The sequence below is a fragment of the Scyliorhinus torazame genome, chromosome 11 (genome assembly GCF_047496885.1).
Source record: "Scyliorhinus torazame isolate Kashiwa2021f chromosome 11, sScyTor2.1, whole genome shotgun sequence".
Classification (NCBI taxonomy): domain Eukaryota; kingdom Metazoa; phylum Chordata; class Chondrichthyes; order Carcharhiniformes; family Scyliorhinidae; genus Scyliorhinus; species Scyliorhinus torazame.
Window position 1 is genome coordinate 244,053,311 of NC_092717.1, and position 144,179 is coordinate 244,197,489.

A 144,179-nucleotide genomic window follows, 5' to 3' on the forward strand; every position below is an offset into this window, starting at 1 on the left:
TGCACTGTCAGAGGGTCAGTACTGAGGGTGTGCTGCACTGTCAGAGGGTCAGTAATGAGGGAGTGCTGCACTGTCAGAGGGTCAGTACTGAGGGAGTGCTGCACTGTCAGAAGGTCAGTACTGAGGGGGAGCTCCACTATCAGGGGGTCAGTTTTGAGGGAATGCTGCACTGTCAGAGGGTCAGCACTGAGTAAATGCTGCACTGTCAGAGGGTCAGTACTGAGGGAGTGCTGCACTGTCAGAGCGTCAGTACTGAGGGAATGCTGCACTGTCAGAGGGTCAGTACTGAGGGAGAGCCGCACTGTCAGAGGGTCAGTACTGAGGGTGCGCTGCACTGTTGGAGGGTCAGTACTGAGGGAGCGCTGCACTGTCAAAGGGTCCGTTTTAAGGGAGTGCTGCACTGTCAGAGAGTCAGTACTGAGGGAGTGCTGCACTTTCAGAGGGTCAGTACTGAGGGAGTGCTGCACTGTCAGAGGGTCCGTACTGAGGGAGAGCTGCACTGTCAGAGGGTCAGTACTGAGGGAGTTTTGCACTATCAGAGGGTCTGTACTAAGGGAGTGCTGCACTGTCAGAGGGTCAGTACTGAGGGAGTGTTGCACTATCAGAGGGTCTGTACTAAGGGAGTGCTGCACCTCAGAGGGTCAGTACTGAGGGATTGTTGCACTATCAGAGCGTCTGTACTAAGGGAGTGCTGCACTGTCAGAGGGTCAGTACTGAGTGAGTGCCGCACTGTCAGGGGGTCAGTACTGAGGGAGTGCTGCACTGTCAGAGGGTCAGTACTGAGGGAGTGCCGCACTGACAGAGGGTCAGTACTGAGGGAGTGCTGCACTGTCAGAGGTCAGTACTGAGGGAGTGCTGCAATGTCAGAGGGTCAGTATTGAGGGAATGCTGCACTGTCAGAGGGTCAGTACTGAGGGAGAGCTGCACTGTCAGAGGGTCAGTATTGAGGGAATGCTGCACTTTCAGAAGGTCAGTACTGAGTGAGTGCTGCACTGCCAGAGCGTCAGTACTGAGGGAGTGCTGCACTGTCAGAAGGTCAGTACTGAGGGAGAGCTCCATTATCAGGGGGTCAGTTTTGAGGGAATGCTGCACTGTCAGAGGGTCAGTACTGAGGGAGAGCCGCACTGTCAGAGAGTCAGTACTGAGGGAGTGCCGCACTGTCAGAGGGTCAGTACTGAGTGAGTGCCGCACTGTCAGAGGGTCAGTACTGAGGGAGTGCTGCACTGTCAGAAGGTCAGTACTGAGGGAGAGCTCCACTATCAGGGGGTCAGTTTTGAGGGAATGCTGCACTGTCAGAGGGTCAGTACTGAGGGAGAGCCGCACTGTCAGAGGGTCAGTACTGAGGGAGTGCCGCACTGTCAGAGGGTCAGTACTGAGAGAGTGCCGCACTGTCAGAGGGTCAGTACTGAGGGAGTGCTGCACTGTCAGAGGGTCAGTACTGAGGGAGAGCCGCACTGTCAGAGGGTCAGTACTGAGGGAGTGTTGCACTGTCAGAGGGTCAGTACTGAGGGAGTGCTGCACTGTCAGAGGGTCAGTACTGAGGGAGTGCTGCACTGACAGAGGGTCAGTACTGAGGGAGTTGTGCACTTCAGAGGGTCAGTACAGAGGGACTGCCGCACTGTCAGAGGGTCAGTACTGAGGGAGTGCCGCACTGTCAGAGGGGAAGTACTGAGGGAGTGCCGCACTATCAGAGGGTCAGTACTGAGGGAGTGCCGCACTGTCAGAGGGTCAGTACTGAGGGAGTGCTGCACTGTCAGAGGGTCAGTACTGAGGGAGTGCCGCACTGTCAGAGGGTCAGTACTGAGGGAGTGCCGCACTCTCAGAGGGTCAGTACTGAAGGAGTGCTGCACTGTCAGAGGGTCAGTACTGAGGGAGTGCTGCACTGTCAGAGGGTCAGTACTGAGGGAGAGCTGCACTGTCGGAGGGTCAGTACTGAGGGAGTGCTGCACTGTCAGAGGGTCAGTACTGAGGGAGTGCCGCACTCTCAGAGGGTCAGTACTGAAGGAGTGCTGCACTGTCAGAGGGTCAGTACTGAGGGAGTGCTGCACTGTCAGAGGGTCAGTACTGAGGGAGCGCTGCACTGTCGGAGGGTCAGTACTGAGGGAGCGCTCCACTATCAGGGGTCAGTTTTGAGGAAATGCTGCACTGTCAGAGGGTCAGTATTGAGGGAGTGCTGCACTGTCAGAGGGTCAGTACTGAGGGGGTGCTGCACTGTCAGAGGGTCAGGACTGAGGGGGAGCTCCACTACCGGGTCAGTATTGAGAGAGAGCTCCACTATCAGGGGTCAGTATTGAGGAAGTGCTGCAGTGTCAAAGAGTCAGTACTGAGGGAGTGCAGCATTGTCAGAGGGTCAGTACTGAGGGAGTGCTGCATTTTCAGAGGGACAGTACTGAGGGAGGGCCGCACTGTCAGAGGGTCAGTACTGAGGGAGTGCCGCACTGTCAGAGGGTCAGTACTGAGGGAGTGCTGCACTGTCAGAGCGTCAGTACTGAGGGAGTGCTGCACTGTCAGAGGGTGAGTACTGAGGGAGAGCCGCACTGTCAGAGGGTCAGTACTGAGGGAGTGCCGCACTGTCAGAGAGTCAGTACTGAGGGAGTGCTGCGCTGTCAGAGGGTCAGTACTGAGGGAGTGCTGCACTGTCAGAGGGTCAGTACTGAGGGTGTGCTGCACTGTCAGAGGGTCAGTAATGAGGGAGTGCTGCACTGTCAGAGGGTCAGTACTGAGGGAGTGCTGCACTGTCAGAAGGTCAGTACTGAGGGGGAGCTCCACTATCAGGGGGTCAGTTTTGAGGGAATGCTGCACTGTCAGAGGGTCAGCACTGAGGAAATGCTGCACTGTCAGAGGGTCAGTACTGAGGGAGTGCTGCACTGTCAGAGCGTCAGTACTGAGGGAGTGCTGCACTGTCAGAGGGTCAGTACTGAGGGAGAGCCGCACTGTCAGAGGGTCAGTACTGAGGGTGCGCTGCACTGTTGGAGGGTCAGTACTGAGGGAGCGCTGCACTGTCAAAGGGTCCGTTTTAAGGGAGTGCTGCACTGTCAGAGAGTCAGTACTGAGGGAGTGCTGCACTTTCAGAGGGTCAGTACTGAGGGAGTGCTGCACTGTCAGAGGGTCCGTACTGAGGGAGAGCTGCACTGTCAGAGGGTCAGTACTGAGGGAGTTTTGCACTATCAGAGGGTCTGTACTAAGGGAGTGCTGCACTGTCAGAGGGTCAGTACTGAGGGAGTGTTGCACTATCAGAGGGTCTGTACTAAGGGAGTGCTGCACCTCAGAGGGTCAGTACTGAGGGATTGTTGCACTATCAGAGGGTCTGTACTAAGGGAGTGCTGCACTGTCAGAGGGTCAGTGCTGAGGGAGTGCTGCACTGTCAGAGCCACCGTTACCTGGATGAGATGTTAGCTGAATAATCAAAATCACACATTCATGGTGAGATCGTGGTTAAACAGAGCTGTACACCGTGCACACCTGCATTTTATCAATGAAGGCCCTCTCAGGTGGATGTGAACAACCTTATGGAATCATAGAATCGCTCCAGTGCAAAAGGAGGCCATTCAGCCCATCGCCACTGTGCCAGCCCTCTGAAAGAGCCCCCTATTCTGGCCCAAGCCCCTGCCCTATTCCCGCAACCCCACCTAACCTTTTGGACACTGAGGGACAATTTATCATGGCCAATCCACCTAACAAGCACGTCTTTCGTGACGAAACCGGAGCACCCGGAGGAAACCCGCGCCGACACGGGGAGAACGTGCAGACTCCGCACAGACAGTGACCCAAGCCGGGAATCGAACCCGGGACCCTGGAGCTGCGAAGCAACAGTTCTAACCACCATGCCGCCCTATCTTTTGGGTGGTGGGGGTGAGACCCACGCAGACACGGGGAGAATGTGCAAACTCCACAAGGACAGTGACCTCGGGGCCGGGATCGAACCCGCGTCCTCGGCGCCATGAGGACCCTACCCGCCCCCCTGTGGGGCCTCCCCTCCCCCTCCCCTTCCCATGGCGGCTCACGCCTGTGGAGAGTAGGGTGCCCCCCCCCCTCCGCCAGCCGATGGTTCCCCCACCCCCAGCCGTGGGTCCCCCATCCCCCACCGAGCACAGGGGCAGCAAGCCCAGTGTCCCCGGGCTCTTTGCCCATGAGCAAAGATGGCTGCTCACCTCCTCGGCTCCCCACAGAAGCCCTTCCGCCAGGTTCAGGTTTTTCAAAAGGAGTACTAATCAATGCAGCACGGTTTTGTGAAAGGGAGGTCGTGTCTCACTAACTTGATAGAGTTTTTCGAAGAGGTCACAAAGATGATTGATGCAGGTAGGGCAGTGGATGTTGTCTACAATGGACTTCAGTAAGGCCTTTGACAAGGTCCCTCATGGTAGACTAGTACAAAAGGTGATGTCACACGGGATCAGGGAGCTGGCAAGGTGGATACAGAACTGGCTAGGCCATAGAAGGCAGAGAGTAGCAATGGAATGATGCTTTTCTAATTGGAGGGCTGTGACCAGTGGTGTTCCGCAGGGATCAGTGCTGGGACCTTTGCTGTTCGTAGTACATATAAATGATTTGGAGGAAAATGTAACTGGTCTGATTAGTAAGTTTGCAGACGACACAAAGGTTGGTGGAATTGCGGATAGCGATGAGGACTGTCTGAGGATACAGCAGGATTTAGATTGTCTGGAGACTTGGGCGGAGAGATGGCAGATGGAGTTTAATCCGGACAAATGTGAGGTAATGCATTTTGGAGGGTCTAAAGCAGGTAGGGAATATACAGTGAATGGTAGAACCCTCAAGAGTATTGAATGTCAGAGAGATCTAGGAGTACAGGTCCACAGGTCATTGAAAGGGGCAACACAGGTGGAGAAGGTAGTCAAGAAGGCATACGGCATGCTTGCCTTCATTGGCCGGGGCATTGAGTATAAGAATTGGCAAGTCATGTTGCAGCTGTATAGAACCTTAGTTAGGCCACACTTGGAGTATAGTGTTCAATTCTGGTCGCCACACTACCAGAAGGATGTGGAGGCTTTAGAGAGGGTGCAGAAGAGATTTACCAGAATGTTGCCTGGTATGGAGGGCATAAGCTATGAGGAGCGATTGAATAAACTCGGTTTCTTCTCACTGGAACGAAGGAGGTTGAGGGGCGACCTGATAGAGGTATACAAAATTATGAGGGGCATAGACAAAGTGGATAGTCAGAGGCTTTTCCCCAGGGTAGAGGGGTCAATTACTAGGGGGCATAGGTTTAAGATGAGAGGGGCAAGGTTTAGAGTAGATGTACGAGGCAAGTTTTTTACGCAGAGGGTAGTGGGTGCCTGGAACTCACTACCGGAGGAGGTAGTGGAAGCAGGGACGATAGGGACATTCAAGGGGCATCTTGACAAATATATGAATAGGATGGGAATAGAAGGATACGGACCCAGGAAGTGTAGAAGATTGTAGTTTAGTCGGGCAGTATGGTCGGCACGGGCTTGGAGGGCCGAAGGGCCTGTTCCTGTGCTGTACATTTCTTTGTTCTTTTGTTCTTTGGAGCTGACCTGCTGTTCCAGCCAACTCAGGGCCTACACCCCATAGTGAGGCTGGTACGCATCACGAAGTGGGCTGCAGGTGCTGGAGGGGAGGGGGAGGTTGGTGCAGGGAGGGTGGACATGGGAGGGGGTGGTCGGCTGGGGGTAGGGGGGGGTTGTGGGGTTGGGACGGGATGTTCCAGGCCCTCTAGTCGGCGAACCTGTAGGCGATTAGAGCACTCGTGCACAGCGGCCCTGACGCACACGCTGTGCAACCTCCTGTGTCTGCCTGGGCCCCATGTCCTGCCCATCCTCGCCCTCCCCCACATCGTCCTCGTAGGACGAGGCCTGGCGTTCATCTTCCTCCAGCAAGCCACCCTTCTGCTCCATGATGTTGTGCAGGATGCAACAGGCCACCATGATTTGGGAGACTCTCCTTGCGCTCTACCGGAGGGTCCTCCCAGAGTGCTCCAGGCACCTGAACTGCATCTTCAGGACACTGAAGCACCGCTCGATCATACCCCTGGTCGCAGCATGGCCGTCGTTGTAGCGGGTCCCCGCATTGGCCTGTGGTCTCTGGACAGGCGTCATCAGCCATGACCGCAGCGGATAACCCCTGTCACCCAGGAGCCATCCCCTCGCCCGAAGGTGTCGGGAACTGTCGACTGTGCCAGGATGAAGACAACATGCACGCTGATTGGGTATCAGGCGCAGACGTGCACGATGTGCCTCTCATGGTCGCACACCAGCTGTTTGTTCATCGAGTGGAACCCTTTTTGGTTTATGAAGAGCGGCCTATCATGGGCCTGTGCTCCTAGGGGGACATGAATCCCGTCGATAACCCCCTGGATCTGGGCCATTCCAGCGATGACAGTGAACCCCGCTGCCCGGGCATCCTGGTGGGCTTGGACCACATTGAAGTTGATATATTGTGCTGAGCAAATATACAGGGCCTCTGTGAAGGCACCGATGTACCTGTGCACCGAGGTCTGCCAGATCCCGCTCAGGTCCCCACTCAGCACCTGGAAGGACCTGGTTCGATTTTGGCCTTGGATGGAGTTTGCACGTTCTTCCCGTGTCTGCGTGGGTTTCCTCCGAGTGCTCCGGTTTCCTCCCTTTTGTGAGGGCCACGAAGAATCCAGCACGAGTTGAAGGATAGAAAGAAATAACATTTATTTACAATAACATATATATACAACAGCAGCAGCAACTCCCTTGCTGCTCACTCCTCTCTAGCTGGTTCCAAACTGGCCAGCTCTATTTATGCAGGGAATCTGCTCATGATTTCTCCGCCCCCCTTCATTGGGGAAGCTCATACTCCCAAAGGATTGTGGGATTGCCATTAGCCCCCAGTCAGTGGTAAGCAGGCAGGTTATAACATCCCTCACCCCAAAGTTCAAGGAATCCACCGAAGACCCTGGCAAAGGAGGGCGTCGGACTCGTTTTGTCGCAGGCCGGACACCATTTGCACGCGGCGCTGGATCGGGCGGCGTGTAACGAGACGGAGACCGGCGTTTCCGTGATGAACGGCTTAACGGTTGTACATCCACGGCCCGTGGGCCTGAGGATTCCCCCTCTGAGGCGTCCTGTGTCTCCATCTCGGAGTCGGAGTCCGCTGCCTCCGTCATCTCGGCGTCTCTATCTCCACGCGGTTCTGTAACGACCTGCGCAGGCTTTGAGTGCGGAGCCAGAGGAAGATTCTGAGGAATACTCTGTGTCTGGTCTCTGTGGCTGTAGAAATTAGCTCCGGGGGCGGGGAATCTTTGGAAGAGATGGTCTTCTGGACCGAACGTGGTCTACATGTTTGCGCTGGAGACGACCCTGGGCTTGCACCTGGTAAGAGATAGGGCCCGATCGGTGAAAGATAACGCCAGGGACCCACTGGGCACCACCAGCAAAATTTCGAATGAACACTGGGTCACCGGGCGCAAACTGCCGAATCGGCCGATGCCAAGAAAGTCCCTGTCCCTGCCGTTCTTGTGTGCGGCGTACTTTTGCACCAATGTCCGGGAAAACCATGCTAAGGCGGGTGCGAAGTCTCCGGCCCATTAGGGGTTCTGTGGGAGCTTCCCCAGTCACCGCATGGGGGGTGGTCCTATACGAAAACAAAAAACGAGCCAGTCTCGTGTCCATAGACCTGGAAGACGGCTTCTTTAGGCCCTGTTTGAATGTCTGCACTGCGCGCTCCACCAACCCATTGGAAACCGGGTGGTATGGAGCGGTGCGGATATGGCATATGCCGTTCATCTTCATGAACCTCACAAACTCCTCACTTGTGAACGGAGTGCCGTTGTCTGTGACCAGCACCTCGGGGAGGCCATGCATACTGAAAGACAAACGCATCTTCTCGATTGTTGCGCAGGACGTTGTGCCTACCTTCTTATGCACCTCTAACCATTTCGACTGGGCATCGATTAATAGAAGGAACATGGATCCTTGAAAAGGGCCGGCAAAATCTGCATGCAAGCGTGCCCAAGGCCGCCCTGGCCATTCCCAGTGATGTAGGGGCGCGGCCGGCGGAAGCTTCTGATGCTCCTGGCAAATGGAGCAGTTTTGGGCCACCTTCTCAATGTCGGTGTCGAGGCCTGGCCACCAGACATAACTCCGGGCCAACATTTTCATTTTGGTCACACCCGGATGCCCATTGTGCAAGTCCCTTAGTATCAGCTCCTGTCCTTTTTCCAGGACAATCACACGCGTCCCCCACAAGAGGATACCGTCTTCCACGCTGAATTCTGACAGCTTGGAGGAAAAAGCCCACAACTCACCTGGGAGCTGTCTATGCTGCCCACCATACAGGACTATGTGCCGAACCTTTGACAGGACTGGCTCCACTCACGGATCTGTGATGCCGGGACAGGCAAGGTGTCCATAAAATTTAGGTTTGCAACTACCTCACCGGTCGTGGGGGTCGACATGGGGCCGGTCGATAAAGGCAATCGGCTCAGTGCGTCGGCATTCGCTATCTGGGTTCCTTGTTTGTGCTCCAGAGAATACTCATATGCAGCGAGCAACAAAGCCCAGCGCTGGATCCGTGCGGAAGCAATGGGCGGTATTGGCTTATCCTCTTGGAAAAGTCCCAGCAGAGGGTTATGATCAGTCACAGTAGTGAAGTGGCGGCCATATACGTACTGGTGGAAGCGTTTCACCGCAAAGACCACTGCCAGGCCCTCCTTCTCGATCCGCGCGTACTTCTTTTCCGCTGCAGTCAATGTGCGGGAGGCGAAAGCTATCGGCCGCTCGGCCCCGTTCTCCATCTCGGCCCCAATACCATACGGGGATGCATCACACGTGATGAGCAAAGGCTTTCAAGGATCATAGTGGGTTAGTAACCCAGACGACAACAATTGTTGCTTTACCCGCCGGAAAGCGGTTTCTTGCAGCTGACCCCAAACCCAGGTGTGATTTTTCTTTAGCAGCAGGTGCAAGGGGGCCAGCGTAGTTGCCAGATTGGGGAGGAACTTCCCGTAATAGTTTACGAGACCGAGAAAAGAACGAAGATGCAAAGTGTCAGTCGGGGTGGGGGCATGTTGAATTGCACGCACCTTCTCTGCGACGGGGTGCAGACCCTCGCGGTCCACCCGATAACCTAGGTAGACTACTTCCTTCGCCTGAAAGACTCACTTTGTACAACGTAAACGGACTCCAGCCTCTGAAAAGCGTCGAAGGACAGCCTCCAGATTTTCCAAATGTTCCTGCTCCGACGTCCCTGTAATCAAAATGTTGTCTCAGTAGACAGCGACACGCGGTAAACCTCTCAAGATGCCCTCCATGACGCGTTGCAAAATAGCGCAGGCAGAGGACACCCCAAAGGGCAACCGTGTATGTTCATACAGGAGCCGGTGTGTATTAATAGTTACATATGGCCGGGAGGCAGGGTCCAGCTCCAACTGTAGGTAGGCGTGACTCATATCTAATTTCGTGAACGAGCGTCCACCTGCAAGCTTCGCGTAGAGATGCTCTATGCGAGGCATTGGATATCGGTCGAGTCGGGAAGTCGTATTCACTGTACGTTTATAGTTGCCGCACAAGCGAACTGTGGCATCTGGCTTCATTACAGGTACAATTGGTGCTGCCCAGTCAGCGAAACAGACGGGCCTGATAATACCCAAAGTCTCCAAATGAGTGAGCTCCCCTTCTACCTTCTCGAGCAAGGCGTAAGGCACCGGGCGCGCCCAGAAATAGCGCGGCGTGGCTCCTGGTTCAACTGGGATACGGGCTACGGCCCTTTTTATTTTCCTCAAACCAGGCTGGAATACATCTGGGTATCGTCCAAGCACCTCAATCAACCCTTCAGAAACTGTTTGGAGGATGTGCTGCCATTGCAACCGCAAATGGCACAACCAGTCCCGACCCAACAGGCTGGGCCCGTGGCCGCATCACGATAAGTGGGAAACGCCCCTCTGGCATCCATAAACAACAGGGGTCATTGTAGTTCCTGCAATGTCCAGTGGTTCCCCCGTGTAGGTGGCCAACCTGGCCTGTGAGTCGGTTAATGTAAGGGTCTGTATACCCTGCTTGATGCGGTCGAATGTCCTCTGGGCGATCACGGAGACCGCTGCGCCAGTATCCAACTCCATCTCAAGCGGGTGGCCATTGACCCGTACTGTCACCTTAATGGGGGCCACACGGGGAGCTGCCACACAATGCAGCTGCAGGCAGTCGTCCTCCGTCTCCACGTCCTCAGGAGTAGTCGCCGCAGGTTCATCCACATGGAAGGTACGGCCTCTGGGCTGGTCCCAGTTTCGGTCAGAACGACGGCGGCTCTGGCGCCCCCCAGGACCGGCGTCTGCGACTGGGTCGGCGCCCACAGGTCCGACACTGACATTGCTCCGCACCCATTGGTTCTGGAGAAGGCTCCCTTCGGGGAGGAATGTCCGACGGCCACGGGCATCGATCTGGACGTCACCTTGCCCAAGGTACCACAGGGGTGCGAGGGGGACGCTTTTGGACGGAAGGGGTTGTGCCCCAAGGCATGCACTTCCATTCCCTGTAGCTCCTGTACTCCTCGCTCTGCGCTCTCTCGCGACAATACCATTTGAATGGCCTGTTGAAAAGTCAATGTTGGCTCCGCTAACAACTTTCTCTGGGTGGCTGCATTGTTAATACCGCAAACCAAACGGTCGCGTAACATTTCTGACAAGGTCTCACCATAGTCACAGTACTCCGCAATCCTGCGTAGCCTGGATAGAAAATCGGCAAGGGATTCTCCAGGGGTCCTCTCAGCGGTATTAAACCGGTAACGCTGGACTATCGTGGACGGGGTTGGGTTAAAATGTTGCCCCACTAAGTTCACAAGTTCATCAAACGCCTTGGTGTCCGGCGCAGCTGGGTACGTAAGGCTCCTAATCACCCCAAACGTATGCGGCCCGCAGGCGGTGAGCAATATGACCACCTGGCGCTCGTTTTCAGTGATGTTGTTTGCCCGGAAATAGTAACGCATCCGTTGTGAGTACTGGTTCCAGCTTTCCAGCGCAGCATCAAAAACATCCAAACGTCCGTACAGAGGCATGGTATAATAGAAAACAACTTCCAACCTGTATCCAACAAAATTCCAGGGAGGTGGCTTCAGCAGCGTAGACAGCTATCCACTTTAACCCTCGTCGCCAGGTTTGTGAGGGCCACGAAGAACCCAGCACGAGTTGAAGGATAGAAAGAAATAACATTTATTTACAATAACATATATATACAACAACAGCAGCAACTCCCTTGCTGCTCATCCCTTTCTAGCTGGTTCCAAACTGGCCAGCTTTATTTATGCAGGGAATCTGCTAATGATTTCTCCGCCCTCCTCATTGGGGAAGCTGGTACTCCCAAAGGATTGTGGGATTTCCATTAGTCCCCAGCCAGTGGTAAGCAGGCAGGTTACACCACTCCCACAGTCCAAAGATGTGCAGGTTAGGTGGATTGGCTCTCTGTGTCCAGTGATGTGCAGGTTAAGTGTGGTTACTGGGTAGCAGGGAAAGGGTGGGGGCCTGGTAAGGGTGCTCTTTCAGAGGGTCAGTGCAGACTCGATGGGCTGAATGACCTCCTTCTGCACTGTAGGGATTCTATGATTCTATGACAGGCGCTGCCAGTATACACGAGGTTAATGTGGCTCCTCCTTCCCACCTCCTCCTCGGCCTGTCGGGCAGCTGGCTCTCCACCCTCACCGGCTGCCTCCTGTTCCTCTGGAGCAGACTCCGGTGCTGCAGCATCCTCCCCGAGAAGCTCCAGCTCGTGCACCCCCCAGGGCTGCGGCGACACGGGTGAAGGCCATTCCTGGTTGGATTCCGATAGCCATTGTCTGCAGGGGGTGAAAGGCAGACATGTCAGCATGGTGCGTACCACCCGAGCCCAACCAGGTCCAACAGGCGGCACGGTGGCCCCAGCCTACAATGCAGCCCCCCCCCCCCCCCCACCGCCATGTCCCTCTCCCCTCTCCTCCCTCCTCGCTACACCGTCTCCGACCCTGGCAGACGCCACCCCCCCCCCCCCCCCACCGCCATGTCCCTCTCCCCTCTCCTCCCTCCTCACTACACCGTCTCCGACCCTGGCAGACGCCCCCCCCCCCCCATGTCCCTCTCCCCTCTCCTCCCTCCTCACTACACCATCTCCGACCCTGGCAGACGCCACCCCCCCTCCACCGCCATGTCCCTCCCCTCTCTCCCTCGGCAGGCTCGGCATCTGTTTCCCCATTCTTAGAACCACAAGTGAAACTCGCCGTCGGTAATTCCTACTGGCTGAGACGGAGAATCCCGGCGGCCCCGAAGAATACCGGGTCGAGCCCGTTAATGATATGCAGAGTAGAATGCATTGTCGCCGCTGTTGAGGCATTCCAGAGCATGGTATTCCAGAGCACGGCATTCCGGAGCATCGCATTCCGGAGCATCGCATTCCGGAGCACAGCATTCCGGAGCATGGCATTCCGGAGCATCGCATTCCGGAGCATCGCATTCCGGAGCATGGTATTCCAGAGCATGGCATTCCGGAGCATCGCATTCCGGAGCATCGCATTCCGGAGCATGGCATTCCGGAGCATCGCATTCCGGAGCATGGTATTCCACAGCATGGCATTCCGGAGCATCGCATTCCGGAGCATGGTATTCCACAGCATGGCATTCCGGAGCATGGCATTCCGGAGCATGGCATTCCGGAGCATCGCATTCCGGAGCATCGCATTCCGGAGCATGGTATTCCACAGCATGGCATTCCGGAGCATCGCATTCCGGAGCATGGTATTCCACAGCATGGCATTCCGGAGCATCGCATTCCGGAGCATCGCATTCCGGAGCATGGCATTCCGGAGCACGGCATTCCGGAGCACAGCATTCCGGAGCACGGCATTCCGGAGCACAGCATTCCGGAGCATGGCATTCCGGAGCACGGCATTCCGGAGCATCGCATTCCGGAGCATGGCATTCCGGAGCACAGCATTCCAGAGCACGGCATTCCGGAGCATCGCATTCCGGAGCATGGCATTCCGGAGCACGGCATTCCGGCGCATGGCATTCCGGAGCACGGCATTCCGGAGCACGGCATTCCGGAGCATCGCATTCCGGAGCATGGCATTCCGGAGCACGGCATTCCGGCGCATGGCATTCCGGAGCACGGCATTCCGGAGCACGGCATTCCAGAGCACGGCATTCCAGAGCATGGCATTCCGGAGCACGGCATTCCGGAGCATGGCATTCCAGGGCCCCGGTGCTGGCCACGATTCTCGGCTCACGGTGATTCTCCGCCCAATCGCATTCCGCGATTCCCGCGTCGCTGGAAAGAGGATCCCGCTTGAGGGGTTTGTCTTATGAAGTGAGGCCTATACTATCCCCAGTTTAGAAGATTGATGGGGGATCTAATTGACGTATACAAGATGCTAAAAGGTATGGACAAAGTAAAGGTAGGGCGGATGCTTCCTCTTGCAGGGTAATCGAGAACAAGAGGTCATGATCTCAGGATGACTGGGAGCACATCTAAAATAGAGATGAGGAGCAATTACTGCTCTTAAAGGGTGGTGACTCTGTGGAATTCACTACCCCAGCGCACAGTGAATGCCGGGACATTGAGTAAATCTAAGGAGGAGACAGACAGATTGTTAATCAGGAATGGGTTGCGGGGTTATAGAGAACGGACAGGAGAGTGGAGTTGAGTCTGAGAGGAGGTCAGCTAGGACCAGATTGAATGACAGAGTGGGCCGGAGGGGCTGAATTGCCCAATCCTGCTCCTAGTTCCAAGGTTCTTCTGGTGAGTCAGGAGGCAATGCTGTGTGTCCTGCCCCTGGCGATTTTGGAATCGTGCTTGAAGACATCAGTGTTGGGCCACTTGCTGCCGTTGAGTTGGCTTGATGTGAGGTTGGGGCTGCCATCTCGCTGGTTGATGGTGATGTTCGGGACGCCATCTCGCTGGTTGATTGTGATGTTGGGGATGCCATCTCGCTGGTTGATGTGAGGTTGGGGCTGCCATCTCGCTGATTGATGGTGATGTTGGGGATGCCATCTCGCTGGTTGATGGTGATGTTGGGGCTGCCATCTCGCTGGTTGATGGTGATGTTGGGGATGCCATCTCGCTGGATGATGGTGATGTTGGGGCTGCCATCTCGCTGGTTGATGGTGATGTTGGGGATGCCATCTCGCTGGATGATGGTGATGTTGGGGATGCCATCTCGCTGGTTGATGTGAGGTTGGGGATGCCATCTCGCTGGTTTATGGTGATGTTGGGGATGCCATCTCGCTGGATGATGGTGATGTTGGGGCTGCCATCTCGCTGGTTGATGGTGATGTTGGGGATGCCATCTCGCTGGTTGATGGTGATGTTGGGGCTGCTATCTCGCCGGTTAATGGTGATGTTGGGGATGCCATCTCGCTGGTTGATGGTGATGTTGGGGTTGCCATCTCGCTGGTTGATGGTGATGTTGGGGTTGCCATCTCGCTGGTTGATGGTGATGTTGGGGATGCCATCTCGCTGGTTGATGGTGATGTTGGGGATGCCATCTCGCTGGTTAATGGTGATGTTGGGGATGCCATCTCGCTGGATGATGGTGATGTTGGGGATGCCATCTCGCTGGTTGATGGTGATGTTGGGGTTGCCATCTCGCCGGTTGATGGTGATGTTGGGGTTGCCATCTCGCTGGTTGATGGTGATGTTGGGGCTGCCATCTCGCTGGTTGATGGTGATGTTGGGGTTGCCATCTCGCTGGTTGATGGTGATGTTGGGGTTGCCATCTCGCTGGTTGATGCTGATGTTCGGGATGCCATGTCGCTGGTTGATGGTGATGTTGGGGTTGCCATCTCGCTGGTTGATGGTGATGTTGGGGCTGCCATCTCGCTGGTTAATGGTGATGTTGGGGATGCCATCTCGCTGGTTGATGGTGATGTTGGGGATGCCATCTCGCTGGTTGATGGTGATGTTGGGGATGCCATCTCGCTGGTTGATGGTGATGTTCGGGATGCCATCTCGCTGGTTTATGGTGATGTTGGGGACGCCATCTCGCCGGTTGATGGTGATGTTGGGGATGCCATCTCGCCGGTTGATGGTGATGTCGGGGATGCCATCTCGCCGGTTGATGGTGATGTTGGGGATGCCATCTCGCCGGTTGATGGTGATGTTGGGGATGCCATCTCGCTGGTTGATGGTGATGTTGGGGATTCCATCACACCGGTTGATGGTGATGTTGGGGCTGCCATCTCGCTGGTTGATGGTGATGTTGGGGTTGCCATCTCGCCGGTTGATGGTGATGTTGGGGATGCCATCTCGCTGGTTGATGCTGATGTTGGGGATGCCATCTCGCTGGTTGATGGTGATGTTGGATGCCATCTCGCTGGATGATGGTGATTTTGGGGATGCCATCTCGCTGGTTTGATGGTGATGTTGGGGATGCCATCTCGCTGGTTAATGGTGATGTTCGGGACGCCATCTCGCTGGTTGATGGTGATGTTGGGGGTGCCATCTCGCTGGATGATGGTGATGTTGGGGATGCCATCTCGCTGGTTGATGGTGATGTTGGGGATGCCATCTCGCTGGATGATGGTGATGTTGGGGATGCCATCTCGCTGGTTGATGGTGATGTTGGGGATGCCATCTGGCTGGTTGATGGTGATGTTCGGGACGCCATTTCGCTGGTTGATGGTGTTGTTGGGGCTGTCATCTCGCCGGTTAATGGTGATGTTGGGGATGCCATCTCGCTGGTTGATGGTGATGTTGGGGATGCCATCTCGCTGGTTGATGGTGATGTTGGGGACGCCCATCTCGCTGGATGATGGTGATGTTGGGGACGCCCATCTCGCTGGTTGATGGTGGTGTTGGGGATGCCATCTCGCTGGATGATGGTGATGTTGGGGACGCCCATCTCGCTGGTTGATGGTGATGTTGGGGATGCCATCTTGCTGGTTTATGGTGATGTTGGGGATACCATCTCGCCGGTTGATGGTGGTGTTGGGGCTGCCATCTCGCTGGTTGATGGTGATGTTGGGGCTGCCATCTCGCTGGTTGATGGTGATGTTGGGGATACCACCTCGCTGGATGATGGTGATGTTGGGGATGCCATCTCGCTGGTTGATGGTGATGTTGGGGACGCCCATCTCGCTGGATGATGGTGATGTTGGGGATGCCATCTCGCTGGTTGATGGTGATGTTGGGGTTGCCATCTTGCTGGTTGATCGTGGTTATGGGGATTCCATTACACCGGTTGATGGTGATGTTGGGGATGCCATCTCGCTGGATGATGCTGATGTTGGGGTTGCCATCTCGCCGGTTGATGCTGATGTTGGGGTTGCCATCTCGCCGGTTGATGGTGATGTTGGGGATGCCATCTCGCTGCTTGATGGTGATGTTGGGGATGCCATCTCGCTGGTTGATGCTGATGTTGGGGTTGCCATCTCGCCGGTTGATGCTGATGTTGGGGTTGCCATCTCGCCGGTTGATGGTGATGTTGGGGATGCCATCTCGCTGGTTGATGGTGATGTTGGGGATGTCATCTCGCTGGTTGATGGTGATGTTGGGGATGCCATCTCGCTGGTTGATGGTGATGTTGGGGATGCCATCTCGCTGGTTGATGGTGATATTGGGGATGCCATCTCGCTGGTTGATGCTGATGTTCGGGATGCCATCTCGCTGGTTGATGGTGATGTTGGGGATGCCATCTCGCTGGTTTATGGTGATGTTGGGGACGCCATCTCGCTGGATGATGGTGATGTTGGGGATGCCATCTCGCTGGTTGATGGTGATGTTGGGGCTGCCATCTCGCTGGTTGATGGTGATGTTGGGGATGCCATCTCGCTGGTTGATGGTGATTTTGGGGATGCCATCTCACTGGTTTGATGGTGATGTTGGGGATGCCATCTCGCTGCTTTGATGGTGATGTTGGGGATGCCATCTCGCTGGTTGATGGTGATGTTGGGAATGCCATCTCGCTGGTTGATGGTGATGTTGGGGATGCCATCTCGCTGGTTGATGGTGGTGTTGGGGACGCCATCTTGCTGGTTGATGGTGATGTTCGGGATGCCATCTCGCTGGTTGATGGTGATGTTCGGGATGTCATCTCGCTGGTTGATGGTGATGTTCGGGACGCCATCTCGCTGGTTGATGGTGGTGTTGGGGATGCCATCTCGCTGGATGATGGTGATGTTGGGGATGCCATCTCGCTGGTTGATGGTGATGTTGGGGATGCCATCTCGCTGGTTTATGGTGATGTTGGGGATACCATCTCGCCGGTTGATGGTGATGTTGGGGCTGCCATCTCGCTGGTTGATGGTGATGTTGGGGCTGCCATCTCGCTGGTTGATGGTGATGTTGGGGATACCACCTCGCTGGATGATGGTGATGTTGGGGATGCCATCTCGCTGGATGATGGTGATGTTGGGGCTGCCATCTCGCTGGTTGATGGTGATGTTGGGGATGCCATGTCGCTGGTTAATGGTGATGTTGGGGATGCCATCTCGCTGGATGATGGTGATTTTGGGGATGCCATCTCGCTGGTTGATGGTGATATTGGGGCTGCCATCTCGCCGGTTGATGGTGATGTTGGGGATGCCATCTCGCTGGATGATGGTGATGTTGGGGACGCCATCTCGCTGATTGATGGTGATGTTGGGGATGCCATCTGGCTGGTTGATGGTGATGTTGGGGATGCCATCTCGCTGGTTGATGGTGATATTGGGGCTGCCATCTCGCTGGATGATGGTGATGTTGGGGATGCCATCTCGCTGGATGATGGTGATGTTGGGGACGCCATCTCGCTGATTGATGGTGATGTTGGGGATGCCATCTGGCTGGTTGATGGTGATGTTGGGGATGCCATCTCGCTGGTTGATGGTGATGTTGGGGATGCCATCTCGCTGGTTGATGGTGTTGTTGGGGACGCCATCTCGCTGGTTGATGGTGATGTTGGGGACGCCATCTCGCTGGTTGATGGTGATGTTGGGGACGCCATCTCGCCGGTTGATGGTGATGTTGGGGATGCCATCTCGCCGGTTGATGGTGATGTTGGGGATGCCATCTGGCTGGTTGATGGTGATGTTGGGGACGCCATCTCGCTGGTTGATGGTGATGTTGGGGACGCCATCTCGCTGGTTGATGGTGATGTTGGGGCTGCCATCTCGCTGGTTGATGGTGATGTTGGGGACGCCATCTCGCTGGTTGATGGTGATGTTGGGGATGCCATCTCGCTGGTTGATGGTGATGTTGGGGACGCCATCTCACTGGTTGATGGTGATGTTGGGGACGCCATCTCGCTGGATGATGGTGATTTTGGGGATGCCATCTCGCCGGTTGATGGTGATGTTGGGGATGCCATCTCGCTGGTTGATGGTGATGTTCGGGATGTCATCTCACTGGTTGATGGTGATGTTCGGGACGCCATCTTGCTGGTTGATGGTGATGTTGGGGACGCCATCTCGCTGGTTGATGGTGATGTTGGGGACGCCATCTCGCTGGATGATGGTGATTTTGGGGATGCCATCTCGCCGGTTGATGGTGATGTTGGGGATGCCATCTCGCCGGTTGATGGTGATGTTGGGGATGCCATCTCGCTGGTTGATGGTGATGTTGGGGATGCCATCTCGCTGGTTGATGGTGATGTTCGGGACGCCATCTCGCTGGTTGATGGTGATGTTGGGGACGCCATCTTGCTGGTTGATGGTGATGTTGGGGATGCCATCTCGCTGGATGATGGTGATGTTGGGGTGCCATCTTGCTGGTTGATGGTGATGTTCGGGACGCCATCTCGCTGGTTGATGATGATGTTCGGGATGCCATCTCGCTGGTTGATGGTGATGTTGGGGACGCCATCTCGCTGGTTGATGGTGATGTTGGGGACGCCATCTTGCTGGTTAATGGTGATGTTTTAAATATAAAAGCTAAATAAATAGTATAGACGACTTTGGATATAATCTGACACAAAATATCTCTTAAAAGTTTAATTGCAAAAGTTTAATTTAAATGGATAAGTCATGGCAGGACAGCTCCAAGCCGTGGTCTGTTCCTCTTGCTCCATGTGGCAGGCTGGGGACAGTTGCAGTCCCCAGGGCCAGCACGTGTACAGGAAATATCTCCAGTTACAACTCCTGGAAGTTCTAGTTTCAGAGCTGGAGCGGCGGCTGGAGACACGGTGGAGCATCCGCGAGTCGCGGAGTATCGTGGATAGCACGTATAGAGAGGTGGGCACACCGCAGGCTCAGACTCCGCAGGCAGGAAGGGAATGGGTGACCACCAGACAGAGAAAGAGAGCGAGGCAGGTAGTGCAGGAATCTCCTGTGGCCATTCCCCTGCAGAACAGATACACCACTTTGGATGCTGTTAAGGGGAATGGCCTCTCAGGGAAAAACAGCAACAGCCAAACCCGTGGCACCACGATTGGTTCTGCTGGAGGGGAGGGTGATAAGTGTGACAGTGCAATAGTTATAGGGGATTCAATTGTAAGGGGAATATACTGGCGTTTCTGTGGCCGCAAATGAGGCTCCAGGATGTTATGTTGCCTCCCTGGTGCTAGGGTCAAGGATGTCTTGCAGCGGGTCCAGGACATTCTGGAGGGGGAGGGTGAACACCCAGTGGTCGTGGTACACATCGGTACAAATGACATGGGTTAAAAAAAAAGGATGAGGTCCTAAAAGCAGAATACAGGGAGCTAGGAAGGAAGTTAAGAAATCGGACCTCAAAGGCAGTGATCCCAGGATTACTACCAGTGCCACGTGCTGGTCAGAGTAGGAATGACAGGATATATAGGATGAATACGTGGCTGAAGAGATGGTGTCAGGGGGAGGGTTTCAGATTCCTGGGGCATTGGGACCGGTTCTGGGGGAGGTGGGACTGTACAAACTGGACGGGTTACACCTGGGCAGGACTGGAGCTGATGTCCTAGGGGGGCTATTTGCTAGAGCGGTTGGGGAGGGTTTAAACTAATATGCCAGGTGGGTGAGAATTTATGCAAGGAGTCAGAGAAAGAGGGAGCAAGGACAAAAGCAAAAGGTAGAAAAGTGAACAAGTGAACTGTGTGGAGTCTGCACGTTCTCCCCGTGCCTGCGTGGGTTTCCTCCGGGTGCTCCAGTTTCCTCCCACAGTCCAAAGACGAGCAGGTTAGGTGGATTGGCCTTGCTAAATTGCCCTTAGTGACCAGAAAGGTTAGGAGGGGTTATTGGGTTATGGGGATAGGGTGGAAGTGAGGGTTTAAGTAGGTCGGTGCAGACTCGATGGGCCGAATGGCCTCCGTCTGCACTGTATGTTCTACGAATCTATGAATCTAAAAGTGACAGGTGGCGAAATCAAGGGCAAAATTCAAACAGGGCAGTAGAGAAAAATATTGGGAGCAAGACAAGCATTGTGAAAAAGACAAGCTTAAAGGCTCTGTGCCTCATTGCACGGAGCATTTGCAATAAAGTGGATGAACTAATCGCGCAGATAGATATAAATGGGTCTGATATAATTGGGATTACAGAGACATGGCTGCAGGGTGACCAGGGATGGGAACTGAATGTCCCAGGGTTCTCAGTATTTAGGAAGGACAGGGATAAAAGAAAAGGTGGTGGCGTGGCACTGCTGGGTAAAGAGGAAATTAACACAATAGTGAGAAAGGATATTGGCTCTGACAATGTGGAATCTGGATGGGTTGAATTGAAAAATACCAAGGGACAAAAAACATTAGTGGGTGTCATATATAGACCCCCAAACTGCAGTGGTGAGGTTGGGAATGGCATTAAACAAGAAATTAGAGATGCATGTAATAAGGGAATATCGGTGATCATGGGTGATTTTAATCTTCACCTAGATTGGGCAAATCAAATTAGCCACAATGCCGTAGAGGAGGAATTCCTGGAGTGTATACGGGATGGTTTTCTTGACCAATATGTGGAGGAACCAACTAGAGAGCAGGCCATCTTAGTACTGTGTAATGAGAAGGGAATTATTGCCAATCTAGCTGTACGAGACCCCTTGGGGATGAGCGACCATAACATGATAGAATTTTTTATCAAGGTGGAGAGTGAAGTAATTGATTCGGAGACCACGGTGCTGACTCTTAATAAAGGGAACTATGAGGATATGAGGCGTGAGTTGGCCTTGATAGATTGGGGAGAGTTACTTAAAGGGATGACAGTGGATAGACAATGGCAAACATTCAACAAACACATGGAGAAACTACAGCAACTGTTCATTCCTGTCTGGCACAAAGGCAAAGGGGGTAAGAGGGCCAATCCATGGCTTACAAAGGAAATTAGAAATAGTATCCGATACAAGGAAGAAGCATACAGATTGGCCAAGAAAAATAATAGGTCTGAAGATTGGGAGCAGTTTAGAATTCAGCAAAGAAGGACGAAGGGATTGATTAAGAAGGGGAAAGTACAGTACGAAAGGAAGCTTGCAGGGAACATAAAGCCTGACACTAAGAATTTCTACATATATCTGAAGAGAAAGAGATTGGGAAAGAGAAATGTAGGCCCCCTACAGACAGAAACAGGGGAATGCATAATAAGGGGCAAAGAAATGGCTGAGCAATTAAATACTTTGGTTCTGTCTTCACAAATGAGGACACAAATCAGATCCCAGAAATGTTGGAGAATGAAAGGTTTAGTGAGAGGGAAGAACTGAGGGAGATCAACATTAGTAGAGAAATGGTGCTGGGAAAACTGATGGGATTGAAGGCGGATAAATCCCCAGGGCCTGAGAATCTGCATCCCAGAGTGCTTAAGGAGGTGGCTCTGGAAATAGTGGAAGCATTGGTGGTCATCTTCCGGGATTCTATAGACTCCAGAACTGTCCCTGCTGATTGGAGGGTAGCTCACGTCACTCCGATATTAAAAAAGGGAGCCAATCCACCTACCCTGCACATCTTTTTGGGTTGTGGGGGTGAGACCCACGCAGACACGGGGAGAACGTGCAAACGCACGCGGACAGTGACACAGGGCCGGGATCGAACCCGGATCCTCAGCGCTGTAGGCAGCAGTGCTAACCACTGTGCCACCGTGCCGCCCACTAGTCCAGTGACATTAACACTACTACACCCACAGTCTCCCCAGGACAACATAAGACCATAAGAGTAGAGTGGGCCCATCGAGTCTGCTCCGCCATTCAATGAGATCATGGCTGACCTGATATATTCCTCAGCTCCACCTTTCCACCTTACCCCCCATTATCTTCGATTCCCTTACTGATTAAAACCTCAGCCTTGAACCAGGGCGAGCTCCCCTACTTTTTCCTCAAAAAGGCATCATGGTCTCTTTTACATCGCCCCCTGCAGGCAGATGGGGCCTCGGGTTAACATGTCACCTCAAGGACGGCACCCCTGACAGGGCAGGGCTCCCTCTCGATGTGTGAGCCCAGGCCCTGGATTGGGGCTTGACTCAGGGGTGATCATGCGGCTGGGACCGAAAATGAAAGTTACTTTGGGGTTTTCAACGGACAACTTTACTGAGCGGGAATGTGAGTCGAAGCAATTGGTCAGCTCTGTCAGGAGGGGATGTTCTCGACATTGGGAAAAAATGGTGCATCTTCAAAAGCAACAAGAAGGCAGCTCTGCACCAATAGGTCAGAGGAAGGACATGAAGGTAAGGCAAAACCAAAGTGGCTGACTGGTGACGGGCAAGGACAAATCAACTGAGACGTAAATGCTTTTATAGAATAAAGAAAAATAATTATCAGGAGGATAGGGATAAGTATCATGTAAAATGGAAGGCAACAAAAGCTCCTATTAGAGCAGTTAAAAGGTCAATGGAGAAGGAGATGTCTGAGGTAGGATTGATAAAAGCTTTTCAAGCTGTCAGAGGCCCATTAAAGATTGCAAAGGGCCATTAAACGATTCCTCGGGACAGAATTATATGGACTCCCGTGGTATAATGCAGAAACCTTGAATGATTACTTTGCATCAATCTTCATTCCTGTGAACGGTGTTCAGTTACCAGTAATCGGATGCACTTTTCCGATGCTCTGCCTCTCACCCCTCCACCTCCACAACCTTGAGCTCATCCAAAGCTCCCTGAGTCCTAATCCCCATCAAAGACCATTTCACCCAGCAGCCCCTGGGCTCGGTGACCGCCATCAACTCCAGGTCTGCCGACACCTCGATTTAAAATGGCGAACGGCAAAGGCTGAAGGGAAATTCAGCCAACACAGGCAGAAACCAGCAGGTGCAGGTTTGCTGTGTATTTAACTCCGCAAAAGCCCAGACAGCATCGATACCAGCGACCATCAGCATAATAATGTAGCGGCCATCTACATACTGATGAGCAATCCCCGGGAACAATAGCAACATTTGGGACACACAAAACTAAGCCAGACTCCCCGGCGCCAGCAGGAGCCAACACAAAAGAGGTTAACAAACACCTCAAGACCGCCCATCGATCAGGGAACCGCTCCAGTATTGGAGAAATCGAACCAAGCGATTGGAACGAAGTCCAATCACCTGGAACCAGGTACAGGGTCCGCCCCGAAAGGCGGGAAGCCCCTGGGGACTATAAAAGTTAAGCCCCAAGTTCAAATCGTTCCCCTGACCGGGTAACTCAGCAATGCGAAGCAACCCCTGAGAGTGAACTGTCCAAGCTGCCGCATCCCTGAAGTAAGTCTCAAGCCGACGCCCGCTACGAGATAGGCGCTCCTAGCTACCAGTCCATACCGGCTTTCAATCCCGCAGTTTCAGATTCCAAACGAAAGGCCATTTGTTCCCCTGACCTGGTGGGCCAGTCCGAAGTTAAGTATAGGCCTGTTAGTTGTAGAAGTAGCTTAGACGTAGAATTTGTGCATGAGTAGCGATTACTGTGTATAATAAATGTGCTTTGATCTGAATCTTACTAATCGGTGTGTTGAGTTATTGATCATTACTCGAACTTCAATCTCGTGGCGGAATCATAAAGATACCTGGCGATTCGAGAGCAAAGGTTATAAAACAGAGCAAATTGAACCAACCAAAAGTTAGCAACAACCCTGCACTCCTCCTATCTCTGTTGCTTCCTCCAGCCCCACAACCCTCCGAGAACCCTGCACTCCTCCGATCTCTGTCGCATCCTCCAACCACACAACCCTCCGAGAACCCTGCACTCCTCCGATCTCTGTATTTCCTCCAGCCCCACAACCCTCCGAGAACCCTGCACTCCTCCGATCTCTGTCGCTCCCTCCAGCCCCACAACTCTCCGGGAACCCGGCACTCCTCCGATCTCTGTCGCTCCCTCCAGCCTCACAACCCTCCGAGAACCCTGCAGTCCTTCTATCTCTGTACTTCCTCCAGCCCACAACCCTCCGAGAACCCTGCACTCCTCCTATCTCTGTCGCTTCCTCCACCCTCACAACCCTCCGAGAACCCTGCACTCCTCCTATCTCTGTTGCTTCCTCCAGCCCCACAACCCTCCGAGAACCCTGCACTCCTCCTATCTCTGTCGCTTCCTCCACCCTCACAACCCTCCGTGAACCCTGCACTCCTCCGATCTCTGTCGCTCCCTCCAGCCCCACAACCCTCCGGGAACCCTGCACTCCTCCGATCTCTGTCGCTCCCTCCAGCCCCACAACCCTCCGAGAACCCTGCACTCCTCCTATCTCTGTTGCTTCCTCCAGCCCCATAACCCTCCGAGAACCCTGCACTCCTCCTATCTCTGTACTTCCTCCAGCCTCACAACCCTCCGAGATCCCTGCACTCCTCCTATCTCTGTCGCTTCCTCCACCCTCACAACCCTCCGAGAACCCTGCACTCCTCCTATCTCTGTACTTCCTCCAGCCCCACAACCCTCCGAGAACCCTGCACTCCTCCTAGCTCTGTACTTCCTCCAGCCCCACAACCCTCCGAGAACCCTGCACTCCTCCTATCTCTGTCGCTTCCTCCACCCTCACAAACCTCCGAGAACCCTGCACTCCTCTTATCTCTGTTGCTTCCTCCAGCCCCACAACCCTCCGAGAACACTGCACTCCTCCAATCTGTCGCTTCCTCCACCCTCACAACCCTCCGAGAACCCTGCACTCCTCTTATCTCTGTTGCTTCCTCCAGCCCCACAACCCTCCGAGAACCCTGCAGTCCTCCTATCTCTGTACTTCCTCCATCTCACAACCCTCCGTGAACCCTGCACTCCTCCGATCTCTGTCGCTTCCTCCAGCCTCACAACCCTCCGAGAACCCTGCACTCCTCCTATCTCTGTACTTCCTCCAGCCTCACAACCCTCCGCGAACCCTGCACTCCTCCTATCTCTGTACTTCCTCCACCCACAACCCTCCGAGAACCCTGCACTCCTCCTATCTCTGTCGCTTCCTCCACCCTCACAACCCTCCGAGAACCCTGCACTCCTCCTATCTCTGTACTTCCTCCACCCTCACAACCCTCCGAGAACCCTGCACTCCTCTTATCTCTGTTGCTTCCTCCAGCCCCACAACCCTCCGAGAACCCTGCAGTCCTCCTATCTCTGTACTTCCTCCAGCCCCACAACCCTCCGTGAACCCTGCACTCCTCCGATCTCTGTACTTCCTCCAGCCTCACAACCCTCCGTGAACCCTGCACTCCTCCGATGTCTGTCACTTCCACCAGCCTCACAACCCTCCGAGAACCCTGCACTCCTCCTATCTCTGTCGCTTCCTCCACCCACAACCCTCCGAGAACCCTGCACTCCTCCTATCTCTGTACTTCCTCCAGCCCCACAACCCTCCGAGAACCCTGCACTCCTCCTATCTCTGTACTTCCTCCAGCCTCACAACCCTCCGAGAACCCTGCACTCCTCCGATCTCTGTCGCTTCCTCCACCCTCACAACCCTCCGAGAACCCTGCACTCCTCCTATCTCTGTACTTCCTCCACCCACAACCCTCCGAGAACCCTGCACTCCTCCTATCTCTGTCGCTTCCTCCAGCCCCACAACCTTCCGAGAACCCTGCACTCCTATCTCTGTACTTCCTCCAGCCTCACAACCCTCCGAGAACCCTGCACTCCTCCTATCTCTGTACTTCCTCCAGCCTCACAACCCTCCGAGAACCCTGCACTCCTCCGATCTCTGTCGCTTCCTCCAGCCTCACAACCCTCCGAGAACCCTGCACTCCTCCTATCTCTGTACTTCCTCCAGCCTCACAACCCTCCGAGAACCCTGCACTCCTCCGATCTCTGTCGCTTCCTCCACCCTCACAACCCTCCGAGGACCCTGCACTCCTCCGATCTCTGTCGCTTCCTCCAGCCCCACAACCCTCCGAGATCCCTGCACTCCTCCTATCTCTGTACTTCCTCCAGCCCCACAACCCTCCGAGAACCCTGCACTCCTCCTATCTCTGTACTTCCTCCAGCCTCACAACCCTCTGAGATCCCTGCACTCCTCCAATCTCTGTACTTCCTCCACCCTCACAACCCTCCGAGAACCCTGCACTCCTCCGATCTCTGTCGCTTCCTCCAGCCCCACAACCCTCCGAGAACCCCGCACTCCTCCTATCTCTGTACTTCCTCCAGCCTCACACCCCTCCGAGATCCCTGCAGTCCTTCTATCTCTGTACGTCCTCCAGCCTCACAACCCTCCGAGAACCCTGCACTCCGCTTATCTCTGTTGCTTCCTCCAGCCCCACAACCCTCCGAGAACCCTGCACTCCTCCTATCTCTGTACTTCCTCCAGCCCCACAACCCTCCGAGAACCCTGCACTCCTCCTATCTCTGTCGCTTCCTCCACCCTCACAACCCTCCGAGAACCCTGCACTCCTCCTATCTCTGTACTTCCTCCAGCCCCACAACCCTCCGAGAACCCTGCACTCCTCCTATCTCTGTACTTCCTCCAGCCCACAACCCTCCGAGAACCCTGCAGTCCTCCTATCTCTGTCGCTTCCTCCACCCACAACCCTCCGAGAACCCTGCACTCCTCCTATCTCTGTACTTCCTCCAGCCTCACAACCCTCCGAGAACCCTGCAGTCCTCCTATCTCTGTACTTCCTCCAGCCCCACAACCCTCCGAGAACCTTGCAGTCCTCCTATCTCTGTCGCTTCCTCCACCCTCACAACCCTCCGAGAACCCTGCACTCCTCCGATCTCTGTCGCTTCCTCCAGCCCCACAACCCTCCGGGAACCCTGCACTCCTCCTATCTCTGTACTTCCTCCAGCCCCACAACCCTCCGAGAACCCTGCAGTCCTCCTATCTCTGTCGCTTCCTCCAGCCTCACAACCCTCCGAGAACCCTGCACTCCTCCGATCTCTGTCGCTTCCTCCAGCCTCACAACCCTCCGGGAACCCTGCACTCCTCCTATCTCTGTACTTCCTCCAGCCCCACAACCCTCCGAGAACCCTGCACTCCTCCGATCTCTGTCGCTTCCTCCACCCTCACAACCCTCCGAGAACCCTGCACTCCTCCTATCTCTGTACTTCCTCCAGCCCCACAACCCTCCGAGAACCCTGCACTCCTCCGATCTCTGTCGCTTCCTCCAGCCTCACAACCCTCCGAGAACCCTGCACTCCTCCTATCTCTGTACTTCCTCCAGCCCCACAACCCTCCGAGAACCCTGCACTCCTCCTATCTCTGTCGCTTCCTCCAGCCCCACAACCCTCCGAGAACCCTGCACTCCTCCTATCTCTGTCGCTTCCTCCACCCTCACAACCCTCCGAGAACCCTGCACTCCTCTTATCTCTGTCGCTTCCTCCACCCTCACAACCCTCCGAGAACCCTGCACTCCTCCTATCTCTGTCGCATCCTCCACCCACAACCCTCCGAGAACCCTGCACTCCTATCTCTGTACTTCCTCCACCCCACAACCCTCCGAGAACCCTGCACTCCTCCGATCTCTGTCGCTTCCTCCAGCCTCACAACCCTCCGAGAACCCTGCACTCCTCCTATCTCTGTACTTCCTCCAGCCCCACAACCCTGCGAGAACCCTGCACTCCTCCGATCTCTGTCGCTTCCTCCAGACCCACAACCCTCCGAGAACCCTGCACTCCTCCTATCTCTGTCGCTTCCTCCAGCCCCACAACCCTCCGAGAACCCTGCACTCCTCCTCTCTCTGTACTTCCTCCAGCCTCACAATCCTCCGAGAACCCTGCACTCCTCCTATCTCTGTACTTCCTCCAGCCTCACAACCCTCCGAGAACCCTGCACTCCTCCGATCTCTGTCGCTTCCTCCAGCCCCACCACCCCCCCGAGAACCCTGCAGTCCTCCTATCTCTGTACTTCCTCCAGCCTCACAACCCTCTGAGATCCCTGCACTCCTCCTATCTCTGTCGCTTCCTCCACCCTCACAACCCTCCGAGAACCCTGCACTCCTCTTATCTCTGTTGCTTCCTCCAGCCCCACAACCCTCCGAGAACCCTGCACTCCTCCGATCTCTGTCGCTCCCTCCAGCCCCACAACCCTCCGTGAACCCTGCACTCCTCCTGTCTCTGTACTTCCTCCAGCCCCACAACCCTCCGAGAACCCTGCACCCCTCCTATCTCTGTACTTCCTCCAGCCCCACAACCCTCCGAGAACCCTGCACTCCTCCTATCTCTGTCGCTCCCTCCAGCCTCACAACCCTCCGAGAACCCTGCACTCCTCCTATCTCTGTCGCTCCCTCCAGCCTCACAACACTCCGAGAGCCCTGCACTCCTCCGATCTCTGTCGCTTCCTCCAGCCTCACAACACTCCGAGAGCCCTGCACTCCTCCGATCTCTGTACTTCCTCCAGCCCCACAACCCTCCGAGAACCCTGCACTCCTCCTATCTCTGTCGCTTCCTCCACCTACAACCCTCCGAGAACCCTGCACTCCTATCTCTGTACTTCCTCCACCCCACAACCCTCCGAGAACCCTGCACTCCTCCGATCTCTGTCGCTTCCTCCAGCCTCACAACACTCCGAGAACCCCGCACTCCTCCGATCTCTGTATTTCCTCCAGCCCCACAACCCTCCGAGAACCCTGCACTCCTCCGATCTCTGTCGCTTCCTCCAGCCCCACAACCCTCCGAGAACCCTGCACTCCTCCTATCTCTGTCGCTTCCTCCAGCCCCACAACCTTCCGAGAACCCTGCACTCCTCCTATCTCTGTCCCTTCCTCCAGCCCCACAACCCTCCGAGAACCCTGCACTCCTCCTATCTCTGTCGCTTCCTCCACCCTCACAACCCTCCGAGAACCCTGCACTCCTCCTATCTCTGTTGCTTCCTCCAGCCCCACAACCCTCCGAGAACCCTGCACTCCTCCAATCTGTCGCTTCCTCCAGCCCCACAATCCTCCGAGAACCCTGCACTCCTCCTATCTCTGTACTTCCTCCAGCCCCACAACCCTCCGAGAACCCTGCACTCCTCCTATCTCTGTACTTCCTCCAGCCCCACAACCCTCCGAGAACCCTGCACTCCTCCTATCTCTGTACTTCCTCCAGCCCACAACCCTCCGAGAACCCTGCACTCCTCCGATCTCTGTCGCTCCCTCCAGCCCCACAACCCTCCGAGAACCCTGCACTCCTCCTATCTCTGTACTTCCTCCAGCCCCACAACCCTCCGAGAACCCTGCACTCCTCCTATCTCTGTACTTCCTCCAGCCTCACAACCCTCCGAGAACCCTGCACTCCTCCGATCTCTGTCGCTTCCTCCAGCCTCACAACCCTCCGAGAACCCTGCACTCCTCCTATCTCTGTCGCTTCCTCCAGCCTCACAACCCTCCGAGAACCCTGCACTCCTCCTATCTCTGTACTTCCTCCAGCCTCACAACCCTCCGAGAACCCTGCACTCCTCCTATCTCTGTCGCTTCCTCCAGCCTCACAACCCTCTGAGAACCCTGCAGTCCTCCGATCTCTGTAGCTTCCTCCAGCCCCACAACCCTCCGAGAACCCTGCACTCCTCCGATCTCTGTAGCTTCCTCCAGTCCCACAACCCTCCGAGAACCCTGCACTCCTCCTATCTCTGTAGCTTCCTCCAGTCCCACAACCCTCCGAGAATCCTGCACTCCTCCAATCTCTGTCGCTTCCTCCAGCCCCACAACCCTCCGTGAACCCTGCAGTCCTTCCTTTCGGGCCTCCTGAGCATCCCCAATTTTAATTCCTCCTCCATTGGCGGTCATGCCTTCAGCTGCCTGGGTCCTAAGTTCTGGAATCCCACCCCCCTCCCCCCATCACATCAACCCCCTGTAGCCACCTGAGTTGGCCACTTCCTGACTTAAAATGGAGAACCGCAAAGGCTGCAGGGAAATTCAGCCAGCACAGGCAAAAACTAGCAAGTGCAGAAATCCTGTGTATTAGAACTTGCAAAAGCCCAGACAGCACTGAAACCAGCAGCCATCTGCATACTAATGAGCGATCCCCGGGCACAATTGAAACATTTAAGGTGAATAAGGCCAAGCCAGACTCCTCGGCGCCGGCAGGAGCCAAGACAAAGGGAGGCCAACGGACATTTCGGGACCGCCCAGCGATCAGGGAACAGCTCCAGTATTGGAGAAATCGATCCAAGTGATCGAAACGCAGTCCAATCACTTGGAAGCAGGTACAGGGTCCGCCCTGAAGGGCGGGAAGCCCCTGGGGACTATAAAGTAAAGTCCCCAAGTTCAAATCGTCCTTCTTAGCAGGATCACTCAACAACGCGAATCAACCCCTGAGAGTGAACTGCCTAAGCTGCCGCATCAACCAAGTAAGTCTCCAGTCAACGTTCGCTACGAGATAGGCGCTCCTAGCTACCAGTCCGTACCAGCTTTTGAATCCTGCAGACTCAGAACCCGAACGAAAGGCCATTTGTTCCCCTGACCTGGTGGGTCAGTCCGAAGCTAAGTATAGGCCTTTTAGTGATAGAGAATAGTCTAGAAAGTAGAGTTTATGCATAAGTAGTGACTTACTGTACATAATAAATGTGTTTTGATTTGAATCTTACTAATTGGTGTGTTGAGTTATTGATCAGTACTTGAACTTGAACCTCGTGGCGGTATCATAAAGATACCTGGCGACTCGAGAGCAAAGGTTAAACAAACAGAGCAAATTACGAATTAAGAGCCAACCAAAAGTTAGCAACACCCCCGATCTCTCTAACTCTCCCTCCCCCTTTAAGACGCTCATGAAAAAACTTTTTGACCAATCTTTAGATACTTGTCCAGGATCTCCTGATGCAGCTTGGTATGGCATTTTCTTCAATTACAGTCCTGTGAAGCACCTAAGAACATTACAGGGCAGCACGGTAGCACAGTGGTTAGCACAGCTGCTTCACAGCTCCAGGGTCCCAGGTTCTATCCCCGGATTGGGTCACTGTTTGTGCGGAGTTTGCACGTTCTCCCCGTGCCTGCGTGGGTTTCCTCCGGGTGCCCCGGTTTCCTCCCACAGTCCAAAGATGTGCAGGCTAAGTGGATTGGCCATGATAAATTGCCCTTAGTGTCCAAAAAAAAGGTCATGGGGGGTTACGGGAATAGTGTGGAAGTGTAGGGATAGGGTGGAGGTGTGGGCTTAGGTAGAGTGCTCTTTCCAAGGGCCGGTGCAGACTCGATGGGCCGAATGGCCTCCTTCTGCACTGTAAATTCTATGATATTAAAGGCATTATATAAATGTAGGTCGTTGTTTTTTGATGCAAAATTAGTGAACAAAATTAAGTCAATGAGGATATCACCATATAAATAATTAAGAATCTTAAAATACTAAACCTGAGGTTGTGACTATGTTTCAAGAGCACTGAATCAGCTGTAATGCATGCTGGGGTATCTTGATGTTGTGAAAGGTGCTATGTCAATGTACTTCTTTCATTCTTCAGCCTCGTCCATTAAGCCACAAGAGAGAGTTGTGCACTGTCATGTGAGAGTACCTTTAAGAAATCACACCTGGGGAACAAGCCGCGTGCTTCAAAAGCAACAATCCATTAAAGGGACAGGTTGGTTGAACTCCATGATACATTTTGGGGTTCTGAAAACGCCGAGCCCATAACAATTGGGGGCTCGAGGGGGATAAAAGTCGATCCATTGGATTGGCTTTTGTGAACGTAAAGACAGTGAAGGATTGTTGCTTTTCCGGTGTGGTATTTTAGTTTAAGTGGGGAGAGTGTTGTGAACAATGGCTCTTTCGGAGGCTCAGAAGTTTTTGGGGTTGGACGCGGTAACACGTGATACCTTACGGACAGAGAGTAAAGACAGACTGTTAGGTTTGGCAAAAGCGTTGCAGTTAACACTGCCTAGCAAAATACTAAAAGATGAGGTACTTAACGCGGTATCTGCGCATTTACGTTTGCCTGTGATACATTCTGACTCATAAGATATGGCAAAGCTTCAGTTGCAGATTAAGCAATTTGAACATGAAAAAGAATTAAATCAGCGTGAACATGAAAAAGAATTAAAGCGGCTTGAATATGCAATAATAGATAAAGAAAGAGATAGAGAGAGAGAGAGGAAAGGGAAAAAGAGAGAGAGTTTGAACTTCGGAAAATGGCTCTGAAACATGAAAATCAGTTAAAATTGGCAGACGCAAAGGGACACGTACAGTTGGAGGAGATAGATGAGGATAATGAGACAGAACGTCATAGTCGAAGACATGGTGGGGATCTATTTAAATATGTCCAAGCATTGCAAGGTTTGACGAGAAGGAGGTAGAAGCCTTTTTCATTTCATTTGAGAAGGTAACTAAACAAATGCAATGGCCACAGGACGTGTGGGTATTACTGATTCAAACAAAGCTGGTAGGTAGGGCTAGTGAAGTGTTTGCATCACTACCGGAGAGGTATCTGGAACATATGAGGAGGTGAGAAAATCCATCTTAAGCGCATATGAGCTAGTGCCTGAAGCTTACAGACAAAGGTTTAGAAATTTAACCTTTAGAAAAGACTCAAACAGAGTAATTTTGATAGGTGGATAAGGGCTTTGAAAATAGACCAAACGTATGAAGCTCTCAGAGAAATTATACTTTTGGAGGAATTTAAAAATTCAATTCCTGATGTAGTGAGAACTCATGTGGAAGAACAGAGGGTTAAAACTGCAAGATTAGCAGCGGAAATGGCAGATGATTATGAATTAGTTCATAAATCAAAGATTGGTTTCCGACATCAGTTTCAGCCGGTGAGGGATAGAAACTGGGGACATGAGAAATATACTCAAGTGGTAAAGGTAAAGGTGATCTGATGGGAGACAATAAAGTGAGTACCTCAGATTTTTTTTTAAATCCAGGAGGGTGGAAAAGAGATGAACATTTTCAAATGTTTTCACTGTAATAAACTAGGCCATGTAAAGTCACAGTGTTGGTGGTTGAAGAAAAGCACTGGGAAGGCTAAAGTGGTAAAACAGGATAAGACAGTGGGATTTGTTAGAGTGGTAAAGGAAAGCCCAAGGGAAGAGAAGGAGGGGCAAATGATTGTACAGCCTGTTCAAGAAGTAATTGTTAAGAAGGTGCCAGATGTCAAGAATTTACTTGTGTGGGTAAAGTTTACTCATGTGTATCAGGTGGAGCAGGTAAAGAAGTCACAATTTTAACAGATACAGGGGCTGGTCAATCTTTAATGGTAAGAGATGAGGAATTATGTAGTTTGGGAAGAATGTTGCCAGAAAAGGTGGTGATGTGTGGAATTCAGGGTTGAGGAGCAGCGTTCCATTATATAAGGTAAGGTTGGAAAGTCCAGTGAAGAGTGGTGAAGTGGTAGTAGGAGTAATAGATAAACTATCTTGTCCAGGAATACAGTTTATCTTGGGTAATGATATAGCTAGATCGCAGGTGGGAGTGATGCCTACTGTGGTTGATAAGCCAGTGGAAAATCAGGCAACTGAAGGGTTGAAGGACGAATATCCTGGGATTTTTCCAGATTGCGTAGTAACAAGGTCGCAAAGTCACAGGTTAAGACAAGAGGAGAAATCAAAGAATGAAGGTGAAGTTGAAGTGCAATTATCAGAAACAATTTTTGATCAGATGGTTGAAAAAGAACAAGAACAGGTGGAGGATGAGGCGGATATTTTTAGTTCAGGAAAATTGGCGGAGTTACAACAGAAAGATGTAGAAATAAAACGGATATATCAGAAAGCCCCTATACGGAAGAGGAATCTAAGAGTATACCAGAGTGTTATTACCGTAAAAGTGATGTCTTGATGAGAAAATGGAGACCTGTACATATGCAGGCGGATGAAAAGTGAGCAGAGGTTCATCAAGTAGTATTGCCGGTAGGGTATAGAAAGGAGGTGTTGCGAGTTGCACATGAGGTACCAGTGGGAGGTCATTTGGGAATAAGGAAAACTCAAGCTAAAATCCAGAAACATTTTTATTGGCCTGGACTACATAAAGATGTAGTTAAATTTTGTCAATCATGTCACACATGTCAAGTGATAGGAAACCTCAAGCAGTGATAAAACTAGCGCCCTTAATACCCATTCCAGCATTTGAGGAACCTTTTACGAGGGTCATAATTGATTGTGTAGGACCGCTTCCAAAAACAAAAAGTGAGAATCAATATCTTTTCACTGTAATGGATGTGTCTACTAGGTTTCCAGAGGCCATTCCAGTACGAAATATTACAGCTAAAAGGATTGTGGATGAGTTAGTTAAATTCTTTACTAGATATGGACTACCCACAGAAATTCAATCGGATCAAGGATCAACTTTTACTTCAAAGTTATTCAAAGAAGATCTGGATAGTTTAGGAATAAAACAATTTAAATCAACTGCGTACCATCCAGAATCGCAGGGAGCGTTAGAAAGGTGGCATCAGACATTAAAGACAATGTTGAGGACGTAATGCCAAGATTATCCAGAGGATTGGGATAAAGGAATCCCATTCGTATTGTTTGCAATTAGGGATGCACCTAATGAGTCTACCAAATTTAGCCCTTTTGAACTAATTTTTGCTCATGAGGTAAGAGGACCACTTAAATTGATTAAGGAAAAATTGGTAGGTGAGAAATCGGAAGTTACACTATTGGATTATGTGTCAAATTTTAGGGAACGATTAAATAGAGCTGGTGAATTGGCTAGACAACATTTGAAAGTTCCACGAAATGTGATGAAACGGGTAGTGGACAAGAAATCCAAAGTTCGTAGTTTTGCCAGTGGGAATAACGTTTTAGTGTTGTTACCAGGGGTAGGTGAGCCTTTAAAAGCTAGGTTTTGTGGACCGTATCAGATTGAAAGGAAATTAAGTGAGGCGAATTATGTGGTAAAAACACCAGATAAAAGGAAGACTCACCGAGTGTGTCATGTGAATATGCTTAAAAGGTACTTTGAAAGGGAAGGACAGGAAAAGGAGGTTTTAATGATTCTAACCCAAAGTGACGAACCAAATCCAGATGACTGTGAATTTGACATACCTCAAATTAAATTGGAAAATGAGGATGTTCTTAAAAATTGGAATAAATTGTTAAGTTACCTTCCAGAGGAAAAACAAACTGACCTGAAAGAGTTATTGATATCACATGGGCAAGTTTGTAGAGGTAAATTGGGAAGTACTAAAATGGCTATACATGATGTAGATGTGGGAAATGCTGTTCCTATCAAACAACATCCATATAGACTTAATCCTTTAAAATTGGCACAGGTTAACAAAGAGATTGAGAGTATGCTTAAAAATGGCATAATTGAAGTGGGTTGCAGCCAATGGAGCTCACCCATAGTGATGGTACCTAAACCAGATGGTACCCAACGGTTGAGTGTGGACTATCGAAAGGTGAATGCAGTTACAAGAAAGGACTCTTATCCTATCCAACGTTTGGAGGATTGCATTGAGAAAGTAGGACAATCCGCTTTTATTTCCAAATTGGATTTACTGAAAGGTTACTGGCAAGTACCTTTATCTGAAAGGGCGAAGGAAATTTCAGCTTTTGTAACTCCAGATGGTATATACCAGTTCAAAGTTATGCCATTTGGTATGAAAAACGTCCCAGCCACATTTCAACGGTTAACTAATACAGTTGTTTCAGGATTACCCAATTGTGCGGTATATATCGACGATCTGGTAGTTTTCAGCCAGACATGGAAAGAACATTTAAAACATCTGAGGGAATTATTCGATCGACTTCAGGAGGCGGGTTTGGTGTTGAACCTAGCCGAAAGTGAATTTGGAGAAGCTCAAATCACTTTCCTTGAGGAGTTTCCGATACCCTCAAGACAAAGGGAGACAATGCAATCTCTTAACATGAATGAATTTGATCGAACCTTTGTGCAAACGTTTTGTGGTGTGGTCACTCCACTGATGGACTTGCTAATGAAACGTCAAAAATTTCAATGGACAGCGGACTTTCAACAGGCATTTGACTGCCTGAAAGCTGTGATCACCAATGCTCCTGTATTGGAGAATTGCAAGGGGCTCTGTGGTCAGATTGAACTAAAGTATCTGATTCTAAAGTGAAATGCCGAGGCGTAGAGGAATGGATGGATCGTGCAGAGACTTTCTTGTTCAAAGAGACTGTCAATCGAGAAGGATTTCGGTTGGAGGAAGAAGAGCAAAGAAAAATGGACTATATTATTATGCCTGTTTGCGTGTGTTGTTTTTTAATGTAAAACGTAAAAGTATTTTTACTGTGTGCATTTCTTAGTGGATGGTGCAAAAGTGAAAAATGAAACCATCTTGAAGTTGATGGGTTTTTTTTTTCTTGGGGGGAGGTGGCATGTGAGAGTACCTTTAAGAAATGGATGTTTAAGCAATGTACCTTTAAGAAAACAGTGATGTCAGAGAGTGGGTGGAGCTGAGCTCAGTTCAGCCATTTTGAGGTTACAGTTTGAAAAAGAGCTTGGGTGTGTGTCTGTGTTTTGCAGTGAGCTGGATCTGCTGTGATCTCTGCCATGAAAGACTATCTCTGGATCATTTGGGTGATTTAAACTCATAATAGTAAAGCCTTTAACCTGATGTGTTTCTGTTTAAAGGTGTTAAGTCTCACAGATGTTGAAAGGGATAACTGAAGGATTATTTAGTGTTGTAATATTTTCGGGGTTATCTTTGAAGTAAGGGGTGTTAAGAGATCCAATGTTTATTTAAGAGGTTAAGTTGAGTTCATGGAATAAACATTGATTTATGTTTACAAACCCACGTGTCCATAATTGTAATATCACACCTAGAGAACAAGGCGCGTGCTTCAAAAGCAACACTCCATTAAAGGGAGAGATTGGTTGAACTCCATGATACATTTTGGGGTTCTGAAAACGCCAGGCCCATAACAGCACAAAGCGATTTCCCATAGCTTACAATTATGGTAGAAAAATCTAATCCATGAAAATTCGGTTCCCAATGTGAAGACCTGGCTGGGGCTTTAACGCCCATTTGAAACAGGTAAAGATTACTGTGCTGTAGGTTGCCCTTGTTTAGGATTAACAGAGGCTGCTGGAGACAAGGCTGTTGGTCAACTTTAGCTTTTATTAAGCAGTCTTCTTTCTTTATACGGGACAAGGCTGAGCACGAGGCTTCACATAGAACTGTCCCTCAGTGTTCTCTGTTATCATGTCATCTCACACCACTGATGACACAGACTGTCTATTTAGAGATTTACCATTAACGCTTTACACCACCATGTTCAATGATGGAAAACTACAAGCTCCCCTCTCCAGGGTCATTGCCCTTCACTTTTTTTTAAATTGATAGATAGACGCCTGCTCTCCTTGTGATAGAAGCTGTAGTACCCAAGTGGAGCTGTTCGCACTGTAACTCCTAATTTAATGCTGCCCCGTTTAAGGTTATTTTGACTTAATGGCAGTACGTCAATGGGGTCTGAAATGACGTTGAGCGCTGTGAGACCCATTATAATGTTGTTTCCCACGTGACCCGATTGGTGCCATTTTGAAGCACTCTCGCTCCACTCCCAAACTTCCAAGTTGTGAACTCGAAAGGAGACCAATCAAAATCCGGGAGATTGATCAAGGCACAGCAGAGTCGAACCCTATGAAGTCAGTTATGAGCCAGGGCTTAGAAACTCCAAAGTGTATTATGAAGTTCACCTGACCTACAACCATTATGTTGAATTTGGCTAGGGTGAACGCAAAAGCCTTCGCCGCAGGTGTGATTCATCAGACTTCCGAGGCACTTTAATCCAAACAAGGTTAATTCTAAGAACGTAGTTAACATATATATATAAATACAACAAAGTTTTATCAATTACAAACATAAAGACGCCGCACAGCTACAGTAATCTCTGTATAACACTTAATGAATTCCCTCTTAACTGTTCCAATTCAATAACAAAATCCAATAAACCAAAACCCCTTTTCAAGCGTGTGGCCCAGCACTCTGTATTCTCACTTGAATGGAACTGCTCTTTTTCTTGAAATTCTGATCCAGTTCCAAACCGCAGTTTCAAAGTCCTTCCGGAAAACAACTATGGGCGGGATTCTCTGGGAATCGGCGGGGCGGGCAGAAACGGCGCAGTGGAGTGGCAGGAACCACTCTGGCGTCGGGCCGCCCCAAAGGTGCGGAATCCTCCGCACCTTCAGGGGCTAGGCCGGCGGTGGAGTGGTTTGCGCCCCGTCGGCTGGCGTGGAAGGCCTTTAGCGCCGCGCCAGCCGGGGCCGAAGGGACCCGCCAGCTGGCGCGGTTCGGCGCATGCTCGGGCACGTCAGCGTCTGCTGACGTCATTCCCGCGCATGTGCAGGGGGGTTCACCTTCACGCCGGCCATTGCGGAGGCATACGCGGACGGCGCATAGGAGTAGAGTGCTCCCACGGCACAGGCACGCCCGCGGATCCATGGGCCCCGACCGTGGGCCAGGCCACCATGGGGGCACCTCCCAGGGCCAGATCCCCCCCGCAACCCCCCAAGAACCCCGGAGCCCGCCCACACCGCCAGGTCCCGCCGGAAAGGGACCAACTCCAATTTACGCCGGCGGGACCTGCATAGAACGGGCGGGGCTTCGGCCCATCGCGGGCCGGAGAATCACCGGGGGGGCCGCTGCCAGCGGCCGCCGACCGGCGCGGCACGATTCCCGCCCCCGCCAAATCCCCGGTGCCGGAGAACTCGGCAGCCAGCGGGGGCGGGATTCACGCCGACCCCCGGCGATTCTCCCACCCGGCGGGGGGTCGGAGAATCGCGCCCTATATCTTTAAAGTTAACAAGGCTGTTAACCACACACAGTGTGCTTTTTACTGGAACAACTTTTACAATGAAAATAGAGAGAAACACTTCTTTTCTCTTTCTGTAGTCCACAGCAGTCAAACTGAAGCCAAAACCCCCCTCACCTCACAGCCACAGCCCAGCTCCACCCACAAAATGACATCACTGAAGCCATGTGATAAGACTAAAACCTTTCTTAAAGGGTCACTCGCATGACAAGTCTGAGCTACGTGGGGAGAGGTAGGAGGATGGAAATATGTTAGGGTTAAAGACCTGGGGGCAGATGTAAGGAGAGACCAGGGTTAACATCAGAAGCATACAAGATGCTGATGAAATAACGATGTCAGTTCACATGATGGAGAAGCGAGAGCGATCTGGAAGGAGGAGGTTCTCCAACCTCGTGTGGAGCTCCAAACATGTAAATAATTGCTGGACGTAAATAGTTCTGTTTGAACAGCAGCATACGTTTGGTAGATGAGACTGTCGTGTTGGGTGTTCTGATGTACAAACGATCCAACAGGGCTGGAGATGGTGTAACTCAATTTTATTAACTATTCAACTGTAACAGCACACTGCTAACTTGGGTACGTGCATTACCAGCTAATCTGTTGACCCTGTCCTATCACTATCTGGGTGAGGCACTCAGCACATGGTGAATGTCTGAGTGGCAGGCTCTGAGCTCGGTGCTCTGAGCTGGCTGCTGCTGGAATGAGCGGGAACTGTAGTGTCCCCTGTTTTTATAGTGCGTGTGCTCTCACTGGTGATTGGCTGCAATGTTGTGTGTGTGTTGGTTGGTCCTACTGCATGTCCATCAGTGTGCGTGTGATTGCACCATGATATGCTGATCTAAATATCATGACAGAGACAACCCCCAAACTCAGCCTAATCCCCTACGACACAACAAAACAGTTATAGAGTCATAGATGTTTACAGCATGGAAACAGGCCCTTTGGCCCAGCTTGTCCATGCCACCCAGTTTCTATTGCGAAGCAGATTCTGAGTTGGGGTGGGTGGCTCCTGATCAGGCGCCTATGGCCCACACAGGGCCTTTCTACCTCAAAATAAAGGGCTGCTCCATTGGACAGCCCTTTCCCACAGCATTGATGAGATTGGCCCACTTATCATCATTCATTGGAGTGTTAAAAACAATCATTATTTGCTATTTCACTCTGTTCGTTGACAAAAACCTGAGGAATATCATTACAGATTTGTGCTGCATAATTGATTTGGAAACCTTCCATTATCACAGAGGGGTGTCTTCAATTTCATGGGTCTATTGACAGGTACAAGTGGTTATAAACTCTTGGAAGTGGAACTATTCATTTCAATGCTTGCTTTAATAAAGAGTGTTTTTATAACTTTTACCATTTTTGTAAGTGTTTGGATAAAATATTTGTTCTTATAAGGGATTATGAAATTGAAGCAATGTAAATGTAATAAGTGGGATTATATGAATGAGTGGGATTTTTAAAAATAACGTCTGCAACAGACACCGGAGATCGTCACTTATTGTTACTTCTGAATAAATCGGGATACGGAAACCCATTGGAAACTGGGAATAACTGTGGAATACAAAGCACAAAGAACAATACAGCACAGGAACAGGCCCTTTGGCCCTCCAAACCTGTACCGGCCATGATACTAACCTTTGCCAAAACCTTCAGCACTTCCTTGTGCCGTATCCCTCTATACCCATCCTATCCACGTGTTTGTCAAGATGCCTTTTGAACGCCGTTAATGTATCTGCTTCGACAACCTCCCCTGGCAATGCGTTCCAGGCACTCACCACCCTCTGCGTAAAAATCCTGCCTCGCATATCTCCTCTAAACCTTACTTCACGCACTTTAAACCTATGCCCCCTAGTGACTGACCCCGAGGAAAGAGTGCCTGCCCATCCACTCTATCCATACCCCTGATAATCTTGTCGACCTCTGTCAGGTCACCCCTCATCCTCCGTAGTTCTAATGAAAACAGTTTGAGTCTATTCAGCCTCTCCACATAGCTAACACCCTCCAGACCTGGTAAACCTCGTCTGCACCCTCTCCAAAGCCTCCACACAGGGGCGGATCTACTATGAAACTAATGAAGCTTAAGCTTCAGGGCCCCTAATCCCAGAGGGGCCCCAGAAGCGACTTTAGTCCACATTGCTTTCAAATTTTGGGTCTACCGTATGAGAAGGGGTTTGAAAGAAATAATAATATTAATAATATAGTGTAATTCAATACAAAATAATAGTTAAAACAAAAATTAAAAGGTTATTAAAGGATCATGTAGGCTAGCCGTAAACGACAAAACGTTCAAATTAAAGATGTTTCATTCTAAATATATTTAATATAAAATAATTATAAATAATTTAAAACACTATTAACATTTATGACAGAAATACAAACAGTAGATGACGTGTCGTAACAAAAAAGGGAAGCCGTTGAAAAGGCAATCACAATGCTGACGTGAATTTTCAACGTGATAGCACTCGCGATAGCGATCTAGACAAGAATTTTTTTCAATAAAGTGTTCATAAGGATACAATATTTTAATTACCCCTACTCAAAAATAAATGTTATATTTAGAAAAGTAAGGTAAGTAATAAAGGTGAAATAGTGTTAGATTAGCCTAAGCCTATTGTTTTTATGAAGAGGTAAACGAGTGTTATCAGTTCAAAGAATATTTGCACCTTAGGAAATCCCAGACCACAGAAGAAAACACGCCATCTAAAATGCAGTGCGCAGAAGTTCTTCGGCTTATTTGTGAGCAACACCTAATTGAAGTGTTCCCCAATATTACTACTGCGCTTAAGCTGTACTTGACAATGCCTATCGCGAGCTGTGAAGCAGAAAGGAATTTTTCAAAGCTACCCTTTATAAAGAACAAATTTCGGTCTACCATGACTGAAGAGCGCTTAAATTCTTTATGCATATTTTCTCTAGAAAATGACATTGCAAGGAAGCTCACATATGACAAAACTGTACGTGAATATGTTGCTAGAAAAAACAGAAAAAAGAGTATTTTGTAAAATGTGCTTCATGTAGTATGTATTCTCATAGGTGTCTAAAATAAAAGATTATATTGACTGTTGTCTTTTCTATATTTTTTTTCATCATTCTATGATGCATCATGCATGTATATAACATTTCCCTAATTTTCACCCCCCATAACTCGAAAACTATAAGGCATAGGAAATTTTTATTCACACCAGTGACTTTGACACGTGAGATAATCCAGTACAGCAATTTTAATCAAAATCTGAGATGTAGTGGTTAAATGTTTTTTAAATTTGTGGTGATCTGTCGTGGAACAACCCCATTGAAGAAGATAACAGAGGTTACCCAGACCTCGTTGCTAGTTGCGAAGGGGCCCCCATAACAGTTCAAGCTTCAGGGCCCCAGAAATGTAGGTCCGCCCCTGCCTCCGCATCCTTCTGGTAGTGTGGCGACCGGAATTGTGCTCAATATTCCAAATGCGGCCTTGCCAAGGTTTTATACAACTGCAGCATGACTTGCCAGTTTCTATACTCGATGCCCCGTCCAATGAAGGCAAGAATTCCGTATCCTTTCTTGACTACCTTGTCCACTTGTGTTGCCACTTGCAAAGATCTGTGGACCTGCACGCCCAGATCGCTCTCACTTTCTATATTGCGAAGAGTTTTACCATTTACTGTATATTCCCCCTCTGTGTTAGACCTACCAAAATACATTACCTCACATTTGTAATGTTTGCTAAAATAGACTGTATTCTGTGGAGAGTGTAATAGATGTGGGGTAGTGGGGTAGTGGTAATGTCACTGGACTAGCAATCCAGATGGCCAGCCTAATGCTCTGCAGTATTGGTGGAATTTAAATTCAGTTATCTTCTCTCATTACCTTACACGTGACTACAGACCCACAACAATGTGGTTGACACTTAGCTGCCCTCTGAAATGGCCCAGCAAGTCACTAGGTTCAAGGGCAACTAGGGATGAGCAACCGATGCTGGCTTTGTCAGCGGCACCCATATCCCAAGAAAGAATAAATTTAAACAAGTAGGAAAGAGGGGTATCGCTTTCTGTGGATTAAAATATCAGTTGCCCACCAAATTAAAACTGTGTTTGGGCAAGGGTGCTTTTCGTCATTTGTTACAGTGCAAGTTTTTAAAACGCGAATCCTTGCCCATCACTCACCCAGCCAGTAACTGGAAGTTTAAAATCTCTTCTTGAAAGTTATCGGTCTCCACGGAGATTCTAACAGACTGTGTAATCAAAGTATACAATAGCTGCACAGAATGGGCGTCAAGGTGCAGGGCTTTAGAAGTTTAATAAATAAACTGACAATTTTGGATTAATTAGGTCACGTCAAAGAGATAACTTAGTTTGTGGCAGAATTTATGGTGAATATTTGCAATTCTTTAATGAAGTGTTAGCTTCTTCCTTTGAATGCGTTGTTTCCCCTCTTGTGTGATGTTTATTGGAGCAGTTTACTTAAATATATTGATGTATAGACCTATGGGAGTAAATAGTAGCTATCTGGATAACACGGAGCACCAAGCAATAGAGTAAACCAAAAATAGAACAAAACAAAAGATAATTTCTCAATCTGGTGTCAGGTTTTATTAGATTCCACAAAGTGCAGCAGATTGTTGGTTTACGTTAGACTATAAATGAAGACATCCATTTCTTTACCTCTGGTGTTTGATCAAACCCTCATCCAAAGCACATCAACAGAATCAAAGCTACCATTTGTGGGAATTCTGACTGCAAACTAAGCCGAATGAAGTATCGGGCAATTACTGCAGCAAACGCGTTGAGGATCTGATCCTCTATTTGTTCTGCATTTATTCACAATATTTCGGGAAAGAAAGAACCGAGGGACCTTTATTTATTTTTTATTGTGTCTGCCTCGTGCGCGGACGTTCAATTATCTGCCAATGTTTTGCACTCACTCGGTTGCACGTTTTAGTGGTCATAAGATCGTCATGGTCGGTGATCATCAAAACGTGACCTGGGTTGCTGCTCACCATGCTGTGATCTGTCAGGACGTTACAGTGTGAGGGAAAGTGACTATTCCCCCTTGCCACGCAAATAAAGCTGGAAAATATGGTTGGTTTGATCTTAGCCGGAGTAACGGATCCACTTCTTTGGAAAAGGTGCAGAGGAGCTGGGATGAGGGATGTAATTTGTGAGGACTAACTGGAGGGGTCGGCACTGTTCTCCTTTGAGAAAAGGCATTGTTCAGGGGACGTCATCGACGTGAAACATTAACCCTGTTTCTCTCTCCACGGATGCGGCTTGACCTGCAGAGAATTTCCAGAGCTTTCTATCTTTAGTTCAGGTGTAGATTTATTTATTTTTAAATTCAGAGTACCCAATTCATTTTTTCCAATTAAGGGGCAATTTAGCGTGGCCAATACGCCTACCCGGCACATCTTTGGGTTGTGGGGGCGAAACCCACGCAGACACGGGGAGAATGTGCAAACTCCACACGGACAGTGACCCAGAGCCGGGATCGAACCTGGGACCTCGGCGCCGTGAGGCAGCAGGGGTAACCCACTGCGCCGCCATGCTGCCCCGAGATTTAGATTTATAATTTTCAGAGAATTTTGCTCTTTGCATTCAGGTAAGGGGGAGGGGAGGGGCTTCAGGGACTAAAGAACAAAGAACAACGAAAAGTACAGCACAGGATCGGGCCCTTCGGCCCTCCAAACCTGTGCCGACCATGCTGCCCGTCTAAACTAAAATCTTCTACACTCCCGGCGTCCATATCCCTCTATTCCCATCCTATTCATGTATTTGTCAAGATGCCCCTTAAACGCCACTATCACCCTTGCTTCCACCACCCCCTCCGGCAGCGAGTTCCTGGCACCCACTACCCTCTGTGTAAAAAACGTGCCTCATATATCTCCTCTAAACCTTGCCCCTCGCACCTTAAACCTATTGATGCACTATCAATTACGACGAGACGAGAGTAGACTTTAATCGAGGCTTTATTACACAGAGATGTGTGGCCTCCTACAGCAGCTGATGAAATAGCTGCTGTACGGAGAGCACACATATTTATATATGTGGGTTTCTCATTCCCCAATACCAGGTCCAGTGCAGCCCCTTCCCTAGTTGGACTATCTACATATTGTTTTAAGAAGCCCTCCTGGATGCTCCTTACAAACTCTGCCCCGTCCAAGCCCCTGGCACTAAGTGAGTCCCAGTCAATATTGGGGAAGTTGAAGTCTCCCATCACAACAATCCTGTTGCTTTTACTCCTTTCCAAAATCTGTCTACCTATCTGCCCTTCTATCTCCCACTGGCTGTTGGGAAGCCTGTAGTAAACCCCCAGCATTGTGACTGCACCCTTCTTATTCCTGATCTCTATCCATATAGCCTCGCTGCCCTCTGAGGTGTCCTCCCATAGTACAGCAGTGATATTCTCCCTAACCAGTAGCGCAACTCCGCCACCCCTTTTACATCCCCCTCTATCCCGCCTGAAACATCTAAATCCTGGAACGTTTAGCTGCCAATCCTGTCCTTCCCTCAACCAGGTCTCTGTAATGGCAACAACATCATAGTTCCAAGTACTAATCCAAGCTCTAAGTTCATCTGCTTTACCGGTTATACTTCTTGCATTAAAACATATGCACTTCAGGCCACCAGTCCCGCTCTTTTCAGCAACATCTCCCTGTCTGCTCTTCCTCAGAGCCATACTGGCCCTATTCCCTAGTTCTCCCTCAAAGTTTTCACCTTCTGACCTATTGCTCCGGACCCACCCCCCTGCCAACCCTCCCATGTGACACTAGCAAACCTCGCGGCCTGGATATTTATGCCTCTACAGTTTAGATGCAACCCGTCCTTCTTATACAGGTCACACCTTCCCCTTGAAGAGCTCCCAGTGGTCCAGATAACGGAAACCCTCCCTCCTACACCAGCTGTTTAGCCACGTATTTAGCTGCTCTATCTTCCTATTTCTAGCCTCACTGGCACGTGGCACAGGGAGCAATCCCGAGATTACAACCCTAGAAGTCCTGTCTTCTAACTTTCTGCCTAGCTCCCTGAACGCCTGCTGCAGGACCTCATGCCCCTTCCTGCCTATGTCGTTAGTACCAATATGTACAATGACCTCTGCCTGTTTGCCCTCCCCCTTCAGGATGCCCGCTACCCAGTCTGAGACATCCTGGACCCTGGCACCAGGGAAGCAACATGCCATCCTGGAGTCTCTTTCAGGTCCACAGAAGCGCCTACCTTTGCCCCTGACTATAGAGTCCCCTATTACTATTGCTCTTCTGCGCTTTGACCCTCCCTGCTGAACATCAGAGCCAGCCGTGGTGCCACTGCTCTGGCTGCTGCTGTTTTCCACTGATAGGCTATTCCCCTCAACAGTATCCAAAGCGGTACACCTGTTTGAGAGGGGACAACCACAGGGGATTCCTGCACTGACTGCCTGCCCCTTCTGGTGGTCACCCATCTTTCTGCCTACACCTTGGGTGTGACCACATCTCTACAACTCCTATCTATGACGCTTTCCGCCACCTACATGCTCCTAAGTGCATCCAATTACTGCTCCAACCGAACCACGCGGTTTGTGAGGAGCTGCCATTGGCTACACTTGCTGCAGATGTAATCAATCGGAATGCTGGAAGCGTTACTGATCTGCCACATCTTACAGTTGGAGCACTGCACCCCGCTGAGTGACATTTAAGGACTAATTAATTAACTTAAAATAAACACTTGAATTATTGTTAGATTGAGTTACAGTTAGCTACATGGCCCTGACGCTAGATGATTTTTACTGTAAAATTAAATGCTAAATACTGATCTCTGCCCTCAGGTTTAGTTACTCCACTATCTAGCTATTCAATTAGATTTTCTTTGCAATATTATTTTTTTCAAATTTAGCAGATTCCCAACAAGCCAATCAGGTCACAGTTTTACTGTGATGTCACTTACAGTTCCGTCCCCCCCCCCCCCCCGTCCCCCGTCCCCCCCCCCCCCGTCCCCCACCCCGCGCACACAATTTGAAAAGGTAATAAAAATAAAATAAAAATCACTTACCTTCCCAGGATGCTCTCTGGTTCTCTCCCTGCAGATTAACAGTTACAGGCCAGAAGAAAGAGAACAAAACAGTCGGGAAAAAGCACCTTCTCCCACTCTGCACCGAATTACCTCACTGCACCAAATTACCAAGTTTCAACTCCCACTCTGGATGTGTCTCACTCACTCAGGATGTGTCTCCTTCACCTGCGCAAAGCTGGTCGTCGGTATAAACTACAGAAATTTGGGTCACGTCTTGATATCCGTTAAAAAAAATATTCACACAGAATTGCTGATACTTGGAATTTGTTGCCTGATATTGTTGTGACTGCTGAACGTGTTGTGACTTTTAGAAGACTTGTTAGAAACATGGCGTAATTTTGCTGTCGGGGGCTGTTTTAGCTCAGTTGACTGGACGGCTGGTTCGTGATGTGGAGCCAGACCAGAGCATTGGTTCAATCCCCGGACCAGCTGAGGGTCCACTTTTGGGGCATTCTAAACAAGAGGTCATTGTCATAATATACACCAGTATATCATAGTGCAGATAAACACACACTGATGGACACACAGCAAGACCAATCAACACACACAACACCGCAGCCAATCACCAGTTAGAGCACACTCACTATAAAGACAGGGGGCATCAGAGTTCCCCTCATTCGGGATGCAGCCTCCTAGAAGGATAGAGCTTACAGCTTACAGCACAGATCTTCACCATGTGCTGAGTGCATAGACTGGTTCGGACAGGCATAGGTCTTTAGTTTAATCTAACATCGTGTTAACCCACAGTGAAAGTATGCTCAACAGTTTCTAACTTAATAAAATAGTGTTGCACTATTTTAAGTGCTGGTGGCCTGTATGTGTTCCACGGATCCAGAGCACCCAACACATCAGTCATAATCTTAGAATAAGAGGTAGCAAATTTAAAACAGATCTGAGGTGAAACTACTTCTCCCAGAGGGTGGTGAATCTGTGGAATCTGCTACCCCAGAGTGCGGTGGATGCTGGGACAGTGAGTAAATTTAAGGAGGAGTTAGACAGATTTTTAATTGGTAACGGGTTGAAGGATTATGGAGAACGGGCAGGACGGTGGAGTTGAGGCCAGGGTGGGATCAGCCATGGTCACATTGAGGGTGTTAGGCTCGGGGGGCTAAATTGCCGACTCCCGCTCCTAGGTCATGAGTTTTAGGGAGGAGATGCTCTGGCTGATTTCACAATCCAGCTCTTGGTCTGTAGCATTGTACAGTAAGAAGTCTTACAACACCAGATTAAAGTCCAACAGCTTTGTTTCAAATCCGGTTCTGAGGATCTGCGGGCAATGAAGGGAGCATCGATTTGGACCCCAATTTATAATAACCATCGGTTTGTACCGGGTAGGCTAGATGGCGGGTTCCGGAGTTGGCAGAGGGCAGGAATTGGAAGGATGGGGGATCTATTTATAGATGTGAGCATTCCCAGCTTGAAAGCTTTGGAGGATGAATTTAAATTGCCAGCAGGGAATGGTTTTAGATATTTGCAGGTGCGAGACTTCCTGAAAAAGCAGGTGCCGGCCTTTCTGCTGCTGCTGCCACGGGGGATACAGGATAGAGTAGTTTCCAGTACCTGGGTGGGAGAGGGGAAGGTATCGGATATTTACCAGGAACTTTCGGAGACGGAGGAAACCCCGGTGGAGGAGCTTAAGGGCAAGTGGGAGGACGAGCTAGGAGGCGAGATAGAGGCGGGTCTATGGGCGGATGCCCTAAGCAGGGTTAATACCTCCTCATCATGCGCCAGGCTCAGCCTGATACAATTTATGGTTGTCCACCGGGCACACATGACAGCGGCTAGGATGAGTAAGTTCTTCGGGGTTGAGGATTGGTGTGTGAGGTGCGCGGGAAGCTCAGCAAATCATGTCCACATGTTTTGGGCATGCCCGAAGCTTAGAGGGTTTTGGCAGGGTTTTGCTAAGGCAATGTCGACGGTGCTAAAAACACGGGTGGTGCCGAGTCCGGAGGTAGCGATCTTTGGAGGGTCGGAAGATCCGGGGGTTCAGGGGGCGAAAGAGGCCGATGTCTTGGCCTTTGCCTCCCTGGTCGCCCGGAGACGGATCTTGTTAATGTGGAGGGACTCGAAACCCCCCGAGTGTAGAGACCTGGGTTTGTGACATGGCTGGGTTTCTCAGTCTCGAGAAGATAAAGTTTGCCTTAAGGGGGTCAATGTTAGGGTTCACCTAACAGCCGTTCGTCGACTTTCTCGGGGGAAATTAAAATGTCAGCAGATGCAGTATTCCGGGGGGGGGGTGGAATTGTTGTTGTATGGTTGAGGTGTGTGAAGATGGGACTGGGGTGGGGGGGTGGGGGGGGGGGGGAATGTTTATTTTACCATGTTGATGTCATTGTTTATGTTACTCTTATAAAAAAATTTAAATACCTCAATAAAATATTATTTTAAAAAAAGGTTTGTTTCGAATCACTAGCTTTCGGAGCACTGCTCCTTCCTCAGGTGATGACATTGTAGCATTGTAACCTCTGGAACATTGCAGGTAACAGGTGAGGAACACACCAGCCATGATAGAATGGCAGAGCAGATTTGATGGGCCAAATGGCCTTCCTTCCGCTCCTATGTCTTAGAACATAGAACATAGAACAATACAGCGCAGTACAGGCCCTTCGGCCCACGATGTTGCACCGAAACAAAAGCCATCTAACCTACACTATGCCATTATCATCCATATGTTTATCCAATAAACTTTTAAATGCCCTCAATGTTGGCGAGTTCACTACTGTAGCAGGTAGGGCATTCCACGGCCTCACTACTCTTTGCGTAAAGAACCTACCTCTGACCTCTGTCCTATATCTATTACCCCTCAGTTTAAAGTTATGTCCCCTCGTGCCAGCCATATCCATCCGCGGGAGAAGGCTCTCACTGTCCACCCTATCCAACCCCCTGATCATTTTGTATGCCTCTATTAAGTCTCCTCTTAACCTTCTTCTCTCCAACGAAAACAACCTCAAGTCCGTCAGCCTTTCCTCATAAGATTTTCCCTCCATACCAGGCAACATCCTGGTAAATCTCCTCTGCACCCGCTCCAAAGCCTCCACGTCCTTCCTATAATGCGGTGACCAGAACTGTACGCAATACTCCAAATGCGGCCGGACCAGAGTTCTGTACAGCTGCAACATGACCTCTCGACTCCGGAACTCAATCCCTCTACCAATAAAGGCCAACACTCCATAGGCCTTCTTCACAACCCTATCAACCTGGGTGGCAACTTTCAGGGATCTATGTACATGGACACCTAGATCCCTCTGCTCAGCCACACTTTCAAGAACTTTACCATTAGCCAAATATTCCGCATTCCTGTTATTCCTTCCAAAGTGAATCACCTCACACTTCTCTACATTAAACTCCATTTGCCACCTCTCAGCCCAGCTCTGCAGCTTATCTATATCCCTCTGTAACCTGCTACATCCTTCCACACTATCGACAACACCACCGACTTTAGTATCATCTGCAAATTTACTCACCCACCCTTCTGTGCCTTCCTCTAGGTCATTGATAAAAATGACAAACAGCAACGGCCCCAGAACAGATCCTTGTGGTACTCCACTTGTGACTGTACTCCATTCTGAACATTTCCCATCAACCACCACCCTCTGTCTTCTTTCAGCTAGCCAATTTCTGATCCACATCTCTAAATCACCCTCAATCCCCAGCCTCCGTATTTTTTGCAATAGCCTACCGTGGGGAACCTTATCAAACGCTTTGCTGAAATCCATATACACCACATCAACTGCTCTACCCTCGTCTACCTGTTCAGTCACCTTCTCAAAGAACTCAATAAGGTTTGTGAGGCATGACCTACCCTTCACAAAGCCATGCTGACTATCCCTGATCATATCATTCCTATCTAGATGATTATAAATCTTGTCCCTTATAATCCCCTCCAAGACTTTACCCACTACAGACGTGAGGCTCACCGGTCTATAGTTGCCGGGGTTGTCTCTGCTCCCCTTTTTGAACAAAGGGACCACATTTGCTGTCCTCCAGTCCTCTGGCACTATTCCTGTAGCCAATGATGACATAAAAATCAAAGCCAAAGGTCCAGCAATCTCTTCCCTGGCCTCCCAGAGAATCCTAGGATAAATCCCATCAGGTCCCGGGGACTTATCTATTTTCAGCCTGTCCAGAATTGCCAACACCTCTTCCCTACGTACCTCAATGCCATCTATTCTATTAGCCTGGGACTCAGCATTCTCCTCCACAACATTATCTTTTTCCTGAGTGAATACTGACGAAAAATATTCATTTAGTATCTCGCCTATCTCTTCAGACTCCACACACAATTTCCCATCCCTGTCCTTGACTGGTCCTACTCTTTCCCTAGTCATTCGCTTATTCCTGACATACCTATAGAAAGCTTTTGGGTTTTCCTTGATCCTTCCTGCCAAATACTTCTCATGTCCCCTCCTTGCTCGTCTTAGCTCTCTCTTTAGATCCTTCCTCGCTACCTTGTAACTATCCATCGCCCCAACCGAAACTTCACACTTCATCTTCACATAGGCCTCCTTCTTCCTCTTAACAAGAGATTCCACTTCCCTGGTAAACCACGGTTCCCTCGCTCGACGCCTTCCTCCCTGTCTGACCGGTACATACTTATCAAGAACACGCAGTAGCTGATCCTTGAACAAGCCCCACTTATCCAGTGTGCCCAACACTTGCAGCCTACTTCTCCACCTTATCCCCCCCAAGTCACGTCTAATGGCATCATAATTGCCCTTCCCCCAGCTATAACTCTTGCCCTGCGGTGTATACTTATCCCTTTCCATCATTAACGTAAACGTCACCGAATTGTGGTCACTGTCCCCAAAGTGCTCTCCTACCTCCAAATCCAACACCTGGCCTGGTTCATTACCCAAAACCAAATCCAACGTGGCCTCGCCTCTTGTTGGCCTGTCAACATATTGTTTCAGGAAACCCTCCTGCACACACTGTACAAAAAACGACCCATCTATTGTACTCGAACTATATCTTTTCCATTCAATATTTGGAAAGTTAAAGTCTCCCATAATAACTACCCTGTTACTTTCGCTCATATCCAGAATCATCTTCGCCATCCTTTCCTCTACATCCCTAGAACTATTAGGAGGCCTATAAAAAACTCCCAACAGGGTGACCTCTCCTTTCCTGTTTCTAACTTCAGCCAATACTACCTCGGAAGAAGAGTCCCCATCTAGCATCCTCTCCGCCACCGTAATACTGCTCTTGACTAGCAGCGCCACACCTCCCCCTCTTTTGCCTCCTTCTCTGAGCTTACTAAAACACCTAAACCCCGGAACCTGCAACATCCATTCCTGTCCCTGCTCTATCCATGTCTCCGAAATGGCCACAACATCGAAGTCCCAGGTACCAACCCACGCTGCCAGTTCCCCTACCTTGTTTCGTATACTCCTGGCATTGAAGTAGACACACTTCAAACCACCTACCTGAACGCTGGCCCCCTCCTGCGACGTCAAATCTGTGCTCCTGACCTCTATACTCTCATTCTCCCTTACCCTAAAACTACAATCCAGGTTCCCATGCCCCTGCTGCATTAGTTTAAACCCCCCCAAAGAGCACTAACAAATCTCCCCCCCAGGATATTTGTGCCCCTCAGGTTCAGATGTAGACCATCCTGTCTGTAGAGGTCCCACCTTCCCCAGAAAGAGCCCCAGTTATCCAAAAATCTGAAACCCTCCCGCCTGCACCATCCCTGTAGCCACGTGTTTAAATGCTCTCTCTCCCTATTCCTCATCTCACTATCACGTGGCACGGGCAACAACCCAGAGATAACAACTCTGTTTGTTCTAGTTCTGAGCTTCCATCCTAGCTCCCTGAAAGCCTGCCTGACATCCTTGTCCCCTTTCCTACCTATGTCGTTAGTGCCAATGTGGACCACGACTTGGGGCTGCTCCCCCTCCCCCCTAAGGACCCGGAAAACACGATCCGAGACATCACGTACCCTTGCACCTGGGAGGCAACATACCAAACGTGAGTCTCTCACGCTCCCACAAAATCTCCTATCTGTGCCCCTGACTATAGAGTTCTGGTCTTATATAAGGCCCCGCCTTCTCAACTTGGCCCCTCGCCTGAGGTGTGGTGACCCTCAAGTCAAACCGCCACCTGTCAGTTCCCCCCTCAAAGGGGAAACCAGCTTGTGGCGACTTTCACCTTCGTTCATGTCTTGCTGATGTTCTTGTTTTTAACACCGTGCCTCTGTGCTTCGCCCTGTACGGCAGTAAAGATGAATTTTTAAGAAACAAGTTGATAAACATTGCAGTCAACACAAATGACACAGATTCACTGGTGACCTGGGAAGTAACCTTTCCCGATAGCTGAGAACTCATTTCACTGCAGTTCTGTGCCCAGGCTGCACAATTATCCTCACCGTTTTTATCTTGATGGATTATTTGTTGCAGATTAATGCCAAAACAAGTAAAGTTATCAGAATTTCCAATCTTATATTTTAGAAGGTTTATTGATAATTTTGCAAATGCAAGAGCAGTTTGTACAGTGGAGGGTGATGTGAAGAAACGGAAGAAAAGGCTGTCAGTGGCTCACGGTGTCTGAAACGTGTGCAGTGGAATTGTCCACATTCACTGTTGAAAGCAGACGGAGCCTCAGTTTAGCTCTCGTCCGAGAGGGGTCATCTCTTATCATAGAATTTACAGTGCAGAAGGAGGTCATTCAGCCCATCGAGTCAGCACCGGCTCTTGGAAAGAGCACCCTACCCAAGCCCACACCTCCACCCTATCCCCATAACCCAGTAACCCCACCCAACACTAATGGCAATTTTGGACACTAAGGGCAATTTATCATGGCCAATCCACCTAACCTGCACATCTTTGGACTGTGGGAGAAAACTGGAGCACCCGGAGGAAACCCACGCACACAGGGGGAGAACGTACAGGCCCCACACAGACAGTGACCCAATCCGGGAATCGAACCTGGGACTCTGGAGCTAAGAAGCAATTGTGCTAACCACTGTGCTACCGTGCTGCCCAAACCTCTTGCTCAGTGCTGTCCTTCCAACAGGTCAGTGCTCGATGACCAGCAATACAGAGTGTCTGACAGTGCAGCAATCCCTTAACACTGAGCCTCCAACAATGAAACAGACATATCTCCCGGGCCCTCCGCCAGTGACTACTCCCTCAGTACTACCCATCAATAATACAGCACTCCCTCAGTACTGACCCTCTGACAGTGCAGCGCTCCCTCAAACTGACCATCTGACAGTGCAGCACTCCCTCAGTACTGACCCTCTGTCAGTACAGCACTCCCACAGTACTGACCCTCTGTCAGTGCAGCACTCCCACAGTACTGACCCTCTGTCAGTGCAGCACTCCCACAGTACTGACCCTCTGACAGTGCAGCACTCCCACAGTACTGACCCTCTGACAGTGCAGCACTCCCTCAGTACTGACCCTCTGACAGTGCAGCACTCCCTCAGTACTGACACTCTGGCAGTGCGGCACTCCCTCAGTACTGACCCTCTGTCAGTGCAGCACTCCCACAGTACTGACACTCTGGCAGTGCGGCACTCCCTCAGTACTGACCCTCTGACAGTGCAGCACTCGCTAAACACTGACCCACTGGCAGTGCAGCACTCCCTCAGTACTGACCCTCTGACAGTGCAGCGCTCCCTCAGTACTGTCCCTCTGACAGTGCAGCACTCCCTCAGTACTGACCCTCTGACAGTGCAGCACTCCCACAGTACTGACCCTCTGACAGTGCAGCTCTCCCTCAGTACTGACCCTCTGACAGTGCAGCGCTCCCTCAGTGCTGTCCCTCTGACAGTGCAGCACTCCCTCAGTACTGACCCTCTGACAGTGCAGCACTCCCACAGTACTGACCCTCTGACAGTGCAGCTCTCCCTCAGTACTGACCCTCTGACAGTGCAGCATTCCCTCAGTACTGACCCTCTACCAGTGCAGCGCTCCCTCAGTACTGACCCTCTGCCAGTGCAGCACTCCCTCAGTACTGTTCCTCTGACAGTGCAGCACTCCCTCAGTACTGACCCTGTGACAGTGCAGCGCTCCCTCAGTACTGACCCTCTGACAGTGCAGCGCTCCCTCAGTACTGACCCACTGACAATGCGGCACTCCCTCAGGACTGACCCTCTGACAGGGCAGCACTCCCTCAGTACTGACCCTCTGACAGTGCAGCACTCGCTAAACACTGACCCACTGGCAGTGCAGCACTCCCTCAGTACTGACCCTCTGACAGTGCAGCGCTCCCTCAGTACTGTCCCTCTGACAGTGCAGCACTCCCTCAGTACTGACCCTCTGACAGTGCAGCACTCCCACAGTACTGACCCTCTGACAGTGCAGCTCTCCCTCAGTACTGACCCTCTGACAGTGCAGCACTCCCTCAGTACTGACCCTCTACCAGTGCAGCGCTCACTCAGTACTGACGCTCTGCCAGTGCAGCACTCCCTCAGTACTGTTCCTCTGACAGTGCAGCACTCCCTCAGTACTGACCCTCTGAAAGTGCAGCGCTCCCTCAGTACTGACCCTCTGACAGTGCAGTGCTCCCTCAGTACTGACCCTCTGTCAGTGCAGCACTCCCACAGTACTGACACTCTGGCAGTGCGGCACTCCCTCAGTACTGACCCTCTGACAGTGCAGCACTCGCTAAACACTGACCCACTGGCAGTGCAGCACTCCCTCAGTACTGACCCTCTGACAGTGCAGCGCTCCCTCAGTACTGTCCCTCTGACAGTGCAGCACTCCCTCAGTACTGACCCTCTGACAGTGCAGCACTCCCACAGTACTGACCCTCTGACAGTGCAGCTCTCCCTCAGTACTGACCCTCTGACAGTGCAGCATTCCCTCAGTACTGACCCTCTACCAGTGCAGCGCTCCCTCAGTACTGACCCTCTGCCAGTGCAGCACTCCCTCAGTACTGTTCCTCTGACAGTGCAGCACTCCCTCAGTACTGACCCTGTGACAGTGCAGCGCTCCCTCAGTACTGACCCTCTGACAGTGCAGCGCTCCCTCAGTACTGACCCACTGACAATGCGGCACTCCCTCAGGACTGACCCTCTGACAGGGCAGCACTCCCTCAGTACTGACCCTCTGACAGTGCAGCACTCGCTAAACACTGACCCACTGGCAGTGCAGCACTCCCTCAGTACTGACCCTCTGACAGTGCAGCGCTCCCTCAGTACTGTCCCTCTGACAGTGCAGCACTCCCTCAGTACTGACCCTCTGACAGTGCAGCACTCCCACAGTACTGACCCTCTGACAGTGCAGCTCTCCCTCAGTACTGACCCTCTGACAGTGCAGCACTCCCTCAGTACTGACCCTCTACCAGTGCAGCGCTCACTCAGTACTGACGCTCTGCCAGTGCAGCACTCCCTCAGTACTGTTCCTCTGACAGTGCAGCACTCCCTCAGTACTGACCCTCTGAAAGTGCAGCGCTCCCTCAGTACTGACCCTCTGACAGTGCAGTGCTCCCTCAGTACTGACCCTCTGACAGTGCGGCACTCCCTCAGTACTGACCCTCTGACAGTGCAGCGCTCCCTCAGTACTGTCCCTCTGACAGTGCAGCACTCCCTCAGTACTGACCCTCTGAAAGTGCAGCGCTCCCTCAGTACTGACCCTCTGACAGTGCAGTGCTCCCTCAGTACTGACCCACTGACAATGCGGCACTCCCTCAGGACTGACCCTCTGACAGGACAGCGCTCCCTCAAACTGACCCTCTGACAGTGCAGCACTCCCTCAGTACTGACTCTCTGACAGTGCGGCACTCCCTCAGTACTGACTCTCTGACAGTGCAACACTCCCTCAATACTGACGCTCTGGGGCAGCCCGGTGGTGCAGTGGTAAACATTATTGCCTCACAGCGCCGAGGTCCCAGGTTCGATCCCGGCTCTGGGTCACTGTCCGTGTGGAGTTTGCACAATCTCACCGTGTTTGCTTGAGTTTCGCCCCCACAACCCAAAGATGTGCAGTGCAGGTGGATTGGCCACTTAATTGGAAAAAAAAATGAATTGGGTATTCTAAATTTATTTTTTTTAATACTGACGCTCTGACAGTGCAGCAGTCCCTCAGTACTGACCCTCTGACAGTGCGGCACTCCCTCAGTACTGACCCTCTGACAGTGCAGCACTCCCTCAGTACTGACCCCCTGACAGTGCGGCACTCCCTCAGTACTGACCCTCTGACAGTGCAGCACTCCCTCAGTACTGACCCCCTGACAGTGCGGCACTCCCTCAGTACTGACCCTCTGACAGTGCGGCACTCCCTCAGTACTGACCCTCTGACAATGCAGCACTCCCTCAGTACTGACCCTCTGACAGTGCAGCAGTCCCTCAGTACTGACCCTCTGACAGTGCGGCACTCCCTCAGTACTGACCCTCTGACAGTGCGGCACTCCCTCAGTACTGACCCTCTGACAGTGCGGCACTCCCTCAGTACTGACCCACTGACAGTGCAGCACTCCCTCAGTACTGACACTCTGCCAATGCAGCACTCCCTCAGCACTGACACTCTGACAGCCCAGCGACTCGACGTGGAGAGGCCCCACCCAGCGACCTGACCCAGAGAGGCCCCGCAGAGTGACTCGACCCCAAGAGGCCCTGCCCAGCGACCCGACCTGGACAGGCCCCACCCAGCAACCCGACCCAGAGAGGCCCCGGCCAGCGACCCGATCTGAAGAGGCCCCGCCCAGCGACCCGACCCGGAAAGGCCCCACCCTGCAATCCGACCCGGACAGGCCGAGCCCTACAACCCGACCCGCAGGTACCCCGCCAAGTGACCCGACCCAGAGAGGCCCCGCCCTGTGACCCAACCCAGAGAGGCCCCGCCCAGCGACCCGACCCAGAGAGGCCCCGCCCAGTGACCCGACCTCGACATCCCCACCCAGCGACCCGACTCGGAGAAGCCCCACCCAGCGTCCCGACCCGGGGAGGCCCCGCACAGCAACCCGACCCGGAGAAGCCCTGCCCAGCGACCCGACCCAGAGAGGCCCCGCCCAGTGACCCGACCTCGACATCCCCACCCAGCAACCCGACTCGGAGAAGCCCACCCAGCGACCCGACCCGGAGAGGCCCCGCCCAGCGACCCGACCCAGAGAGGCCCCGCCCAGTGACCCGACCTCGACATCCCCACCCAGCGACCCGACTCGGAGAAGCCCCACCCAGCGTCCCGACCCGGAGAGGCCCCGCACAGCAACCCGACCCGGAGAAGCCCCGCCCAGCGACCCGACCCAGAGAGGCCCCGCCCAGTGACCCGACCTCGACATCCCCACCCAGCGTCCCGACCCGGAGAGGCCCGCCCAGCGACTCGACCCAGAGAGGCCCCACACAGCAACCCGACCCGGAGAAGCCCTGCCCAGCGACCCGACCCAGAGAGGCCCCGCCCAGCGACCCGACCCAGAGAGGCCCCGCCCAGTGACCCGACCTCGACATCCCCACCCAGCGACCCGACTCGGAGAAGCCCACCCAGCGACCCGACTCGGAGAAGCCCACCCAGCGTCCCGACCCAGAGAGGCCCCGCCCAGCGACCCGACCCGGTGAGGCCCCGCCCAGTGACCCGACCCAGAGAGGCCCCACACAGCAACCCGACCCGGAGAAGCCCTGCCCAGCGACCCGACCCAGAGAGGCCCCGCCCAGTGACCCGACCTCGACATCCCCACCCAGCGACCCGACTCGGAGAAGCCCCACCCAGCGACCCGACTCGGAGAAGCCCACCCAGCGACCCGACTCGGAGAAGCCCACCCAGCGACCCGACCCGGTGAGGCCCCGCCCAGTGACCCGACCCAGAGAGGCCCCGCCCAGCAACCCGACCCGGTGAGGCCCCACCCAGCGACCCAACCCGGAGAGGCCCCGCCCAGCGACCCGACCCAGAGAGGCCCCGCCCAGGGACTCCACCCAGAGAGGCCCCGCCCAGCAACCCGACCCGGAGAAGCCCCACCCAGCGACCCGACCCGGAGAGGCCCCGCCCAGCGACCCGACCCGGAGAGGCCCCGCCCAGCGACCCGGAGAGGCCCCGCCCAGGGACTCCACCCAGAGAGGCCCCGCCCAGCAACCCGACCCGGAGAAGCCCCACCCAGCGACCCGACCCGGAGAGGCCCCGCCCAGCGACCCGACCCGGAGAGGCCCCGCCCAGCGACCCGGAGAGGCCCCGCCCAGCGACCCGACCCGGAGAGGCCTCGCCCAGCGACCCGACCCGGAGAGGCTCCGCCTAGCGACCCGACCCGGAGAGGCCCCGCCCAGGGACTCCACCCAGAGAGGCCCCGCCCAGCAACCCGACCCAGAGAGGCCCCGCCCAGCGACCCGACCCGGAGAGGCCCCGCCCAGCGACCCGACCCAGAGAGGCCCCGCCCAGGGACTCCTCCCAGAGAGGCCCCGCCCAGCAACCCGACCCGGAGAAGCCCCACCCAGCAACCCGACCCAGAGAGGCCCCGCCCAGTGACCCGACCTCGACATCCCCGCCCAGCGACCCGACCCGGAGAGGCCCCGCCTAGCAACCCAACCCGGAGCGGCCCCACCCAGCGACCTGACCCGGAGAGGCCCCTCCCAGTGACCCAGCTAGGCCCCGCCCAGCAACCCGACCTGGAAAGGCCCCAACCAGCGACCTAATACGGAGAGGCCCCGCCCTGCGACCTGACGCAGAGAGGCCCCGCCCAGCAATCCGACCTGCAGAGGTCCCACCCAGCAACGCGACACCAGGAGGCGCCGCCCAGTGACCCGACCCCTAGAGCCCCGCCCAGCAACCCACCCCGAGAGGCGCCGCCCAGCAACCGGACCCGGAGAGGCCCCGCCCAGCGACTCGACGTGGAGACGCCCCGCCCAGCGACCTGACCCCGAGAGGCCCCGCCCAGAGACCCGACCGCAGAGAGGCCCCACCCAGCAATCCGACCCCAGGAGGCCCTGCACAGCGACCTGACCCAGAGAGGCCCCTCCCAGCGGCTCGACCCTGAGAGGCCCCGCCCAGCGATTCAACGTGGAGAGGCCCCACCCAGCGACCTGACCCAGTGAGGCCCCGCCCAGCGACTCGACCCCAAGAGGCCCTGCCCAGCAACCTGACCCAGAGAGGGCCGCGCAGCGACCCGACCTGGAGAGGCCCCGCCCAGTGACCCGACCCGGAGAGGCCCCACCCAGTGACCTGACCTGGACAGGCCACGCCCAGCGCCTCGACACGGACAGGCCCCGGCCAGCAACCCGATCTGAAGAGGCCCCACCCAGCGACCCAACCCGGAAAGGCCCCGCTCTACAACCTGTCCCGCAGAGACCCTGCCAAGTGACTTGACCCAGAGAGGCCCCGCCCTGTGACCCAACACAGAGAGGCCCCGCCCAGCAACCCGACGTACCTGAGGATCGAGGAAAGAAAAATCCACATGGATGCCCGACCAGGCCTACTCCAAGACCCGATCCCAGGAGCGCCCAACCAGACCACCAAGGAGGGGGCGGGACACAGGACCAAGCCGGACCTGCCTCAGGAAGCCCCTGCCTGTGACCCAAGACCCTGAAACAGCGGAGACGCAGCACGAGGACCCGAACGCGCCGCAATGTATTTCCGTGCTCGCAGAACGCCGGGACCCGATCGGAGGACAGCCCCCCCCGGGGGGCCGGCAACCCCAAAACCACAACCAATGCCCGGGACCCTGCCAGGCACGACCCCGGAAATGTAACAAGTGCCCTGTTCCCCGCCAGTGCTCTGGCCCCCACCAGACGCAATCACCCACCTTCCACAAGGTCAGACTTCTCTTATCAAATCCTGGGACCATCCAGCCGCAGCCGCCGACCAAGGAAGTGAGGGGAACGCGGCGATCTGGAGGTGAGACGCAAGCAACGCGGCTTCAAGTCTCCCCTCTCCGGCATACTCCTGGCAAAGGTCCAAGCGGTCGAAAGCAAGCTGGACAGGGCAGCACGGTGACGCAGAGCACTGCTGCCTCACGGCGCCAAGCTCCCAAGTTCGATCCCGGCTCTGGGTCACTGTCCTTGGAGTTTGCACATTCTCCCCGTGTCTGCGAGGGTCTCGCCCCCACAACCAACGATGTGCAGGTTGGGTGGATTGAACGCGCTGAATTGCCCGTTAATTGGAAAAAATGAAGTGGACACTCTAAATTTACGAAAGAAAAACAGATTGGATGAACTTAACGCCAGACGTATTTCTCAGAGGGAAGTAAGAGGCTGCTGTGTGCTCTGTTTCGCAGAGACATGGCTCACCCCCGCCTCACCGGACTGTGCCATACAACCTGAAGGTTTCTCAATTCACCGGGCGGACCGCACGGCATCATCAGGCAAAGCGAAGGGTGGAGGGGTTTGCCTCCTCATCAACTCCTCCTGGTGCTTGGATGTGGCGACCCTGGCGACCTACTGCTCCCAGATCTGGAATACCTGACCGTGAAGTGCCACCCATATTATCTTCCAGGTGAGTTCACTTCAGCCATTATCACAGCGGTCTACATCCCACCCCAGGCAGAAGTGAGGAAGGCGCTGGACGAACTATACACAGTAATAAACAACTATGAAACAGAACACCCGGAGGCCTTGTTCATCGTGGCCGGAGACTTCAACAAGGCCAACCTCAAGAGGGTACTGCCAAAATTCCACCAGCACATCTCCTGTCCCACCAGGGGCGACAACATTCTTGACCACTGCTACTCAAAAATCAAGGGGGCCTACCGTTCCATCCCCAGACCGCACTTTGGGAAATCAGACCATAAGACGGTGCTCCTTCTCCCGGCATACAAGCAGAAACTGAAGCGGGAGAATCCAGCTCAGAAGGTTGTGCAGTGCTGGTCCGAGGAGACAGAAGAGCTCTTACGTGACTGCTTAGAGACAGTGGACTGATCCATATTTAAGAACTCAGTGACCAACTTAAATGAGTATGCCACCACCGTCACAGACTTCATCAGCAAATGTGTGGACGACTGCGTGCCAAAGAAAGCAGTACGTACGTTCCCCAACCGGAAACCACGGCCCAATCGCGAGATTGACTCCGTACTGAAGGACAGATCTGAGGCGTTCAAGGCAGACAACCCTGACCTATACAAGAAATCCAGGTACGACCTCCGCAAAGCCATCCGGAATGCCAAGAGAGAATATCAAACCAAGCTAGAGTCACAGACAGACTCTCGGTGGTTGTAGCAAGGACTAAACAACATAACCGGCTACAAAGCGAAGCCGAACAGTGTCTCTGACAGCAGCGCACCCCTCTCCGATGAACTCAATGCTTTCTATGCTCGGTTCGAGGAGGTAACCAACAATCCGCTGGCGAGTGCCCCAGCAGCCCATAATTCACCCATACCCACCATCACAGCTTCCGAAGTCAGATTGGCCTTCCTGAAAGTGAACCCTCGGAAGGCAACGGGTCCGGACAGGATCCCTGGTCGTGCACTCAGAGCCTGCGCGGACCAGCTGGCAGAGGTATTCATGGACATCTTTAACCTGTCCCTACTCCACTCCGAGGTTCCCACCTGCTTCAAGAAGACCACCATCATACCAGTACCAAAGAAGAACCAGGCAACGTGCCTCAATGACTACCGACCAGTGGCCCTGACATCAATCGTAATGAAGTGCTTCGAGAGGTTGATCATGAAGCGCATCACCTCCATACTCCCAGAATGCCGAGATCCACTGCAATTCGCATACCGCCGCAACCGGTCCACATCAGATGCCATTTCCCTGGCCCTACACTCATCCCTAGAGCATCTCGAAAACAAGAAACATACATCAAACTCCTATTTATTGACTACAGCTCCGCCTTCAACACCATAATCCCAGCCAAGCTCATATCAAAGCTCCAAAGCCTAGGGCTTGGCTCCCCACTCTGCAACTGGATCCTCGATTTTCTGACTCACAGACCACAATCAGTAAGAATGAACAACAACACCTCCTCCACAATAGTCCTCAACACCGGGGCCCCGCAAGGCTGCGTACTTAGCCCCCTACTCTACTCCCTGTACACACATGACTGCGTGGCAAAATCTGGTTCCAAATCCGGCTGCAAGTTTGTTGACGACACAACCATGGTGGGTTGAATCTTGAATAACGACGGGTCAGAATACAGGAGGGAGATAGAGATCTTAGTGCAGCAGTGTAACAACAGCAATCTCTCCCTCAATGCCAGCAAAACTAAAGACTCATTGACTTCAGGAAGCAAAGTACTGTACACACTCCTGTCAGCATCAACGGGGCCGAGGTGGAAATGGTTGACAGCTTCAAATTCCTAGGTGCGGACATCACCAAAAATCTGTCTTGGTCCACCCATGTCGACGCTACCACCAAGAAAGCACAACAGTGCCTATACTTCCTCAGGAAACTAAGGAGATTCGGCATGTCCACATTGACTCTTACCAACTTTTACAGATGAACCATAGAAAGCATCCTATCGGGCTGCATCACAGCCTGGTATGGCAACTGCTCGGCCCAGGACCGCAAGAAACTTCAGAGAGTCGTGAACACCGCCCAGTCCATCACACAAACCTGTCTCCCATCCATTGACTCCATCTACACCTCCCGCTGCCTGGGGAAAGCGGGCAGTATAATCAAAGATCCCTCCCACCCGGCTTACTCACTCTTCCAACTTCTTCCATCGGGCAGGAGATACAGAAGTCTGAGAACACGCACGAACAGACTCAAAAACAGCTTCTTCCCCACTGTCACCAGACTCCTAAATGACCCTCTTATGGACTGACCTCATTAACACTACACCCCTGTATGCTTCACCCAATGCCGGTGTTTATGTATTTACATTGTGGACCTTGTGTTGCCCTATTATGTATTTTCTTTTCTTTTCATGTATTTAATGATCTGTTGAGCAGCTCGCAGAAAAATACTTTTCACTGTACCTCGGTACACGTGACAATAAACAAATCCAATCCAATGTTCAGCACCATTCGAGACGACTCAGGTGATGAAGCAGTCCGTGTCCAAATGCAGCAAGACCAGGACAATATCCAGGCTTGGGCTGACAAGTGGCAAGTTACATTCGCGCCACACAAGAGTCAGACAATGACCATCTCCTACAAGAGGGAATCTAGCCATCACCACTTGCCGTTCAATGCCTTGAACTTCACCACATTTCTCATCATCAACAGCTCTGATGATGTTTTGACAAGCCTCCATTTTGAGCCGTACCCCTTCCATTTCCACCCATCCCAGCAGCACCCAGCTCTCCCAGTAGAGACTGGCAAGCACCCATTGATGCCGGCCCTTCACATTGGGCTTCCTGCACTGCGTCCTGCCCAGCGTCCTTCACTGCATGTCCAACATGGAGTGGGCCTCTGAACTGGCTCCTTTCCCATGTGATTGTGCGATGGGGGTGAACATCCGACACAAATGGGGTAGTGTGGAGGAGGTGGGGAGGCTGCAGAAAGATTTAGACAGTTTAGGAGAGTGGTCCAAGAAATGGCTGATGAAATTCAACGTGGGCAAGTGCGAGGTCTTGCACTTTGGAAAAAAGAATAGAGGCATGGACTATTTTCTAAACGGTGACAAAATTCATAATGCTGAAGTGCAAAGGGACTTGGGAGTCCTAGTCCAGGATTCTCTAAAGGTAAACTTGCAGGTTGAGTCCGTAATTAAGAAAGCAAATGCAATGTTGTCATTCATCTCAAGAGGCTTGGAATATAAAAGCAGGGATGTACTTCTGAAGCTTTATAAAGCATTAGTTAGGCCCCATTTAGAATACTGTGAGCAATTTTGGGCCCCACACCTCAGGAAGGACATACTGGCACTGGAGCGGGTCCAGCGGAGATTCACACGGATGATCCCAGGAATGGTAGGCCTAACATACGATGAACGTCTGAGGATCCTGGGATTATATTCATTGGAGTTTAGGAGGTTGAGGGGAGATCTAATAGAAACTTACAAGATAATGAATGGCTTAGATAGGGTGGACGTAGGGAAGTTGTTTCCATTAGCAGGGGAGACTAGGACCCGGGGGCACAGCCTTAGAATAAAAGGGAGTCACTTTAGAACAGAGATGAGGAGAAATTTCTTCAGCCAGAGAGTGGTGGGTCTGTGGAATTCATTGCCACAGAGGGCGGTGGAGGCCGGGACGTTGAGTGTCTTTAAGACAGAAGTTGATAAATTCTTGATTTCTCGAGGAATTAAGGGCTATGGAGAGAGAGCGGGTAAATGGAGTTGAAATCAGCCATGATTGAATGGTGGAGTGGACTCGATGGGCCGAATGGCCTTACTTCCGCTCCTATGTCTTATGGTCTTATGGGTCGGAACCTGTGAGCCATCACACCCATGAAAATGTTTGAAGTGTAGAAGGTTCTGCCCTTAATAACGGCATTGACTGTCTGTCCGTCATCCAATTCATTTATAAATAAGGTGGCTGGGTGGAACCACTGGATACATTTTACTGAATTAAGTCCATACCCATTAGTCCGACAACCCACTCCTGCCTCCTAACTATCCAAACAAATAGGTTGTGTCCAATTCCATGTGTTACCGTTGTTGTTGACATCTTCCAGACTGTTACACGCTATCTTTGCGTCAGCAATGGCTGCTCTCTTGAAAGTGGGTGTGTACAATAATAACAGCACCAGCTTGTATTTACACATCGCCCTCTTAATCTAGTTGAACAGCCCATGTTCTTTATAGGAACGATTATAAATAATAATAATCTTTATTATCACAAGTAGGCTGCAATGAGGCTACTGTGAAAATCCCCTCGTCGCCACATTCCGGCGCCTGTTCGGGGACACAGAGGGAGAATTCAGAATGTCCAATTCACCCAACAAGCACGTCTTTCGGGACTTGTGGGAGGAAAATGGAGCGCCCGGAGGAAACGCACGCAGACACGGGGAGAACGTGCAGACAGCAGCCCATGCCAGGCATCGAACCCGGGACCCTGGCGCTGCGAAGCAACTGTGCTAACCACTGTGCTGACGTGCCGCCCAAAAGCAGAATTTGTCACCAAAAGCACACAAGGGGACATTAAGGCAGCGACCACAGGCTTGGTTAAAAGGAAGTGACTTAAAAGGAGGGGAGGGCGGAAGCAGAGAGGATTGGGGAGGGAATTCCAGAGCGTAGGGCCCCGTCAGCTGAAGGCCCGGCTGTTAGCTCGGGGGGGGGGGGGGGGGGGACGAGAATTGGGGATGTACAGGAGACCCGGATTTGAGGAGGGCAGAGATCCTGGAGGCCCTGCAGGGGGTGGGGGAGCGATTTCCAGAGATGGGGAGGGCACGAGGCCAGGGAGGGATTTGAAAGCACGGGTGAGAATTTTACAAGTGGCGGCACAGTCAGACCCAGTGTCGGTGAGCGGGGGGAGGGAGGGGTGGCGGAGAGGATGGTGACGAATACAGCGATTGTCTACAAACTGCGAATGATGCAAACAAGACTGAGATTCATACGATTAAAAAAAACACGCACTAAATCTTATGAAGAACTGGGAAGTACAAGCTACCCAACAGGGAGCTGCAAAGAGAACAGTTTTATCTGTCGAGCTTCTCTTAACAATAATTACAAGAAGATACATTTCCCTTTTCTTGACAATTGCTGCAGAGCTGTAATAAACATGTTTCACAGTGATGGCAATTGGCAGCACCATCTGTGGTAAATGTCACAATGTAATCTACTCCAGGGTTTGATTGTAACAGCACAAAATAACTCAATAACTTGCTAAGTCGTGTGTGCAGTGATTTCCTATAAAAAATATAAAATATATAATACAATAATATAAATGAGAAATTTTCGTCAAGGCGAGAGACATGAATCTATCATAAAGAAAGTCCTTTGTCTCTCTCTCTCTCTCTGGGTACAACAGCATCGCTGATGCTGATACAAATCCAATAACAAAAGTACTTCCACGATAAAGCAGGTCCCGACGGGCCTCCTGAACATCTTCCTCCTGGTTTAACCTATACATGTGGGAGAGTGGAGCCAGCGCAGGCAAAATGGATGGGCTGAACAGCCTCCACTTGTTATGGGCCAGGGTTTAGAGAACCCCAAAGTGTATCATGGAGTTCACCTGGCCCACAAGGTCCCGCCGGTAAGGACCTACCCGAATTTACGCCGGCGGGACCGGCAAAAAAATGGGCAGCCACTCGGCCCATCGCGGGCCGGAGAATCGCCGGGGCGGGCCGCCGACCGGCTCGCCGCGATTCCCGACCCCGCCAAATCTCTGGCGCCGGAGAATTCGGCAGCCGGCGTGGGCGGGATTCACGCCCACAGTGTATCCAAAAGTATAATTTCTCTGAGAGCTTCAGACGTTTGGTCTATTTTCAAAGCCCATATCCACCGATCAAAATTACTCTGTTTCATCCTTTCAAACTCCATGTATATTTGACCAAATTCTTTCCTTAAATTTCTAAACCTTTGTCTGTAGGCTTCAGGCACTAGTTCATATGCAACAAAGATGGATTTTTTCACCTCCTCATACATTCCAGATACCTCCTCCGGTAGTGTTGCAAACACTTCACTAGCTCTACCTACCAGCTTTGTTTGAATCAGTAACACCCACATGTCCTGTGACCATTTCATTTGTTTAGCCACCTTCTCAAATTAAATGAAAAAGGCTTCTACCTCCTTCTCGTCAAACCTTGGCAATGCTTGGACATATTTAAATAGATCCCCACCAAGTCTTTGACTATGACACTCTTTCTCACTATCCTCATCACTATCATCCAATTGTATATTTCCCTTTACATCTGCCAATTTTAACTGACTGTCATGTTTCATGGCCATTTTCTGAAGTTCAAACTCTCTGTCTTTATCTTTTCCCTGATCTGTATCTCCCTTTCTCTTTCTTTTTGTTCTGCTAGGGCTATTCTTTCTGTTTTCCTTTCTTCTCTCTTTTCTCTCTCTCTTTCTTTCTCTTTCTTTTTCCTCTCTCTCTCTCTCTTTCGTATTCAAGCTGCTTGAATTCTTTCTTATGTTCCATTTGTTTAAATGGCAACTGAATTTTTGCCATTTCCAATGAGTCAAACTGTATCTCAGGCAACTTTAAATGCTTAGTCACCGCCATAATTACCTCATCTTTTCGCATTTTGTCAGGTAATGTTAACTGCAATGTTTTTGCCAAATCTAACAGTCTGCTTTTAGTCTCTGTCCATAAGGCACTGCATGTGACCGTCTTCACCCCAAAAAACGTCTGAGCCTCTGAACGAGTCATTGTCCACAACACACTCCCCACTTAAACTAAAATACCTCACCTGAAAAGCACCCACAATATGCTCACCCCTCACTGTCTTTAAGTTCGCTAAGCCAGTCCAATAGATAGACTTTTATCCCCCTCGAGCTCCTAATTTGTTATAGGCCAGGGTTTAGAGAACCCCAAAGTGTATCATGGAGTTCACCTGACCCACAACTTTTAATCGATTGTGGTATGGGGAGCACACGGCCCACTCTACAGGTGTGGTAGAGCAGAAATGGAAAAGTATTTTTTAAAGCAAAACAATGTTTATTCTATGAACTCAAGTTAACCTTTTTAAAACATACAGTGAACATCTTAGCAACCATTAATTCAAATATAACCCCCAAAGAATACAACACTAAGTAAACCTTTAAGCTTTCCTTTTAACATCCATAAGACTTAAAAACAAAACCTTTATCACAGGCACATCAGGTTAAAGTCACTACTGAAAACATTTATAATTCTGAATTCACCAAATGATCACGAGATAGTCTTTTGATGGCAGAGAGATCAGCAGTACACCTGTTTGGTCTGGCTTCAGCTCCAACACTGAAAACGAAACTCAAACACACCCTGCAGCCTGCTCAAAAGCGAAAGTAAAAAGCTGACAGCCCAGCTCCACCCACTCTCTGACATCACTGCAGTAATAAACACCCATTTCTTAAAGGTACTCTCACTACAGATATTTATATACACACCCATTTATAAACACCCATTCCTTAAAGGTACTCTCACATGACAGACTGTACTGTGACCATTCTCTGGTTCTCGATCAACACGAATCAGACATGTAGCCTGGATCAGTTACTCTCACGCTGATCCTGTGCAAAGATGCTGAATGTTTCAGCCATGCATTTCCCATTGGGGTAGTAATGTACAGGTCCACAGGTCACTGAAAGTGGGGATGCAGGTGAAGACCGTCGTCAAGAAGGCATACGGCATGCTTGCCTTCATCAGCCGGGACGTTGAGTTTCAAAACTGGCAAGTTATGTTGCAGCTGTATAGAACCCTCACTTGGAATATAGGGCGGGATTCTCAGACCCCCCAACGGGTCGCTGAATCGCCGAGGGGCATCGTGAATCCCGCCCCGCCGCTCCGAAATCGCTGAGGGGTATCGTGAATCCCGCCCCGCCGCTCCGACATCGCCGAGGGGCATCGTGAATCCCGCCCCGCCGCTCCGACGCCGGCAGCCAAATTCTCCAGCGCGGTTTTTCGGCGGGGCGGGAATCACGTTGTGCCGTTCGGGGGCCGTTGGCATTGGCCCCCCCCCCACCCCCGGCAATTCTCAGCCCCGCGATGGGCTGAGCGGCCGCACGTTTTAAGCTGGACCCGGCGGTGTAAATCAAACCAGGTCCGTACCGGCGGGACCTGGCTCTGCGGGCGGCCTGCAGAGTCCTCAGGGGGGACGCGGGGTGACCTGGCCCCGGAGGTGTCCCCCACGGTGGCCTGGCCGGCGATCGGGGCCCACCGATCCGCGGGCGGGCCTGTGCCGTGGGGGGCACTCTTTCCCTCCGCGCCGGCTGCTGTCAATCTCCGCCATGGCTGGCGCGGAGAAGAACCCCCCTGCGCATGCGTCGGGATGACGCCAGCACACACTGGCACTCCCACGCATGCGCCAACTTGCGTCGGCCGGCGGAGGCCCTTCGCCATCGGTTGGCGCGGCGCCAACCCCGCCAGTGACGGCCTAGCCCCTGAAGGTGCGGGGGATTCCACACCTTCCAGGCAGCGCTGTGCTTCATGGCGGATACAGCCCGCGGACCTGGCCCACGTTAATAGTCCCCCCCACCGTGCCAGCATAGTGGCGCAATGGTTAGCACTCACGGCGCCGAGGTCCCAGGTTCGATCCCGGCACTGGGTCACTGTCCGTGTGGAGTTCGCACATTCTCCCCGTGTTTGCGTGGGTTTCGCCCCCACAACCCAAAGATGTGCAGGGTAGGTGGATTGACCATGCTAAAATTGCCCCTTAAATGGAAAAATGAATTGGGTACTCTAAATTTATTTTTAAAAAGTAATAGTCCCCCCCTTCGGCCGGCTGGCTCCGCACCGCTCCACCGCAGTGCCCCCAACCCGGAATAATGATCCCCCCCTGCCCGCGGATCGGCCCTCCCCCGACTGTGGCAGCGCTGGACTAAGTCCGCAGCCGCCATGCCCAGTTCCCGACGGGCGAGACCACACGCGACCCCCGCCGTTGGGAACCCAGCCGGTCGGGGCCGGAGCATCGCAGGGCGGGCCTCAGCCAGCGTACGGAGGCCGTGGATACGGCGCGCGCCGCCCCCAATTTCGGCTGCGTCGGTTATTCTCCGCCTCGTGGCCGAACGCGATTTCGGCGTCGGGAATTGGGGAATCCGAACCCCAGGTCTCCCCACAAACGCTTCCGTCTCCTCGGGAGTCAAAAGGTAATAGGTCCAGATTCTCCCTTTCAGAGATCCTGCACTGGGACTGAATCGGTGATGTTCCACCACAGCGAAAGCGGCGCCGGTCCCGGAGCAATTCCTGAACCGTAAATGGGCTGGCACCGGCACCATGTGGAACCCAATCAATTCCACTGAGAAACGGTGCCTGATTCGCCGCAGCCCCATATCAGCACCAAACTCCCCACTGAGCCAGCAGCTGTATTGCTCAGATGAGTGTTAAAATAATCTGCCTCTGTCTAGACTACTCTCTAGCTTCCAGGCAGATCCCTCTTCTGGGGGGCTTCCCGACAGGGGTCTTTTTCTTGGGGGGGGGGGGGTTGGTTTGTAGGGGTGTCTCCTTATTGAGGGGGTCTCTGTGGGGTCTCTTTATTTAGAGGTCAGCACAGTTGCTTCCCAGTGTCAGGGTCCCAGGTTCAATTCCGCGCTGGGTCACTGTCTGTGTGGAGTCTGCACGTTCTCCCCGTGTGTGCGTGGGTTTCCTCCGGGTGCTCCTCCCACAGTCCAAAGATGTGCAGGTTAGGTGGATTGGCCGTGATAAATTGCCCTTAGTGTCCAAAAACATTAGGTGGGGTTACGGGGATAGGGTGGAGACCTGGGCTTAAGTGGGGTGCTCTTGCCAAGGGCTGGTGCATACTCGATGGGCCGAATGGCCTCCTTCTGCACTGTAAATTCTATGATTCTATGAGGTTCTCTGTATGGGGGTCTCTTTATTTCGGGGGTTTCTGGTCGGGGTGCTGGGGGTCTGGTGGGGGAGTGGTGGGCAAGTCTTGCAGTACGGGCAATGGGAGGATGCCCTCTCCTCCAATGGACTTTGGGGCAATTCACTTAAAGAGTTTTATTTTTAAATTTAATGTACCCAATTATTTTTTTTCCCCCCAATTAATGGGCAATTTAGCGAGGCCAATCCACCTGACCTGCACATCATTGGGTTGTGGAGGTGAAACCCACGCAGACATGGGGAGAATGTGCAAACTCCACACGGACAGTGACCCAGGGTCGGGTTTCGAACCGGCGTCCTCAGTGCCGCAGTCCCCAGTGCTAACCAATGTGCCACATGCCACCCTCCTCCATGAAAGAGTTACCTTCTTGGCCCACCGCGAGGTCCACCACGTGAAGACCGCGCTTGCCAGGTGATTCTCACCCAAGTGATTCACGGTCCGGAGAATATGACACCCGGCCCGTTAAGTGGATGACCCGTTCGCACCCTCCTGCAGGCACGGGGTGAAAACCTCGATCCTGACGCCCGTGCCGATCCCCTTTCCTCCCCGTCGCTGGATTCTCCGCTTCATCGGTCAGCCCGCTACCAGCAACGTGAGGCGTAGAATTTAGCTTTGTTTTGAAATCCCTCACTCCTCCCTATCTCTGCCATCCCCTCCATCCACAATCCTCCGAGATCTCTGCGCCTCTCTGATTCCGACCTTTCGAGCACTCCTGATTTAAATCGCCCCAGCATTAGTGACCGTGACTCCAGCTGCCTGGGACCCAAACTCTGGAACTGCCTCTGTAAACCCCCTCTGCCGTGCGACCTCGCTTGTTGCCCTTGAAGACGCCCCTTGAAATAACTCCCGATCTACACGTCTCCATCACCTCCTGCTGGGGCTCAATGCAAACTTTGTTTAATGAGTGTGGTGTATCGGGTAACTCTGGAAAAGAAAGCTCTAATTGGCTAGCTCACAAAGTGCTTATTATGGCATTACATCATCACATAATTATATCGTTAGCAGAATATGCAAATACATTTCACTGCTTCTGCGTTTTAATGTAAAAATATTGTGGGTTCGATTATTTTTCAACTTGAATTATATTTACAAATCAAGTTTCCTAATTGGTTCACAGAGAGGGTCTGCCTGATTTCCTGATGGGCTGAGTCGGGGTTTGCAGTGTTTGATTTCGGACCTGTGTCTCTCAGACGTTCGCACCAAATTAGGGTTAGGGTAATTTGGGAATGAAGTCTGGACTGGTTGATGTTGCCTTGTGAGGTGGGGGGGGGGGGCGCAGGCGGGGGTGTTGGGGGCTGTCCATTCTCCCGAGGTGTGGTGCTCGAGTGTGAGGTTTCTCAAAAAACCATTCCCCTTCATTTACATCGGGTATTTGCACGTTTGGTCCTCTTGTTATGGGTCAGGGTTCAGAGAACCCCAAAGTGTATCATGGAGTTCACCTGACCCACAACGTTTACTAGATTGTGGTATGGGGAGCACACGGCCCACTCTCCAGGTGTGGGACAGCAGAAATGGACAAGTATTTTTTTTAAACAAAACAATGTTTATTCTATGAACTCAAGTTAACCTTTTTAAAACAAACAGTGAATATCTTAGCAACCATTAATTTAAAGATAACCCCCAAAGAATACAACACTAAGTAATCTGTATGCTGTCCTTTTAACACCCAGAAGACTTAACAAACCTCTAAACAGAAGCACATCAGGGTTTACATTCAACACTGAAAACATTTATAATTCTGAATTCACAAAATGATTAAGAGAGTCCTTCATGGCAGAGAGCTCAGCAGTACAGCTGCTTTGGCTGACTTCAGCTGCAACAACCTGAAAAACAAAACCAAAAAGACAGACACACCCAAGCTTTTCTCAAAGTGAAACTAAAAAGCAGAACCAGAGCCCAGCTCCACCCACACTCTGACATCACTGCAGCATCATGAGCAGCCAAACATTTCTTAAAGCGACATTCTCATGACACTATGCACGAGGCCGGAACGTCGCTTCCTCCCGCGTCGCCCTCGCTTCTCTCCTCACGTGACCTGACATCATCTTTACGCCGTTGGCTGGCGGCGGGATTCTCAGATCCCGCTGGCAGCGCACCCCCGCCCCCCACCCGTGGGTGTCCTGGCAGGGTGGGGTGGCTTCAATGGGAACACGCGCCTGGAAGGCCAGAGAATCCCACCCCACATCAGAATTTGTGTCCGTTTCTGCTGTAACACCTTTTACTCGATTATTCAAACTCTGCAAAGCTCGTGATCAAGTTGATCACTGCTGCGATTTGGTTCACCCCCTTGCCAGGATCCCGTGATCTACTTGTACTTTTCTCACCTCTCTGTTAATACCTTGGAGTTCTATAAACTTTTATTCCCCACCCTCACTTGCGTTGCTTAAATCTGCTCACTCTTATTGTGTCCGGCTGATGTGTTCTGACAGAACTTTAACAGCCTGGGCGAGATTCTCCGTAGCCCGACGCTGATATCGGAATTGGTGATTGGGCGGAGAATCCATTCAGCGGTGCCCAAATCGGAGGCGGCGCCGGTTTGCGAAACTCCGCCCCCTCCAAAATGGCGTCATCGCGCCACGCGCCGCATGCCGCTGCAACGGCATTGGCAGGCTCTCCCGCGATGCTCCGCACCCGATGGGCCGAGTTCCCCAGCGCACGGTTGACGTGTGGTCTGAGCGGTCGGCTGAGACCCGTGCCACTGGCCGGGGGGGGGGGCTTCCACCAGGGGGTGGCCAGGGGGTGGCCAAAGGTGGGCTGTGGGTCGGGTTCACGCACGGCCGGCGCCATGTTGTACGGCACAACCGCTGCAGGTCACCGCCGTGCGCATGTGCGGCCATGGAACCGGTCCCAAAATCGGTGAGGGTTCGCCGCCGATTTTGGCATCGCAAAGCGCCCGGGAATTCTCCGTTTCAGCCAGCACTTAGCCGCTTAAACAGTGAATCCAGCCCAGGGTTTATCGGAACAGACTGAAACAGGCCCTGAATCACCTCTTCATCCAGTGTGACATTGTTCGACACTTCAGCCAGATGTGATCTCGCTCCTGTTCCATGGCAACATTTTAACTATCCTCACAGATCTTTTAGCTGCTGCATATCTGGATGGTGAGGAGGAGTGAGGGTATGTTTGATGCCAATTTGCTTCATGAAATTTTGTAATGGAGCAGAACAAAATTGAGGACCATTATCTGAGATACGCTCCTCTGGTAAACCTTGAAAATAGACCTCGTAAAGAAAAAAAATGTATTGAGTATTAGTGCTTTATTTCAATCACTTTGAATGACTATAGTGGTTCGCACTGCTGCCTCACAGCGCCAGGGACCTGGGCTCAATTCCAGCCTTGGGTGACTGTCTGTGAGGAGTTTAAATGTTCTCCCCGTGTCTGTGTGGGTTTCCTCCGGGTACTCCGGTTTCCTCCCATGGTCCAAAGATGTGCAGGTTAGGTGGATTGGATGTGCTAAATTGCCCTTAGTGTCCAAAGGTTAGGTGAGATTACGGGAATAGGGTGGTGGAGTGGGCCTAGGTTGGTGCGAACTCGATAGGCTGAGTGGCCTCCTTCTGCCCTGTACTCAATGGAATTCTTCCAAGAAGTTGTCATTTCTATCTCCCAGAAGCCCAAATGAACTCTTCGAAATGATTGAGTAGTTCATTAATGCAGAATACGGTTCAACTGGAAGTTGTCAAGTGGAAGATGAACCATAGAATCCACACAGTGCCTTTCAGCTCATCGAGTCTGCACTGTCCCTCTGAAAGACCACCTTACCTAGGGCCACGCCCCCACTCCAACCCAGCAACCCCACCTAATCTGCACATCCCTGGACACTGAGGGAAAATTTATCATGGCCAATCCACCTAACCTGCACATCTTTGGACTGTGGGAGGAAACCGGAGCACCCGGAGGAAACCCACGCAGACACGGGGAGAACGTGCAAACTCCGCACAGACAGTGACCCAAGCTGGGAATCGAACCCAGGTCCCTGGCGCTGTGAGGCAGCAGTGCTGACCGCTGTGCCACCATGCCATCCCAACCAGATTAGTCACCAGTTGGCACCAGCTGTGCGTCCCAGTTGAACTAGCTCGACCAGTTTGAGTTGAAGGGGAAAATTCAGCATATTCGCCCACCTCATTTCTCTCATGTGTCCCCAAGAACCATTCAAGGACACCGACATGGTGACCCGTACTCGACTATGAAAACGTTTTGTTCAAAAGAAAACATGGGGACAGTCTGTAAGTTTGGAATTTTATTGGGAAATTTTATTGGGGAAAAGAGAAAGGTTCTTTCAATCACCAATCCATGAACTGATCTGCCTCATAGTGCACCATCTGAGAACGTGCCATAGTTGCAAGGTGGTGATAAATTCTTCAGTCCCACGCGACTTACCAACTTGCCAAGTATGTCGCTACTTTTCCGATTTCTTGGAGAGGTTTTATGTTCCGTTACTGGTGGGTTTGAAGAAAATGAAAATGAAAATCGCTTATTGTCACAAGTAGGCTTCAATGAAGTTACTGTGAAAAGCCCCTAGTCGCCACATTCCGTCGCCTGTTCGGGGAGGCTGTTACGGGAAGAGACATTGGGCTAGTCAGACCTGTCTCCCATTTTGAGGGGGCACTGTGGGCGTTGGGTGGTCAGCCCAACCTTCAACCCACTGAGGCCTTAAATAGTCAATTTGTGGGGAAATACGAGCTTTATCGTACGCCCAATGCAATTTTAACCGCAGAAGGAGGAGGCCCAAGCCAGATGGGTATCCCGGCAGCTTTTACTGGGCAGGCTGGGTGTTGGGAAAGAGTGGGGGGGTGGGGGCCTGACCCCAAACAGCCCCTCACCCCTTCAGATGGGGCCTGCCCCCCCCCCCCCGCTGTATCTCAGACTGACCTTCATTGCGGCCTACATTAGCTCCTCTTCCTTGGCGGCTGTCTGCAGTCCTCGCAGTGGCCACCGCTCCCACCTGGCGCTGCTGAGACTACAGAGATGCCAGCAAATTGGGTGGGCAGCTCTCTAAGGGGGTCAAAGTCTCACCCTGAGCCAATAAATAACCCGCTGGATGTTAAACGTCTGTGGGAAGCTGGGATTGGTGGGGACGGAATCCCCGTTGATTGAGCTCGAGGAAGGGCAAACACCACCGTGTTCTACCTACCAAATTAATTCACTTGGCACTTGGCGTTGCAATCTTCTTCCCAGTTGCTGATGGCTGTTTTGACCATTTAAACATGCAAATTAGGAGCAGGAGCAGGCCACTCGGTCCCTCGAGCCTACCCCTGATAACCTTTCACCCCCTTGCTTATCAAGAGTCTATCTACCTTCAAAATATTCGCAGAATATCATGCCTCAATGACTACCTTCCGGTGGCCCTGACTTCAGTCGTAATGAAGTGCTTCGAGAGGTTGATCATGAAGCGCATCACCTCCATACTCCCAGAACGCCTTGATCCACTGCAATTCGCATACCGCCGCAACCGGTCCACATCAGACACCATTTCCCTGGCCCTACACTCATCCCTAGAGCATCTCGACAACAAGGACTCCTACATCAGACTCCTATTTATTGCCTCCATCTCCGCCTTCAACACCATAATCCCAGCCAAGCTCATATCAAAGCTCCAAAACCTAGGACTTGGCTCCTCCCTCTGCAACTGGATCCTCGATTTTCTGACCAACAGACCACAATCAGTAAGAATGAACAACAACACCTCCTCCACGATAGTCCTCAACACCGGGGCCCCGCAAGGCTGCGTACTTAGCCCCCTACTCTACTCCCTGTACACACACGACTGCGTGGCAAAATTTGGTTCCAACTCCATCTACAAGTTTGCTGACGATACGACCATAGTGGGCCGGATCTCGAATAACGATGAGTCAGAATACAGGCGGGAGATAGAGAACCTAGTGGAGTGGTGTAGCAACAACAATCTCTCCCTCAATGCCAGCAAAACTAAAGAGCTGGTCATTTACTTCAGGAAGCAAAGTAATGTACACACCCCTGTCAGCATCAAGGGGGCTGAGGTGGAGATGGTTAGCAGTTTCAAATTCCTAGGGGTGCACATCTCCAAAAGTCTGTCCTGGTCCACCCACGTTGACGCTACCACCAAGAAAGCACAACAGCGCCTATACCTCCTCAGGAAACTAAGGAAATTTGACATGTCCACATTAACCCTTACCAACTTTTACAGATGCCCTGGTGAGTTCCTGTAGTGCAGCCTTGCAGTAGACAGTACACACAGCTGCCACTGTGTCGGTGGTGGAGGAAGAGATGTCCCAGGTGGTGGTGGAAGCCCCTCAGCGCCTATACTTCCTCAGGAAACAAAGGAAATTTGGCATGTCCACACTGACTCTTACCAACTTTTCCAGGTGCACCATAGCAAGCATTCTATCTGGCTGCATCACAGCCTGGTATGGCAACTGCTCGGCCCGAGACCGTAAGAAACGTCAGAGAGTCATGAACACCGCCCAGTCCATCACACGAACCTGCCTCCTGTCCATTGACTCCATCTACTCCTCCCGCTGCCTGGGGAAAGCGGGCAGCATAATCAAAGACCCCTCCCACCCGGCTTACTCACTCTTCCAACTTTTTCCATCGGGCAGGAGATACAAAAGTCTGAGAACACGCACGAACAGACTCAAAAACAGCTTCTTCCCCACTGTCACCAGAGTCCTAAACGACCCTCTTATGGACTGACCTCATTAACACTATACACCCCTGTATGCTTCATCCGATGCCGGTGCTTATGTAGTTACATTGTATACCTTGTGTTGCCCTATTATGTATTTTCTTTTATTACCTTTTCTTCCCATGTACTGAATGATCTGTTGAGCTGCTCTCAGAAAAATACTTTTCACTGTCCCTCAATACACGTGACAATAAACAAATCCAATCCAATCATTCAAAGCCCCCGCTCCTCCACCTTTTCATAGAATCATAGAATCCATACAGTGCTGAAGCAGGCCATTCGGCCCATCGAGCCTGCACCGGCCCTCTGAAAGAGCACCCTACCTAGGCCCACACCCCCACCCTATCCCCGTAACCCGACCCAGGGGCAATTTAGCACATCTTTGGATTGTGGGAGGAAACCGGAGCACCCGGAGGAAACCCACGCAGACACGGGGAGGAGGTGCAGACTCCGCACAGACAGTGACCCAAGCCGGAATCGAACCTGGGACCCTGGCGCTGTGAAGCAGCAGTGCTAACCGCTGTGCCACCGTGTCATTGCCTTTTGAGGAAGAGTGTTCCAGAGACTTTGACAACCCTCTGAAGAGAAAATAATTTCTAACCATCTCTGCCTCAAATAGGCGACACCTTATTTTGAAACAGTGACCCCACGTTCTAGATTCTCCCACAAGAGGAACCATCTTCTCCACATCCACCCTGTCAATACCCCTCAGGATCTTATATAGGAACATGGGGCTGCAGGAATAGGCCATTCAGCCCATCTAGCCTGCTCCTCTTTTCAGTGTTATCATGGCTGATTGTCCACTTCAATGTCTTTTTCCCCACATTATCCCCATATTAATTGACATCACTGTTTGGAAATCTTTCAATCTCTGCCTTAAACAACTTTAAATGATTGAGATCCCACAGCCCTCTGGGGTAGCGTTATAACCCTCCTGGAGGCCACTGCATCAGGACTATCAGATTCCCCGTGACCTCCACTGAATAGGAGCTCCCCCCGGTAACGAGGGGGCGGGGCCACCCCTTAACAGGGGGTTCGATCACTGGTATAAAAAGCCAAACCTGGGTGCAGGTCTCACCTGCATCTACGCTGTCTGGTGCTTTAAATATCATGTAAGTCTTGATGAGATCACTTCTCATTCGCAAGACTCCTGATCACTCTTGATCACTCCAAACATGTGCCGTCAACAGTATGAACGTCTAGTGCTCGTTTTCTGTGTTGTTGTTGGCCTGGGAAAAACTCACCCATCCTTCCTGGGTCCAGTCTGCAACACCAACACCAAATTCTTCGAATCGCCCAAACAGAGGCACGGCGAAAATAATTGTTTCAGAAAATCGGGGAGGGGGCTCAGCCGAGTAGGCCGCAGCATCGGGAGTAAACCGGTTTACTCCTCGTCGCCAGCGTAATGAGAATACGGTGAGTCCACACCGAGTAAACTTTGATTTATTTACAATAACGATATCTACACAACCCAGCAGATCCCTAGCGGGTCCTCCTCCTGACTGGCGCTGTACTGGCCGGCTTTTTATACAATGCTAATTGGAGTTCCCCCTCTCCCCCTCAGCGGGGGAGCTCGTACTGCGCGAGAACCACAGAGAAGATCATCATTCCCACCGTGCCGTGAGGGATATTACACAAACCACTTTGTTTCTCTGTAATTTCTCTATTCCACATTGTAAATGATCCTGATACTTCCAGTGATGGACAACAGGGTGGAATTTTCCAGCCCCTTCGCAGCCTCTTTTCCAGCGGTGGAGCATGGGCTGTCGGCGGGATAATCCACTCCCGCCGATGTCTACAGCGTTTTGCGTGGCTCGCCCTTCCCACCGCCAAGGAGACTGCCGTGGGGGTGGCCCTTGTCGGGACCGGGAGATCCGGCAGGCGGGACATCCCACCGGAATGCTTTGATCACGTCACCGCTCACGCTTCTAAATTCCAGCTGGTACAAGTCTAAACCGTCTAATTCTCCTCATAAAACAGCCCTCCCATTCCTGATAAACTTCTCTGAACTGCTTCCAACATGGTAGCACAGTGGTTACCACAATTCCTCCACTGCTCCAGGGTCCCAGGTTTGATTCCCCGCTTGGTCACTGCCTGTGCGGAGTCTGCACGTTCTCCCCGTGTGTGCGTGGGTTTCCTCCGGGTGCTCCGGTTTCCTCCCACAGGCCAAAGACGTGCAGGTTAGGTGGATTGGCCACGCTAAATTGCCCTTAGTGTCCAAAAAGGTTGGGTGGGGTTATTGCATTACGGAGATAGGGTGGAGGCGTGAGCTCGAGTAGGTGTGCTTTGCAAGGGCCGGTGCAGACTCGATGGGCTGAATGGCCACCTTCTGCACTGCAAATTCTATGAAACATCTATGAAACACTTACATCTTTCCTTAAATAAGGAGACCAATATAGCACACAATACTCCAGACGTGGCCTCACCAACGCCCTGTACAACTGAAGCACAACCTTCCTACCTTTGTAAACAATTCCCCTCACAATAAACAATAATGTTCTATTAGCTTTCCTAATTATTTGCTCTGCCTTATTTGCTTCTTTTATTCCCTTTTCTTCCCATGTACTTAATGATCTGTTGAGCTGCTCGCAGAAAAATACTTTTCACTGTACCTCGGTACACGTGACAATAAACAAATCCAATCCAATCCAATGCCTGTAGACTAGCCTTTTGTGATACATGCACTATGACACCCAGATCCCTCTACACCTCAGAGCTCTGCGTCCGCTTACCATTTGGATGATAAGCTCATTTTTTATTCTTCCCACGAAAATGAATAATTTCACATTTGCCCACACTATGTGTCACTTGCTAGACCTTTGCCCACTCACTCACATAACCTAGCTATATCTCTTTGTAGCCTCCTTATGTCCTCTTCGCAATTTACTTTCCTACATATCTTTGTGTCGCCAGCATATTTAGAAACCCTACTTTCAGTGTCTTCATCCAAGTCATGCAAATTTAAAATGTTAAAATGTTTTAAATGATCCCTGTGGCACACCATTCATCCCATCCTGACATCCACAAAATTGCCCATTTATGCTTCCTCTCTGTTTCCTGTTAGCCAGCCCATCTTCATTCCATGCCATTATGTTACCCTCTACACTGTGAGCTTTTATTTTCCACAATAACCTTTCATGTGACATCTTGTCAAAGAACTCCAATACATTGGTTAAACATGCTTTCCCTGTCACAAAACCATGTTGACTCTGGATAAAAGCAAATTACTGCAGACGCTGGAGTCTGAAACCAACGAGAAAATGGTAGAAAATCTCAACAGGTCTGGCAACATCAGTAGGGAGAGAAAAGAGCTAACATTTCGAGTCCGATGACTTTGTCAAAGCTAACAGACAGAAACCCAGGAAATCCAGCAGAGGGCAGTAGAGCGGAGCTGCTGATTGGCCGTTGCAGGGTGAAATTTGCATACGTCCGTGTGCTCACCCCATCTTGGAGGCGTACCGGAACAAGTGACCCTAGCTGTTCAAGTGAAGACAGCATCCAGCAGAGGGCAGTAGAGCGGAGCTGCTGATTGGCTGTTGCAGGGGAAATTTGCATACGTCTGTGTGCTCACCCTAACTTAGAGGTGGTTTGTGGAGGAGCTCTTGTCAAGTGACACTTTACGTGGAAAAAATGTGTGCCGCCCCCTCACCGAGGCCAGTGACCAGTGAGGGGCGAGCAACTGTGCCATGTAAAACGCCCGGCCTCCACGAATAAAATGGTCGGAGGATTGCTGGGTCCTTGGCCACGCATGCGCACGACCTGCAGCGGTCATGCCGTACAACATGGCGCCGGTGGTGCGCAGACCTGATCTGCCAGAGAGTGCCCCCATGGACACCCCTCGCCTGCCCCTCCCATCCACCAGTCCCCCCAGCCCTCGCGGAAGACTGCCCGAATGTGGCGGCGCTGGACACAGTCCAGGTTCCGCATGTCTGAGACCGCACGTCAACCACGCCATCGTCAACTCAGTCCATCAGGGGGCAGCATCAAGGGAGGGCCTTCAGGGGACGTCCCAATGGCGTGTGGCACGCGCCGCGGTGACGGCATTTCGGAGGGGACGGAGCATCCGAAACCTCCTTAAAACAGGCGCCACCCCCCCATTTTGTCGCAAAAAAGGGATTCTCCGCCCGATCGCCCATTACGAAATCAGCGCCGGGAAACGGATAATGTCACCCGTGGTCTAAAGACTAACAAAGAGCAAAGTCTAGCCATAAGCCCAACTTGGTTTTAAAGTGCCCAGAAATTGTGCAGCTATTTGATGTTTAAATTGGAATTCCACATCTGTAATCCAGCAGTGGAAATGGATCACAGACAATGAGGTTAAGTCAACCGAGCATTGTTTGCGATCATTAATATTTTATATTTGGGTGTAAATCTAAACCTTTCTTGAGCCCCGGTATTACTTTCTGTTTTGAAAACAGCCAACCAGAACAGCCTGGGATTTAACGCAGATCTTTTGTTGTTCACTGCTGATTTAATATTTACACATTCACCCAAACGTGGGGTTCTGTCACATCTGTGTATCACTGCCTCAGCAGCAACAGCTTCAGATAATGCCGCCAAGGTAGCAGAGGATACCAGGGCACTCCACAGGGCCGCTATCAAACCAGGTTTGATGCTGCGCTACAGAAGGAGTGCGAGGCACTGAGAAACACTCTGAGCGCTAAATTAAAGGAAGAAAGAGACAGAGGTGGAGGGGTTTGGGGGAATTCCCGAGTTTGGGATCCAGGTAGTTGAAGGCACGGCCATGATTAAAATCGATTAAAATCAAGGATGCTCAAGAGGTGGAAATTCAAGGGTGTCTCAGAAGGGGTGCAGGCCGGGGTTACAGAGATAGGGAAGGGCAAAGCAATTGGAATGGCCCGAGGGCCCCATTTTACCATTTGGATAAGACATCAAACCGAGACCCGATCAGTTGTCTCAGGAAATATAAAAGATCCTGGGTCCACTACATTTTTTTCAACCCTTTCCAATTCAGGGGCAATTTAGTGCGACCAATCCACCACCCTGCACATAGAATAGGACACGACCAATGAGCAGTCAGGACACTCAGGGGTGGTATCTCACTATAAAAGGGGTGAGGCACTCACACCCCGCCTCTTTCCACAGACCAACAACTACAGAGTGAGACAGGGCGTATCCTCAGCATCACCCCCCAGCACGTGGCTTAGAGCAAGGCTGGTTCAGTCAGACTGAGTTACTACATTTAGATTAGCAGAGAGTCGAACTCATTGAGAACTGTGCTAATAGTTCAATAAAACACATTGAACTCACTTCAAAGTCTGGAGCATTTTTTACTCAAAACTGCATCAAGTGGCAGCTTGTGTTATTCCAAATTACATAACACAACATGATACCAGGAGTCTGTTCAATCTAGTTAGTTCAACTCAGCCAGATCTGTGACGACCAGCGAATGTATACCGGCACAATGGAAAAGATTCCGGTTCCTCACCAGCTCAGGACCTCCGGCAATCTCAGTGCCAACTGGCGAACATTCAAGCACAAATTTCAGCTTTACGTCGAAGTATCAGACCTCAATGGTGCGTCTGATGCAAGGAAGATAGCTCTTTTCCTCAGCGGGTGATCAGGCCTTGGAAATATTTAACTCCGTTCACTTCACTGAAGATCAGGTCAAGACAAAGTTTCAGACCATCCTGGACAAGTTTGACAGCCACTGTCAAGTGGACACCAATGAAATCTTCGAGCGCTACATATTCAAACAGCGTCTACAAGGTAAAGACGCATCCTTCAATTCAGATTTAACTAACCTTAGACTGCTAGCGCAATCCTGCAACTTCGGTGATATCACTGACTCCATGATCAGAGACCAAATTGTTTTTGGAGTTCACTCTGATCCTCTGAGAGAGCAGTTACTGAAGATCAAGCATATGACCCTGCCAGTCGTGATTGAGCACGCTAAAAATCGCTATTCCCAGTACAAAACAGCAGAAAATGATAAACTAGTCTCCCACGAGGCGGAGAGTGTGCAGGCCATCTCCCGGATGCAGCGCCTCAACATTGACGAAAGTGGCCATTTCACGTGCTCTTCCCGGGGCCCGACGCATGCGCGATGCGAACGGGATAACGAAGCGGCCGAAACACGCACTGCGCAGGTGCAGACGTCTGAGAACTGCACTGCGCATGTGCAACGACGCGCGGAGCGTCAGGACGCCGACGTCATGACGTGTTCGAACTGTGGCACCGCCCATTTAAAGAAACACTGCCCTGCAAGAGGCAGACGCTGTTTGAACTGCGGGAAGCCCGGCCACTATGCAGCCCTGTGCAGATCTACACCACCAGTCAGGAGCCAGCGCTCCTAATTCCGACGACGCGCATCCGGAGTGTGCAACAACGCCTACAGGATTCTGATCCCGGCAGTGCAAAGGATCCAGATGCTGAATGCCTGGACAACGCCTACCGTGTGGGCACTATTACAAAGTGTGAATATGCCACGTCAGACACATCACTAAGTCCATTCGATCCTAGCTGTGGATTCCGAGGACGAATGGCGAGCAGTGATGAAGGTCAACCACTGCCCCATCCAGTTCAGCTGGACACAGGTGCCTCTGCCAACCTCCTCCCACAGGCAGACTTCAGATGTATTAAGAAGCCCCCCATGGTCCTTCCACTGCCTGCAAGCTCCTGGATTACAACGGGAATGCCATCACGGCACTGGGATCCTGCCATCTGCACGTATCCAACCGATAAACACAAGCTCGGTTACGCTTTGAAATTGTTAAGCCGGACAGGGCATCCCTACTAGGAACGCACGCCTGCAAGCAGCTGAACCTCATTCAAAGGGTTTACACCACAACATCCTCCCATGTGGATCTTCAGGCCGGCATCGACGACATCCTCGCCCAGTATCCAGATGTGTTCGACGGGATGGGCACGCTGCCGTATCAATACAAGATTCTGCTCCGACCTGATGCCAAGCCAGTGGTCCACGCACCACGACGAGTCCCTGCTCCACTGAGGGAGCGCCTGAAGGCACAGCTCAAGGATCTTCAACAACAAGGCATCATATCCAAGGTCACCGAACCGACTGACTGGGTCAGCTCGATGGTGTGCGTAAAGAGGCCTTCGGGGGACGTGCGCATCTGCATTGATCCCAAGGATCTCAATAAGAAGATCATGCGGACACTACCCCATCCCGAAGCGGGAGGAATTCACGAGTGAGATGGCACATGCGCACTCCTTCACCAAATTGGATGCATCACAGGGATTTGGCAAATCCAGTTGGAAGAGTCCAACAAAGAACAAAGAACAAAGAACAAAGAAATGTACAGCACAGGAACAGGCCCTTCGGCCCTCCAAGCCCGTGCCGACCATGCTGCCCGACTAAACTACAATCTTCTACACTTCCTGGGTCTGTATCCTTCTATTCCCATCCTATTCATGTATTTGTCAAGATGCCCTGTAAATGTCACTATCGTCCCTGCTTCCACCACCTCCTCCGGTAGCGAGTTCCAGGCACCCACTACCCTCTGCGTAAAAAACTTGCCTCGTACATCTACTCTAAACCTTGCCCCTCTCACCTTAAACCTATGCCCCCTAGTAATTGACCCCTCTACCCTGGGGAAAAGCCTCGGACTATCCACTCTGTCTATGCCCCTCAAAATTTTGTATATCTCTATCAGGTCTCCCCTCAACCTCCATCGTTCCAGTGAGAACCGAGTTTATTCAACCGCTCCTCATAGCTAATGCCCTCCATACCAGGCAACATTCTGGTAAATCTCTTCTGCACCCTCTCTAAAGCCTCCACATCCTTCTGGTAGTGTGGCGACCAGAATTGAACACTATACTCCAAGTGTCGCCTAAGGCTCCAGCAGAAGGCTCTGCAACTTCAACGCGCCTTTTGGCAGATACTGCTACAATCGCATGCCATTTGGCATCATCTCGGCATCGGAGATATTCCATCGCATCATGGAGCAGATGGTGGAAGGCATTGAATGGGTTTGTGTGTACGTGAATGACATCATCGTATGGTCCACGACCCCTGAAGAACATGTGTCCCGTCTCCAGAAGGTATTCCACGTGTACATGCCAACGGCCTAAAGTTAAACAGGTCCAAATGTTGTTTTGGCACATCGACGCTCAAGTTCCTAGGCGACCAGATCTCACAGCATGGTGTGCGCCCGGACACAGACAAAATCAAGGCCATCGAGGCGATGAAGGTCCCTGAGGACAAAAAGGTAGTGCTGCGCTTCTTGGGTATGGTCAATTTTCTGGGCAAGTTCATTCCAAACATGGCCACACACACCACGGGCCTACACAACCTGGTAAAAAAGTCAACTGCCTTTGAGTGGAAGGCGGCACACCAGACAGAGTGGCTGGAGCTGAAAGCCAAGCTCACCACTGCACCAGTCCTGGCATTCTTCGACCCGGACCGGGAGACAAAGATATCCACAGATGCGAGTCAGGATGGCATCGGTGCGGTGTTGCTTCAACGAGATGACACATCATCCTGGGCACCAGTAGCCTACGCATCAAGGGTGATGACGCCCACTGAAACCAGATATGCACAGATTGAGAAGGAGTGCTTGGGTCTTCTCACCGGCATCCTCAAATGTCATGATTATGTCTACGGCCTGCCGACATTCGCTGTCGAGACGGATCATAGGCCTCAGGTCCACATCATCCACAAGGACCTGAACGACATGACACCTCGGTTGCAGAGAATCCTGCTTAAACTTAGGAGGGATGACTTCAACTTGATGTTCACACCTGGCAAGGAGCTCATCATCGCTGATACATTGTCCCGCTCTGTCACCTCGCCCAGTGAGCCGCTGGAGATCATCCAGCACATCGAATCGCAGGTGCAGCTGTGTGCTAGCACTCTCCCGGCGACAGATGAGAAGGTAGTTCTCATCCGTGATGAGACAGCCAAGGACCCCTCTTGCAGCGCGTCATCCACAACCTCACCAATGGCTGGCAGCAAGGGCAGTGCCCACAATTTTACAATGTGAAGGAAGACCTGATGGTGATTGATGGTATCCTCCTCAAGCGGGACAGGATTGTCATTCCGCTCAGTCTCCAGAGCTTGGTGCTGCGCCAGATTCATGAGGGACACCTGGGCGTCGCAAAGTGCAGACGCAGAGCCCGGCAAGCTGCCTACTGGCCCGGCATCAACCAGGACATCATGAACATGGTCCTGAACTGTGCTACCTGTCAGCGGTTCCAGCCGGCACAGAGCAAGGAGACACTCCAACAGCATGAGTGACCTCTCCATGGTCCAAGGTTGGCATCGACCTCTTTCATGCGAATGGTCGCGACTGCGTATTGATCATCGACTATTTCTCGAATTACCCTGAGGTGCTGAAGCTCCCGGACCTCACCTCTCGGACCGTCATCAAAGCCTGTAAGGAGACGTTCTCAAGGCATGGCACCCCAATCACCGCCATGAGCGACAATGGCCCGTGCTTTAATAGTCGGGATGGTCCACGTTTGCCAGGTCATACAATTTCCAGCATGTCACCTCCAGTCCGCACTACCCGCAGTCCAGTGGAAAAGTCACATTGTGAAACAGACTCATCTGCAAGGCCACGGACTCTGCTTCTGACATACACCTTGCACTGCTCGCGTAGGGGCGACTCCATTATCCACTGGCACGTCGCCGGCTCAACTCCTGATGAACAGGGACCTGCGGACGACGCTTCCAGCCATACACTGCCCAACCTGGATCACCTCCCGGTGCTGCAGAAGGTGCAGCAGCTCAGAGACTGTCAAAAGCAGGGCTATGATGCCCATGCCACCGATCTGGCCATGCTATCCCCGGCAGACACTGTCAGGATCCAGATACCGGATGGTGGGTGGTCTGGCCCGGCTGCCGTTGTTCGACAGGCCGCGCCCCGGTCTTATGTTGTACGTATGTCTGATGGCTCCATCGTGCGAAGGAATCGACGGGCACTACGCAAAGTTTCCTGCCCACAACCACTTTCTCCGCCATTTCCATATGTTGCATTGTCACCTCCTGATAGCTCGCACCACGAGGCCACCAGTCAGGCTTCCATCCCGCCTGTCAAGGCGCCGTCGTCCCCTCCGCCACCTCTCCAGCGGTCGACCAGGATCAGACGCAAGCCTCAGAGACTGGACTTGTGAACATTTGTTTTGTTTGCTCTGTTCTGTTGTCCTCCGTCAGCCACGTTAGACAGACTCATTCACATGTAAATACATTCACATACGCCAACAAAACATTAAAAAGAGAAGGGGAGATGTCATGATATGCAAACATGCAGCTAATGAACGCATAGAATAGGACACGACCAATGAGCAGTCAGGACACTCAGGGGTGGTATCTCACTATAAAAGGGGTGAGGCACTCACACCCCGCCTCTTTCCACAGACCAACATCTACAGAGTGAGACAGGGTGTATCCTCAGCATCACACCCCAGCACGTGGCTTAGAGCAAGGCTGGTTCAGTCAGACTGAGTTACTACATTTAGATCAGCAGAGAGTCGAACTCATTGAGAACTCTGCTAATAGTTCAATAAAACACATTGAACTCACTTCAAAGTCTGGAGCATCTTTTACTCAAAACTGCATCAAGTGGCAGCTTGTGTTATTCCAAATTACATAACACAACAGGGGTGAGACCCACGCAGACACGGGGAGAATGTGCAAAGCCCACACGGACAGTGACCCGGGGGTGGGATCGAACCCGGGCCCTCAGCGCCGTGAGGCAGCAGTGCTAACCACTGTGCCACCGTGCTGCCCTTAGGCCGACTAATTTGGAGAAAAACATGGACACTATACTCATTGCCATGTTTTCAGAGATTCATGGACGTTTACAGAACAGAAGGAGACCGTCTGGTCCATCACGTCCACACCTGTTAACAAGCATCTGACTGCACTAATCCCATTTCCCAGCTCTTGGCCCACAGCCCTGGAGGTTACAGCAGCGCAAGTGAATATCAAAATACTTCTTAAATGTTACGAGAGTTTCTGACTCGACCACCCTATCAGACAGAGAGTTACAGACTCCCACCACCTTCTGGGCGAAAACGTTTCTCCTCAACTCCCCTCTTAGCCTTCTACCCTTAGCTTAAATCTGTGGTTATCGGAAAAATGGAAAAAGTGCATTCCTATCCACCCTATCTGTGCCCCTCGCAATCTTGGACACCTCTGTCAGGCCCCCTCTCGACCTTCGCTGCTCCAAGGAAAACAGCCCCAGCCTATCAAATTGTTCCTTCTCATCCAGACCCTCCAGCCCAGGTCAGGTCCTGGGCTAATATTCCCCCCCACCCCCCACCACGTCATTAAAAAAAGCTGACCTGGCCAATATTGATTTGGGGGATCTTGCTGTGTGTATATTGGCTGCTGCATTTATCACATTACTTTAAAAAGTACTTCACCTGCTGCAAAGTGGTCTGGGGCGTGAATCATACAAGGACGAGGGGGGGCACGGATTTACGGTTTTGGGGCACGAGGTGAAGGTGGCGGGGGGTTGGTTGAGAAAGAAGGTTGATTACGCACCAAATTGTGGTCAGGGCCTGAAGCCTGCTTGGTATGAGGCTGGCGGGGGGGGGGAGACGATGGGTAATTTCCAAAGGAGGTTGGCCGGGGCCTTGGGGCGAGTGAACTTGCAGAGTTTTCAGCGGGATGGAAGCCGGAGGACGGGACTGATTGGATTGCAGACAGAGTGCCAGGCTGGACTCGGTGGACCGGATGCCCTCCCTCTCTGCTGCCGTGACTCTGTGACGCCTTGAGGTCATGAAAGGCGCTATAGCAATGCAATACCTTTTGGGCTACCCCTCTCTAAGCTACTGGGGGCCGAAAACATCGAACGTTATCATTCCCCCCTCACAATTGGTGATTTTTCTCAGGGGTGACATGTAGAGGTTTGAGGGAGGTCTTCCTTTGGAAACGGGGCAGGTCGCCCAGTGCCACCCACGCAGCTGGTAAAACTGCGGCAGAGGTGGGCAGGTAGCCGGCAGGCAGGCCGCCCACTTGATTTTACGTCCCCCCCCACCCCCCCCACCATCACCGCCAACCTTCAAACCCACTGGCAGGGGAGTAGAAAATCCCCCCCCCCCCGCAGAATTGTGCAACGCCAAATTGCTGGCCAAGGATTTTTGGCCTCGAGAATAGGGGATCGTGTGCCAAGGGTGATGGGGGTGGACCAGACGGGATTTGTCAGAGGGGGGGGACAGGTGTGTGAGGTGTGCAGGAAGGCCCGCAAATCATGGCCACATGTTTTGGGCACGTCCGATAAAGGGAATTCTGGGAGGGATATATATTTTTTTCCCATATTTTTTATTCTCCTTTTTCACATTTTCTCCCAAATTTACACCCACCAGCAATAAACAATAATCAGTAACAAATATGCCAATCCCCATATCAATAACAACGATCCCATCCTCCCACCAAACCCCAAACATTAGCCCGCATGTTCACACAAACAAATGACAAAAAGGAATCAGGGATCACCCATAGTCACCATTAACACACGCAGCCCCCCTCCGCCCAACCCTCCCACCCAACCCCCCCCCAACTAACGTTCGATGTTATCCAGTTCTTGAAAGTGCATAATGAATAATGCCCATGAATTGTCGAACCCCTCCATCCTTCCCCTCTGTTCAAACTTAACCTTCTCAAGAGACAAGAATTCCAGCAGGTCCCCCCGCCACGCCAGGGCACAGGGTGGAGAGGCTGCTCTCCAACCCATCAGGATCCACCTTCGGGCGATCAACGAGGCGAAGGATACAATTTCTGCCTCCGCTCCCGTTTCCAACCCTGGCTGGCCCGACACCCCGAATATGGCCTCCCGGGGGCCCGGGTCCAGTTTCACACGCACCACTTTAGAAATTACCCTAAAAACCTCCTTCCAGTAATCCTCCAGCTTTGGACAGGACCAAAACATATGAACATGATTCGCAGGGGCCTCCCCCACAATGTTCACACACATCTACTCCTTCAAAGAATGGCTCATCCTTGCCCTTGTACGGTGCGCTCTGTATACCACCTTCAGCTGTATCAGCCCCAACCTCGCGCACGAGGTGGAGGCGTTCACTCTCCGGAGCACCTCACACCAGAGCCCCTCCTCCATATCCTCTCCCAACTCTTCCTCCCACTTTGCTTTGATCCCTTCCAGTGGTGCCTTCTCCTCTTCCAAAATAGCTCCGTAAACAGCTGACACTACCCCCTTCTCCAGTCCCCGTGTCGTCAGCACCTCCTCCAGCAATGTGGAGGCCGGCTCCACCGGGAAGCTCTGTATCTCCTTTCTGGAAAAACCTCGAACCTGCATGTATCTGAACATTTCCCCCTGCTCCAGCCCATACTTCACTTCCAGCTCCTTCAATCCTGCAAACCGACCCCAAAGAAACAAATCTTTTAGTGTCTTAATCCCCCTTCCCCTCCTATTTCCAAAAATTTCCATCCCACTTCCCTGGCTCAAATCTGTGGTTCTCCCGAATCGGCGTTTCCCTTGAATTCTGGGAGGAATTTGCAGATGTCATGTCCATGGTACTAAAAGTGAAGGTGGCGCTTCTTGGGGTGTCGGGAGCACCCGGGAGACCAGAGGCGAGAGAGGCTGATGTTTTGCCCTTTGCCTCCTTGGTAGCCCGGAGACGGAGCTTATTAGCGTGGAGGGACTCGGGGACACCGAAAATGGGGGAATGGGTTAGCGACATGGCTGGGATTCTCAGGCTCGAGAAGGTTAAGTTCGCCCTGAGAGGATCAACGTTAGGGTTTGTTCGGAGGTGGCAGCCACTTATCGACTTCTTCGGGAAAAACTAAACTGTTCGTAGATTCAATAAGGGGAGGGGGTTAGGGATTAAGGGGGGGTGGGGGGAGTTAGGTTAGTTTAGCTGGGGCGGGAACAGTGAGAAGAGATAGAGGGGGGTGTTACGCTGAATTATGTTTACATTTGTATTTGTATCTTTTGTTGTTCTAAAGCCATAAATGACTTACTGAAATGTTTGTTAAAAAAAGAATTGTGCAACAGAGAAAGGGGTCCATTTGGCCCATCAAGCCTGTGCCAGCTCTTTGAAAGGGCCAATCCAATTGGTCACTCTCCTCCTGCACTTTCCCCACAGCCCTGCAAATCCTTCCCCTCCCAGTGTTTATCCAATTGTCTTTTGAAAGTTACTCTGAAATCTGCTTCCCGATCACAACAACTGGCCGAGTGAAATAGGGGGCGGGATTCTCCGATTTGGAGGCGAAGTGCCGACACCGGGATGGGAACTGTGACGTTTTATGACGGCAAAACGGCGCCGAACCCTCACCGACCCTGGGACCGTTGCCGGTCATCGCCATGCAGCGAGGGGCTCGCAGCCGCACCGGGTAAAACTCCCGGCTCCCATGGTTAAACCGGCCGGAGAATGGCCGAGTCCTTGGCCGCGCATTCGCACGACGGTGACCTGCAACGGTCACGCCGTAAAACCTGACGCCGGCCGTGCGCAGACCCGGCCTGCCGAATACGACCCGCTAGGACAGCCCCTGGCCACCCCCCACCAGTAACCCAGCCCTCCGGGAAGCCGCCCCGGACAGCAGCACGGCTCCCGGCACTGTACACAGTCCGCAGCCGCAACGCCGGGTTCCACCGCTCAGACCACACGTCAACCGCGCGGCCCATCGGGGAGGAGCATCGGGGCAGGACCTTCAGCTGACGCGCCAACGCCGCGCCAACGGTGTGCGGCGCACGACCAGATGACACCATTTCGTAGGGAGCGGAGAATAGAAAACCTGCTTCAAACCGGTCCCGTCCCCAATTTGGCCGTCGGAAGGGATTCCCCGCCCGATCGGCGAATAGATATCGGCGTCGGGAAACGGAGAATCTCGCCGATTATTTCTTGCAGCGGATGCTGAAAATAACAGTTGCTTTTTCCACTGAAAGGAAAAGGAATGATGACCCTTTTAGGCTAAAATGCGCAGGAAGGGTTGGATTTATATCCATAAACCCAGCCCCTACCTATCCAGGCAGATTGTCCTCGTCATTCCTTCCTCCCGGTCTCCACATGTAGCACTGTTAGCGAATATATCCCTTTGTTTGCAGTTACAGCAAAGAATTGTTCGTCTGACAATGATAAACGTCTTGTCAGATTCAGTCCTGAGAGGTTTCTATTTTAACAAACCTAATATACCTTACACTGCAGCACGGTGGCACAATGGTTAGCACTGCCGCCTCACGGCGCCGAGGTCCCAGGTTCGATCCCGACTCTGGGCCACTGTTAATGTGGAGTTTGCACATTCTCCCCGTGTTTGCGTGGGTTTCACACAACCCAAAGATGTGCAGGGTAGGTGGATTGGCCGTGCTAAATTGCCCCTTAATTGGGAAAACAAATATGAATTGGGGTTTCGCTCTGTGCGGATGACCTGCTTCTGGACGTTTCAGACCCAGTAGAGGGGATGGAGGATATCATGAAGATTTTAGGGGAATTCGGCCGGTTTTCGGGGTATAAGCTAAACATGGATAAGAGTGAGATGTTTGTGGTTCAGGCGAGGGGACAGGAGAGGCGAATGGGGGAGCTGCCGTTTAGGTCAGTAGGGGGAAGTTTTAGGTACCTGGGCATTCAAGTGGCGCGGGAATGGGACCGGCTGCATAAATTAAATCTGGCCCGACGAGTGGACCAAACGAAGGACGATTTTCGGAGATGGGACGCGCTCCCGTTGTCACTAGCTGGGAGGGTGCAGACGGAGAAGATGACGGTCCTCCTGATATTCCTGTTTGTATTTCAATGTCTCCCCATTTTTATTTGGCGGTCTTTTTTTAAGCGGGTCAACAGGGTGATCACGGGAGGCGGAGAGACCCGGACCCTCCGGCATGCGACGCCCGCAGGATGTCCCTTGGAGACCACGGGAGACGGAGAGACCTGGAGCAACAGGGAGACGACGCCCCCGTGCAGGACACAGCACACCACAATGATGCGGCCGACCCTATCTGACCGATACTGGAGGGCGCCCCCAGAGAGGTCCAGGCACCTGAAACGCATCTTCAGCACGTGCAGGCGTGTGCCACCCAGCGTCGAGAGGGGCAGCCACAGGCCCCCGTCACAGCCGAGCCAGGACATCACTACCCAGAACACCCCTACCCAGGACACCCCTACCCGGGACACCCCTACCCGGGACAGCACTACCCAGGAAGACGAAATACCGGACAGTGACACGGAGTGGATGGGTGGAGATGAACCCCCACCCCAAAGTGCCATGGACTCAGAGTGGGACGAAGAGCACGACACAACGCCACTGCTGTCACCAACACCCTCCACCATCGCAGAAACACTCACCTCGGTTGAGCACTTTAGTGATAAGGCGTCTGGTACACTCACTGGTGCGCACAACACAGCCGTCCCGGTACAGCAGGTGGAGGTAGGAGCAGCAGAGGGGCCGGGCGGTCGGAGGGCAGCCCAGCCCAAGCGAACATCTGCCGCCCAGATGGATCCCGGGTTCCTGGCGTTACCACACCCACCCATAGATCCGATGCAACCACCGAACCGGAGACGAGCGAAGAGGGTGACGGCCGGCTTGCGGCGGCTGCAGTCGCAGGTGGAGGAGTCCACCCACGTCCAGGAGCTGGGAGTGGTGCCGGTCATACGTGCCACCCAGGCCGACACCGCATAGGTGGCGTCCGCGGTGGAGGCAATGGGTGCGACGGTGTCAGACATGGGGAACGGTTTGCGACGCCTGGGGCTTTCCGTGCAGGCGGCGTCTGTGGCCCAGGACATGGCTGCCCTCTCACAGGAGGCCATGAGCCAGTGCCAGCGCCAGATGGCAGAGGCGCTCAACGCCATGGCCCAGTCTCTGCAGGCCATGGCCCAGTCTCAGCAGGCCATGGCCCAGTCTCTGCAGGCCATCGCTGAGGGCATCGGCGCCATTGGCCATGTGCGAGCCGGCGTCGCACAGTCACAGACAGGGATTGCCAATCCCCTGGGCTCCATGGCTGCAAACCTGCAGATCCTTGTCGATACGAGCACGGGCCTCCAGGACTGGCAGCGCCAGATGTCGAGGGGGCGTCGGATGGCCAGTCCGTTCGCATCCCCCACCCATGTAGCGGCCTGGGGGCCATCGGGCACCCCGAGGGAGGAGGAGGTGGTGTGGTCTGTCCCGGCTCCCCCTGTAGGGGAGGTCCCGGAACACCACGACACCTCGGACTCCCCCCCTTCCATCCCAGGTGCATCGGGTGGGCAACGGGCAGGACAGGCTGGCAGCTCGCCATCCCAGTCGCCCGGGCCGCAGCCTGGCCCATCTAGGCCAGGACGCCCCAGGAAACGGCCGCCAAAGGGATCCCGTGTCAGAGGGCAGGAATCACAGGAGTCCACCTCCAGTTCTGCTGTACCGTCTGGGGAACCACGTAGACGTAGTCAAAGGGTCCGTAAGGCCAAACAATTAGATACTGAGTAAGTTGGCACGGGTGCAGGGCACAGATGAGTTTTAGGGGCTAGGGCACGTGCATGAACTCCTTTGGTTATTAAAGTCAATGTTACACCTACAGAAGCTGCCTTTGTTCTCTGTCCAAAGCGTGCGGGGGGTGTCATGTACGTTGAGCGCAAGTGTGTGTGTGTGAGGGGTGGTCTTACCTCAGCCCCAGGTGAGTCTGCCCCTTCCCCCTGGGCCGCCATCAACATCCCCCCCCGGGCAGAGGACGGGACCGTGCGCTGCAGTGTCACAGCCGCATGCAGGGATGGTCCGGGTGGATGGTGGTACTGTGGCCATGGGTCAGACATAGTCCAACGATGTGGAGCCAGGAGCTCATCGCAGGGCGGGTTGTCATCATCCTCCATGGCCTGCGATAGACACGCGTCCACCCGCAACTGTGTGAGCCCGGCCCGTTGTGCCGCAGGTGGATCGGCAATGGGGGGGTGGTGTGCATGCGGGTGGGGTGGGTGGGGTTGGGGAGGGGGGTGAAGGTGCTGGGTGGGTGGATGGGTGGGGGGTGTGGGTGGTCGGCTGTTGCCATGGTGTGCGGTCTGTGGCCGTACTACCCGATTCCCACGCCCATCTAGTCAGTGAAGCGGGCGGCTATCAGCCTGTCCCGTGCCCGCTGGGCCAGCCGGTAACGGTGGACAGCCACCCGCCTGTGTCTAGCCCGTCTGCCCTGACCATTGCCCCCATCCCCCTCATCTGGGGAGGACTGCGCCTCTTCCTGCTGCTCCTCCACTCCGCCCTCCTCTGCCTGCGGCACATCGCCCCTCTGCTGGGCTATGTTGTGCAGGACACAGCACACCACAATGATGCGGCCGACCCTATCTGACCGATACTGGAGGGCGCCCCCAGAGAGGTCCAGGCACCTGAAACGCATCTTCAGCACGCCAAAGCACCTCTCTATCACTCCCCTTGTCGCTACATGGGCATCATTGTAGCGGTTCTCCGCCTCATTGCGTGGCCTCCGTATAGGCGTCATCAGCCACGATCGCAATGGGTAGCCCCTGTCGCCCAGCAACCAGCCCCTCAGCCGGGGATGGCGTCCCTCGTACATGCCGGTGATGGACGACCGCGACAACACGTATGAGTCGTGTACACTGCCCGGGTAACGGGCGCAGACGTGCAGGATCATCATGCGGTGGTCGCAGACCACCTGTATGTTCATCGAATAGGTCCCCTTCCTATTGGTGAACACGGCCCTGTTATCTGCAGGTGGCCGCACGGTGACGTGCATCCCATCGATCGCGCCCTGGACCATGGGGAACCCGGCCACGGCAGAGAAGCCCACGGCCCGGGCATCTTGGCTGGCCCGGTCCACAGGGAAGCGGATGTAGCGGTGCGCAATGGCATTTAGGGCGTCTGTCACTGCCCGGATGCACCGGTGCACCGATGTCTGCGATATGCCGGACAGGTCCCCACTCGGTGCCTGGAATGACCCCGTTGCATAAAAGTTCAGGGCCACCGTAACCTTGACGGACACGGGGAGAGGGTGTCCCCCGCCAGTGCCATGCGGTGACATGTGTGCCAGCAGGTGGCAGATTTGTGCCACGGTTTCCCGCCTCATCCGGAGTCTCCTCCTGCATTCCCGGTCCGTGAGGTCCTGGTATGACTTCCGGGGCCGGTACACACGGGGCGCCCTCGGGTGCCTCCGTTGCCGTGGGGCCGCGACGTCCTCCTCCCCCTCCTCGTCCTGTCGGTCAGGTGTCCCTCCAGCCTGGGCGGCTGCCGCCTGCCCCTCTGCGGCAGCCTGCGCCGCCTCTCTGGCACGCTCCTCCTCCTCCTCCTCCTCCTCCTCCTCATCCAGGGCAACATAGACATTAGCGGCTGCCACCACGGCGGCCAACATCGCTGGATGATCGGAAAACATGACGGCCTGGTAGGCGGGGGTGGGTGGGGGGGGGGGGGGGGGGGGTGAAACGACGACATGTCATCATTGCCCATACCCCCTCCTCCCCCCAGCCAGGTGGCATGGACCGCATGGGTGCAACTGTTGGAGGCTGGCACCTGGCCAGGTGGACAAACTCACTTGCGCTCGCACCCCCCCCCCTCCCCGGCATGGACCCCCCCATCCCCCTCCCCGGCACGGACCCCATCCTCCTCCCCGGCACGGACACCCCCATCCTCCTCCCCGGCATGGACCCCCCCCATCCCCCTCCCCGGCACGGACCCCCCCATCCTCCTCCCCGGCACGGACCCCCCCCAATCCCCCTCCACGGCACGGACCCCCCCCCCATCCTCCTCCCCGGCACGGACCCCCCATCCACCTCCCCGGCACGGGCCCCCCATCCTCCCCCCAGCCAGGTGGCATGGACCGCATGGATCCAACTGTTGGAGGCTGGCACCTGGCCAGGTGGACCAACTCACTTGCGCTCGCACCCCCCCCCCTCCCCGGCATGGACCCCCCCATCCCCCTCCCCGGCACGGACCCCATCCTCCTCCCCGGCACGGGCCCCCCATCCTCCTCCCCGGCACGGACCCCCCCCATCCCCCTCCACGGCACGAACCCCCCCCATCCTCCTCCCCGGCACGGACCCCCCCATCCACCTCCCCGGCACGGGCCCCCCATCCTCCCCCCAGCCAGATGGCATGGACCGCATGGTTCCAACTGTTAGAGGCTGGCACCTGGCCAGGTGGACCAACTCACTTGCGCTCGCACCCCCCCCCACTCCCCGGCAAGGACCGCCCCATCCCCCTCCACGGCACGGACCCCCCCCCATCCTCCTCCCCGGGACGGACCCCCCCATCCTCCTCCCCGGCCCCCCCCGGCACGGACCCCCCATCCTCCTCCCCGGCACGGACCCCCCATCCCCGTCCCCGGCACGGACACCCCCCATCCTCTTCCCCGGCACGGACCCCCCCCCCATCCCCGTCCCCGGCATGGACCCCATCCTCCTCCCTGGCACGGGCCCCCCATCGTCCTCCCCAGCACGGACCCCATCCTCCTCCCCGGCACGGACCACCCCCATCCCCCTACCCGGCATGGACCCCATCCTCCTCCCCGGCACGGGCCCCCCATCCTCCTCCCCGGCACGGACCCCCCCATCCTTCTTCCCGGCACGGACCCCACCCCCATCCCCCTCCCCGGCACGGAGCCCCCCCATCCCCCTCCCCGGCACGGACCACCCATCCTCCTCCCCGGCACGGGCCCCCCATCCTCCTCCCCAGCACGGACCCCCCCCCATCCTCCTCCCCGGCACGGACCCCCCATCCCCCTCCCCAGAATGGACCCCATCCTCCACCCCGGCACGGGCGCCCCATCCTCCTCCCCAGCACGGACACCATCCTCCTCCCCGGCACGGGCCCCCCATCCTTCTCCCCGGCACGGACCCCCCCCATCCTCCTCCCCGGCACGGACCCTCCATCCTCCTCCCCGACACGGACACCCCCCATCCCCCTCCCCGGCCCTCCCCGGCACGGGCCCCCCATCCTCCTCCCCGGCACGGACCCCCCATCCTCCTCCCCGGCACGGACACCCCCCATCCCCCTCCCGGCACGGACCCACCCGATCCTCCTCCCCGGCACGGACCCCCCCCATCCCCCTCCCCGGCACGGACCCCCCCATCCTCCTCCCCGGCACGGGCCCCCCATCCTCCTCCCCGGCACGGGCCCCCCCATCCTCCTCCCCGGCACGGACCCCCCCATCCTCCTCCCCGGCACGGACCCCCCGATCCTCCTCCCCGGCACGGACCCCCCCCATCCCCCTCCCCGGCACGGACCCTCCCATCCTCCTCCCCGGCACGGGCCCCCCATCCTCCTCCCCGGCACGGGCCCCCCATCCTCCTCCCCGGCACGGGCCCCCCCATCCTCCTCCCCGGCACGGACCCCCCCATCCCCCTCCCCGGCACGGACCCCCCCCATCCCCCTCCCCGGCACGGACCCCCCCATCCTCCTCCCCGGCACGGGCCCCCCATCCTCCTCCCCAGCACGGGCCCCCCCATCCTCCTCCCCGGCACGGACCCCCCCATCCTCCTCCCCGGCACGGACCCCCCGATCCTCCTCCCCGGCACGGACCCCCCATCCCCCTCCCCGGCACGGACCCCCCATCCTCCTCCCCGGCACGGACCCCCCCCCCATCCCCCTCCCCGGCACGGACCCCCCCCATCCCCCTCCCCGGCACGGACACCCCATCCTCCTCCCTGGCACGGGCCCGCCATCCTCCTCCCCGGCCCTCCCCGGCACGGGCCCCCCATCCTCCTCCCCGGCACGGACCCCCCCATCCCCCTCCAGGCACGGACCCCCCCGATCCTCCTCCCCGGCACGGACCCCCCATCCTCCTCCCCGGAACGGACCCCCCCCCCATCCCCCTCCCCGGCACGGACCCCCCATCCTCCTCCCCGGCACGGACCCCCCCCATCCGCCTCCCTGGCACGGACCCCCCATCCTCCTCCCCGGCACGGGCCCCCCATCCTCCTCCCCGGCACGGACCCCCGCCATCCCCCTCCCCGGCACGGACCCCCCATCCTCCTCCCCGGCACGGGCCCCCCATCCTCCTCCCCGGCACGGACCACCCCATCCCCCTCCCCGGCACGGACCCCCCATCCTCCTCCCCGGCACGGACCCCCCCCCCATCCGCCTCCCTGGCACGGACCCCCCATCCTCCTCCCCGGCACGGGCCCCCCATCCTCCTCCCCGGCACGGACCCCCCCCATCCCCCTCCCCGGCACGGACCCCCCCCATCCCCCTCCCGGGCACGGACCCCCCATCCTCCTCCCCGGCACGGGCCCGCCATCCTCCTCCCCGGCACGGACTCCCCCCCCATCCCCCTCCCCGGCACGGACCCCCCCCCCATCCTCCTCCCGGCACGAACCCCCCCCATCCTCCTCCCCAGCACGGGCCCCCCCATCCTCCTCCCCGGCACGGACCCCTCCGATCCTCCTCCCCGGCACGGACCCCACCCATCCCCCTCCCCGGCACGGACCCCCCCCATCCTCCTCCTCGGCACGGGCCCCCCATCCTCCTCCCTGGCACGGACCCCCCCCCCCATCCTCCTCCCCGGCACGGACCCCCCCCCATCCCCCTCCCCGGCACGGACCCCCCATCCTCCTCCCTGGCACGGGCCCCCCCCATCCCCTTCCCCGGCACGGACCCCCCCCCCATCCTCCTCCCCGGCACGAACCCCCCCCATCCTCCTCCCCAGCCCTCCCCGGCACGGACCCCCCCCCATCCTCCTCCCCGGCACGGGCCCCCCATCCTCCTCCCCGGCACGGACCCCCGCCATCCCCCTCCCCGGCACGGACCCCCCATCCTCCTCCCCGGCACGGACTCCCCCCCCACCCCATCCTCCTCCCCGGCACGGACCCCCGCCATCCCCCTCCCCGGCACGGACCCCCCATCCTCTTCCCCGGCACGGAACCCCCCCCATCCTCCTCCCCGGCACGGACCCCCCCCCATTCCTCCTCCCCAGCACGGGCCCCCCCCATCCTCCTCCCCGGCACGGACCCCCCCATCATCCTCCCCGGCACGGACCCGCCCCCATCCCCCTCCCCGGCACGGACCCCCCCGATCCTCCTCCCCGGCACGGACCCCCCCCATCCCCCTCCCCGGCATGGACCCCCCCATCCTCCTCCCCGGCACGGACCCCCCCATCCCCCTCCCCGGCACGGACCCCCCATCCTCCTCCCCGGCACGGACCCGCCCATCCCCCTCCCCGGCACGGTCCCCCCATCCTCCTCCCCGGCACGGACCCCCCCCATCCCCCTCCCCGGCACGGACCCCATCCCCCTCCCCGGCACGGACCCCCCCCATCCCCCTCCCCGGCACGGACCCCCCCCCATCCTCCTCCCTGGCACGGGCCCGCCATCCTCCTCCCCGGTACGGACTCCCCCCCCATCCCCTTCCCCGGCACGGACCCCCCCCCCCATCCTCCTCCCCGGCACGGACCCCCCCCATCCTCCTCCCCAGCCCTCCCCGGCACGGACCCCCCCCATCCTCCTCCCCGGCACGGGCCCCCATCCTCCTCCCCGGCACGGACCCCCCCTTCCCCCTCCCCGGCACGGACCCCCCATCCTCCTCCCTGGCACGGACCCCCCCCCATCCCCTCCCCGGCACGGACCACCCCCATCCCCCTCCCCGGCACGGACCCCCCCATCCCCCTCCCCGGCACGGACCCCCCCATCCCCCTCCCCGGCACGGACCCCCCCATCCCCCTCCCCGGCACGGACCCCCCCCCCATCCCCCTCCCCGGCACGGACCCCCCATCCTCCTCCCCGGCACGGACCCCCCCCATCCCTCTCCCCGGCACGGACCCCCATCCTCCTCCCTGGCACGGGCCCGCCATCCTCCTCCCCGGCACGGACTCCCCCCCCATCCCCTTCCCCGGCACGGACCCCCCCCCATCCTCCTCCCCGGCACGGACCCCCCCATCCTCCTCCCCAGCCCTCCCCGGCACGGACCCCCCCCCATCCTCCTCCCCGGCCCGGGCCCCCCATCCTCCTCCCCGGCACGGACCCCATCCTCCTCCCCGGCACGGGCCCCCCATCCCCCTCTCCGGCACGGACCCCCCCCATCCCCCTCCCCGGCACGGACCCCCCCCATCCTCCTCCCCGGCACGGACCCCCCCCCATTCCCCTCCCCGGCACGGACCCCCCCCCATCCTCCTCCCCGGCCCTCCCCGGCACGGACCCCCCCATCCGTCTCCCCGGCACGGACACCCCCCCCATCCCCCTCCCCGGCACGGACCCCCCCATCCGTCTCCCCGGCACGGACACCCCCCTCGTCCTCCTCCCCGGCACGGACCCGCCCATCCTCCTCCCCGGCATGGACCCCCCCATCCTCCTCCCCGGCCCGGGCCCCCCATCCTCCTCCCCGGCACGGACCCCATCCTCCTCCCCGGCACGGGCCCCCCATCCTCCTCCCCGGCACGGGCCCCCCATCCTCCTCCCCGGCACGGACCCCCCCATCCTCCTCCCTGGCACGGACCCACCCCAACCCCCTCCCCGACACGGACCCCATCCTCCTCCCTGGCCGGACCCCCCCATCCTCCTCCCCGGCACGGACCCCCCCCCATCCTCCTCCCCGGCCCTCCCCGGCACGGGCCCCCCATCCTCCTCCCCGGCACGGACCCCCCCTGCCGGCACTCCCCCGGAGCCCAGCCCACTCTAACCACCCCCCAGGCCGTCACTCACCTCCACGCTGGTCGGCGTGAACCTGGAGCACAGGTTGACGCCGATTAAAAGGAGGTTTAATTTACGTCGACGTGACCGGTCATCACGTCGACGGGACTTCGGCCCATCCGGAAGGGAGAATATCGGCAGGCCCAAAATCGGCTGCCTTGCGCAGACCCGTGACATTCTCCGCGGCAGCGGCGACATTAACGCCCCGCCGACTTTTCTCCCTTCGGAGACTTCGGCGGGGGCGGGGGCGGGATTCACGGCGGCCAACGGCCATTCTCCGACCCGCTGGGGTGTGGAGGGGAGGAGGATGGGGGGCCCATGTATGGGTCCTGGCAGTTAGTCTCTGTCGGGACTTGGGCCATTTATTGTTCTATGTCCTTTGCTTTTCCACACTGAAAATCCTTGGGACTTTTCCCGACATCAAGTGTACCATGCCAATACGAGTTATTCATGTTTTTATTGCCGATGTCTTTCGGGTCGAGCGACTTGATGAATTGCAAATATTTTCCCCTCGCGAATTGTTACCCAAGAAAACAGAATATAAACAGAATTAAAACCCTTCCTGGAGCCCAGCACCTGGAATAAGCATCTCAAACCACGTCCAGTTCAGACTGGGAGCTTGATTTGAATGAATCTTAATCCCCGCTCCCTCCAAAAGATTTGGCCAGGTTGGTATTTTCCAAAATAATGAGCGGAATTCTCCTCCCCGCCCCGCTACATTTCTGCCCCGACCGGCCGGCGGGAGTCTCCGTAACACCGGCCGGTCAATGGGGTTTCCCATTGTGGGGCAGCCCCACGCCGTCGGGAAACCCCCCGGTGCCGGCAGAACGGAGACTCCCGCCGGCGGAGAATGACGCCCCAGATGTTTCGTTTAGGCATCTTGGGCGAGATTCTCCACTCCCGCGCCGGTTGGGAGAATCGCCTGGGCCGCCAAAAGTTCCGGGGACGCCGGTCCGACGGCCTCCCGCGATTCTCCCAAGCGGCGGGAACGGCCCGGTCGAGTTCCGCGGGCCGCAGGCCGGAGAATCGCCGGAGACACCCAAAATGGCGATTCTCCGGCACCCCCGCTATTCTCAGACCCGGATGGGCCGAGCGGCCAGGCCAAAACGGCGGGTTCCCCCCCGGCACCGTCCACACCTGGTCGCTGCAGTCGTGGGCGGTGCGTGAACGCTGGGGGGGCGAGGGGGGATCCTGCACCGGGCTTCACCTGGAATGTGGGGTGGCCCGCGATCGGTGCCCACCGATCGTCGGGCCGTCCTCTCTGAAGGAGGACCTCCTTCCTTCCGCGGCCCTGCAAGATCCGCCCCCCATCTTCTTGCGGGGCGGGCTTAGAGAGGACGGCAACCACGCATGCGCGGATGACGCCCGTTATGCGGCGCCGGCCGCGTCATCTATGCGGCGCCGCCTTTACGCGGCGACAAGGCCTGGCGCATGTAGATGACGCGGCCCCGATCCTAGCCCATTGTCAGGGCCTGAATCGGTCGGGACCGGGGCCGTTCCGCACCGTCGTGAACCTCGACGGTGTTCACGACGGCGCGGCCACTTCGGCGCGGGAGTGGAGAATCCCGCCCAGCGTTCCAAGTGAATTCTGGGTGGGTTTGCTGAAGAGATGGAAAGGCATTGGGGCAAATTAAATCTTAACGTTTGTTATTGGACAGGCGTTGGACTATAAACATTGTCATTGTTGAATAATTTACTGGGCACCATTGTGATTAGCTTTCTGAAGACAAGTACGTGTTTCTTTAAATGTAGACGTTTCATTAAACTCGAATAACGATGAGTCAGAATACAGGAGGGAGATAGAGAACCTAGTGGAGTGGTGCAGCGACAACAATCTCTCCCTCAATGCCAGCAAAACTAAAGATCTGGTCATTGACTTCAGGAAGCAAAGTACTGTACACATCCCTGTCAGCATCAACGGGGCCGAGGTGGACATGGTTAGCAGTTTCAAATTCCTAGGGGTGCACATCTCCAAAAATCTGGCCTGGTCCACCCACATCGACGCTACCACCAAGAAAGCACAACAGCGCCTATACTTCCTCAGGAAACTAAGGAAATTCGGCATGTCCACATTAACCCTTACCAACTTTTACAGATGCACCATAGAAAGCATCCTATCGGACTACATCACAGCCTGGTATGGCAACTGCTCGGCCCAGGACCGCAAGAAACTTCAGAGAGTCGTGAACACCGCCCAGTCCATCACACGAACCTGCCTCCCATCCATTGACTCCATCTACACCTCCCGCTGCCTGGGGAAAGCGGACAGCATAATCAAAGATCCCTCCCACCCGGCTTACTCACTCTTCCAACTTCTTCCATCGGGCAGGAGATACAGAAGTCTGAGAACACGCACGAACAGACTCAAAAACAGATTCTTCCCCGCTGTTACCAGACTCCTAAATGACCCTCTTATGGACTGACCTCATTAACACTACACCCTGTATGCTTCATTTGATGCCAGTGTCCAAGGGCGGGATTCTCCGACCCCCCGCCGGGTCGGAGAATCCCCAGGGGGCGGCGCGAATCCCACCATCGTTTAGGCATCTTGGGCGAGATTCTCCACTCCCGCGCCGGGAGACTCGATGGGCCGAATAGCCCCCTTCTGCACTGTAAATTCTATGAATCCTGCATAATCCTTGGAAAATAAGGGTCTACGTGTGATAGAGGGGCAGCACGGTGGTGCAGTGGTTAGCACTGTTGCCTCACGGCACCGAGGACCCGGGTTCGATCCCGGCCCTGGGTCACTGACTGTCTGGGGTTTCCACATTCTCCCCGTGCCTACATGAGTCTCACCCCCACAACTCAAAAACGATGTGCAGGGTAGGTGGATTGGCCACGCTAAAAATTGCCCCTTCATTGGAAAAAACTAATTGGGTACTCTAAACTAAAGAAAATAAATAAATGGGATAGAGGGGCAATCAATACTGTCTCAGGGGAATCAGTCACAAATCATTAAAAAATCAATTACGAGGTGATAAAAATCCATATATGATATTGGGGTTCATTGCTAGAGGAATAGAATTGACAATCAGGATAGTTATGTTAAACGCGTTCAGAATCTTGGTTCAACCACATTTAGTGCGCTAAAAACAGTTTGGATCTTCATATTATAAAAAGGACAAGAAGAGGTGCCAAAAGGATTTCCAAGGTGTAAGGGTCCTTCCTCAGGGTCCTTCCTGTTTATTCCCTTATTTCCTCTTTCTTTTATTTTTGCTGTTACATTTTTTGATCCACGGATGATTAATGGACATGTGTCTTTAAGGCAAGCAGCCTGCATCTTTAATTCAAGCAAAAGATTCCAGACGTTACAGGGGAGAGCATTCTGCTAGTCTGGGCTGGTTTGAAAATAGCTGCAGTGAGAGAGATGGTGTTGGGGACTTGGCTGGTGGCCAATGAATTAGTCCAAAGGGCTGTGCTCTGCCTGGTAACAGGTGGTGATTGGATCCAAAATGGAGCCCAAGTATTCGCGCCGTCGTGAACGCCATCACGTTTCACGATGGCACGAACAGGGCCCGGGTACGACCGGTTCTTGCCCCCACAGGGGCGGCGCTAGAGCGGTTCACGCCGCTCCAGCCTCCTGTCGCAGCGCCAAATGGGCGCTGCGCCAACCCGCGCCTGCGCGGGGGACTTCTTTAGCGCGCCGGCCCCGACTCAACATGGGGTCGGTGTTCAGGGGCCGGCCGCGCCAGGAAGTAGGCCCGGGGGGGGGGAGAGGCCGGCCCGCCGATCGGTAGGCCCCGATTGTGGGCCAGATCCCATCGGAGGTCCCCCACCCCCCGGGGACGGAGCCCCCCCTCCCCTCACAGGCCGCCCCCCCCCCCCCCCCTGACTGTTCCCACATAGTTCCCGCCGGCAGCAACCAGGGGTGAATGGCGCCGGCGGGACTCTCTCATATCGGCACGGCCGCTTGGCCCACCTGGCCCGGAGAATCGGCGGCCCCGCCAAACGCACCGGCGCAAATGGCGCCCATTCTCCGCACCTCGGAGAATCGCGCGCAGGCGTCAGGGCGTCGCGGTGCGGTCGCGGCGATTCTCCGGGCCAGCGCGGGGCTCGGAGAATCGCCCCCTGTATTTCTGAACTTACAGGAAAACAATTACAGGCTGTGCCAGCGAAGGCCAGAACCTGCTTTCGCTCTTCAGAGACGCTGTGAGTGCTGCTTTCTTGACACTACAGAGAACCTGAATGAATGAATCTACAGAGAAGACCGGTAATGGCTGCAAACAGAGACTTTAACCTGCACGTTTGCTGTAAAGAATGGTGTGCCGAAAAACAACCTCCAAAACAAAGATTATTTTTCCATTTGTGTGTGAGAGTAGAGGGTGGGGGCAAGTTTTGATGGGGAGTTAGGAGTTAGCTAATAGTTAACCAGTTGTATTTGCTGCATATATGGGGTATGTTGCGTTGTGACTCTGGGCCAAGTGGGACTGGAATTGACCATGCACTAGCCCAGGGGGCCGTAACAAAGAGTGATTACTAGAACTGAGATCCCACTCTCATTCCATAAATTTATTTTTTACAATTTTTAAATAATCTTCATTGTCACAAGTAGGCTTACATTATCACTGCAATGAAGTTACTGTGAAAAGCCCCTGTAGCACCATCGATCACACACGAGGCGAGACGTAAAGAACTTCAATCGAGGCTTTATTGAGCAGACTTGTTCAGACTCGTTCCCCAGCAGCTCAGTCACAGAAAGCAGCTGCGGGGATTAAACCCAGGTTCTTATACCCCTCCTATCTGGGTGTAGCCCAGTAGGTGGAGGATCCAATCGGGATCCAGCATCTGTCCTCCAATAGCTCCTCGGCATTCCTGGTGTACCGTATTACCCCTAATACATACCACGACAGCCCCTAGTCGCCACATTCCGGCGCCTGTTCGGGTACGCAGAGGGAGAATTGAGAATGTCCAATTCAGCCTTTCGGGATTTGGGGGAGGAAACCGGAGCACCTGGAGGAAACCCACGCAGACACGGGGGAGAACGTGCCGACTCCGCACAGACAGTGACCCAAGCCGGGAATCGAACCTGGGACCCCTGGCGCTGCGAAGCAACGGAGCTAACCCCTGTGCTACCGTGCCGCCCCGAGATGCGGGCGTCGCCGACAAGGCCAGCATTTGTTGCCCATCTCATCCCTAACTGCCCCTTGAACCGAGGGGCTCGCTGGGCCATTTCAGAGGCAGGGTTAACCAGCAGCCACATTGTTGCTGCGGGTCTGGAGTCACGTGTAGGCCGGACCGGGGAAAGACTGAACGGCTGGAAGCCCTTTCCCCCCCCCCCCCCAGAAAAGAGGCAACCTGAGCACAAAGGCTTGAAATTGCGAAGGGATTACGAAGGGGAGGAGGTAGAGAAGACACTTGCAGCTGAGCGGGAGTCACAAATGTAACGCACTCACTAATGAATCTGGAGCCCAGGGGAAACTATCTTACCCAGAGAGTGGGCGAGAATGTGGAAATCGCCACCACCAGGGGGAGTTGAGGAGAATCATATTGATGCGGCAAAGAGGAAACTAGATCCACCCATGTGGGAGGAAGGAATGAAAGGGTACGGTTGAAAGGTTTGAATAAAACAGGGCCGGGAAGAGGCTCGTGTGGAATGTGTGAAGAAAGGCGGATGGAGAAACATTGCCTTTTGAATGATTTAATTGGGCTTTTTCTTTTGGAAAGGCAGCATTATTTCAGTAGCTTTGTTTGTAGCTTCACCCAGCAACATCCTTGTGAAGCCTTGCTCCTTATCTGCAAGGTATTTCGGGGACCGGTGCTGATTCACGCCCCTCGGGAATAAATAGCCAACAAGAGAGTTGGCAGAGAGGGCTGAAGCCTCTGTTGGGAATTGTGTAAACCTTTAGCGGGCTAGGGCAAGACTCCACTTAAGGGAAATGGAAGCACAGCTAGGAAAGGAGCTGGGAAGTGTAAAGATTGATGCTTCCGGAGAGGGCTGACGCAGGCAAATGGGCAGGAATGTGGAGGACAGATGGTGCAGATCGAAGTGGGACAGGTCGATGACGATGACCTCTGCCATTGGTGGCCCTATATGGGGAGCTGCTCAGCGAGGGGGGGCTGAAGCAGGCTTTAGGAGGAGATGGACAGGCCGGTGAAATGAGCAGACACCTGGCGGATGGAATTGAGGACAGCGGAGTGCAAAGCGATTCATTTTGACAGCAAGGCTGGGGAGAGGCAATGTAAACTAAATGGTACCATTTTAGATGGGATGCAGGAACAGACAGAGCAGCTATGTGGACAAGTCTATAAGGTTGGCAGCACTGCATAAAATAAAGATTATTGACTAACAAGGGAGTCAAGGGCAAACAGGGAAGGTGGGAATGTGAGGTTGAGGTGACAGTCAGATCTGCCTTGGTCTTGTGGAATGGTGACGTAACATTCTCCCCTGATCCTATTTTATGTGTCTGTGTGTTCATACGACCATCGAGGCAAGGAAGTGGTGCTGCACCCCCTGCAAATCATTGGAGAGACCACATTTGGAGTATTGTGTTCCGTTCTGGGCACCTTATTGAAGGAAGGATGTTAAAGCCCAGGAGAGAGTGCAGAGGAGATTTACTAGAATGATACCAAGAATGAGGAATTTTAGATACAAGGAACGTTTGGGGAAATGGTCTTGTCCCGAAATTGTGTTTGTTCTCCTTGGAGCAGAGAAGATTAAGAGGCGGCCTCATTGAGTGTTCAAATTGTAGACAATTTTGACAGGCTAAAGAAGGATATTCTGTTTCCACTCGTTGGTAAGTCAGGACTAGAGGGTCAGCAAGTGGGCTAGGAGTGAGGAGAAATTGCCTCACTCAGAGAGTTGTTAGGGTTTGGAATGCGCTGCCTGGAGAGTGGCGGAGGTGGATTCCATAGGAGGTGTCAAAGGAAAGCTGGGTATACATTTGAAAGTGAATTTAGAGGGCTACAGAGATAGGGCTGGGGAATGGGACTGGCGAGGTAGCTCTTTCGGGAGCCGGTGCTGACTCAATGGGCCGAATGGCCTCCTTCTGTACTGTAAAGGTCTGTGATTCTGTAAGTGTTCCTTGCCTTTATAAACAGAGACAAAAGATGCGATTCTCTGGCCTCATTTCGCTCTCGCTCAAGCGTAACGAGGCCGGTGAATAGCGGGTGAGGCCCAAAAATGAGATCCGCAGCGGGCGCCAAACAGTTTGCGATGCAACGGGCCCGCTCCATTCGTCGAAATTGGATCTCGCTACAGCGAGGCGAGAAACCAACTATCACCACTTAAGCCCCATTTCCAGACAATTAACGAGAACGACCCCATAGCCAATGGCCTCCGCTCATTCAGCGGCCTCCCCAGCAAGTGGTCACGCTGGCGCCGATTAGTACTCCTTTTGAAGAACGTGACCTGGCGGAAGGGCTTCTGTGGGGACACAAGAGGTGAGCAGCCATCTTTGCTCACAGCCAAAGAGCCCAAGGGAGCAGTGCTAGGCGGGGGGGACATCTCGGCGGGGGTGGGGGACCCTCCGTAGGGGTGGGTCACCATGGGGGGGGGGGGTTCCAGGGGGGAGGCACTGGGGGAGGGGGGGAAACCGCTCACGGCACCACCATGCCAACCCTGGATTGTGTGTTCCCATTCCGGGGGCAACCCTTGTTCCAGCCCGTCTGCCCCGACGACCACCCGTAACCCCCAGTGGCTGCTGAGGCCTCTGGCCGTGCAGCTGAAGGCTATCGCTGATAGAGAATTGGCAATCGTGGTTAAGTGAGCACTTCGCAGATGCCAAGTGGATTGCCGTGGGTGGGCGGGCCGTGTAACATGTGGGAGTCATTGCCTAGCATCCCAATCACACCTTGATGCATGGACACTGTGTCTGAACACTGCAGGAGACAACACCACATACGCAACATCCGAACACCCAGAGGATGGGACACAGCTCCGAGTCCAGCAGCTGTCTCGTCTGGGGGTTTCCTGCCTCCAAGAGATGTGCAATCAACAGCAGTGTGGTGTTCACCAGATTATGCCCCAAATGCCTGACACTAACATTTCCCTCCGGGGTGCGCGTGTCTGCACTGGTGAGGGTGGGGATGACAGCTTTGCCGCGACTATAACAGTTGCATCCGCGGCGCGCTCTCCTCCGAGATGTTCTCCTCAGAATCAGGAGATGGGGCGGACGGGACGGGACGGCGCCACCCCTACTGGACCTGCGGGAAAATGGACATGTGGTCAGTGGGGGGGGATGGGTCAGTCAGTAAGGCAATCATCACTCACGTCTGACAGGTCCTCCGCTTGGAGCCCGCTTGGAGTTCCTTGCCTCTGCGGCATCCGCCAACCTCCGCGTTGGTGACCACCCTCCAGGGCCTGCTCCTCGAAGAAGGTGAGGATTCTGATGTCCGGCACCCCATTGACAGTCTGGGCCCTTTCCCGCCGATAGCGGGTGAGCTTTTCCTCAGGACACACAGAGAGGGCAGCGTTAGTCACACGCGTGGCTCACAAGTGGTGGGAGGGGGGTTCGGTGAAGGAGGGGTTGTTGGGGTTGAAGAGGGGAGGGGTAAGGACGCCCCCGTGAGTGGGGGGGGGGGAGGAGTGGTCTCGGAGATTGGAAGGGAGGGGGGTGGGGGGGCATTGGTGTCTACTCATTCGTGCTACGTGGTGTAGGTCGTTGACCTGCTCCCAGCACCAGAGGCCAATAATCCTGGCCACACTGCCTGAGCTGACTGCCGCCACCTCACCCCTGGCTGTCTTGTGGCCCACCCTCCATGACGCTCGGGAGAACAGGACATCTCTCCTGGCCTCCACCACGTCCAGGAGCCTCCCCAGGTCAGCATCCCTGAATCTTGGGACCTGGTCTCCTTTGGCAACTGTTACTCTGAGTGGCTGGGGTTGGCTGAGCAAGTGCAGCTTAAGTGCTGCTCGACCTGTTTAGCTGGCGGGGCGGGGGGGGGGGGGGGGGGGGGCTGGCGAACGCAGGTGCCAGTGGTATCAGCTGGTGAGCCTTGTTAAGTGGACCAATTAACTGTTGAATAGTGTGTTGTGTAATGCTGCTTCGGATAACACAGGCTGCTTCCTGGTTGTAGTCTCTACGAAAGGATGCTCCAGACTACGAAATGAGTTCAACGTGTTATTTGAACTATTAACACAGTTCTTAAATGTGTTCGACACTTTGCTAATCTACTCTCTAGTAACTCAGTCTAACTGTACCAGCTTGCTCTAAGCCGCGTGCTGGGTGTGATGCTGCTGATCAACCCTGTCTAACTCTCTAGATGTCTGTCTGTGGAAAGAGGCAGAGCCCGTGTGCCCTGTCCTTTTATATGGGTTGTGCAGTGCCCCCTTGTGGTACTGCCACCTTCTGGATGTCCTGATTACCCATTGGTTGTGTCCTGTTCTAATGACCCATTGGTTGTATGTCTGCATGTCATGACATCTCTGGTGCTCCCTCTAGTGTTTACTTAGTCTTAGTATATTTACATTAATCCCTTGTGTATATACAGTGATGCATATCACTACATCCCCCCTTTTCTGTGTTAGATATTTTCTGTACCTTATGACAAGAAAATTGTACAAAAACAGGTAAATAAATGATGACATGTACAAGTTGTGATGATATCGATGATTATACAATACCAATTAACATTTATGAGTCCAAACTTTAGGAATTGGTATGGTCGAGTGGCTTGCTTGATTTGTTGCTGAAGTTGTGATGTTTGTCATGTGAGAATACCTTTAAGACATGGATGTTTAAGCAATGTACCTTTAAGAAAACAGTGATGTCATAGAGTGGGTAGAGCTCAGCTCAGGTCAGCCATTTTGCAGTTTGGTTTTGCAATTTAAAAAGTGCCTGGCTGGTTTTGCTGAGAGCAGTTTAAAAGTGCCTGGCTGGTTTTGCTGAGAGCAGTTTAAAAGTGCCTGGCTGTTTTGCTGTGAGCTGTTTAAAAGTAGAAAGCCAGTTTGAGACAGCAGCTTGAGAATTTCTTGTTTGCTGTGAGTGCTTGAAGGGAGAAAGCCTGGTTTGAGAAAGCAGCTTGGGGTGTGTCTGTGTGTTTCCAGAGAGCTGCAGGAAGAAAGCAAGGTGCTGGAGCTGAAGTCAACCAAGCTAATATATCTCTGCCATTCTACAGAACATATATACATCCTTTAACGTGATGTGATACTGTTTAAAGGTGTTAAGTCTCTTGGAAGTTTGAAGGACCAGTTTACGGAGTTATTTACTGTTGCAATATTTTCTGAGTTATCTTTGAAGTAAGGGGTGTTAAGAGATCCAATGTTTATTTAAGATGTTAAGTTGAGTTCATGGAATAAACAGTGTTTTGTGTTTAAAAACCCACGTGTCCATAATTGTAATCCCACACCTAGGGAAAAAGCCGTGTGCCAGGAAAAGCAACAAAATCCATTAAAGGGAGAGGTTGGTTGAACTCCATGATACATTTTGGGGTTCTGAAAACGCCTCGCCCATAACATGTTGATGCTGTCATTTTCTTGTGAACACCGTCAGTGTTCCTGTGATCATGAGATGTTCGAATGGTCGATTCACTTCGTTGTCTGATTTGGACTCTGGGTTTTTTTTATACTTGTGGTAGCGATTCTGTATGTCATCTTTCCTGAAAGCTGATTTGCTTGTTTGTAATGGAGCAAACGTGAATCGGTGAAATTCGGTGTCATGCCGTGGTATGTCTACACTCTTCCCATTGTGGTGAGCTGTGCTGTCACATTGTCCTCCATATGCAGAGTTGTACCATGTCGTACAAGTCATTGTTCTATTATTGTTGTTTTTGTTGTTTTTGTCGTGCTTGTTGTTGCTGTTGTTGCCTTTGTTATGCTTCTTGTCGTTGTTTTTGTTGTTGTTCGTGTAGGCTTTGTTGTGCTTGTTGCGCTCAATGACCGTTCCGTGTGGATAATTTGAGTCATTCTCAAAGTTACTTGTGTCAGTGTCCTTTGTGGTATCTGATGCTTCATTGAGCGTTTCCTCTTGAGGATTGTGAGAATGACCTGATGTGGCATTGATCTTGGTGACATCACTCCTTTGTGGTTGATGTGATTCCTCTTTGATTCCTTTTCTGGAGTCACGTCAGGTTCACTTGAATCATCTTTGGTTTCTTGATGCTCCTCGTAACAGTCTTCCCGTACCAGCCTCCCCGAACAGGCGCCGGAATGTGGCGACTAGGGGCTTTTCACAGTAATTTTCATTTGAAGCCTACTTGTGACAATAAGATTTTCATTTTTTCATTTCTTCTGGAGTCAAAATCTTCAAGGTTTCATTTTCTTGTGGATAGGTTAGAGTAGATGAGGTTTTAATTGACGTGGTCTCACTGGACTCAAGAGTAGTTTCACTTTGATTGTCGAGTGCCTCTGTACATACGAGCTGAGATCTGTCAGACTCGCTGTGATGTTGCACATCTTGTATGGGAATTGTGATGCCTTCGTCACTTCATGGATCATAGAATTTACAGTGCAGAAGGAGGCCATTCGGCCCATCGGGTCTGCACCGGCTCTTGGAAAGAGCACCCTACCCAAGGTCTCTTGTCTCACATACAGTGAGTAGACATTCAGTGTCTTCTTCTGGTGGTTCAAATAAGCTGGGTGGACTTTCGAAGTCTGCTGCTGGTTGCTCAGATAAGGTAAATAGACCGTCATGGTCTTGTTCATGCATGGACTGCGCTATGGAGTCTTGAGTTGCTTCCATTTTGGAGTCTATCAATGAGTTCTCTGAGGAGGCTTGTATCGCTCTCTCTGTGGAGTCTTTCATCACTCTCTGTGTGGAGTCGTGCAGTGGTCTCGCTGTGGAGTCTTTCATCGCTTTCTGTGTGGATTTGGGGACTCTTCGTGGTGCCTGGACCACTCTCTGTCTGGAGTCGTCTTCTTCTTGGGTATTTGACAGGTTGCTGTCATCCAATGTATCGACGAGCTGCCATGGCATCTTGGTATTGGATTCATCTACCATGAGTAGAGTCGTGTTGAGCTTTGCAACCGTGTTGCTGATGCAATGATCCTCAAATCCGAAGAACTCATCCATGTCTGAGTAGTAGTCTTCAATGTACAAATCATCTCTTTGGGTGGTGCTAACTGCGTGTTCCAGGGTGCTGCGGGGGTTATTTTCAACTGCTGGTAGAGGTTCAGGCATTGTTCCATCTTTCAAGGTGAAAGAATTGTGTTTTGTGGCTTTAAAACTCTTCTTTTTAATTTTCGGACATTTTCCCTTTAAGTGGGCGTGGTCCGGGGTGCTCATCAGGTCATGCGTAGGACCCCATTGTGCATGCGCACGCCGGGTTACTTTACTGTGCGCTCTTTTTGCGACTGCGCATGCGCGGACTGGTCTGGCTGGATACGCTCACGATGGCTGCCAATCAAAACTGCCGTCTGCTTCTGTTGCAGCCCTACCTCGGCCTCGTGGTGAGTATTCGCGCCGGTTTTACCGATTTATTTTGTGTCCACCTCGCAGTGGCTGTCGAATGTGTCCGGGATGGTCTGGAATTTTGTGCTGTCCTGCCTGTCGGAGTATTTAAAGGAGTTGAAGATCTCTACTGCATGATCACCCGCAATGGTGAATAGAGGAGCTATCTTCCGAGCATCGGTCGCACCATCAAGGTCGGATGCTTCCACGTATAGTTTAAATTTCTGCTTGAATGATCGCCAGCTAGAGGTACCTGAGTGGGTGAGGAGCCTGGATCTTGTTCACCGTGCCTGGGTTCGGTTGCTGGTTGTCACAGATCTTGCTGAGTTGAACTAAATAGATTGAGTTCAACTGATATCTTGGCCGGGATTCTCCCCTACCCGGCGGGGCGGGGGGTCGCGGCGGGATGGAGCGGCGGGAACCACTCCGGCGTCGGGCCGCCCCAAAGGTGCGAATTTCTCCGCACCTTTAGCGGCCAAGCCCTCACCTTGAGGGGCTAGGCCCGCGCACGAGTGGTTGGCGCGCCGCCGGCCGGCGGGAAAGGCCTTTGGCGCCACGACAGCCAGGGCCGAAAGGACTACGCCGATAGGTGGAAGTCTGTGCGGGAGCGTCAGCGGCTGCTGACGTCATCCCCGCGCATGCGCGGGGAGGTTTTCTCTGACGCGCCGTGAAGACTGTGGCCGAGGCGGAGGGGAAAGAGTGCCCCCACGGCACAGGCCCGCCCGCGGATCGGTGGGCCCTGATCGCCATCCAGGCCACCGTGGGGGCACCCCCCCGGGGCCAGATCGCCCTACGCCCCCCCAGGACCCCGGAGCCCACCGCGCCTGCCAGTCCCGCCAGTAAGGTAGGTGGGACTGGCATGACAGCAGCGGGACTACGGCCCATCGCGGGCCAGAGAATCGCCGGGGGGTGGGGGGGGGCTCGCCGACCGGCGCGGCCCGATTCCCGCCCCCGCCGAATATCCGGTGCCGGAGAATTCGGCAACCGGGCGGGGACGGGATTCACGCCGCCCCCGCCCCCGGCAATTCTCCGACCTGGCGGGGGGGTCGGAGAGTCCCTCCCCATGTTTTGTTATGCTGCTTCGGATAACACAGGCTGCTTCCTTGTTGTAGTCTCTACAAAAAGATGCTCCAGACTATGAAATGAGTTCAACGTGTTTATTGAACTATTAATGCAGTTCTCAAATGAGTTTGACTCTCTGCTAATCTAACTGTAGTAACTCAGTCTAACTGTAGCAGCTTGCTCTAAGCCACGTGCTGGTGTGATGCTGCTGATCAACCCTGTCTAACTCTCCAGATGTCTGTCTGTAGAAAGAGGCAGAGCCTGTGATCCCTGTCCTTTTATATGGGTTGTGCAGTGCACCCTTGTGGTACTGCCACCTCTGGGTGTCCTGATTATCCATTGGTTGTGTCCTGTTCTAATGACCCATTGGGGGGGGTTCCAGGGGGGAGGCACTGGGGGAGGGGGGAAACCGCTCACGGCACCACCATGCCAACCCTGGATTGTGTGTTCCCATTCCGGGGCAACCCTTGTTCCAGCCCGTCTGCCCCGACGACCACCCCTAACCCCCAGTGGCGGCTGAGGCCTCTGGCCGTACAGCTGAAGGCTATCGCTGATAGAGAATTGGCAATCGTGGTTAAGTGAGCACTTCGCAGATGCCAAGTGGATTGCCGTGGGTGGGCGGGCCGTGTAACATGTGGGAGTCATTGCCTAGCATCCCAATCACACCTTGATGCCTGGACACTGTGCCTGAACACTGCAGGAGACAACACCACATACGCAACATCCGAACACCCAGAGGATGGGACACAGCTCCGAGTCCAGCAGCTGTCTCGTCTGGGGGTTCCTGCCTCCAAGAGATGTGCATCAACAGCAGTGTGGTGCTCACCAGATTATGCCCCAAATGCCTGACCACTAACATTTCCCTCCGGGGTGCGCGTGTCTGCACTGGTGGAGGGTGGGGATGACAGCTTTGCCGCGACTATAACAGTTGCATCCGCGGAGCTCTCCTCCGAGATGTTCTCCTCAGAATCAGGAGATGGGGCGGACGGGACGAGCCGGCGCACCCCTACTGGACCTGCGGGAAAATGGACATGTGGTCAGTGGGGGGGGATGGGTCAGTCAGTAAGGCAATCATCACTCACGTCTGACAGGTCCTCCGCTTGGAGCCCGGCGGTTCCTTGCCTCTGCGGCATCCGCCAACCTCCGCGTTGGTGACCTCTCTGTCCTCGGCCAGTCACCTCCAGGGCCCGCTCCTCGAAGAAGGTGAGGATTCTGATGTCCGGCACCCCATTGCCAGTCTGGGCCCTTTCCCGCCGATAGCGGGTGAGCTTTTCCTCAGGACACACAGAGAGGGCAGCGTTAGTCACACGCGTGGCTCACAAGTGGTGGGAGGGGGGTTCGGTGAAGGAGGGGTTGTTGGGGTTGAAGAGGGGAGGGGTAAGGACGCCCCCGTGAGTGGGGGGGGGGAGGAGTGGTCTCGGAGATTGGAAGGGAGGGGGGTGGGGGGGCATTGGTGTCTACTCATTCGTGCTACGTGGTGTAGGTCGTTGACCTGCTCCCAGCACCAGAGGCCAATAATCCTGGCACACTGCCTGAGCTGACTGCCGCCACCTCACCCCTGGCTGTCTTGTGGCCCACCCTCCAGGACGCTCGGGAGAACAGGACATCTCTCCTGGCCTCCACCACGTCCAGGAGCCTCCCCAGGTCAGCATCCCTGAATCTTGGGACTGGTCTCCTTGGCACTGTTACTCTGAGTGGCTGGGGTTGGCTGAGCAAGTGCAGCTTAAGTGCTGCTCGACCTGGTTAGCTGGGGGGGGGGGGGTGGGGGGGGGGGGGGGGGGGGGGGGGGGGGGGGGGGGGGGGGGGGGGGGGGGGGGCTGGCGAACGCGGTGCCAGTGTATCAGCTGGTGAGCCTTGTTAAGTGGACCAATTAACTGTTGAATAGTGTGTTGTGTAATGCTGCTTCGGATAACACAGGCTGCTTCCTGGTTGTAGTCTCTACGAAAGGATGCTCCAGACTACGAAATGAGTTCAACGTGTTATTTGAACTATTAACACAGTTCTTAAATGTGTTCGACACTTTGCTAATCTACTCTCTAGTAACTCAGTCTAACTGTACCAGCTTGCTCTAAGCCGCGTGCTGGGTGTGATGCTGCTGATCAACCCTGTCTAACTCTCTAGATGTCTGTCTGTGGAAAGAGGCAGAGCCCGTGTGCCCTGTCCTTTTATATGGGTTGTGCAGTGCCCCCTTGTGGTTCTGCCACCTCTGGATGTCCTGATTACCCATTGGTTGTGTCCTGTTCTAATGACCCATTGGTTGTATGTCTGCATGTCATGACATCTCTGGTGCTCCCTCTAGTGTTTACTTAGTCTTAGTATATTTACATTAATCCCTTGTGTATATACAGTGATGCATATCACTACATCCCCCCTTTTCTGTGTTAGATATTTTCTGTACCTTATGAAAGAAAATTGTACAAAACAGGTAAATAAATGATGACATGTACAAGTTGTGATGATATTGATGATTATACAATACCAATTAACATTTATGAGTCCAAACTTTAGGAATTGGTATGGTCGAGTGTCTTGCTTGATTTGTTGTTGAAGTTGTGATGTTTGTCATGTGAGAATACCTTTAAGACATGGATGTTTAAGCAATGTACCTTTAAGAAAACAGTGATGTCATAGAGTGGGTAGAGCTCAGCTCAGGTCAGCCATTTTGCAGTTTGGTTTTGCAATTTAAAAAGTGCCTGGCTGGTTTTGCTGAGAGCAGTTTAAAAGTGCCTGGCTGTTTTGCTGTGAGCTGTTTAAAAGTAGAAAGCCAGTTTGAGACAGCAGCTTGAGAATTTCTTGTTTGCTGTGAGTGCTTGAAGGGAGAAAGCCTGGTTTGAGAAAGCAGCTTGGGGTGTGTCTGTGTGTTTCCAGAGAGCTGCAGGAAGAAAGCAAGGTGCTGGAGCTGAAGTCAACCAAGCTAATATATCTCTGCCATTCTACAGAACATATATACATCCTTTAACGTGATGTGATACTGTTTAAAGGTGTTAAGTCTCTTGGAAGTTTGAAGGAACATTTTAAGGAGTTATTTACTGTTGCAATATTTTCTGAGTTATCTTTGAAGTAAGGGGTGTTAAGAGATCCAATGTTTATTTAAGATGTTAAGTTGAGTTCATGGAATAAACAGTGTTTTGTGTTTAAAAACCCACGTGTCCATAATTGTAATCCCACACCTAGGGAAAACGCCGTGTGCCAGGAAAAGCAACAAAATCCATTAAAGGGAGAGGTTGGTTGAACTCCATGATACATTTTGGGGTTCTGAAAACGCCTCGCCCATAACATGTTGATGCTGTCATTTTCTTGTGAACACCGTCAGTGTTCCTGTGATCATGAGATGTTCGAATGGTCGATTCACTTCGTTGTCTGATTTGGACTCTGGGTTTTTTTATCCTTGTGGTAGCGATTCTGTATGTCATCTTTCCTGAAAGCTGATTTGCTTGTTTGTAATGGAGCAAACGTGAATCGGTGAAATTCGGTGTCATGCCGTGGTATGTCTATACTCTTCCCATTGTGGTGAGCTGTGCTGTCACATTGTCCTCCATGTGCAGAGTTGTACCATGTCGTACAAGTCATTGTTCTATTATTGTTGCCTTTGTTGTTTTTGTCGTGCTTGTTGTTGCTGTTGTTGCCTTTGTTATGCTTCTTGTCGTTGTTTTTGTTGTTGTTCGTGTAGGTTTTGTTGTGCTTGTTGCGCTCAATGACCGTTCCGTGTGGATAATTTGAGTCATTCTCAAAGTTACTTGTGTCAGTGTCCTTTGTGGTATCTGATGCTTCATTGAGCGTTTCCTCTTGAGGATTGTGAGAATGACCTGATGTGGCATTGATCTTGGTGACATCACTCCTTTGTGGTTGATGTGATTCCTCTTTGATTCCTTTTCTGGAGTCACGTCAGGTTCACTTGAATCATCTTTGGTTTCTTGATGCTCCTCGTAACAGTCTTCCCGTACCAGCCTCCCCGAACAGGCGCCGGAATGTGGCGACTAGGGGCTTTTCACAGTAATTTTCATTTGAAGCCTACTTGTGACAATAAGATTTTCATTTTTTCATTTCTTCTGGAGTCAAAATCTTCAAGGTTTCATTTTCTTGTGGATAGGTTAGAGTAGATGAGGTTTTAATTGGCGTGGTCTCACTGGACTCAAGAGTAGTTTCACTTTGATTGTCGAGTGCCTCTGTACATACGAGCTGAGATCTGTCAGACTCGCTGTGATGTTGCACATCTTGTATGGGAATTGTGATGCCTTCGTCACTTCATGGATCATAGAATTTACAGTGCAGAAGGAGGCCATTCGGCCCATCGGGTCTGCACCGGCTCTTGGAAAGAGCGCCCTACCCAAGGTCTCTTGTCTCACATACAGTGGGTAGACATTCAGTGTCTTCTTCTGGTGGTTCAAATAAGCTGGGTGGACTTTCGAAGTCTGCTGCTGGTTGCTCAGATAAGGTAAATAGACCGTCATGGTCTTGTTCATGCATGGACTGCGCTATGGAGTCTTGAGTTGCTTCCATTTTGGAGTCTGTCAATGAGTTCTCTGAGGAGGCTTGTATCGCTCTCTCTGTGGAGTCTTTCATCACTCTCTGTGTGGAGTTGTGCAGTGGTCTCGCTGTGGAGTCTTTCATCGCTTTCTGTGTGGATTTGGGGACTCTTCGTGGTGCCTGGACCACTCTCTGTCTGGAGTCGTCTTCTTCTTGGGTATTTGACAGGTTGCTGTCATCCAATGTATCGACGAGCTGCCATGGCATCTTGGTATTGGATTCATCTACCATGAGTAGAGTCGTGTTGAGCTTTGCAACCGTGTTGCTGATGCAATGATCCTCAAATCCGAAGAACTCATCCATGTCTGAGTAGTAGTCTTCAATGTACAAATCATCTCTTTGGGTGGTGCTAACTGCGTGTTCCAGGGTGCTGCGGGGGTTATTTTCAACTGCTGGTAGAGGTTCAGGCATTGTTCCATCTTTCAAGGTGAAAGAATTGTGTTTTGTGGCTTTAAAACTCTTCTTTTTAATTTTCGGACATTTTCCCTTTAAGTGGGCGTGGTCCGGGGTGCTCATCAGGTCATGCGTAGGACCCCATTGTGCATGCGCACGCCGGGTTACTTTACTGTGCGCTCTTTTTGCGACTGCGCATGCGCGGACTGGTCTGGCTGGATACGCTCACGATGGCTGCCAATCAAAACTGCCGTCTGCTTCTGTTGCAGCCCTACCTCGGCCTCGTGGTGAGTATTCGCGCCGGTTTTACCGATTTATTTTGTGTCCACCTCGCAGTGGCTGTCGAATGTGTCCGGGATGGTCTGGAATTTTGTGCTGTCCTGCCTGTCGGAGTATTTAAAGGAGTTGAAGATCTCTACTGCATGATCACCCGCAATGGTGAATAGAGGAGCTATCTTCCGAGCATCGGTCGCACCATCAAGGTCGGATGCTTCCACGTATAGTTTAAATTTCTGCTTGAATGATCGCCAGCTAGAGGTACCTGAGTGGGTGAGGAGCCTGGATCTTGTTCACCGTGCCTGGGTTCGGTTGCTGGTTGTCACAGATCTTGCTGAGTTGAACTAAATAGATTGAGTTCAACTGATATCTTGGCCGGGATTCTCCCCTACCCGGCGGGGCGGGGGGTCGCGGCGGGATGGAGCGGCGGGAACCACTCCGGCGTCGGGCCGCCCCAAAGGTGCGAATTTCTCCGCACCTTTAGCGGCCAAGCCCTCACCTTGAGGGGCTAGGCCCGCGCACGAGTGGTTGGCGCGCCGCCGGCCGGCGGGAAAGGCCTTTGGCGCCACGACAGCCAGGGCCGAAAGGACTACGCCGATAGGTGGAAGTCTGTGCGGGAGCGTCAGCGGCTGCTGACGTCATCCCCGCGCATGCGCGGGGAGGTTTTCTCTGACGCGCCGTGAAGACTGTGGCCGAGGCGGAGGGGAAAGAGTGCCCCCACGGCACAGGCCCGCCCGCGGATCGGTGGGCCCTGATCGCCATCCAGGCCACCGTGGGGGCACCCCCCCGGGGCCAGATCGCCCTACGCCCCCCCCAGGACCCCGGAGCCCACCCGCGCTGCCAGTCCCGCCAGTAAGGTAGGTGGGACTGGCATGACAGCAGCGGGACTACGGCCCATCGCGGGCCAGAGAATCGCCGGGGGGTGGGGGGGGGGGCTCGCCGACCGGCGCGGCCCGATTCCCGCCCCCGCCGAATATCCGGTGCCGGAGAATTCGGCAACCGGCGGGGACGGGATTCACGCCGCCCCCGCCCCCGGCAATTCTCCGACCTGGCGGGGGGGTCGGAGAGTCCCTCCCCATGTTTTGTTATGCTGCTTCGGATAACACAGGCTGCTTCCTTGTTGTAGTCTCTACAAAAGGATGCTCCAGACTATGAAATGAGTTCAACGTGTTTATTGAACTATTAATGCAGTTCTCAAATGAGTTTGACTCTCTGCTAATCTAACTGTAGTAACTCAGTCTAACTGTAGCAGCTTGCTCTAAGCCACGTGCTGGGTGTGATGCTGCTGATCAACCCTGTCTAACTCTCCAGATGTCTGTCTGTAGAAAGAGGCAGAGCCTGTGATCCCTGTCCTTTTATATGGGTTGTGCAGTGCACCCTTGTGGTACTGCCACCTCTGGGTGTCCTGATTATCCATTGGTTGTGTCCTGTTCTAATGACCCATTGGTTGTATGTCTGCATGTCAGGACATCTCTGGTGCTCCCTCTAGTGGTTACTTAGTTATAGTGTATTTACATTAACCCCTTGTGTATATATAGTGATGCATATCACTACATAGTGTTGCTGGCTTCGCTGGGCCCAGCGCCGGGAAGCTCGCCACAATTCCCGCTCTCTACCGCACTGAGAAACCTTTCCGGAGAATCGCGGCCAAAGTTCAAAAAGCACGGGGTTATACTGAACCTTTAGAATTCCCTGGTGGGACCCCAGGTGGAGTATTGAGTCCAATTCTGGGCACCACACTTTAACAAAGATGTCAATGCCTTTGAGAAAGGGGTGTAGCGGAGATTGACTCGGGTGGTCCCGCAGGGACGAGGGGTTTCAGTTAGAGGGAGAAGTTGGGATTGTTCTGCTTCGAGCACAGAAGATTAAGGGGGAGATTTAGCGGTGGAATTCAAAGTGGAAAAAATGATAAGAGTAAACAAAGAGAAACTCTCCCCATTGGCAGGAGAATAAGTCATCGGAGGACACAGGCTTCAGGGGAGATGAGGAGATTTTGGGCGGGATTCTCCGATAATGGGGCTCCGTGTTGACGCCGTCGTAAACACTCGGAGCTGCGTCCTGCGCCAGACAGAGGGCCAGCACGACACTGGAGCGCTTCACGCAGCTCCAACTGCCGATATGGGCGTCAGACCCCCCCTCTCCCCCCCCCCCCCACCAGGACGGCCCCCGCAGCCAGAAGGCCGAGGTCCCGCCGGGTAGGACCACACGCGAACGGCGCCGACAGGACCCGGCCGAACTCGGCGGGCATTCGGCCCGTCGAGCGCAGAGAATCGTCCGCTCCGGCGCCGCGGCAACCGGGCCGGCGCCATTGGGGTCGATTCCCCGGCAACCGGAGGATCGGCGGCCTGGCGTCAGAGCGGCGTCGCGGGATTCGCGCCCCCCCCCCCCCGCCGATTCTCCGACCCGGCGCGGGATCGGAGAATCCCGCCCTTTATTTTCCACGCGAGTTGCTGTGATCTGGAAGGTGCTGCCTGAAAGGGCGGAGGAAGCAGATTCAACAGGAGCTTTCAGAGCGGATTGTATAAATACATGAAATTAATCTGCAAGGTGTGTGGAAATAGCAGGGGGAGTGCGACAAATTTGATAGCACTCCCAAAGCACCAGCACTGGGGTGATGGGCTGACTGGCCTCTGTCTACGATTTGGGATTCTATTCTTCATGAATTTGGTGACTTATAAATCACTTCTCATAACTAGGACATAAGTGTACAATCAACCAGGTCTCACGCTAGCAGTGACAATCACTCATTTAGGTCTAAGACTATAACCCATTTAGTTGACTGTCACTATTAAAAATAAATACAGCCGGTATCTTTAAATAGGTTTGCAATCTATGCCACTCAACACCATCCCTGAAGTGGAGAGATGGGAGGCTGCTTTCGTTGGTGGTCATTTCCAAGGGGGAAAAAAAAAATGTCTTTACAGAGACGGTACATTAGGCACTCCGACAGTCATTAACATCAGAGGGTTCTGCCGTTACTTGTGCAACGTGACAAAGGTAATTCGAACCTTCGAAACAGAATGGTGTTCCAAGACGTTCTGTTGTGAACACTCCTATGATCCATGTATCTTTCTGATCAGCGTTATTTTCAACATGAGGCTGTCTCCGGTGCTGTAGTCACGCCAATTGGAAAATACAGAATTACGTGTCAAAGGAATTTCAGTCTGGCTGAGTCTGGGGCGCTGATAGCACAGGTAATTGGGCTAGTAATTTATGCCCGGGCTAATGAGCTGGCAGTATGGGTTCAAGTCCCACAGCAGCTGGTGCATTTAAATTCATTTGCTTCAATAAATCTGGAATAAAACCGTCTCGGAAACGGTGAACATGTAAACTCCAGGATTGTTTTAAAATAAAAACCCTCTGATTTACCGGATCCTTCATCGAGGGAAATCTGCCATCCTTATCATGTCTGGCCTCCAGAATCCAGACCCACAGCAAAGAATCATAGAAAATACAGTGCAGAAGGCGGCCATTCAGCCCATTGAGTCTGCACTATCCCTTGTAAAGAGCACCCTACCTAAGCCCACATCTCCACCCTATCCCCGTAGCCCAGTAACCCCACCTAACCTTTTTTTGGACACTAGGGGAAATTTATCATGGCCAATCCATCTAACCTGCACATCTTTGGACTGTGGGAGGAAACCGGAGCACCCGGAGGAAACCCATGCACACACGGGGAGGACGTGCAGACTCCGCACAAGCCGGGAATCCAACTTTGGACCCTGGAGCTGTGAAGCAACGGTGCTAACCACTGTGTCACCGTGCCGCCCTCTGAAACGGGCCTAGCCAGCGACACTCACGTCTCATGAAAAACAAACTTGCAGAGTGGGACCGGCAATTATAGATCAATGTAGGCAAACGTGAGGAGGGGCATTTTATGTTGGAAGAGGAAGAAGGTTGGTTAATGTTTGGAAAACGGGGGTGTAAGTGGGATTGAGGAGCAATGGAATGTCGGGGGATCCAGTCGCAAATCATTCGGAATCGATTAACGTGGCCGTAAAAATCCAAATATAGAACCGGACTTCATTTTGAATAGAACTGACAATCGGAAAACAAAATGTTGAGCCGTGTGCAGGACCTTGTGATTGGCTAGCCTCAGGAATGTTCTAGTAAGCCACCCACCACCACTGCCTCAGGGGCAATTAGGGAGGTGCAAGAATAATAATAATCTTTATTATTGTCTCATGTAGGAATACATTAACACTGCAATGAGGTTACTGTGAAAAGCCCCTAGTCGCCACAATCCGGCGCCTGTTCGGGTACACCGAGGGAGAATTCAGAATGTCCAATTCACCCAACAAGCACGTCTTTCGAGGAAACCGGAGCACCCGGAGGAAACCCACGCAGACACGGGGAGAACGTGCAGACTCCGCACAGGCAGTGACCCAAGCCGGGAATTGAACCCGGGACCCTGCCGCTGTGAAGCAATAGTGCTAACCACTGTTCTGTGAAATGCTGGCCTCACCAGCCACGCCCTCACCCCCTGAATGAACAAGTTAAAAAGAACGTCAGTGTACAGGCTACACAAAGCAAGAGTCAGATAACTGCAAAGCACGAGAGGGAGAGCGCCCAGAACATTCTGTGCTAAGATTTAAGGCTCCAAAGGGAACTTTTTAAAACACCTCTTAAGCCCTCAGGCTTGGTACAACTTGCTGGCACAAAGGGGAAGTGCTGCCAGTTTTTGAAATCTCTGTTCAAACGTGTTTAGCAGAACATATTCTTGCATCACCTGCCAGAATAGTTGGCATCTCGTGTGGCTGTGTAAAAGCGGAATAGCAAATTTTAGCTCGGAGGAAGGTAAGGTAGGAGTCACGAGTAGCTCCATTTCCTCCACCGCTTGTTCAAGAAGCAAAAGGTCACCAGGTCACCACCAACAGTCCCATCACATGCCCGGTACATGATGTCGCTCTGCAGGAAGCTTCTTTCCGAACTAGCTGCTGCAATGCATTGCAGGATCACTTCACACGTTAGTGCCTCGGGGTCCTTGCTGCTGTCCAAATCACCCGCTTACTGTTTGGAGACAGACACGCATCAAAACACAAAAACCTCCACACAAACATCTCCGAGCTGCCAATCCACCAAGGCCGCCCTGGAGTCTCCGGGGAGCCAAGCTTAATTTCCGGGACACTGCGAAGAGCTAATCCCAGTGGAAATATCACTGGGGAATTTTTTAAAAATGTTTTTGTTTAAAAATCGCCTTGGAACATTTTTGTCCAATCGGTATTAAAACAACATCGAAGGTGGGGCAAAGGGTGGGTGGCCTGGCAGACAATCAGGAAACTAGGGATCTACTCACCTTCTGGTTGTTGTGGGGGCGGGGCAGGGCGCCACAACGAACAGGGCGTGTTGGACTGCTAATCAGAGAATTTACAGTGCAGAAGGAGGCCATTCGGCCCATTGAGTCTGCACCGGCCCTTGGAAAGAGCACCCTGATGCACGATCAATTGCACAAAGACTAAAGTTGGGGACAACTGTGGCTTTATTACAGTCAGATGCGTGGCCTCCTGCTGCAGCTGGCGAAATGGCAGGGCACTGGAGGTCATGCATATTTATACAGTTCTCCGTGGGCGGAGCCAGCCGGCAGGAGCTACCGGCGAACCTGTAGTGCAGGTCCTACCTTACATCTCCTATTACAGTGGTTCACCACACTCACCTTTTGGATACGAAGGACAATTTAGCATGGCCAATCCACCTAGTCTGCACATCTTTGGACAATGGCGCTGGTGTGGGGCAGTTGGAGATGGGAGGTGACGTGATGAGATCTCCTGGAGTGTGTCCCATCACAGTTAATAACGCAATGCAAGATGGCCACTGAGGCTACATAACAACAACAGCTACTTGCATTTACATAGCCCGAATAAAGCAATAAAATGTCCTAATCAGGCCCTTCACAGGAGCGTCAATGAACGCAATTTGTCAACGCGTCACAGGAGCAGAGGTTTGCTCAAAGAGGTAGGTTTTAAGAAGCATCTTGAATGAGGAGATAGGGGTAGGAATGCAGAGAGGTTCAGAGAGTGAGTTCCAGAGTTTAGGGCCCCAGTTTCGTTCTAATCTTTAGTTTCTGTGCCACTAACAAAGAGTGGCCTCCGAGAGGAGTAAATATTCAAACATCACCGGACACAGCGGCTGTCCTCCAGGTCATAATGGATGGAAAGTTGAGGCGTGCAACATTTTCAGATTCTGTCCCCAGTGATTATAGCGGACATGTTGGTTTGAGGATGACGCACTTCACTGTACAAGGTGGTTAATATAGCTGAGTGGCGTCCTGACAGGACTCATCTGAATTTGGTTCACCGATTTTCCGCTTTACTTTCCCTGGTGCCCACTAGCGAGTGCCAAAGGGAAACCTTGTTAGGTTCCTCCTTCAACTCGACATTCCTCAAATCCTGGCCTCCTGCCCACCCCCATGAATGGTAGAGGATTGTGAAGGGGGTGAGTGGGGGAGGAGGATCATGGGAACAGGGCGATTGAGGTAGAAGAGTAACGGGAGAGGGGGAGGGTGGTGTGGACGAGAGAGGGGGCGGAGATGATAAGGTGGGAAGAGGTGGTGGGGGTGGGGATTGGGACTAAATCTAACATTTCCAAGTTCGCGGATGACACAAAGCTAGGCGGGAATTTGTGTTGTGAGGAAGGTGCAAAGCAGCTTGGTGAGTAGGCAAGAACATGGCAATCGGAATATAATGTTGAAAAACGTGAGGTAATCCACTTGGGCAGAAACAACAAATGTGCAGAGCATTTCCTCAATGGTAAGAAATTAGAACGTGTCGATGTACAAAGGCACCTGGGTGCCCTCGTTAATAAGTCAGTGAAGGCTAGTATGCAGGTGCAGTAAGATATTAGGAAGGCTAATAAAATGTTAGCCTTTATCGCAAGAGGATTTGAGTACAGGAGTAGTGAAGTCTGGCTTCACAGAAACCTGGCTAGGCCGCACCTGGAGCACTGTGTGCAGTTCTGGTCCACTTACGTTCGGAATAATATTATTGCCATAGAAGGGAGTGGTAGAGAGGGTCAACAGGCTCGTTCCGGGGATGGCAGGACTTGGGAAGGGAGATTGGGGAGACTGGGCCAGTATTCTTTAGAGCTTCGAAGAATGAGAGATGATCTCATTGACCCCTGCAAAATACTTAAACCAATAGACAGGGCGGATGCAGGTAAGATGTTTTCCTTGGTTGGGGAGTACACAACCAGAAGGCACAATTCCATATTGAAATGCGCAGCAGGCTTGATGGGCTGAATGGCCTACCCCAACTCCTATGTTCCTATTTCATTCAAATAAACTCCCTGGATTAGCAGCAGTTTAAGTTTTACACAGAATGTATTAGTACCACTTTATGTTGACGATTAAGATCGACGTGAGTTTCCTCTCGCCCCTCCTCATCTCATCCCATCAACGTTCCTTCAATTCCTATCCCCTGTAGCCATCTGGGATGGCCACTTCCAACTAGGTACGGAGAAACTCGCTAAGCCTGATGGGTAAAATGGACAGGCCAAGACTCAGGCATGCTCAGAGCCTGAAATGCACATTCGTCAGCAAGAAGTTCAGACGGTATCGAAACTCCGTCCAATTAGCATTTTAATGGGGCCGATTAGCATTTGATGGCCCACCTTCCCCAAAACAAAGGACTGGTACTCGAGCAACCGGGCCAGTCCCAGACATTTCGGCGCCACTCCCTGTTCAAGGGAAATGCAAACAACGGGGCCAGTGACCATTTGGGCCACGCCCAGCCATCCAGATCCCCGCCCACTTATTGGCTAAGGAATCGAACGGAGCGATCAGGGATCACCCAATTAGTGGGGCCCAGGCTGAAGGACCGCCCAAAAGAGCGCGAAGTATAAGAAGAAGAGTTCGCCGCATGTTCGCTCTCTCTTGGTCCTGGTACCCCGGTCACGGCCATCTCCAAGTGCAGCAACGCCAAAAGCAAGTCCAAGTTCAACGCTCGCTACCAGACGGATGAGCCCAGCTGAGCAGCAGTTATTCCTTCGAACCCGCGAGATCCAGAATCGAACAGCGGCCACTGTTTTCTGACCTAAGCCGGGTGCCCGATGTTAAGTACAGGTTGTCTTAGTTGATAGGTGTAGTTAACTAGTAGTGTTTATGTTGCATGACTAATTGTGTGTAAATAAAGTACCCTTGACCTTGAACTAACTAACTGGTGTTTGGCTCTTTATCGATAGTCGGTTGAAACTTGTGGTGGTATCATTCGATACCTGGCGACTCTGAGCATTCGGACATAGACAACATAGAAAGAAGGCAAATTCACTGATTGCCCTAATTGAAACAGAGCCACAGAAAGGACAGAGAAAAGAGTATAAGATCGACTCACAACACCCCCACCTGGATTATTTTAAATATAGCTCTACTGCTCGCCTCAACCACTTGGTGTGGTAGTGTGATCCACATTCTCACCGCCCTCTGGTACAGAAGGTTTCTGTACCAGAGGGTCATTCTACGTTCATCAATATGGTGAACATATAAACCTCCTGAAATTTACCGATCATAATTAATCTCAGTCTGGGTTTCTTTCAGTTCTGTACAATTTTGTTCGATATTTCGAATCTGGATTAAATTAAGAACAAAGAACAAAGAAAAGTACAGCGCAGGAACAGGCCCTTCGGCCCTCCAAGCCCGTGCTGACCATGCTGCCCGACTAAACTACAATCTTCTAAAAGAACAAAGAAAAGTACAGCACAGGAACAGGCCCTTCGGCCCTCCAGGAACAGGCCCTTCGGCCCTCCAAAAGATCGTGAAAACCCCTAAGTATAAGAAGAAGAGTTTGCCACATGTTCGCTCTCTCTTGGTCTTGGTACCCTGGTCACGGCCAACTCCAGGTGCAGCAACACCAGAAGCGAGTCCAAGTTCAACGCCCCATTACCTCTGGTAACTCTTTGACATGTTCTCGAGGTGTGCTCATTGATGGACTAGCATTTGTTACCCATTCCTCTGGGCGGCAATGTGGCACAGTGGTTAACACTGCTGCCTCACAGCTCCAGGGTCCCAGGTTCGATTCCCGACTGGGTCACTATCTGTGCAGAGTCTGCACGTTCTCCCCGTGTCTGGGTGGGTTTCCTCCGGGTGCTCCGGTTTCCTCCCACAAATCCCGAAAGATGTGCAGGTTAGGTGGAGTGGCCATGATAAAATTGTCCTTTAGTGTCCAAAGATGTACAGGTTAGGTGAGGTTGTGGGAATAGAGCGTGGGAGTGGGCCTAGGTAAGGTACTCTTTCAGATGGTCGGGGCAGACACGATAGGCCAAATTGCCTCCTTCTCTACTGTAGAGATCCTATAATTCCCCATTGCCCTTGAAAAGGGGGTGATGGGTCACATTCTTAAACCACGGCAGCTATGGAAAGGTCAAGGGTCAGAAAAATTGATGATGCACTTGAAAACCTGGAATAGAGACAGGAAATGTGCAGGAGGTTTGGAAACAGCTGTCGGGAGGGAAACGGCCCTTTCACATTTCAGACTGAACGTGGAACACGACAACTTCCGATCATAACGTCTGCCCCACCTCCCCCCCCCCCCCCCCCCCCCCCGTGTGTTGGGACAGCAGCTGTTAGTAATGATTTTGCTGTTGCCATTTACACCTCCCCTCCACCCACTTCCTTTCCTTGTCCCATCACCATCTCCTTTAACCTTGCACCATCACCGCGTTTGCCATTTAATCTCTCCCGTCGCCAACCTGTACCAGACCTTCTCTTTTGTTACTTCCTCTCCTTCCCAGCCTCTGTACTTGCTTGTTTAGGTGTGACAGTGGTGCCGTGGTAATGTCACAACCAAGTCACCCAGGGGCCCTACCCAATTCTCTGGCACTACGGGTTCAGATCCCACCACAGCAGCTGGTGGGATTTAAATTTAATTAATAAAACCTGGAAGGTAAAGCTAGTCTCAGTGATGGTGATCGTGAAACTATTGTTTTTTTAATAAATCTAGAGTACCCAATTCATTTTTTACAATTGAGGGGCAATTTAGTGTGGCCAATCCACCTAGCCGGCACATCTTTGGGTTGTGGGGGCAAAACCCACGCAAACACGGGGAGAATGTGCAAACTCCACACGGACAGTGACCCAGAGCCAGGATCGAACCTGGGACCTCGGCGCCGTGAGGCAGCAGTGCTAACCCACTGCGCCACCGTGCTGCCTGGTGAAACTATTGTTGATAGTCATTTTAACAAAGAACAAAAAAAATACAGCACAGGAACAGGCCCTTCGGCCCTCCAAGCCCGTGCCGACCATGCTGCCCGTCTGAACTAAAACCTCCTACCCTTCCGGGGACCATGTCCCTCTATTCCCATCCTATTCATGTATTTGTCAAGATGCCCCTTAAATGTCACTATCGTCCCTGCTTCCACCACCTCCTCCGGCAGCAAGTTCCAGGCACCCACTACCCTCTGTGTAAAACACTTGCCTCGTACATCTCCTCTAAACCTTGCCCCTCGCACCTTAAACTTATGCCCCCTAGTAATTGGCTCTTCCACCCTGGGGAAAAAGTCTCTGACTATCCACCCTGTCCATGCCCCTCATAATTTTGTAGACTTCTATCAGGTCGCCCCTCAACCTCCGTCGTTCCAGTGAGGACAAACCCAAACCACCTGGTTCACTAATGCCCTATTGGGAAGGAAATCTGCCACCCAGACCTGACCCTGGGAGACCATTGCCTTAGACCAGATCGTGTCAGGGTCTGTGGAAAGTGTCCTGGCATTTTGAGCGGTGAGGAACAGCAAAAACTGTAAGAAGAATCCCAGGCCATCCGAACTGATCACTCACGGCCAGACATCCATTCACAGCTGGAGGGGAAGGGGTTGGATTACGAGGAGAGGTTGAGTAGACTGGGACTGTACTCATTGGAATTTAGAAAGATGAGGGCGGATCTTATAGAAACATATAAAATTATGAAGGGAATAGATAGGATAGATGCGGGCAGGTTGTTCCCACTGGCGGGTGAAAGCAGAACTAGGGGGCATAGCCTCAAAGTAAGGGGAAGTAGATTTAGGACTGAGTTTAGGAGGAACTTCTTCACCCAAAGGGTTGTGAATCTACGGAATCCCTTGCCCAGTGAAGCAGTAGAGGCTCCTTCATTAAATGTTTTTAAGATAAAGATAGATAGTTTTTTGAAGAATAAAGGGATTAAGGGTTATGGTGTTCGGGCCGGAAGGTGGAGCTGAGTCCACAAAAGATCAGCCATGATCTCATTGAATGGTGGAGCAGGCTCGAGGGGCCAGATGGCCGACTCCTGCTCCTAGTTCTTATGTTCTTATGTTATGAGTGTTGTGTACAGTTCTGGTCACCACCCTAGAGGAAGGATGTGATTGCACTGGAGAGGGTGCAGAGGAGATTCAGAGCAGCTGGTTTAGCACAGTGGGCTAAGACAGCTGGCTTGTAATGCAGAACAAGATCAGCAGCGCGGGTTCAATTCCCGTTCCAGCCTCCCCGAACAGGCGCCGGAATGTGGCGACTAGGGGCTTTTCACAGTAACTTCATTGAAGCCGAATTGTGACAATACGTGATTATTATTATTCACCAGGATGTTGCCTGGACTGATATGAAGAGGGGTTGGATAGACTGGGATTGTTTTCCATGGAGCAGAGAAGGCAGAGGAGGGGCCTAATTGAGGTGTACAAAATTATGAGGGACATAGATAGGGTGAACAGGAAGAAACCTTTCGGGAAGGCATACGGCATGCTTGCCTTCATTGGCCGGGGCATTGAGTATAAGAATTGGCAAGTCATGTTGCAGCTGTATAGAACCTGAGTTAGGCCACACTTGGAATATAGAGTTCAATTCTGGTCGCCACACTACCAGAAGGATGTGGAGGCTTTAGAGAGGGTGCAGAAGAGAGTTACCAGGATGGTGCCTGGTATGGAGGGCATTAGCTATGAGGAGCGGTTGAATAAACTCGGTTTGTTCTCACTGGAATGACGGGGGTTGAGGGGCGACCTGATAGAGGTCTACAAAATTATGAGGGGCATAGACAGAGTGGATAGTCAGAGGCTTTTCCCCAGGGTAGAGGGGTCAATTACTAGGGGGCATAGGTTTAAGGTGAGAGGGGCAAGGTTTAGAGTAGATGTACGAGGCAAGTTTTTTACACCGTGGGTAGTGGGTGCCTGGAACTCGCTACCGGAGGAGGTGGTGGAAGCAGGGACGATAGTGACATTTAAGGGGCATCTTGACAAATACATGAATAGGATGGGAATAGAGGGATACGGACCCAGGAAGTGTAGAAGATTGTAGTTTAGTCGGGCAGCATGGTCGGCACGGGCTTGGGGGGCCGAAGGGCCTGTTCCTGTGCTGTACATTTCTTTGTTCTTTGTTCTTAATAGAGAGGTCAATAACCAGGGGGCATAGATTTAAGGTGAGGGGCAGGAGGTTTGGAGGGGATTTGAGGAGAAACCTTTTTACCCAGAGGGTGGTGGGAGTCTGGGACTCGCTGGCTGAAAGGGTGGTGGAGGCGGGAACCCCCACAACATTTAAGAAGCATTTAGATAAGCAGCTGGAATGCCCTTGCATACAGGGCTCCGGACCGAGTGCTGGAAAAGGGGATTGGGATAGATAGGTGCCGGATGTCCGGCGCAGACGTGATGGGCAGAAGGGCCTCTTTATGTGCGGTAAAACTCTACGACTCTATGACAACCACGAACTCTGCAGATCCCCTGTCAGCATCACCAGCCATCTCCAGATCACGGACCGTCAATCACCCTCGCTAGTGAGGGACAGGCAATAAGAATAACGTGAGGCTCCAGACACACAGCAATGTGGTTGGCTCGTAACCGATCTCAATTGGGGACGGGCAACAAATGCTGGCCTTGCCAGTGACACCCACACACCATGACTGGTTATAAAAAAAACCTTGAGCTCTTTCCACCTCTGGTTGAAGGTCATCAACCTGAAATGTTTCTCTCTCCACAGATGCTGCCTGACCTGCTGAGCATTTTCACCAATTATTTCTATGACACCGATGCCTTTGTCCTTCCCAGTGCTGAAAGTCAAGGAGATAAAAGGTTTTGACAGCGCGTTTTGTCATGTTCTGTAGACTGGCCAAAGTGAAAGACGAACTACAGAATATGTAGTTTAAAATAATTTATTGCAAAGCGACGTGGTAAGAAAACGAGGATAAACAAAACAATAGACAACTAATACGAAACAACTATTGTGGAACTACTGCAAATACGTTTATCTCCCAGCACGACCTACTCCCAACTCCCAGATCACATGGTGACGTGATGGGTTTACAGTGCCACCTAGTGGTCGGTGGTCGTGCACAACATCACTTACATTATGCGTATCATCACAAGTGTTTCCAGTGGAGCGTGTAGGCCATCCAGGCAACATTCCTTTCCAATGACGGTGAACAGTTTAAGTGTGTGCATTGTACTCTGAACGTAATAATGTTTTACATCTTCCTGACAGAATGATGCCCCTGTCACTGAATCCTTCCCAGACCTGAAGCATATGTATCACATTTTCATTGTTTGTGATGTTGGGACTACACTCCGCATGTTCCAGAAACACCCAGCAGCAGCAAGTTGATATGTTGCTGTCAAATCTGAATTAAATGCACCTCATTTATTTGAAGCTTTGTACTGTGTGTTTTTAAAAAAAACTACTTTATCACTTTGACATAACTAGTTTAATTTTCCAGCAATATGACTTGTTTGCTCTATATTTGTAAAAAGGCAATAAAAGTTAAAGGTTGCTTCATAAGTAGACTATCCTCTGGGACACACCTCTTATTGGAAGCTCTATTAAAGGGGGGATAATGTATTATGCAGTCCCTGCAACACAGCTTTTGACTGATTCTCGGCCATCGCTGCTGTCGAGTGCCGAAACCCTCGGTTTCACCTCTGCGCTCCTGAAAGAAAAATCCCTGAGCAAATAATCCCCAGTGCAAGTCGCAACGTTCAAATTTATCAGAGGCGAACAAAGTGCTCAAAACCATGAACGTTTCCAATGCAATAAATAAAGAAGAACTATGCTCCAGGAGGATCGATAAGCAAGGAGACATGGATTGAAGATAATTGGCGGAAGAATCGGAGCAGCGCTGAGAATTTTTTAATGCGGGGAATTGTTCCGATGTTATGCGGGCAGTGGAATCAGATTTGCTTATTTGATCTGTATTAATGAGCTCCATTTGGGTGTACAGGGCACAGTTTCAAAATTTGCTGAAAAGGCAAATCTTGTAAGTGTTGAAGCCCTTGAGGAGGTTAGTGGAATACTTCAAGAGGACATAGACCAGCTGGTGGACTATGCTAATGTTGCGATCATGTCGTAATGAAGTGCAGGCGCTGGTTGTAGGTGGGAGCTACTGTTCCTAATTGGGGAAAGATTTGGGCATCATTCTTTTCTTTTTAGTAAACATTTTATTGATTGAGGTATTTTTGGTATAGTAACAATAACAAAATGAACAATATACATGAAACCATAAACATTGTGTAAAAACCATTTACCTTTCGTACAGGTCCCACTCTTATTGACCCCCTACTCTAATCTAAACTACTCTCCCCCCCCCCCCCCACCCCCACCCCGTCTGCTGGCGATTAATTATCCGCAAAGAAGTCGACGAACGGTTGCCACCTCCGGGTGAACCCTAACAGTGACCCTTTCAAGGCGAACTTGATTTTCTCCAAACAGAGAAAGCCAGCCATGTCCGATAGCCAGGTCTCCAACTTCGGGGGCTTTGAGTCCCTCCAAGCTAATAGTATCCATCTCCGGGCTACCAGGGAAGCAAAGGCCAGAACGTCTGCCTCTTTCTCCTCCTGGATTCCCGGGTCTTCCGACACCCCGAAAATCGGCACCTCTGTACTCGGCGCCTCCCTTGTTTTTAACACCGTGGACATGACATCCGCAAACACCTGCCAAAATCCCTTAAGCTTCGGACATGTCCAGGACATGTGGCCATGGTTCGCTGGTCCTCCCGCACATTTTGTGCACCTGCCCTCCACCCCAAAGAATCTGCTCATCCGGGCCACTGTCATGTGAGCCCGGTGAACAACCTTAAATTGTATCAGGCTGAGCCTGGCACATGTTGCGGATGCGTTGACTCTACTCAACACGTCCGAACATAGACCATCCTCTATCTCACCTCCCAGCTCCTCCTCCCTCTTACGCTTCAGCTCCTCGGTCTGCGTCTCCTCCAACCCCATAAGCTCCTTAGAAATGTCCGAGATGCTACCTTCTCCTACCCACCCTCTGGAAACTACCCTGTGCTGAATCCCCCTTAGCGGTAGGAGCGGGAAGGTTGACACCTGTTTAGGTAGGAAGTTCTGCACCTGCAGATACCTGAATTTGTTTCCCCTCGCCAACCCAAACTTTTTGGGGGCATTATTCTTAAGTATTCTTAAGAACTGGTTTCCTCCTGTCTGGGGTAAGAATGTGCTCTCACTTACGCTCCTGTTCGTACCTGTGCTCTCCTTCATGCTCACATTCGCTCTCATGCTCATGTTCTCTGGGTTTTGTGAATAAACTTATATTAAAGACCGACCTTCAGGATCCTCCTTTAGGGGCTGGTTTAGCACAGTGGGCTAAAGAGCTGGCTTGTAAGGCAGAACAAGGCCAGCAGCGCGGGTTCAATTCCCCGTACCTGCCTCCCCGAACAGGCGCCGGGATGTGACTAAGTGCCGGCTGAAACGGAGAATTCCCGGGCGTTTTCCGACGCCGGTAAAATCGACGCGGAACCCTCACTGATACCGGGGACCGGTGAGGGGCTGGCAGCCGAGCCGGGTAAAACTCCCGGCTCCCGCGGCAAAAACGGCCGGAGGATGGCCGGATCCGTGGCCGCACTTGCGCACGGCGACGGTCGCGCCGTATAACATGCACGGGTCGACCTGCCAAATAAGGCCCAACAGGCCACCCCTGGCCACCCCACACCAGTCCCCCCAGCCCTCGCGGAAGCACCCCCCCCCCCCCCCCCCCGGCCAGCGGCACGGGTCCCGGCCGAGTGTGGTAGCGCTGGACGCAGTCGGGATCGACCCTGGGACCTCGGCTCCGTGAGGCAGCAGTGCTAACCACTGTGCCACCGTGCTGCCCTAGCTAGCTAGTAATGTAAAAGAATATAGCAAGAGTTCTTTTCAATATATAAAAGGTAAGAGAGCAGCAAGGATGGACATTGGCCCACTGGAAAATGAGGCTGGAGAAGTGGTAATGGGAAACAAAGAAACAGTCTTCACAGTGGAAGACACCAGTGGGATACCAGAACTTCAGGAGAATCAGGGGGCAGAGGTGAATGTAGTGGCCATCACTGAGGAGAAAGTTCTGTGGGTAAAGGTCGCGAGGGCTAGATTACAAGACCAGGGATGTACTTCTGAGGCTGTATAAGGCTCTGGTCAGACCCCATTTGGAGTATTGTGAGCAGTTTTGGGCCCCGTATCTAAGGAAGGATGTGGTGGCCTTGGAAAGGGTCCAGAGGAGGTTCGCTAGAATTATCCCTGGAATGAAGAGCTTTTCGTGTGAGGAAGGGTTGAGGACTCTGGGTCTATACTCGTTGGAGTTTAGAAGGATGAGGAGGGATCTTATTGAAACTTACAGGATACTGCGAGGCCTGGATAGAGTGGACGTGGAGAGGATGTTTCCACTTGTAGGAAAAACTAGAACCAGAGGACACCATCTCAGACTGAAGGAACGATCCTTTAGAACAGAGATGAGAAGGAATTTCTTCAGCCAGAGGGTGGTGAATCTGTGGAACTCTTTGCCGCAGAAGGCTGTGGAGGCCGAATCACTGAGTGTCTTTAAGGCAGAGATAGATTGGTTCTTGATCAATAAGGGGATCGGAGTAATGTGGAGAAGGCAGGGTTAGCCCTGTTGCCTCACGGCGCTGAGGTCCCAGGTTCGATCCCGGCTCTGGGTCACTGTCCGTGTGGAGTTTGCACATTCTACCCGTGTCTGCGTGGGTTTCGCCCCCAGAACCCAAAGATGTGCAGGCCACGCTAAAATTGCCCCTTAATTGGAAAAATAAATAATTGGATACTCTAAATTTGTATTAAAAAAAGAAAGGTATCACCGAGTATCAATATTCTTTTGTAAGGGAGATTGACGGTCTGCAAAAAGATCCAGAAAACAAAATTTTTTAAAAATACTGCGCTTGCTGTAAATCTAAAATAAAAGAAAAAAAACCCAGCAGGTCTGCTAGCGTCTGTGGAGAAACACTTGAACATGAGTCATATCGGATTCGCAACCTTCAGTCCGTTTCATTCTTCCTCAAAATGAAAATGAAAAATGAAAATGAAATGAAATGAAAATCGCTTATTGTCACAAGTAGGCTTCAAATGAAGTTACTGTGAAAAGCCCCTAGTCGCCACATTCCGGTGCCTGTTCGGGAACAATTTGTTCAAAAGTTTCTTTCATGAAAAAGCCCGCTTGAGGAAGATAAAAGTGGCAAGCTTATTACTGACGTCATCTATCTACGAGAACCAGAGTCTCCAGTGGATTCTGCACACGGGCCAAGTAAATTCGAAAGCTGCCGATCCCAAAGGAACTCAATTGGACCCAGGTGTGGATGGCAGTGAGCAGGATTGGAACTGTGATTCCTTGTTACCTGAATCCTGTGAGTCAAAAGACAACCGAGTAGTTTTCCTGAGGGAGGGAAAATCAGAAGGAAATGTCAGCAATATGAGGTGAACAGAACAAACATCAACAAGGTAGAAAACACAAAAGGCTCACGGACCCAGGGCAGGCTTGAAAGGCAGAGCGATGAAGGCTGTGGAAGCTCAGTCATTGAGCATGTTCCAGACAGAAATTGATAGATTTCGGGAGGCTAATGATGTCAAGAGATGTGGAAATAGCGCAGGAAAGTGGCCTTGAGGGAAATGATCAGTCATGGTCAAATTGAATGGCGGAGCAGACTCGATGGGCTGAATGGCCACCTATGTCCTATGTTCCTCTGAACCAAGGGTACATTTCCAGTTAGTTTATGAGTAGACTCAGATTTTCAGGAGTGTGCTGGAACACTCTCCACTTGCCTGGATGAGCGCAGCTCCATCATCACTCAAGAAGCTCGTCACCATCCAGGACAAAGCAGCCCCGCTTGATTGCTCCCCCTTCCACAAGCATTCACTCCCTCCACCACCGACGCACAGTGGCAGCCGTGTGTACCATCTACAAGATGCACTGCAGTAACTCGCCAAGGCAACTTAGGCAGCACCTTCCAAACCCACGATCTTTAACCCTAGAAGGACAGAAGCACTGTAAATTCAATGATAATCTATGATTAATCTAGGACAAAGGTTCGGCACAACATCGTGGGCCGAAGGGCCTGTTCTGTGCTGTATTTTCTATGTTCTATGTTCTATGTAAGGGCGGCAGATACCTGGGAACCCCACCACCTGGAGGTTCCCCTCCCAGTCACTCACCGCCCTGACTTGGAAACATATCGGCCGCACCTTCACTGTCACTGGGGCAACATCCCGGAACTCCCTCCCCCTAACAGCACAGTGGGTGTACCTACACCTTGGGGACTGCAGCAGTTCAGGAAAGCAGCTCACCATCACCTTCTCAAGGGCAACTAGGGATGGGCAATAAATGCTGGTCTAACCTGCGACACCCACATCCCGTAAATGATTTTTTTAAAAATTTAGTGAAAAATCCTCAAGGGGGTTCACAGGGGTGATTGTCAAACAACATTTGGCTCCAAGTCACATAAAGAGATATTAGAATAGGTGATTTACAAATGGGGCTGAGGATGGACTTTAGGTAGCTGCCGAATGAATGTTGCAAATGCTTGCTGTTGCTCAGAAGGAGCCAGTCACAGAGGGATTGAAGGAGTGGCTGACCTTAAGCTGGGACTCCTGCTGGAAATGGACTACAAGGCCAGGGCACATGGGTATTTCCTGTAACGCCTGAGGGGACCGACAGCCATTTGACATATCGATGATCAGAAAGATCCAAGTCAAAACTTCTCGGTCCGAGGGCCTTGGTAGGAAAGCGAAACCTCAGGCCATGAACTCTAATATCTCCCCAACTCTGCAACTTCCATCCCCTCTCCAACCCTCCAGGAACTTCTCTAATTCTGCCCCCTTATCCATTCTTGATTTTAATCGCTCGATCATTGGCAACCGGGTTTTCACAAGTCATAGAACCATAGCATTCCTACAGTGCAGAGGAAGGCCATTCGGCCCTTCCATTCTGCAGGAACATCCTACCCAGGCCCACTCCCCCGCACTGTCTCCCTAACCCCACCTGACCTGAACATCCTTGGACACTAAGGGGCCATTTAACAAAAATAATAATCTTTATTGTTACAAGTGGGCTTACATTAACACCGCAATGAAGTTACTGTGAAAAGCCCCTAGTCGCCGGACTCAGGCACCTGTTCGGGTACACAGAGGGAGAATTCAGAATGTCCAATTCACCTAACAAGCACATCTTTCGAGACTCTGTGGGAGGAAACCGGAACATCCGGAGGAAACCCACGCAGACACGGGGAGAACGTCCAGGCTCCGCACAGACAGTGACCCAAGCCGGGAATCGAACCTGGGTCCCTGGGTGGTATGCTCTGGAATTCCCTCACTAAATTTCTCCATCTCTCCACATCTCTCTCTCATTCTTTAGCCACTCTTTCTCTCTTGTAGGAGAGAGCCATTGCCTGCCACTTTTGTGGTGTGAATGTAACTTGCCACTTGTCAGCCCAAGCCTAGATATTGTCCAGGTCTTGCTGCAATTGGACAGGGACTGCTTCGTTACCTGAGTGAAAGGTGCTGAACATTGTGCAGTCATTAGTGAACGTCTGACCTGATGATGGATGGAAGGTAATTGATGAAGCAGTTGGTCCTCGGGCACTACCCTGAGGAACTCCTTAGTGATGTCCTGGGACTGAGATGACTGGCCTCCGACCACCACAACCATCTTCCTTTGTGCCGGGTATGACTCCATCCAGCGGAGAGTTTTCCCCGATTCCCATTGACTCCAGTTTAGCTCGGGCTCCTTGATGCCGCACTCGGTCAAATGCTGCCTTGATGTCGAGGGCAGTCACTCTCACCTTACCATTCAGCTCTTTGTCCATGTTTGAAGCAAGGCTGAACTTCAGTGCCGTGTTAATGTAAGCCTGCGTGTGACAATAATAAAGATTATTAATGAAATCAGGAGCTGAGTGACCCTGGCAGGACCCAAATTGAGCATCAGTAGCAGTTTGCTCCTTGATAGCACTGTTAATAACACCTTCTGTCACTCTCCTGATGGTGGAGAGCAGACTGATAGGGCTGGTTTGCTCAGTGGGCTAGACAGCTGGTTTGTGATGCAGAACAAAGCCAGCAGCGCGGGGTTCCATTCCCGTACCAGCTGAGAATTCTGAATTCTCCCTCCGTGTAACCAAGCTGGCAACTAGGGGCTTTTCACAGTAACTTCATTGCAGTGTTAATGTAAGCCTACTTGTGACAATAAAGATTATTTATTTGGCTGGGTGGATTTGTTATGTTTCTTGTGTACAGGACATACCTGGGCAATTTTCCACATTGCCGGGTAGATGCCAGTGTTGGCGCTGTACTGGAACAGCTTGGCTAGGGGTGCGGCAAGTTCTGGGGCACAAGTCTTCAGCACTTTTATCCGTAGCCTTTGCAATGTCCAGTGCCTTCAACAGTTTTGTGACATCGCATAGAGTGAATTGAATTGTTTGGAGACTCACATATGTGATTTGATTTCGAGGAGGCAGCACAGTAGCACAGTGGAAAGCACTGAGGCTTCACAGCGCCAGGGTCCCAGGTTCGATTCCCCGCTGGGTCACTGTCTGTGCGGAGTCTGCACATCCTCCCCGTGTCTGCGTGAGTTTCCTCCGGGTGCTCCGGTTTCCTGCCACATCCAAAGACGTGTAGGTTAGGTGGATTTGCCATGATAAATTGCCCTTAGTGACCAAAAAGGTTAGGAGGGGTTATGGGGATAGGGTGGAAGTGAGGGATTAAGTGGGTTGGTGCAGACGCGATGGGCCGAATGGCCTCCTTCTGCACTGTATGTCCGATGTTTCTGTGAGGGTAGTGTAATTGATGTAGTCTGTATGGACTTCAGTGAGGCTTTTGACAAGGTCCCACATGGGAGATTGGTCAAGAAGGTAAGAGTCCACGAGACCGCAGGGAATTTGTGCTGGGTCCCTTTCCATCTGTAGCGGACATGAATGATCTGGAACCAAATTTAGGAGGTGTGATCAGTAAGTTTGCAAGTGGCACAAAACTTGGCAGTGTGGTAAATAGCGAGGAGGAAAGCGTTGGATTACAGGGCGATATAGACGGGCTGTTTAATTGAACCAAGAAAAGTGTGAGGTGATGCACTTTGGGAGGACTAACAAGGTCAGTGAATACACCATGGTAGGACCCCAAGAAGTGCAGAGGACCAGAGACATTCTTGGGGTGCAGGTCCTAAGATCCCTGAAGACAGCAGAACAGGGAGATAAGGTGGTTAAAAAGGCATGTGGGAGACTTGCCTTTATCAGTCAAAGCAATGAGTATAAGAGCAGGAAGGTTATGATGGAGCTGTATAAAACACTGGTTAGGTCACAGCTAGAGCACTGTGTGCAGTTCTGGTCACCACACTACAGGAAGGAAGTGATTCCACTGGAGAGGGTGCAGAGGGGATTCACCTGGATGTTGCCTGGGCTGGAGCGTTTCAGCTATGGAGAGACACTGGATAGGCTGGGGTTGTTTTCCTTGGAGCAGAGAAGACTGAGGGGTGGGGGGGGGACCTGATTGAGGTGCATAAAATTAGGAGGGGCACAGACAGAGTAGACTGGAAGAAACTTTTCCCTTTGGTGGAGGGATCTATAACCAGGGAGTATGGATTTAAGGTAAGGAGCGGGAGGTTTAGAGGGGATGTGAGGGGAAACTTTTTCACCCAGAGGGGGGTGGGAGTCTGGAACTCGCTGCCTGAAAGGGGGGTGGCGGCAAAAACCCTCACAACATTTAAGAAGTATTTAGATGAGCACTTCAAACACCACAGCATACAAGGTTAAGTACTGAGTGCTGGAAAATGAGATGAGAGTAGGTCGGTGATTGATTGCATGAGTGGATACCGATGGGCCGAATGGCCATTTCTGTGCTGTAAACACTCTCTGACTCCAGCGGAGACCGAGCTGGATCATCCACGTGGTATTTTGTGCTGAAGATTGTTGTGAGAACTTCAACTGTGTCTTTTGTACTGATCAATAGAATGCATAGAATCCTTACGGTGCAGTAGGAGGACATTTGGCCTATCGAGTCTGTGCCGATCCTCCAAAAGAGCACCCTATCTAGGCCCACTCCCCCCACCCTCTACCTGTCTTACGGCTCACAGGGAAAGGGCAGGAGAGGGGGATTAGCAGAATTGCTCTTGACTTTATTAATTCCTGGGTTGACTGCGTCACTGGCTCGCCCAGTGATTATTGCCCATCACTAATCGCCCTTGAGAAAGTTCTTGCAAAGTGCCAGCACGAACATGATGGGCCAAATGGTCTCTTTCTGTGCTGAAACCATTCTGCGATTCAGACGCTCCAGACCGAGGCCATTCAGCCCCTCGAAGGGGCTATCCAACTATCCCCACTGCCCTCCCAACACCATCCTTTCTGCATCGCCCACAAGACATTCATTTTATCCAAGTTCCCTTTGAAAGTGGCTGTTGGGTCTGGTTCGGACGGCCCTTTCAGGCGCAACTTTTTGACACGCGGTGTTAAGAATTTCTCCTTATCGCCTCTCTTTTCTCCAACGCTCCAACGTAATTCCAACGCTCCTGGCACTGGGAACGCCATCTCCATATTTACTCGATCAAAACCCTTCACCGTTTTAATCTCCTCTCTTTCTACTCTGCTCTAAACAGAACAAACCAACTTTCTCCCGTCTCTCTGCGCGACCAGAACCTTCTAGTGCAAAGCGAGGGGGGGGGGGGGGGCAGCATTTATTTCATTTATTCCTTTTGGCTCCGCAATAGGTGGGATAAACTGCTCGAGGTGCCAACTTTTGGATGAGCGCAGTTCATCCAAATGGTGACATATGAATTCAATAAATAAATAAATTCAATAAAAATCTAATGACCATTGTCGATTGTCGTAAAATCCCATCTGACTCACCGATGTCCTTCAGCGAAGGAAATCTGCCGCCCTTAACCGGTCTGGCCTACACGTGACTCCAGACCCACAGCAATGTAATAATAATAATCTTTATTATTGTCACAAGCAGGCTTACATTGACGCTGCAGTGAAGTTACTGTGGAAAACCGCTAGTCGCCACATTCCGGCGCCTGTTCGGGTACACGGAGGGAGAATTCAGAATGTTCAATCCACCTAACAAGCACGTCTTTCGGGACTTGTGGGAGGAAAACCCCGGAGGAAACCCACGCAGACACGGGGAGAAGGTGCAGACTCCGCACAGACAGCGACCCAAGCCGGGAATCGAACCCGGGACCCTGGCGCTGTGAAGCTACAGTGCCAACCACCGTGCTGCCGCGCTGCCCACGTGGTTGACTCTTAACTGCCC